Here is a 144,179-nt window from a genome sequence, read left to right as displayed (position 1 = left end):
ACACACACTGCACAGCACTACATCCTTTATGTATTGTACCATTCACAAGCACACACAAACTCAGCAAATGCATGGAACATATACACACTGCACAGTACTGCATTATTCCTGTATTGTAGCATTCAGAGGTACACACACACCCAGCACACGTACACAACATACATGCACTGCCCAGCACTACATCCTGCATGTACTGTACCCCTCACAGGAACATATACATCCAGCACATGCATGTAAAATACACGTACTGCACAGTACTGCATTATCCCAGTATAGTACCTTTCACAGTCACACATACACCCAGCACATTTATACAAGACATGCACTGTGCAGCACTACACACCAAACTAATGTAGACCGAGAGTGAATTAAACACACAGCAGCGGAACTTTAAATGAGAGAGCCTGTAGGCCTCACTCAATTGGCGCAGGTAAAAAGGACCTGTTCACTCCTACTTATCACTACAAGGTATTCTGTCACCATCGCTCTCATGCTGCTTTAGACTCCTATCCCAGTCCACCAGACCAAGATTAAGGGGGTTATTACAACTTTGGAGGAGGTGTTAATCCGTCCCAAATGTGACGGATATACCACCAGCCGTATTACGAGTTACATAGGATATAATGGACTCGTAATACGGCTGGTGGTATATCCGTCACTTTACCGTCACTTTTGGGACGGATTAACACCTCCTCCAAAGTTGTAATAACCCCCTAAATGTATAAAATGAAAGAATTATGGAGGGAAAGAGTCATGAGATTTATGACACTCCTGGAATAACTTCTAAGCTAAATAGTAACTAAATTATCAAATCATCAAAAAGGGGTCTCTGCCTTGGAAAACATGATCTTTACAGCAAACTCTTTGTTGAGGGCTTTTTCTTTTGTCAGCCATCTACAATAAACAGCGGTCTACCATACCTTCACGATGTGCAGTCTCTGGGAATAGGCAACCTTGCAATTTATGAAACAGAGCATTCACACGTACATTTGATAGGAAAGGCAAGAGAATCAGAGGCTCAGCTATCAAAATCTCTTTCAGCACTAATGTCTGGCCCACGTATAAAGTCTCTCTTAACTCACCACAGCTTTCAGTGGTCGATCACTCCCTAAGGTGGCCCTTTTTTTTGTCAGGAAAGGTAACTTGATTGTCAGCTACCAGTTTTTCTCACCAATAAGATTCATGTATGTGTTTTTGTATATTTTTTCACAATTTCACTCGGTCGACGATAAATATTTGTTTTTAGTTATCACAGAATTTATTTCATGAATGTGCACAAAAGCAGTTATTTACTTAATTTATAAAGACAGTCGCAAAACAGCTCCAGTTCGATTTATGTACATCATTTGTAATCAGAATATTAAAATAGATACCTTTTATCTGTCAAAGTCTACATATGTGTGCTTATTTTACTAATTTAGGAGGTACATTACCTTTCTGACAGTCTTCTTTACTTGCTATTGTAAAGTTTTGGAAATCACATCTGAAAATCCAAAGGGCTAGATCATGGAGCTCAAAGGCAGACTGATACCGTGTCTTATGAATGAAAGCTCTTAAATGTGGACTCACAAACATTCAGGAACATTGATTTACTTACCCTAAGAATAATAACTGTTCAAAATGTCTTTGGTTGCCTACATTGTGCACAATGGAAATAGATCTGAAATATGTCTTTGAAGAAGCACATTTAGGGAGGTGGGGAGGAGATAGCCTCTTCTTCCTCTCTCCATATTTTTCCTGCAAAAGGGAAGGCACTGTCACATGTCACCAGATCAACATGGTTCAATAAAATAGTTCACGTGCCTCTGGGGCAGACTGTGGCTTTCCTGGGGGTCTCTTAAAGGGATGTTAATCCCCACAACTTCTATTCACGTTTGTCTCCATGATCACAGATTGATAATGCCTATTTGTGTTTTTCTCTTGTAGGAACTCATGTACATTTATAAAATTGTGTCTTAATAATAATGTGCAAAAATGGATCTAAACTCAAAATCACATGTGTACACTTTTTTGAAACTATTTCCTTTGAAACAGTTTTGCTACGGCCAGTTAAAGTGCATTTTTTAGGCCTCCATAAGACCTAAACATCCTGTTGTTCGAAATAGATGCCTCACCCTGCACACTCACTTATTATTAATGCAGTACACGGTCAAAGTCATGTTTTGTTTATTTCCAAATGACGGTAATGTTACAACATTAATAGTTTCTTTCTCCTGCCTGCTGTATTGCATTTATTCAAAATAGTTCATTGTTGTTTTGTAACTAGACTGTTCTGTCATCTTTGGATGGTTCAGCCCCCTCTACCTGAACCAATATTCGTGCAGTGGGACATTGCTTAGGTGGTAAGGTAATATGAGGCTATAATTTATTGTGCTCCGAATTCCTGAAAAGTGTTGTATTAATTTGCTCACTCCATGATGAATCTGCACTTTCAATGTTAGTCTTTGAGAAAATTTCCTACCTAAACCCATACATTTGGAGATTAGTTAGATGGCTTTTTTAATGCCACTAAGGATGCCGTAAAATCTCTTACTGATTTTGCTGGTCGTTGAGACTTAGAATATTTCTACTTTTGCCCATAACTCTGGATTGCCCTTTTGCTGAAAGCCTTCATGGCAATTCATTTATGCATCTGCACTTTGTAATTTCTACCTTTAAAATTTTTGTAATAAATCCTTCTAAATTTCAAATTTCACCCTAGCACTCGCTTTTTGAGTCCGTCCCTACTTGATTGACTGCATATTTGATAAGTTATACTGTGCCTTATCTTGGGACCCACTGACTCATGAAATTGGGCTTTAACACCATGCCTGACCCATCCCCCCTTGAGCGTATGTTGAGGTGTCTTTTGAAGGTATGATAATTTAGGTTTTCCCAAAACCAAAACATTTTGGCAGCAAAGGATAATCGTGAGTTAAGGCCACCGCCTATCTGCTTTTAGAGATTCCTCTTTACCCTGTCCCTAGTCTGGCTTCAGTCTACATTCTCAAGTCCACTGTGGGTTTTCCATTGTGGGCTTTCCTGGATTAGTTGCTGGGTTCCTGGTGCCCTAAGGTTATTCCTGAGCAAAACAGATTATAGGTATCCATAGTGGAATGGTTCTTGTGATTAAGAATGTTTTGGAGTGCTCCAGATATATTGTGAGTTGTGAAGTTGAGACTGTGATTTGTGTTGAGTGATGGACTGTTATGCTACATGTGAGGTTTTTATGGTCTGCAATGCAGCTGTCACCAGACAAATATGTGAGCATCACCAGAGAGGGGCTTTGGTCCTCCCTGCATGTTGGAAGCCAGGACTACATGTCTTGATTAGGCAAATGTATGCTTCCACAAAAAAAGTCTTGTTCTCCAGGCAGCTGTGATTATTTGTTTATTTATCCAGCTGCCTAGGCTTGAACGTTTAGAGCCACCAACATGGCATTAGAATGCTATTAAAGTTCCCTAGATAACTATATAATGTATGTTGTTTGTGTCCGGTAGCAGCACAGTTGAGAGAAGGGCAGTCATTAACGTACATGGATTTTTAGGTCTAGCTTGACAGTGCAGCTGTCACTTGACCTTTTAACAAACAACAATATCATTCTACAGTTGTTTACGTCTATACAACTACATATGCATTCCCATTATATTTATGGGTAGTGCTTCACATTACACACAACATTAATTTGAAGCCAGTCATATTGCTACTGCCAGTACTTGTTGGATATGCAATGTTTGCGATGTGATTCTTGGTTTAGGTTGGTCTGATTACTCTGATTTTGATGTTCATATGTGTGGTTTGTGCTGCAGAAGTTTTGATTTATTACTGGTTAAATAGGTAATTTGATTTATTGTAATCCAAGATCTCAAGATAATATTGTTGAACTTGTCTGGAAAAAGGTAATGTTTTTTGCGAATCACCACATTCTCACAGATAGGGATTATTTTACTAACAAGATTCCTTTCCAAGGTTTGTGCATCTAACTAAGGTTGGTGTTTTTTGCTCCTTGTTGTGCTGGAGTAAATAATCTGATCAGGGTGGATTGCCGCTGGACGGGAGTCTACTTTAGTGCAGTTTGTGAGATACAAGTACCACAAAGTTACTAGTCCTGTCTCTACAGTTTCTGAGATTCTTTTTGTTTAACCTGCTGATTTCTTCTTGTCTAGGTTGAGAAGATAAGATTTATTTTGTTTTATTTGCGTGTGTTTGGTGTGAAAAGGGCTGTGCATTGTTTTTCCATTCACAGAAATAGCTGTGCTATAATTAGTCAACCAAGGAGTTGAGCTGGGATTGGTGAGACGTCACCACAGAGTTGTGCTGTCATTGGTTAGTTGTTCTTAATTAAAGTTGCTCTGTCATTAGTTGAAATTTAGCATAGCTTTTAGATTATTTTGAGTGTAAGTAATGAATACAGTTTTGAAAAAGCCTCAAACCCCTAGTGTACCTGCTCTGAAGGAAAAGAAGATTCCTGCTGAAGGCTCATCTGTATACAAAACTGATGTTTGGGCCCTAATCATGTACCTGATTCATGATTGGCATGAATATACCTCTGGTGACAAGGACCGCCAGTGTTCTTTAGAGGGTACCTGTAAATTTAGGAAGCTAGATTTTATGAGACAGACAATGAATGAGAGAATCCCAATACCTAGACCTACGCAATTCGATGCATTGAATATATGTGAATAACTGGCCACAGGAAAAGAGAAAAAGAAAATGAATAAACAGTATAAGGGTTCCCTGAAGCTGTGGCTAGAAAAAAAGTGGGATAATCAGGAGAGATTTGGAGGGATAATATGGTAGATGGGTTAGAGTTTTTCCAGAAATAGCTAACAAGGCAACTGACAAAAAAAAGCTGATGTTAACAGAGAGAAACAAGACATAGAACAGGATTCAGATGAGGAAGATACTGTTTTAAATGATCTTTTGAGTTTTAAATCTCCTCCATATGCACAGACACAAGCGATCTATATGCTTGTACCTGACATGGGTGCATCAGGAGAACATAGTAGGGGGCATGCAGGAACTAACAGAGCTTACAGAGAAAGAGTACAGAGGCAAAAGAAAGCTAATGTGTTCATTATTGATTCACAACTAGACACAGAGTCAGAATTTCCTTTGGTATAAGGGCATAGTGGGAATGAAGAACATGTGATTTGGAGAGGTAATCTTTATACATTTACAACACATTTTCCAAAATTTAGAGAGGAGCCTGACAAATGGTTTAAAGAGATTCATAGATTAGTGACAATATCTAAAGTATGTTGGATTGATTTGGATGCATTCTTTATTATTATTGTGCCTAGTGATTTATGGACGGAGTGTAAAAAAGAAAGTGCGTGAGAGAAAAGTGAACTGGATGAAAATAATGAGAGCTACACAAGAGCAAAAATAGTCAGTGCATGCTTATTATGAAAGACCTATGCAGATTCATAATGAGTGTAGCGGAATTGAAGAACCCGAGAAAGAAGGTGTTAGCAGACTTGTATGAGGTTTCGTATTGGGTTTGTGTCTAGAGCTTAGTTCTCATATTCAGTAGTGTGTGATATGTTGGCACACATCGATCAGCGTATTAGCAGAGTATCAATTAGAACTTGAAATATGCAAACGATTCTAGTGACTATTTTGATGCACACATGCACACACACACACACACACACAGGATTCAGAGAAATAACAAAAATCAGATGTTCTGATTCAAATTGTGTGCAGTCTAACAATTCTGAATTGAATGGAACACAAGGGATGCAAAGTGCCAGATTCAGAAATGAGAGGAGCAAGGCATAGGGTCATGGTAGAGTGAATGTAAATGATTCTGGAGTGAACGCAAATATGTATTTGCTGAAGAATAGCACTGCTTGTCATTTCTGCAGTAAAATCAGGCACAGGAATCACAAGTTTAGGCATAATCCTGATCAAATCCAGAATGAGTTGTTCCTCAGATGCAGAGGAACACAACTCAGATGCATATGGCAAATTGTGCCCCATCCCAACAGACGTCTATGTAAAATCTGCAAAATCAAGGGCAGTTCCATACAAATCTGTAGTTACTGTGTTGCAGCAAAACATAAGAACCAAAATGCCATTTAACCTAGAGTTTCAACAGAATCCAATGATTCTGAGCAATGATTTTCCTAAGTTTTCATCAGCAACTAATTTAAAATGTTGGTGCCTGACGGCGGAGGAGGATTGCATGCTTTGTGTAGACCTAGAAGTAGACCAGAGTGGCCCATATGTAGATGGTGAGGTGAATAGCCACTCCATATCATTCTTGATTGCTACTACTGCTGCCAACCCTACAGTTCCTTCTGAGAAGGGCCCAAACCTGCCCCTCTCTGGAAAAGAAGTCCAGGTTGTGGGCATTATCAATAAACAGATTGTTAAACGGGTTATGGGAGATTTTCCAGTGAAAATAGGGTCCTTGGAGGATAATAATCAGTTCCTATTATGTGATTCAAGTCCTGTTAACTTACTGGGCCGGGGCTTGCTTTGCAAGATGAACTGTGTGTCTTAATACACACCGCATGGTGTTGTAATTGAAACCCAAGATGGATATTCAACTCTGTTCTTTCTAATGATGATCTTTCTCTGGATTAAGGACATACTGGCAAAGATGTGGTATGGGGATCTGTATGTAAACGTGAGCCAGTTAGGTTTCAGGTCAAACCTAATGCTATTTATCCCATAATTAACCAAGATATGTTTCCCCAAAAAACAATAGAAGGTATGAAGCTAATCAAAGAAAAAAGATAGAATAAGGCGTTCTACAAGAGGTACTTGTTATTCTTTGCAACTCTCCTATGATGGCCATGAAAAAGCAACTGGTAAGTGGAGGCTAGTGCAAGATCTCCAAAAGCTTAATCAGACAGTGATTCCATGCTGTCAGGGGGTCCCAAATCCTTCTGAATATTGTTTTAGATACCCAAGGATGCAGAATGGCATACAGTCATTGCCTTAAGCAAAGCATTCTTCTCCTTTCCTCTGCATGAGGATAGCTAATATCTTTTCACATTACGGTTCCTAAATAATGTCCTCATTTGGTGTTGACTGCCATAGGGGTATACTGGTTGTTCCTCAATTTCTAATATGATTCCCAAAGAAAGATTAGGAGAAATTGCAGTTACAGTGTTACTCAGTCATATTTCAATACATTCATGATCTACTAATGGCATCAAGGAATACAGAAGACTGACGGTTAGATACATTTGTACCGCTGAATCATCTTGATGACAATGATCACAGGGCCACACCCACAAAGATAAAGTACTGTAAAAAAGAAGCAATTCATCTTGGACACCACATTGAAAAAATGAACCAAGGAAAGTCTCAAAATAATATGTTTCCTCAATCCTGAAGGTGAATCCTCTGGCCAAAAAAGGGGAGGTGAGAATGTTCCTGGGAATAGTTGGCTACTATTGTCAGTGGATTCTAAACTTTTCCCTGACTGTGAAGCCTTTAGTAAGGGAAACTCACAGACATTCTGCAGTCAGGGTGGAGAACTCCCCACATAAAATGATAGGACAGGCCTATCCTGTTTTGGTGCCATCCTTTGTGACCAGGAGAATGGATCCTGGTGAAGAAGCACACCTGCAAATCTGCCTTGAGGCCAATAGCAAAGGACCATATCAAGTTGTTCTTGTGACTAGTGCTGTTCTAAAGTGTTCCAGAGTCTGGCAGTGGATCTATGGAGCTCACACAAAAGGAGTGAAGATGGCAGATGAATAGTCGGTGACAAAATTTACTGATTCACAAAGTCAGGCTCACGTTCACAGTGTGGATTTAGAGTGGGGGAAGAGAAGTGTAAGGACAGAATCCTGAAACTGGTGAAGTTGCTAGTAAAACTGATGAAGATGCTGATGAAAGCCAAGATAAAGATCCTGAAAAGTTACCAGTAGCCAGTTTTCAATTTGACAATCTGAATGAAGAACTATTGCAAAGTCATGAGTAACAGCAAGAAATAGTCTCTAAACCAGGTAATGAAAAGCTCCAGCAGAAAATTCCAGTCTTGAGAAACCCCAGGGGAAGTAAGCAGTTCATAGTGAGTCGAGTTCAAATGAAAGTGAAGAAAACTCAGTGGTATTTAAAGTGAAGATACAATGGTCCTATCTCTTAATGCAATGAAGAGAATGTGTAGTAAATGTTATTGAGAAAATAAAATATTAGGATCCATCAGAGAAAAAGAGGATGTAATTGAAACTGATTCAGAAAACAGTGACAGTGTATTGCCTGTTTCAAAATACCAACATGTAAGAGGGCCTAGAATAGAAATTACACCTTACCTTAATAGGTATATCTTGCTTCTGTGTCTCAAAAAGAAGGAGAAGAGACAGATGAGGCAGACTTCAACTTAAGAAGCTATTGCCAAATCCTCTTCTAAAAAGAGCAACCTTTACAAATCTTGATGGTCATGCGATTTTGAATCTAAGATTTTGAACTTTGAAAGAAAGTATTCAGACGAGGAAGAAGAGTCTTGAGTTTATTACTTTTTAAATGTTTATTCCTTTATAACAATGGCAAACTGTGCCGTTCGGGCCAAGGACTCAGGGGGTCATTATGAGTTTGACAGAAGGAAAAGGCCGTCCGCAAAACTCCAGCAGTAAGGTAACACCAGTGCAGTCCTCTTCCTGCAGGCCCCATTATGAGTTTCCCACTAGGTCAGCAGGTGGAAACAGAGATTCTGCCCGCTGGCCCAGCGGGAAATAGCCTACATGATTGACTCTGGCTCATAACTGAGCCAGCAACAATGCTGTGGTGCATAGGGTGCACCAGCATCTGTCACCCTTTTTACTGTCTGCAAAGCAGACAGTGAAATGTGCGACAGGCCTGGCCATGGGGGCTCCCTGCACTCCGTCTCTGCCAGCCTTTACATGGCAGGGCTACTGCCATGTAATCGCTGGCAGAGAAGGGACTCGTATTCCCCAGGGCAGAGCTGCTTGCAGGGTTGCCCTGGAGGATAAGGACCGCCAAACCAATGAAAAGTCGTGATCTGGCTGTTCTGTCAGTCCGACCATGGGGCAACCACCACGGGTGTAATGTGGCTGCCTGACCCCCACGTTGGCAGGGGTCCGACCGCCACTGTGACCCTTGTGGTCTCAAGACCACTAGGGTCGTAATGACACCCTAAGTCATAATCAAGAGAAAAGAAATACAATTGTCATACATATTCATCAGTGTAGACATAAGCATCATTTTGTGAGATGTGACAGTTCACACAATCCAGTAATTGGAATTTGACCTGCATCTAACATAGTTAAGAAACTGTTCTACCTCCTCCACCCCAGCCTTCTCAACCCCTGCTTCAAACGAATTTCAGGAGCAAAATACAATGTGTTTCCCCCATACAGTGGGGGACCACCATTCATGGGGCATCCTCCATTCATGTCCAACAAAACTCAGGCGTCCCCCTTGTTATGGTCAGAAAGTATGGAACTATCACGGGAATCAGTGTCAGGCTCTTTCAGGCATTTTACTAAGGCGTGCCAAGCCCTGGCTTGATTTTGTGGTGTAGCAGCCTTTCCTCACCTTCTGGAATCAGACTGCACTTTTGTTTCCATCCCATAGGAGTAGGACCTCCCTCTATTTGTCAACCTGGGGGCTCCTCTTAGCATTCCATTTCATTGTAATTTCACTCTTTTTGAGTATTAGGGCTAAGTCCATAATTTTAGTAGTGACTTATTGTTTAGCTAGTCGTGGGAAGCCCCCAGTGAGACATGCTAGGGGATCACCTGCGATTGTTCCTTCCGTAACGTGATTGATAGAGGTCACTACTGCCACCCAGAAGTCTCGCAGGGTGGGGCATGTCCATGCCTTGTGGATTATTTCTGCTCCCTGTTCCCCACAACTGGGGCCCACCACATCCAGTTCTCCAAATGTCTGCATAATTTTCCCCGGGGTAAGGTATGCCCTATGTAAAGAATAAAAACTAACAAATGTAAAGCTGGCATTGTGAGAGACCATATCAATGTTAGTTAGTATTGTAGTCCAATTTGAGTCTATAATCAGGAGAGCCAGGTCCTCTTCCCAATTCTGGTGCAGTTCCTCCAGAGGAGTATTTAAGTCCACCCTAAGTGTTTTGTCTGATGTGGTGCATGGGACCCAGCTACTTTCATGGGTAGGGGTTCTGCCTTTCCAGTTCTGCAGTGGTGATGCAGAAACACCACTGCTGCTCAGTGTAGCAAAAATTGTCCTAGGGCAGTTCAAAGATTTCCAAGAGCTCTTCAAATGACAGCAATGTGCCATCCCTGTAAAGGTCCCCTACTTGAGTTACACCAAATGCTACCCATTCCATTAAGTCCTTCAATGCTCCCATATTGTTTATGACCACCAGGATCTGCAGAGGGATGTCTGGGGAGTAAGGTGAGTGGGTTTGTGTATACTGCAGGCAAAATCTGGGATAATGTGTGGAGCCCAGGGGATCCAGCCACAACTTCTCCCTTGGTACACAATCAGTAATTGAACCACTGGATTTGGGATGCCAGGTAGTAGGCCTCGAAATCAAGTGCTGGTAGTCCCCCATCTTATGAAGGTCTGTGCAGTTTAAATAGCACCACTCTGCGCTTAGTTGCTCCCCAAATGAGCTTCACCATTAATGAGTACACCTCTGCAAAAATTTTGCGAGGAATGAAAAGTGCTATTGTAGAGAAAAAATAAAGTAAGCAGGTGAGTGCCAGCATTTCTGTAACTGATATCTGTCCCATTACAGATAGCTGAAGAGTCTTCCGGAACCACCCACTGGCCCGGAATGCTCTAATAGCCGTTCCAATGTTGCCATAGATAAAGTCTCAGGGATTATGATATATTTTTACCCCTAGGCACTTCATACAGGATCCCACCCATGACAACCTGCGCAGGTGGATCAGGGGAAATACATGTGAGTTTTGGGAATTAATGCAGAGGCCTAAGTTATTACTGAATTGCTCCAACAAAGAAATTGCCCCTAGTAAATCCTCATCCATGTTGTTGAGGAACAGGAGCATATCATTTGGATAAAGTACAATTTTGTGGGAGATCTCTCACCAATTCAAACCTCAATAGAATGTCCCAGTCCGTGCCATACCAGTTAGTGGTTCAACAGCACTGGCAAACAATTGCAAGGCAACGGGGCAACCTTACCTGGTTCTCCTCCCTACCACAGAGGAGTGGGATAAAAACCTGCCAGTGCTGATACATGCAGTGGTTCATTTTTAGAGGAGTGTAGTTCATTGGATGAAGCTCATGCCCAGTCCTATCTTGTCCATCACCTAGTACAGCTTGTCTTACAGTAGACTATCAAACGCATTTTTTATGTTGATGGAGACTATCACTGCTCTTTCCTCTTCAGAGTATGCAGTGTCTATGATAGATAGGAGCCAGCATATGTTCAAAGCTGTATTTTCCCCCGGTATTAATCTATTTTGATCAGTAGGTATGAATGGGAACATATGTGGGAGGAAGCGGCTGGCCAAAATGCAATTTTAAAATTTGGACAATAGGCTCTCATACCATGAGGCGGCCGCCCTGATTTCAGTAGGGAGATAACTAGGGCCTCAACTGCAGTAGTTGGAAGCTTCCCTGCCTCTGGAGCAGCACCATATAATTCAACTATTTTGGGAGCCATTTCTTTAATGTTTGTGCCATAGCATTCGACTGGAAGGCCATTGGTCCGAGGCACTTTTCCCCAAGCAAAGGCATTGATAGCAGTGTGACCCTCCTGCAAGGTTATGGGGTCACCCATCTCCTCAGTGGCCTACAAAACTAGGGGTGGCAATTCTATAGGTCCCAAAAAGTCTGTTAGGGCTCCTTGCAGTGGTGCAAGGGGAGATAACGGGTTAGGAAGCAATGGTAGTAATGGTTCTGCTTTGTCGCACTCGGCATGAGCCAGGGTCATATGTTCATGGTAGTTCAAGCATGTAAGCTTGTCTGTGCATTCCACGGAGAGTTCCTTCACATCTAAAAGCTGTTATTGCAGCCCTGGGATTCCCGGGGCGTGACTTCTCTGGATCGCTCAAAGCTTTCTCTTTGCCCTCTATATTGGATATTAAGGTACATCGGACACCGACCACCTTTGCAATCCAGCTGCCTCTGCTCAATATTTTGAAAGCATCCCACTCAGTCAGAGGGGATGCTGTTGAATGAGCATTGTCCATAAAATAATTGCATATAACTTCAATTATGGTTTGCCTAAACACAGGGGGCCTCATTTATAATTCCCATGGTGCAGGGTGGTGCAGCAAGTGCCTTGCTGCGCCACCCTGTGCCACCAGGAATTGGCAGAAATTGCCCATATATACAAGAAGGACACCTTCCTGCACAAAAACAATCACAAAAGGTGTTTTCCTCTTTCTATGCTTGCTGTAGAATGCATCACACATAGAAAGAGGAAAAAACAGGGAGAAATATCATTCTTACACCACCCCTTAGGTGGCGAAGGTATCCAACGCATTACCAGACTTGTAAATCTGGGAATGTGTCAGCTTCCCTCAAGTTCCATGGCAACACCCCAACCAACACCCATGGAATGTCCCTTTCACACGGTGTTATGAGTGAATGGGGTCCATATTTACAAGGCCATGCAAAGCCACGCAAGGTGGCTTTGCATGGCCTTGTAAATATGGGCTGGCACACTGCACCACAAGAGCAGAAAAAAATTAGGCTCCAGTTGTGCATTGTGGTGCTAGGGTCTCAACACTTAGGTGACAGTCTGGATTTTGAGGCCGTTCCCTGTGGCAGTCTAATATGAGAAATATAAGGTTGTAGGCAGAAACTATGCAACAAAAGTATTCTGTGTGACTCACAGACCCATGTATCTTTAGTGAGAAAAGGAAGGCATCCGATCATACATGGAGGTTGTGTATGCCCAAGAAAAATGAGTAATCTCTATCCCCTGGATGCATCTGTCTCCTGGAGTCTACGAGGCACCATCTCAGTTGCCAGTCCTGGAACGTTTGTGCTACTCGCACAACAGGTGAGTCACTCAAAGGCGGATGGGAGCGATCAAGTATAAAGGCGGGTATGCCATTGTAGTCCCCACCAAGTATGATAGGCTGTATCCGGTGTGGGACCAGCCTTCTTAACAGGTTTGTGAAAACGCTCCTTGATCTGAGTTGGGTGCACACAGCCCAACAATGGTTAGGTCTCGACTACCAAGCATGCCAGTTACCAGGAAATATGTCCTATTAGGTCCATTAGTTCATCCATTTTCTGAAAAGGGACTCCACAACAGATCCAGACTAGGTCTCTCCTGGGGAATGCAGAATATGTAGTGGTGAATATCTGCCCTCTCCCTCTCTGATGGAACACATTCCTTTCTGGGCCAGTGAGGTAGGTTGCTTGTAAAAGGGAGATATGGGCTCCCTGACTCTTTAGGTATGTTTGAACTTTGTATTGCTTAGCATACTATTCAGGCCTCTGATGTTCCAGTTAATGACAGTGTAGGTCAGAGGTGTTGCCATAATGCTGAGTTGAGATGATATGCCAGGATTATCCGCATTGGGTAATTGTCCTTGTAATAGTCTGTGACTGCAAACCACTGTGCAGGTGGTGGCACTATTGAGGCAGGGGTGGTGCAAAACAAGGACCCCATGAAACTAATAACAACACCCCAGCTCCCCTACCCCAGGGCAAGAAGTGAATGAAGTGAATTCACCCCCATTCAAACTAGCCAACAGTCATTCATTAATCATACATTTCTTATTCACACAACTTTAAGGTAGTGGGGGGTGCATTCAATTAGGTGCCTTCTGGCATCACCTCACATCATCCAGATAACAACAGAGATCAGATCAAAGTCAATCCCACCCAATCTGTCAGGGCCCAGTAATGCAGAGTAGGTTCTTCCCTTCTTTAGTGATAACCCCCTTGTGTAGTTGATACATCTCACCTGGTCTGACGGTGCTAAATCAGTTCATCTGCTGTGCCAGGTGTGACCTGGTGGAGAGAAGAGTCAATGTTATGGGATGAAAGAGAGGCATGGTATGAGTATGATTCTTCCTATTCCTCTTTGCCCAGCTCTGAGGGAGGCCCAGATCCCACCCGCTCGTGGCTGCTACCACTTCCACTGCTCTCTGGCGTTCTGCCAGGGCTTGGGAATGGGACGGGATCGCAGATGCACCCATTTTTCACCTCTTGATTTGGGGTTTTCAGGTGCTCCGTTGATCGCCACTACTGGAGCCTGTTTCCCACTGAGCCAATCATTCAATCCAGTCCCAAAGATGGGACGGGGAGGTGAAGAAGTGTACTGAGCCTTCATATGCCACTCAGAGCCAGGCAGGGAATAACATGGCATATGTAATGCCTAGTTTTGTAAGACGTTTCTTGGTGTCAGTGAAAGAAGTTTGTTGCTTTGGTACGTCTTTAGTGAAGTCAGGGAAAATCATCACTTTCCGATTTTCCACTATTATTTCCCCATTAAGTCGGGCTTGGGTCAAAATATGGTCATGATCTTCAAAACGCAGTGCTTTGGCCACAACAGGTCTGGGGCCTGGTCCAGGCTGTGGAGGATGCAAGGGCATAGGGTGGTCATGCTCGAGCACCTAAAATGGCAAAACACCCTTGGGGGCCACTACTTTTGTGAAGCCATGTTTCCAAAGGGTTAGTCATATCAGCACCAAATCCCTCAATGCGCTCTTGTAAGCCAATGATGCAGTGGTTGTTCTGTCTTGCTTTATTCTAAACATCCTCCGCCCATATCTCTTCGGACCTTATCCTGTGTTCCATTGTAGACATTTGTTCCCTTATAGTGGTGACCTCAAGATTGAGGTTGTCAAGTGTTGTCTCAGAGATGGTGGCCCTTTCCGCAAACCACCTGTTTTCATCTCTCTCAAGTCTGTTACCATGGGGTCAAACTTGAGTTCAATCGCATCTTGTGACGCAGCTATGACCTCTTATATATTGTCCAGAGTTGCACCACTGTGTCCATCATGCAAGGGTCTCCCAATTATGGCTAGATTGTCTGAGGTGGCAGGGTGAGGTTCCTTGGTCTGGCAAGAATCAATGGGGTCTTTCTTATTGGAGTACTTCCCATTGTGATGTGGCCCCTCAGGTACAGGTAAGGGCAGGGTCAAGTGCCACGCAAGTGCTGATGACTGCAGTCATTCATGGTTGTGTGCCCACCCAGGGGGGCTCAAGAGCCTGGACAGCCTCTCCCTACCTCTACACTATAGCAGTTGGGTGCTCAGCCCCACAGGCATTGAGGTACATTGCTTTATCCAGGGTGTCAGGGGCCACTGGCAAGCGCGGACGGGACTCTCCACCTCCCCCAGTTCAGCAGCGAATCTCAGGAGGCATAACCATCTGTTAGAAATGGGATCTTTGGTTGGCAGTCAGGTTACCCCCTGTCAAAGCAAGGACCCTCACTCTAGTCAGGGTACGTCGCACACAATTTAAAATTATCCTGTGCCCACCCTCTGGTAGCTTGGCACTGAGCAGTCAGGCTTAACTTAACTTCGAAGGCAATGTGTAAAGTATTTGTGCAATAAATCATGCAATAACACATCATAACATCATGAAAATACACCACACAGTATTTAGAAAAATATAAAATATTAATCTGGTTAAATGTAGGTTAAAATGATTTGATAAGTAAACATAAAATATCACTTTCAGAGACTGATAAAAAGAGTCTTTAGTCTTTAAAGCGCATCAAGTGTCTCTTGTAAGCACAGATTACCTGGTTTGTGTTCAAATTCTCCACAAGGGACCACTGAGGCGGAAATGCGTGGAAAACAGGGAGGTGTGCGTCAGTTTCTCCGGGTGCACACAGATGATGCGTCAATAATTTTCCACGCAGGGAAGGCTTTGGGTCAATTTCCGGTGCGTTGACTTATTCCTCTTCAGGTTTTCAGACACCCCTGGGACGATACAGAGAAATCCTGAACGTGCAGGACGAAGTCACATGAGCTGGGTCAATCCGGTGGTGATGCAGAGAAATTTCTGTCACACAGCAGGCGCTGCGTAGATTCTTCTTGCAGGAAGTCGTGCTGCTTCGTTCAGGCTCGGCTATGCATCGATCTAGTGGGCCGTGCGTCGAAGTTCCAGTCGCAATGCTGGAACTGTGTTGATCTCCTCTCAGGGAGCCGTGCTGCGTCCTTCTGGTTCGGCATGCAGTGATTTTCTCAGGCTGGCTGTGCATCGTTTCTGGCAGGCTGTGCATCAAATTTTCACTGCACAAGGAGTTCTTTGCAGGAGGAAGTCATTTTGGTCCTGAGACTTCAGGGAACAGGAGACCAGCTCTATCCAAGCCCTTGGAGAGCACTTCCCAGCAGAGCCAGAGGGCACCAAGGCAGCAGGGAAACAGCAGGGCAGCAGTCCTTTGAAGAAAAGCAGTCAGGTGAGTCCTTTGGGCAGCCAGGCAGTTCCTCTTGGCAGGTTGCAGGGTCTCGTTCAGAGTTTCTTCACCAGAGGTATCTAGTCCAGAAGTGTCTGAGGTGGTAGGGTCAGAGGCCCTGTTTAAATACCCAAATGTGCCTTTGAAGTCGGGGAGACTTCAAAGATTGGCTTCGAAGTGTGCAAGGTCCCCTTTCTTTCATCCTGTCTGCCAGGGTCCCAGTATGGAGTTTGGCAGTCCATTGTGTGAGGGCAGGCCACTATCCTTTGACATGTAAGTGTCAGGCCCTCCACCCTCCCAGACCAGGAAGACCCATTCAGTATGAAGATGTGTGCAAGTGTGACTGAGCATCCTGTGTTCGGGGTTGACTGAGTGAAATGCACAAGGGAGCTGTCAAGTAACCCAGCCAGATATGGATTTTAAGGCACTGAATTTTTTAAGTGTAGAGACATGTTCACTTTCTAAAAGTGGCATTTCTAAATCAGTAATATTAAATCCAATTTCACCAGTCAGCAGGATTTTGTATTACCATTTAGGCCATACTAAAGATGACCTTGTTACTCCTTTCAGATCAGAATCTACCACTCAAACAGTCTGTGAGGGTAGCCCTAATGTTAGCGTGTGTAAGGAGCAGGCTTCACAGCAGTGTAAAACAAATTTAGGAGTTCTACACTACCAGGACATATAAACTACACAGGTATATGTCCTGCCTTTTACCTACATAGCACCCTGTCCTATGGGTTACCTAGGGCCTACCTTAGAAGTGACTTATATGTAGTATATGTAGAAAAAGAGGAGTGGAAGGCTTGGCAAGTACTTTTTTAAATGCCAAGTCGAAGTGGCAGTGAAACTGCACACACAGGCCTTGCAACGGCAGGCCTGAGGCATGGTTAAGGGGGTACTTATGTGGGTTGCACAATCAGTGCTGCAGGCCCACTAGTAGCATTTAATCTACAGGCCCTGGGCCCATGTAGGGCACTTTACTGGGGACTTACAAGTAGATTAAATAAGCTAATTGGGTATGAACCAATGTCACCATGTTTTAAGAGAGAAAACATATGTACTTTAACACTGGTTAGCAGTGGTAAAGTGTGCAGAGTTCTAAAACCAGCAGAAACAGTATCCAAAAGTGGAGGGAGGCAGGAAAAAAGATAGGAGTGACCACCCTAAGGCTGTCAGGTCTAATACCATCTGTGTTCTTTTATAGTATCACTCGATGACCAGAGGTCAGTGTTCCTATTCCCTCTTGCTGCCGCTGTTGTAGGGTCCCAGTTCAGGGTTTTCACCAGTAGAGGTATTATGGTAGGTGCTTGGGTTCACACACAATCTGCCATTGGTTCATGCCCTGGGGCTCAGCAGTCTCATGAATTGGTGTCTAATCCATCTATGTATGTAGTTAAGGTTCTGAGCACCCCAGTGTTGGATAATAGAATTGCCAAGAGACAGGATAATACTCAGCTGTATGCAGAGACAACATCTACTATGCAGGAGGGTTATCCAGTATTGTTGTGGCTGTCAAGAACATATTGGCTGGGCCCTGTAATCTTCCCTTGCTCACAGTGTTCCGGCAATGCTAGTACGGGGGTGTCAACAGTGGGTTCCCTCATGTGTCACAGCCAGTTATGAGGGGGGCGTGTCTATCAGAACCTCCACCAAATGTGATTTCCTTGGGGGTTACCCTTCCCTTTCTCATTATTTATAGTGGCCTGCCCGGCAACAAAGTCAATGCCTCTCCTTCCCCTGTGCCACAATGAGGCATCGCAGGGGAGCTCTGCACCTGCAGCATGAGATTTTCTGTGCGATTAAGGGGGTGTTTGGCGGGTCACAAGAGTCAGTCGGCCACCCCAGTTGATATGTTGGTTGCCACGCTGCTCTGTCAGTATAGGCCCCCTGGTCTATGTAATGCAGTGTTGCTGCTCCCCCGACAGGTCCCAGTGGGAGCAATCACGGAACCTCCCCGGGAGATTTTTGAAGCCAATTCACCTCTCCTGTCCTCACTGCATGGATCAAGGGTCAGCAGGTCCTGCCATTGATAATCGGCACAGCTGTGGACTTCTCTATGCCACCATGTTGTTCAGTTGACTCAAGAACCGTTGCAGGGAATCCTCTCACAGCATGAGACAAATCGTCAGGATGGCCAAATTCTGAGTGGGGGGTTGGGGTACATTGAGCCTTACCCCTCTTGTATGGCGGGTGAGATTGTCAGGTGACGCTCAGGGTGAGTCTATATAGCAGAGCTCGGTTGGGAGCACCGCAGCTTCACGTCTTACAGCATTGGCATCAGGCCTCGCCTCCATCGCCTTGAGTTTATGACTTGAGCAAACAAACTAGAAAAAACTTTGAAGTTTGATTTTTGTTTTTGATTGTTGTTTAAAAAACAAAGAACAAAAGTAGAATAAAAAATATTATTGTTTTGAAAAAAAACAAAGTTTCTCAAAAACTGATTTTTGAATTCCGAATTCCTTACATTGTTTTTTTATCTCAACAAATGACATATAGAAGAAGCTGCAAAATTGTTAGCATGGTTTCACTATTAATTAATAATACTAATAGCCCTGATTGGCTTATTGTTGTGCCTTGTTTCTATGACTGGACATGTTTCCACATGGGTTAAATGGACTAAAGTACATAATGAAATTGAAAAGAACACTTTGACACATAGGAAAAGATTAGTTATTAATTTTAAGGATGATATCTATGCAAATCTGTTGGGTGAATATGTTGACATTATAAAGACAAGAATTGCATGTTGGGTGTATTTGTTGCCTCTTCTGCAGGTAAAGGAACAATGGCCCTCATTATGACATTGGCAGTAAATCCCACTTACCGCCACGCTGACTGCCACCAAATTACCGCTGCCACGGCAGATATCCGTTCACCATATTATGACACACACACACACGATCCGTCAGTATTCTGCCACAGACACAAATCCGCCACACTAATGGTAAAGGTCATTGATAAACTGGCGGTATCAAAACCCACACCGTTATACCAACAGAACTACGCCCACCACATTATGACCCACGAATCACCACAGCGGACATTCAACGGCGGTAAAGTAAACCATTGGCGGTTCATACCGCTGCGCTCAAAATTGACACACACAGACAAAACAACACCACATTGGACAATTTAAACAACACATACCTGACACTCATACACACATACCACACCCACACACCCACACCACTATAAAACACACACCCACATTACCCACAACCCTTTACCATTCCAAACAATTGCCAGCAGAGAGACATCAAGACCACAGACACAACCAGAGCCACACACCTATATAGCACTCACGCACCCCACATCACACACCTCAACACGTTACCCTACACACCCTCACCTACACAACTCACACAACACCCATGGCACCACAAAGACACCCCCATTTCACTGAGGAGGAGCTACGGGTCATGGTGGACAAAATCATCAGGGTAGAGCACAGGTTCAGCAGATATTGATAGCTAGGAAGATGGAGCTATGACGGAGAATCGTGGACATGGTCGACGTCGTGGGACAGCACCCAAGAACTAGGGATGACATCAGGAAGAGGTGGAATGACCTACGGGGGAAGGTAGGTTCTATAGCAGCAAGACACCAGCTCGCTGTACAGAGGACTGGTGGTGGAACCCCACCTCCTCCCCTACAACTCACAGCATGGGAGGAGCAAGTCTTGGGAATCCTGCATCCTGAGGGCCTGGCCGGAGTAGGAGGAGGACTGGATTCTTGTAAGTCAACTCTCAATTACTATCACCTCTCTACCGGCATGCCATCACATACCCCCACCCTCACCCTCACTCCTATCACTCCACCACTTCCCACACACCCCACTGTCACATCTTGCTCAGCCCAATACCAAGCCCTGCATGCTCTACCAATGCATGGACACCCCTCACAGCCCTGCATGGGCATTCATCACTAAAGCATGCACACTATAGAGAACTAATCATCCCACGATACACCAACGTACACAAGTGAAAGCTGCCAGGGCAAGTACAACCAAAGAGCGCAAGCCACGAATGCACAATATGTCAGACACAAAAACCAAAACACATCATTTACATCCCCACAGGTACCCCAGCCAATGTCAGCGGAGAGGAGGTGGCAGCACTATCCAGTCCCCCAACAGAATAGGCCCACAGGGATGACAGCAACTCTGGTCTTCAGGATCTGGATGACCTACCTGGCCCATCAGGGACCACTGGACAGCAGGTTGCACAGCCACAGTCACACACCACCGCAGAGCCTCCCCCATCAGGAAACACCACCACAGCACCCACCCAGAGTACCCACACCTTTGTCCCCAGGACACGTCAATCAGCAGTGTGTCCACCTCTACAGGGACCCCAGGCCACAACTCATACAAAAGACAATCAGGGACCTGGGGTCAGTGGCAGTGGGCACACCGTTTAAGGGACAGAGGGACAGGCCAACCGGGAAATTGGGAGGACTGCTGTGTGCCAGGAGGAGGACGGGCCCAGGGAACCGACTCTCCATGAGGCACTTGCAGAGATCCTGGGAGCTTATCAACATTCCCAGAACACGATGGGCCAGATCCTGGACAATGTCCAGGAGAACAGGCGGCTGCAGGAGGGAAAGTACCAGGGGATCAGGGAGGACTTGCAGGCCATCAACAACACCCTGATCTCCATCGCAGGGGTGCTGGCAGACATGGCAAGTATTATGAGGGAGGCAGTCACACAACAGCAGGCCCCTGCCACTAGCCAGACATCTGAACGGCCTTCCACCTCTGCTACCTCTAGTGTACATAAGGCCCCGCCACAGGACTCACAGGCCACCGGCACCCCCCCCCCCTGAAGAAGGAGAACCACCCCGCAAACGTTCCCTGCGATCCAAACAGAAGCCAGAGACACTTGCCAAGACCTCCACCAGGAAATGAGACTCTCCTGATTGTCACCCTTGTGTCCCACTCAGTCACTCTGTCCACCTTGAACTGCCATTGCTCCCGTTGCTATGTCCCCTTGGACAATGTACCTGTGCTACAAACAGACTGGAACAATACCCTGGATTTCCTCCATCATCACCCCATCCCATTGCACTTGCCCCTCTATATCTTAACACTTCAATAAACACCATTGGAAAAAAAGAAGTTTGGAGTGTGTCATGTATATAGAATATGTATTCATTGAAACAGGTACAAACATTGCAATTCAACTGTACAGAAAATGAGCATAGATTAATGTCCTGTAGCTGGCTGTAGTGATCACACCAGGAGTATATGTGAGGTCACCAACTTCTGCTAAATGAATTGCCAGAGGGAACAATAAGTAGGCATAGTGGTGGGAAATCTCAGCATGCCAGTGCCACAGACATCCAAACAAATGTCATTGAAATGTGAAGAAACACTGTTCTACGTGTGTCATTGGAAGTATTGTCTGATCACTGAGGTTCTGTTGTCCTCATCCTCATCCTCTGCCTCCTCATCCTCACTGTCCACAGGGTCCACTGCTGGCACACAGACATCTCCAGCCTCCTCCTCCTGCAGGAATGGGACATCGCGTCTGAGGGCCAGGTTATGCAACATGCAGCATGCCACACTATCTGGCAGACCTTCTTGGGTGAGTAGCACAGGGACCCACCTGCCAGATGGAGGCACCAGAACCTGGCCTTTAGTAGGCCAAAGGTCCTTTCAATTATCCTTCTGGTTCGCCCATGGGGCTCATTATAACGTTATTCTGCCCTTGTCCTGGAATTCCTCACAGGGGTCCGCAGCCATGAGAGGGTGGGGTAACCAGAATCACCTGAAATACTGATGGACAACATTTAGCTACACACCATCCCATATGGTCCATACTATACCCTTACACCAACATCTACTGGGTGGGAACCAGGGCTCACCTATTAGCCACACCCTGTGCCTCTGTAGTTGGCCCATCTCAATTGGGATGCTGCTATTCCTCAAGACAAAGGCATCATGCACCGACCCAGGATACTTTGCATTGACGTGGGAGATGTACTGGTCCAACAAGCACACCATCTGTACATTCACAGAGTGGAAACTCTGCCAATTACTGAGCACCTGTTAGTTCTGCCGGGGGGGGGGGGGTAAATGCAATATGTGTTCCATAAATCGCCCCAATTATGTTGGGGATATGCCCCATTGCATAGAACTCAGCCTTCACTGTGGCCAAATCTTCAACCTTGGGGAAAACACTGTAGCTGCACATGTGTTTAATCAGGGCAGACAACAGTCTTGTCAGCACTATTGAGAACATTGGCTGTAACATCCCTGCTGCCAACCCCACTGTCACTTGGAAAGAACCAGTTGCCAGGAAATGGAGCTCTGACAGAACATGCACAAGAGGGGGGATCCCAGTGAGGTGGCAGATACCAGAGATCAGATCAGGCTCCATTTGGGCACATAGTTCAGTGATTGTGGCCCTGTCAAGTCTATAGGTGAGAATTATGTGCCTGTCCTCCAGTGTTTCCAAGTTCACCAGGGGTCTGTACACAGAGGTATGTCTCCTTCTCCTACTCATCTGCAATCTATGGGGCAAAAGAGTGAGGAGCCGGTCACAAATTGAACAATGGAGCTACAACAGAACTTTGCAATCTGTTAACTTGTGATGGGTCAGTGTGATTTGTCCAGTATGTCCTAATTTCACCAGTGATGCAGCAATTTCCCAGGGCCTGAACCCCCCTGAAATGGTGTCCTTCTGTCCTTTGTGGATGGACAGGTGGAAGTGAGGCAATTCTGCTGACGCTGGGCGCCATTGCGGGAGGCAGTCGTGTACCGCTGTGCAACTCCTCCTTGGTGAACATTGGGCCCTATGGGTTACATTGGCCTATGGTGACCTACACCGGCAGTGATGGTATGCACCGCCACGGACGTGACCCCCATTTTCTATCTGATCCCTCACTTGCTACCTGATCTTCCACAGGAGAGGACCTACACTGCATATGCTGCTGTGACCTGTGTTTGGAACCCACCATGTCCCATGTGACCGGGGAAAGGGCCCCAGCCTTCACTTCGGAGGAGTTGGAGAGACTGGTGGATGGGGTCCTACCCCAGTACGAACTGCTGTATGGGCCTCCAGACCAACAGGTGAGTACACTGTAGGCATGATGCATGTGCCATGAATGCATGGAATGGTGTGCTTGAAGGCCTCATGTAAGGTGGTGGGTGGATGTTCTCTGGGCGGCGTATGAGTTGTGTGCTGGGCCATGTGCATGCCAATGGTGAAGGAAACGGGTATGGTGGGCCATATGTGTAACAGGCAGGACTGTTTGTGTGATTCAATTTTCCTGTGTGTATTGCCTCTGCTGGTCAGCGCCCATCAAAAGAAGGGTATATGGCATGCCAACGCCAAGGAGGTACGGACCCTGGGGGTCTATGGCAGGCGGAGCACCCACTGTCTCAAACTGTGGGAGGACCTGAGACGCTGGTCACGAAATACGGTGGAGGCCCAGCTGGGGATGGCTTCCCAACAAGGAAGGGGTGCCCGTCGAACCCTATCCTGAGCTGGATGGGCGCTTGAGGGCATCACAGAAGCCACAAGGGGGTGAGTACAGTGCCCATCATTACAACTTACGCATGGTAGGGTGGTATCCGGGTGGGGGATGTGGGTCAGTGGGTGCCCTAGGCCAGGCCTGACATTGCACGTAGGTCCCCTGGTGGCTATGGTTCAGAAGGGAAAATCTTGCTACCTAGCTCGCAGGCATCCACAACTGGTCAGGGCTGCGTGGGTCCCAGGTGTGCTACATTTGGTGGTGTGTGCCTCTCCCCGTGCCTTGGCTGCTAACTATTTCTCTGCTAGTGCTATGACATATTGTGTAGGCCTGTTCCCTGTGTGTGCGAGTGCTGTGTACGCCAACGGTGGTGTTGGTGCAGCCATTGACCAAGTGTATCCTTTGTCCCTTTTCCCCCCTTTTTGTTTTGTCATCCTGTCCTCATGTACATTAGCATCATCTGGCGGAGGAGCAGAGACACCGATGATGGAGGGAGCTGCATCCCACAGGACCCAGGAGACAGAGTCTACCAATGCTGAGGGCACCAGTGGGACAGAGGGCGAGGGGAGCACCATGGCAGAGACTGGAAGGGACAGTTCTGACACAGATACCTTCTCTGAAGGAAGCTCCCTGGTGGTGGTGGGCACTTCTGTGATCACCCAAGCTATAGGTACAGTCGCCACCCCGTACCAGAACCGCCCTCCCAGCAGCCCCTCAGCGAGTTGCCCATACCCGCTCACCCAGGAGGGTGGACATTTCCTTTGCCCCAGGCACCTCAGGCCCTGCCCCAGTTAGCTTTGCTGCCCTGAGTGAGGAGGCTATTGACCTCCTGAGATCCATCTCTGTAGAGCAGTCAACCATTGTGAATGCCATCCAAGGGCTGGCAGCGCAGATGCAATAAACTAATGCATTCCTGGAGGGCATTCACACTGGATTGGTGGCCAACAAAGATCGATTCAGGCTCTGACCTCCTCTCTGATGGCAGCCATTGTCCCTGTTTCAACCCTCTCTTCTCCAACTTCCACTGCCCAGTCCCATTCTCCTCAACTCCAACCCATCCCAAGCACACAGGCAGACGAGCATGCACACAAGACAACCCACAAGAGTGGTACATGCAAACAGAAGCACCACACTTCATCCCACAGGCACTCACATAAAAACCATTCAGAGGCAGACATACCAACATCCACAATATCCACTGTGTCCCCCTCCTCCTCCTTTGCCACCTCCCTCCCAGCTCCGTCTACACTCACACCTGCATGCATTACATCATCATCCACTACCAGCATCACAACCATACCAAGCAGAACACACACCACACTGTCATACACCTCCACAACAGCCATGCACATGTCCCCTGTGTCCTCTCCCACTATGTCTGTCCCCCCTTCCTAAGGTACACAAACGCAAGCGCTCAGACACCCAACAGCCATCCACCTCACAACAGCATACAGGCCATGCACTTGCACCCAAAAGCAACAGACAGACACCTCCAACAACCACTCCCTCTTCCTCCACTCCCATTCCTTCTCCCTCTTCCCGCCTCAATGTCTCTAAAAACCTGTTCCTATCCACCATTTACCTTTTCCCTCCCTCCCCCGTCCTGCACATATGGGCAGGGTAGGAAGAACCCAGCCAAGCACCTCAGCCACACAGTCCACGGGCCCAGTAGTCACCACACCCACTGGTGGTGGAAAAGGATCCAGGCCACATGTCCTGAAGGTGATGGAGCCTGCACCAGGCAGCCTCAAGGGAAAGCAGCCTGCCCCAGCTGCCAGGAAGGCCAAGGTGCCTGCACCAGCAGGCAAGAAGGGAAAGGAGCCTGCCCTTGCTGCCAGGAAGACCAAGGAGCCTGCACCAACAGGCAAGAATGGAAAGGAGCCTGCCCCAGCTGCCAGGATGATAAAGGAGCCTACACCAGCAGCCAAGAAGAGAAAGGAGCCTGCCCCAGCTGCCAGGAAGAGCAAGGAGCCTGCACCAGCAGGCAGGAAGAGCAAGGGCCCTGGGGCAGGAACTGTGATTGAGCCCCCACCACCAACCCAGGTTGTGCAGCCATCCAAGGTTGCAGGGGCTGGGCAGGAGCCCCCCACCCAGCAGCAGCACCACTGAGCAGGCGTCCAAGGTTGCAGTGGATGAACAGGAGCTCCCCCCAAGCAGCAGCTCCACCACTGAGCAGCCGTCCAAGGTTGCAGTGGATGGGCAGGAGCCCCCCCCAGCAGCAGCACCACCACTGAGCCGCCATCCGAGGTTGCAGGGGATGGGCAGGAGCCTCACCCCCCCAAGCAGCAGCACCACCACTGAGCAGCAGTCGGAGGTTGCAGGGGATGGGCAGGAGCCTCCCTCCACCAGCAGCACCACCACCACTTTGCAGCCATCACCGCCGGCAGACAGTATGTAATCCTGCCTCCATGGGCTACTGTGCAGCCTGCCCCCTGCAAAGCCAGTGGCTATGACACCCACCTGAGAGACTGTGACCTTGCACTCCCCAGGATCAAGAGCACAGGGTGGGTTACTCCCTCCAGAACCAATGGGTAAGACACCCACATGCCTAATACTTCCCAGGATCAAGAACAGGACACGATGCCCCCGCCAGAACCAGTGGGCAAGACACCCACTCGAGAGACTGTGGCCCATCACTTCTCAGGAACAAGAACAGGGCACGATGCCCCCTCCAGAACCAGTGGGTAAGACACCCACATGCCCAACACTCCCCAGGATTAAGTTCAGGGCATGATGCCCCCTTCAGAACCAGTGGGCAAGACACCCACTTGAAAGACTATGGCTCATCTCTCCCCAGGATCAAACACAGGGTACGATGCCCCCTTCAGAACCAGTGGGTAAGACACCCACTTGCCCATCACTCCCCAGGACCAAGAGCACAGGGCATGTTGCCCCCTCCAGAACCAGTGAGTGAGACACCCACATGAGAGACTGTGACCTTGCACTCCACAGGACCAAGCACAGGGCATGTTGCCCCCTCCAGAACCAGTGGTCTTGTAACATCTCCTGGCTGAGGTGTCCCCCGCTCCCCTGAGGTGCCTGCCTATTTACCAACTGATGCACCTGCAGTGTTCTCTCCGTGTTGAAGCAGGTGACGTGTGTGGCCTTGGACTTTGGTTTGTGGTCATGTGGACTATGCAAATAATTGACTGGGCTGTGTCCCTTTTTCTGTACACATGTATATATCTATTATCTTGCGTAACTTATTTTTCATGCTGTGTTGATCTCATTACATTCACTTTTGCAAAATCGTTTTCTCTCATTATTCATCCAAGCTACAGGGTAAAAATTTTTGTAATGCAGCTGATTGTGTGTATGGTGTTGGGGGGGATGTGTGTTGTGTGTGTGTGTGTCACTCTGTTTTTTCTCCCCCCTCCCTTGTGTGCTAGGCAGCTGTACTCACCGTCATCGTCTGTGTTCTGTGTTGGTGTTCGTGGTGGAGCAGAACGTAGAAGATCATGGGGAAGACATGAAGTTCAGGCTCCATGGCGGCGTGGTTGTTCCCTGTGTCTCCAATGGTGAGTCCTTTCCCTTCTGAGCTCAGATTCCGCCAGGCTTTTGATGTCATTGGTACCACCCTGGAGAAGGTAGAGGTTTCCTGGGTCATAATATGGTGAGCGGAACATTGTCAATGTTCCGCCTGGCTGCAGACGGCTACTGCTGTGGTGCCTGCTGTTTCCGCCCTGGCTGTCGGTGTGGTACATTGGCTGTCTTTCGGAGATCTTTCCGCCATGGTCATAATTTGGCAGTAGTTACCGCCGGCCTGTTGGCAGTATTACCGCCACTTTAGGACCAACCGCCAGGGTCGTAATGAGGGCCACTGTACCTATAGTTACCAATCTCCTACAGTCTCTTATAATGTTTTTGTTTGTATATTTAATAAACAGGAGTTTCTGTCACCGTATTTGTCGGATTTCAACGCTTTGCTGGAGAACTTTACTGTTTCTGAGCATACCCGGTATAGGGAAACATTTGGTCAATATTTGAATACAAGTACATAAACTATCTATAATACTAAACCAACTAAAATGGAGTATGTGTGCAGTCTGAAGAAAGAGGAGGAGTGAGAGTTAGGTGAAGTATACAATGAGAGGAGAGAGAAGAGTTTGAGAACCTAGAAGGATGAGAGGAAAATCAAAGAAAAGATTGATGCTGAAGAATTAAAGTCTTCAAATTGGCAGCTAAGATTGAGAATGGAACATGAGAGACAGGATAAACTGTGTATGGTGTGTCATGGATCAACAGAAGTAAAGGCAATAGATTTTTGTGGGAAAATAGTGAGTGTAAAAGAGCTTAAGTTGTCACTGGTGACTTTGTGGTTGGTGAAGAACAAAAGAGGAATTTATTATGTGTGTGGTACGGCTGCTTATTTCAACTTACCATGTAACTGGGTGGGTTCTTGCTGTCTCTCTTTAGTATGTCCTAATATCTTCATATGAATGAGTGATGCTGTTAGTTTTAAGAGAGTGAAACTTGGCTTTGGACAACTAGTTCTAGGTGTATTACAGGCTATGATTTCCTCTATTGGAGTGTCTGTGAATGATGTGAAAATTAGAAGATTATCTATACTTGTTTATCAGTTTGTTTATAACACTGCTGGTGCACTAACAGAGATCAACACAAAGTTAATTTATATGAGTGCAATGATTATGCAAATCGCTTAGCACTAGATATCCTTCTCATCAACTAAAGCAGTGTTTGCAGGGTTTTGAAGGTGAGATAGTGCTGTAACCTCTTTCCAGATAACAGTAGGGTTATTAACAGCTGGGTCTGAAACATAACAAATATGTCTCAGAACATCCAAGGATTAGATGAGTGTGGCTTGTGGGAAGCAGTAAAATACTTGGTTATTAAGATAGGAAAGGGTTTTAGTAAGGTTGGTAAGTGATGGTATGTTAAGGAATATACTAACCCCTGCAATTATTTTGCTGATTTGTACAATTGTTCTGTTTCTCTTGTTCAAATGTTGTGAATTATCATTTCTAAATTGTGTGTGTTATGAGAAAATAAGAAAGTCTAAGAGAATAAGGAATCAAACTGAATCGGAAGCTGCCAGAGATTGGGTCTATAATCAACTGAAGCTGTTTAAATGAATCAAATAGCAAAAAGGAGAAAGTGATGCAGATAGATTTTATTATAGTTAATTATGGGTTATAGTGATGAATGACTAATCAAAGAGGGACAAGTTGTGGAGTTTTTGGACATTTTTAAAATTGTGCATTATTAACAATGTGCAGAATATGCATCTACATTCAAATTCACATGGGTGCACTTATATGATGTTATTGCCTTTGAAATTATTACTATGACGTGAAAACGTGCAGTGTGTTAGACTTATGCTAACTAGGTTTAATATTCACTATTCTGTTATACACAGTCCAGCTAAGTCATGTTTCATTTATTATCAAAAACCATTGCTCTAGAACAGGGGTTCCCACCATGTGGTCTGCGGACCCCCAGGGGTCTGTTACACATTCCCAGGGGGTCTGCAGACCTGTGCTGGCAGGAAGGCACTTCTCCAGCTTGAGCCTCTCAGAAACAAGCGCGTGTTTTTATATTATTTACTTTATTTGTGCAACAGTTTTAAAAACACTGCAAATTTCATGTACATCCAGCAGCTTTCCGGCAATAATAAAAGCATAAATATAATTAATATTCCTGCTGAAGAGAGATGGGGGCTTTGTCTAGTGGCATTTTCAACTCATCTAAGGCAGCGCAGATGGTTAATATGCTTGCTACAAAGGACGTGTATCATTCAAAGAACAGTATTTTATGTCCATCACATAGTGGGTTACTGCTTTTGTGACAGAGATTCTTTTGTCACTGTGCAGTTTATAAGATACAATCCCAGTGTAGCACAGTGAGGTATGAACTGCCACCAAAAAGCTGGATGCAAACTGCATGGCACAAATTAGAAAATTATGTTTTTTTCCCACATCTTTCCTTATCCTTATGCTGCTAAAAAAGGTTTGATTGCAACTAAATATATTATTATTTAAGGCAACTCTAAGCACTGTGTTATGTTCTGAATCCTGGGACTAAGCAGTCTTAGAAAATGCCTACCACCATGGAAGAAATGTGAATCCTATACCTTGTAGTCCCCGTGAAGTGCTCTGACACCCTGCACTGGTATGAGAGGTGCTATAAAACCAATGAATTATATGTGACGGAGAAGTGATGAAGAGAAGTGAGGCTCTTATGGTTTTCTTCCTTTCCACATCACATATTTATGGGAAAAATCTTTCCCAGATCTTATGTATCTAAAAAATAAAAACAAGGGGGGGGTGACCAAGTTGGTATCAGGACCAGAGTGAAATCTCAGAGCTCCACCGTCGCACGAAGGATAACAGCGGAGATAGGGCCTATTCTGCTCTGTCAATTGGTGGAGGGGCACCTGTAGCATCACTGACAGAGGGGGGAGCACGGGACGCCTAAAGAAGTATCCCGGACCCCATTACATCGATTTCAGGAAGGCGCTCCAAAATGGCTGCCACCTAGCAGTATGTGCGAACGGAGGCCTGCTGCTCTCAGTGCGATGGTGTGCACTTGCCCCACACCGGACAATATTAACAAGTGCTAGCCGCGACCCTGCCTCTATGAGCCCCGGACCACATACAAGAGGCACGACTGCCACTCAACCTCTTCACTGCCAGGCCTTTTCCCCCTCATGTGCCAGGCCTTTTTTTGGCTATTTGGGGCAGTTTGTGCTTAGGCCCTCATAATTTTCTGTCTGTCCACATAAGCTACCCAAGCCCAATTTGCGTCCTTTTTTTCCAACATCCTAGGGATTCTAGAGGTACCCAGAGTTTGTGGGTCACCCTGGTGGAGACCAAGAAATTAGCCAAAATATATTGAAAATTTCATTTTTTTTTAAACAAAATGGGAAAAAGGGCTGCAGAAGAAACCATGTGGTTCTTTCCCTGAAAATGCCATCTACAACGATTTTGCAGTGCTAAAATCACCATCTTCCCAGCTTTCAGACCTAAATCAGAACAATTTTGGCATTTAACTGGGACATACCCCATTTTTACTATTTTTTGTGCTTTGAGCCTCCTTCTAAGTCTCCCAATAAAAATGGTACCTCACTTGTGTGGGTAGGCCTAATGCCCTCAACAGGAAACGCAACGTGGACACATCACATTTTTACATTGAAATCTAACGTGTTTTTTGGAAAGTGCCTAGGTGTGGATTTTGGCCTCTGGCCCAGCGAGCACCTATGGAAACCTACCAAACCTGTGCATTTTTAAAAACTAGAGACCTAGAGGAATCCAGGATGGGATGACTTGTGGGGTTCTCATAAGGTTCTGTTACCCAGAATCCTTTGCAAACCTCAACATTTGGAAAAGAAACACTTTTTCCTCACATTTCGGTGATAGAAAGTTCTGGAACCGGAGAGGAGCCACACATTTCCATTCACCCAAGTCTCTCAATAAAAATGGTACCTCACTTTTGTGTGGGTAAACCTAGTGCCCGGAACAGGAAATGCCCCAAAACACAACATGGACACATCATATTTTCCCAAAGAAAACTGACCTGTTTTTTGCAAAGTGCCTAGATGTGGATTTTGGCCTCCTGCTCAGCCGGCACCTAGGGAAACCTAGGAAGCCTATACATTTCTGAAAACTAGACATCTAGGGAAATTCAGAATGGAGTAACTTGTGGGGCTCTCAAAAGGTTCTGTCACCCTGAATCCTTTGCAAACCTCAAAATTTGGCAACAAAAACAGTTTTTCCTCACATTTCGGTGATAGAAAGCTCTCAAATCAGAGAGGAGTCACAAATTTCCTCCACCATGTCTCCCAATAAAAATGGTACCTCACTTGTGTGGGTAGGCATAGTGCCCGTGACAGGAAATGCCCCAAAACGCAACATTGACACATCACATTTTTACATTGACAACTGACATGTTTTTTGGAAAGTGCGTAGCTGTGGATTTTTGTATCGAGTTCAGCCGGCACTTAGGTAAACCTACCAAACCTGTGCCTTTTTGAAAACTAAACACCTAGGGGAACCCAGGATGGGGTAACTTGTGGCACTCTCAGAGGTTCTATTATCCAGAATCCTTTGCAAACCTCAAAATTTGGCAAAAAAACACTTTTTCCTCACATTTTGGTGATGGAAAGTTCTGGAATCTGAGCAGATCCGTAAACTTCTTCCACCCAGCATTCCCCCAAGTCTCCAGATAAAAATGGCACTTTACTTGTGTGGATAGGCCTAGTGCCCACAACAGGAAATGCCCCAAAAAACAACATGAACACATTACATTTTCTCAAAGAAAACTGACATGTTTTTTGTAAAGTGACTAGCTGTGGATTTTCGCCTTTAGCTCATCCGGCACCTAGGAAAAACTAGCAACCCTGGCTATTTCTGAAAACTAGACAACTAGGGGAACCTAGGTAACTATGGGGTAACCTGTGGTTCTCCCACCAGGTTCTGTTACCTCGAATCCTTCGCAAACCTCAAAATTTAGCAAAAAAACATTTTTTCGCACATTTTGGTGCTGCAAAGTTCTGTAACCTGAGGAGAGCCACACACTTCCTTCTACCCAGCCTTCCCCCAGGTCTCCCGATAAAAATGGTACCTCACTTGTGTGGGTAGGCCTAGTGCCCGCGACATGAAATGCCCAAAGCACTACGTGGACGCAGCAAAATTATCAAATACAAAATGACGTGTTTTTGCAAGGGTCATCTGCGTATTTGGTCTCTGGCTCAGCAGCCATCTAGGGAAGCCTACCAAACCCAGACATTTTAAAAAATAGACACCCGAGGGAGTCCAGGGAGGTGTGACTTGTGTGGATCCCCCAGTGTTTTCTTACCAGAATCTTCAGCAAACCTCAAATTTAGGTACAAAATCATATTTTTCCACATTTATGTGTGAGATCACTGCAGCAGCACAAATTTCCTAACACCCCACGTTCTCCTCAGTCTCCTGATAAAAATGATACCTCACTTGTGTAGGTGGGCCAAGTGCCTGTGACAGGGAAGAGCCAAAAACATGTCAAAATTGATAGGGAACCAAAGCGGGTCCAAAAGGACAGTTTGGAAAAAAAACATTTTAGGCCGACAAGTGGGGTAGAATTTTCATCGGTATAGATGCAACAATGGAGGGTGGTAGGAATTTTGTGGATTCTTGCAGATTTCTAAGGTTCCATTACAAAATTGTGGGGAAAATGTGTGATTTCAAGCAAGTTGGGGGGTTGCAGGGCATTGTGGGTAAGAAAATGGTGTGGGTGCATGTGAAGGACACCACCCTGGACTCACTCAGATGTTTAATTTTCAGATGTGTCTAGGTCTCGTAGAATTTTCTACATGGCAGCGTCCACAAGTCCAAAAGTGTAGCCCTCACCATTCCAAGTTGGACGATTTTGAGAGTTAGACAAGCTCTCATAGCCCAAATGTAAAACCAAAACTGAAAATCATCAAATGTCCTCTTGCTTGCCATTGGGATAAGATCTTTTAGTGTGCGGGGGAGAGTTAAATGACTGTTACCCCCTTTAGTTGCGGTGGGGGCATAACCATGTCCATACTGGTTGGTAGCCACCACCCCACTGTTTTTTTTTTTTTTTTATTCCCTGGCATCTAGTGGGCTTTCTGCAGCACAACACAGCAGACAGTGCGCATTTCGAGGGTGCTCGGCAGAGGGACTCCTGCACCAGTTCTCCATCAGCCTTTTCCTGGTGGTTGAACCAACATGAAAAGGCTGGTGGAGAAGAGGGTTGTAATCAGCAGGACAGTGCTGAGTTCAGTGCCTCCCTGGCTGATTACAACCTGCACTGCTGTCATCCTGTCAGGATCAGAAATCCTGGTGGGGGCGGCGGTAGGTTGGTGGGTCTGCCTGCCAACCTCGTCATGTGGCGGTCAGACTGCCACAACAGTGGCGTTCCGACTGCCGCCGTGAGTCTGGCAGTGTGTTGGCCACCAGGCTCATAATAAGGCTCTATGGCCCATATTAATATTCTGTTTGCACCAAATTTGCATCAAAGTTTTTGACGCAAATTTGGCGCAAACCTAACACCATATTTGTACTTTGACGCCCAACCCCACGAACATCAATATTCAGCAGTGTGCATCATTTTCTGGATGCGTGAAACCGCCTTGCATCAATGACATGGAAAGTAGGCGTTCCCGTCCAAAAAATGACTTTAAGGCATGACCACTTATTTATACTCCTGCATCATTTTGACGCACAGGAGGGGGCGCCCTTAAAAAATGGCACACAGCCTGATTTTCGCCGTTTTTTAATGTCTGGGTGAGGGCAGGCATTAAGGGACCTGTAGGCTCATTTCCATGGTCTCTGACCATGGAAGCAGCCCACAGGTGCCCTTCCCTGCCCCCAGGGACACCCCGTGCCACCCACGCCTACCCCTGGAAGACACCCATGGATGGGGGACCCATCCCAGGTAAGAACAGGTAAGTAGAGGTAAGTAATTTTTTTTTTTTAAGTGGCATAGGGGGGCCTAACTTGGGCCCCCCTACATGCCACTGTGCCCAAAGACCATGCCCAGGGGACAGAAGTCCCCTGGGCATGGCCATTGGGCAGGGGGGCATGACTCCTGTCTTTCCTAAAACAGGAGTCATTTCAATTGGGGTTGTGCATCAAAAAATGGCGCAAGTCCGGATAGAGCCATGATTTTTTAGTCTAACCTGACTTGCACCATTTTTTGACGCACAATCCCCATTCTTCCTTCCGCCTGCGTTGCCCAGTTAGAGTCATTTTTTTTTTACTCTAACCAGGCCGCAGCACCGGATAACATCAATCCATAAATAAGGCGCCCGCCTGGTGTGTTAGAATTGTGTTAGACGGCGGTTTGAGTCAAAAAAGTATAAATATGGGTCTATGGGGGTCATTTTGACCCGTCTGGAGCACCGCCAACAGGCTGGCGGTGCTCCGCAGGGCATTCTGACCGCGGCGGTATGGCCGCGGTCAGAACAGGAAAACCGGCGGTGTCCCGCCGGTTTTCCGCTGCCCTGCTGAATCCTCCATGGCGGCGCTGCTTGCTGCGCCGCCATGGGGATTCCGACACCCCATACCGCCATCCTGTTCCTGGCGGTTCGCCCGCCAGGAACAGGATGGCGGTATGGGGTGTCGTGGGGCCCCTGGGGGCCCCTGCAGTGCCCATGCCAATGGCATGGGCACTGCAGGGGCCCCCGTAAGAGGGCCCCACAAAGAATTTCAGTGTCTGCTTAGCAGACACTGAAATTCGCGACGGGTGCAACTGCACCCGTCGCACCTTTCCCACTCCGCCGGCTCCATTCGGAGCCAGCTTCCTCGTGGGAAGGGGTTTCCTGCTGGGCTGGCGGGCGGCCTTCTGGCGGTCGCCCGCCAGCCCAGCGGGAAAGCCAGAATGGCCTCTGCGGTCTTTCGACCGCGGAGCGGCCATATGGCGGTTCCCGCCAGGCGGGCGGCAACCGCCGCCCGCCGGCCTCAGAATGAGGCCCTATATCTTTAGTAATTTGAGTATTTGTTTGGTGTGTACTTGGTTGTGTATTTTTTGTGAATTACTGTTTTAATGTTTTAATGTTTGAGATGTAAATCATACAAATTGCTTGGGGGCCCCGGCTTCTGAGAGTGAATCCTCAGGTGTCAAAAGTTTGGGAATCACTGATCTGGAAGAAATCTTTCTAAAGTGGAATCAGTAATGTTACAACATTCAAAGTATTTTCTGCCTGCCTGTTTAATTGCATTCATTCACAATAGTTCACCCTTGTTCGGTAATTGGTTTGTTCTGCCATCTCAGTATGATTTCAGTCCTCTCTAGCTGAATCAATGCTCATTAGGTTAGTCAGGAGTTGGTTTGCTACTCCCACTACCTTAACTGTCCGTCCAGAGAGGGGCAGTTTTGGAACTTCTGCACTTCTGACTGTAAAGCGTGTAGCTCCTGTGTCAACCAAGAATGAAACCTTGTGACCCATTACCTTCCCCTGAACATAAGGCCCTTTCTGGTCTACTTCTAAGGACGCTGCAAGCCTACACTCTTCACTATCTGAACTCTCACCCGACCATTCATCGTTTATTCCATTCTCACCACGCAATGGGTTCTGTTGCACTGCGTTATTTTGACTCATTCTTTGACCTGTGCCCTGTTGAGGAAGCATCACCTGTTGCTGTTCCATTGGCGCTAAGGGCACTTGCATTTGCTGTCTAGGTACCATAGGAACCTGCTGTTGCATTTGCTGTAGCTGCATCGGCTGTACACGCAGCATTTGCACCTGCTGCATGGATTGAAGACCCTGCATTTGACTCGCATTACTCTGAAAATTCGGATTTGGACCTCTCAATCTCAGTCCTCTCACACTTTGTAATGAACTGACATCATTGCTTTGTTGAACAACACCCTCCTGCACCATCATTGGGCACTCCCGCTTCCAATGTCCAATGACCCCACAAGCATGACAAGGTAACATCTTCTTCATTCCCTTTACATCGTTTTGAACTACTACAGTGTTCAAACCTGGACTTCGGTTCACAAAACCTCCTCGACCTCTACCTCTCACTTGCGCCTGAAACATCCTGTTCCCTTGCGGCTGTTGCACCATCTGCTGTAGACAACCTCCTTGCATCCCTGACTGTGCTGCCTTAATTTGCATCACCATCACTTTCTCCTTTCTCCTTCAACATTTCTCTGCTTTAACTCAATCTCGTCAGTACAGTACTTCGCATACTGCAACACCTCGTCAATTGGCTTTGCTTGCCAACAAATCAAGTGACTCTTAATCATCTGGCTAATCTCAGGCCTCGACCCTTCAACAAACCTAAACACAAGGTGATTCATGTCTTTCGCCTCAACAACCTCTGTACCACTGTAGTGCTTGAACGCCTTCAACAACCTCTCATAGTAGGCATGTATCGACTCCTTGTCTTTCTGAGCCCTTCGATCAATCCTTTGCCAATCAATATTCTCTTGCACTCAAGCCACAAATAAGCTGGAACTATGATCTCAAAGAGAGTATTCAGGTCTTCCCAAAGGCACTTCGCAAGTTTCACAAACCTGTCCGTCCTCTGATACCACTCTATTGGTTCTCCCTCAGCCTGGGGAAATAATTCGTAAATGATGGAATATCACCTCTAGTGCACGGTACATGGACGAGTACCACCCCGGCAGTCTCTCTCATTGGTAAAAATTTTACCGTACCGGTGTCCGGTAATGCTTTTGCTGGCTGCTCTATGCAGTCACTTTTCCTCTTGTCTCTTTTCTTCGCCCATCTGCCTTCCCACTTTCCTAAAGCCCCCCAAACTTGTGCACTCTGCAGTATCTCCTTGAGGTGTGCCTTCATCCCAGTAGACCTCATGTGTTCAAAATCCTTAGGCTCAAAATCTAACCTATAACTCCTCTTCAGATGTTTGGTATTTTCGAAACCTACGTCGTACTTATCTGCCAAATTTGCCAACCTCTGGTGCACCCTGCTCACTTCTCTAGTTATCTTTGGACACAAGTATCTCAATTCTGCTTCCATGTATGACTCTAACCTGTTCACACCCATGCGCCCTTCAACACGTTCATTTGCCTACATGACCAACCTCGCAAAAGTCAGGTGTTCTGCTCCTTTCGTTCTCCCTGCGGCTAAAGGAGCAGTCTGTGGAGTATTAATGTTGTCTAGCCAGTCGGTCAGCTGTTGTGCTGTTAAACCCTGTAATGAGATATTCCCAGCCTGCGCTAAAGGTGTCTGTGGTATATTCACACTTGTGACCTGCAGAGTTAACAGTCTCAAACCTGTCTGTCTCATGGCCTCTGGAGTAGCCCCAATCGGACTGAAGTCTAACAGAGATCTAGATCCTTCAAATGTTAGTTCCACTGGAGTTGTTCCTTGGGAGCTTTCTAGGAACCCTCCTCTTGTCACCTCTTGAGTCATTAACCCTTGATAGCAAACACTAGGCTTTGCCTGCGCATACAATGGTACTGGTGGACCAACTGTAATAGGCAAAGATATGGCAGCTGGCATCTGCCTGTTCCCCAAAACCTGTGGAGGACTAACTCCCATATTCTGGTTAATCACTGGTGCCATTGTTGATTGCGGCCCTGTGACAGAAGTATAATTCAGAATCATATGCTGCTGCAGCTGGGGCAGTAAAGGTGGAGTTGGCTCAGTCTGAATAAACTTTGGTCTTCCACATATTTGCTCTGTAGGCATCATCAGGTTTGTGGTAGTCTCTAAAATTGGGACATCGGGGTAAATTCTCTGAACCTGTGATGGTTGCAGCTGAAATTGCATATTGTGGGCAGTGGACACACTAAAACTACTCTGCACCAGGTTTGGTGTCAAGACAGGACTAACCTGTATCGTATTCGTTGTCACCTTCTCTTGGGTCGAACCTGCAGGTCATGTACTAGTACTCAGTCTATTGTCATCTATCGCATATGGCAGTGGTTGATCATTCAGTAACTGATTAAGGGACTCATCATCGTCTGAGTCATCTACCTCTGACCAGGGCTTCCTAGCCTCTTTGTCTTTGGAAGGACTTTTGTCAGTCTTACAAGTGGCTTTCCCCCCTTTGTCTTCACCTTCTTGAGCTATTGCTGGAAACAGCCTGACTCCATCTATTGTTTCTCTTCCCCAAACTCTCTGTGCACTATCCCACCTAGCCTCCGCTAGTGTCTTTTCTGCTTTCCTCATTCTCCTCTCAAATTTCTGTTGCTGTTGTCGTATTGCCATCAGTTCCCAAATTGCTAAAGCCTCAAACTGTGCTGGCCTCGGAGGTGGCTTTAGCTCATTTAGCACCCTCCGCAAATTTTCCAAAATCCTCAAATTAAACGTTCCCTGCTCCGGAAACGCTAAGCACCCTTCTTTCTCTGTAGCTTTGCACCATTGCTTTAGCCAAAGACATGGTGCGACCCCCTTTTCCTCCATCACATTATAAGCCGGTGTACCCTCTGGTGGTGTAACCTCCCCTAAACTTGCAGTAATATATACTTCTCCCCTTAGAGCACTCTTTAAAGTGTTGCCAAATTTCATTTTTACATCTTTTATTTTGTTCACAATCAAATCAGGAAGTGCATTTAATTCCCAGAACTCTCCTCGCCTACCTTCTCAACCAATTGCCTCTCACGGATGGCTGCCAATCTGTGCGCGACCCTTCTCACTAACCAACCTATCCCAGCGCAGCTCCAATGACATCACACTCACACACACTGCGGCTGACAAAGTCTTGCGGCTTGTCTTACCACTTAGATTCACACAAAACGAATGCAATATATTGCGAGCACCAACAAAACAAAACTCAAAATTTGCAGGTATACTACAGGAAAGGGTAACACAATCGCTTCAGAACTTTACAGAGATTTTTCTTAGCCTCGGCCGCTACTCGCTCCTTCTCAGATCCCGCACTCGCAAGCAAAATTTGACCTGCAAATTTTACTCTCGACTTGTCAACGGATTATTGTTCTAGTGCACATTAGAACTCACCAAATCTCCATTGAAGTTTTCATTCACTCACCTTGACTCATACTCGACTTGTCGACTTCACCATCGACCTGTTAAACCGCACAAATTACAACATAAACCAAGTGTCTCATACACTTATCAATATACTCTGGAGTCTTAGACCACGCAGGGTCAGTACATCATCAACAACCACGTGGACAATTTTTTGCACAAAGCGCCACACTCACATGAAGTTCGCTGACTTCCCTACTCTCATACTGCTGAGTACGCCCACTCCTACTAAAACATCATCATCTGGCCTAAATTCCTCACAAACTTCACAATTCACCTGCGGTATGCATAAGCTGTGCAAGCGCAATATCTGAATGCCGAGAACATACTCAAACTTCCTTCAGCAAGCTCTGAGATTCCGGGAACGTAATTTGGGACTTAGGGACACATCATCTCTCCAATTTCCATTCTTCAAAGGAAAAAACCCCACAAAACCCAATTTAGTCGATACACCTTGCTTCCTGCCAAACCACATTCATCAATCTGTACCAGAAACCAACACCATTTCTAGCAAAACTGTAATTTTTGGAACGTCAACTCTATCAAACCGCTCTGCTTTCAAAACTGTTAATTATTGCACCCCGCAATCCTTTGTACTGGGGCCCCAAAGGGCCAAACCATCCGCACTACTACTAAAAACTGTTATCAAACCGTGATCTTTCGTACTGGGGCCCCAAAGGGCCAAACCATCACCTCTGCTACCAAAAACGGATAATGTGTCAGAGCCTTAATAAGTAAGCTTACAAAGAGACGCGTTTAGGTCGACGAACCTTTGGACCACGTTCGGGGACTTCCCAGCACAAAATGTCTTTTTGGCATCACAAATCAATAGATCAATAATAATGTAAATAACTAATCGACAAACTAGCCAATAACATTTGGTAAGAATCAATAAGTTGAACACACATAACCTTTCAGTCATGAATTACCACTCTAAGGGGGTCATTACAACCCTGGCGGACGGTGTTAAAGGTGCGGATAAAAAAAGGGAATTATGACCGTGGCGGAAACCGCCAACCTAGACAGCCACTTTAACACACCGCCCGCCACGGCGGTACAGACAAGAAGCGCGGCGGTCACCACCAACAGACAGGCGGAAGACAATGTACAGCCCACAGTATCACAACCCGCCAATCCGCCACCTTTTCCGGGGCGGATTCACCATGGATAAAAACACGGCGGAAACAGCTTTTGCATTGGAGAAAATGCTCACCTCAACACACTCTACGAGGAAGGAGGACACCATGGAGCCGGAATTACAGATACTCCCTGCCCTTGTCTTCCTGCTCATCTACGAACACCAGCAACGGCGGCGCCGAAGACAACGGGGAGTACTGCACCTACGACATAGGGGAGGGGGGGAGGCAAAAGTCAGGGGGACACACATGCAACACCCCCACCCCCACCCTCGCACATTACAACACACTCACCAATGCATTTCCAAACATCACAGTAACTACCCACAACCCCCCCGGAAGAATGCAAAGACAAAAGGAAATCAGTCCAAACATTGTAATGTATCAAAATACAGTTCCAAATATTTACAGATATATATACACATTCAAAATTATATACATTATGAGAAGTAGTGCAGGTATGCACATATCAATGTCCGTGCACCACTGGGCCAAAAATGCATGGGCGAGGCCCACACAAGATACCTGTCCACAAAGGGAGAGAACACTGAAGGGGCATCTGATAGAAATAAAACAGACACCTCAGGGGGAAGTGAAGGGGGGGGCACCTCAGCCGGATTACAGCACCACGCCAGATCCACGACGGGGCTCCATGCCCATTGATGTATCCTGGGGAGTGCAAAGCCACAGTCTCTCAAGTCTCTACAGTGGGTGGGTTGCCCACTGTTCCATCCTGGGGAGTGCAAAGCCACAGTCTCTCAAGTCTCTACAGTGGGTGGTTTGCCCACTGTACCATCCTGGGGAGTGCAAAGCCACAGTCTCTCAAGTCTCTACAGTGGGTGGTTTGCCCACTGTTCCATCCTGGGGAGTGCAAAGCCACAGTCTCTCAAGTGGATAACAGTCTCCACTGGTTCTGGAGGGGGGCTGGTGCCCTGAGTGCTTCATCCTGTTAAGGACAGACGGAGCGGATGCATGTCTCCACTGGTTCTGGAGGGGGATTGGTGCCCAGAGTGCTTCATCGTGTTAAGGACAGACGGAGCGGATGCATGTCTCCAATGGTTCTGGAGGGGGAATGGTGCCCAGAGTGCTTCATCCTGTTAAGGACAGAACGAGTGGATGCATGTGTCCACTGGTTCTGGAGGGGGAATGGTGCCCAGACTGCATCAGGCTCCCTGTGACGGTTCCTGTTCCGTCACTGTCCCAGATGCACATGGGATAACGATGCTTGATGTGGCAGTGTTTTCCTTGTTCAGCAGTGCTTTGCCCTGTTCAGCGGTGCTTTGCCATGGCGGTCTCTGACCTGTTCAGGGGTGCTTTGCCCTGTTCAGCGGTCTTCACCATGGCGGTCTTTTCCTTGTGCAGCGGTGCTTTGTCATGGCGGTCTCTGACCTGTTCAGCGGTGCTTTGCCATGGCGGTCTCTGACCTGTTCAGCGGTGCTTTGCCCTGTTCAGCGGTCTTCACCATGGCGGTCTTTTCCTTGAGCAGCGGTGCTTTGCCATGGCGGTCTCTGACCTGTTTAGTGGTGCTTTGCCCTGTTCAGCGGTGCTTTGCCATGGCGGTCTTTTCCTTGTGCAGCGGTGCTTTGCCCTGTTCAGCGGTGCTTTGCCATGGCGGTCTCTGACCTCTTCAGCGGTGCTTTGCCCTGTTCAGTGGTGCTTTGCCATGGCGGTCTCTGACCTGTTCAGCGGTGCTTTGCCCTGTTCAGCGGTGCTTTGCCATGGCGGTCTCTGACCTGTTCAGCAGTGCTTTGCCCTGTTCAGCGGTGCTTTGCCATGGCGGTCTCTGACCTGTGCATTGGTGTGTGGCATGACGCTCCCTCATTGCCCAGCGGGCTGTGGCTGCAAGGGCCCTCCTGGGCACTGACTCCGGCGGTGGTCTCCTGACCAGTGACGATACTGCTGCCCTCCTGGGCACCGACTCCGGCGGTGGTCTCCTGACCAGTGATGATACTGCTGCCCTCCTGGGCACTGACTCTAGCAGTGGTCTCCTGACCAGTGACAACGGTGCTGGCGGTGGGGTCCCGGCCGCCGTGCTGCTCTTACCAGACTTCTTCTGGCCCCTCACCACCTTTGGAGGAGTCACAGCTGACTCTGCAATCCCCCTGGGACCCTTGTGAGCAGTTTTGCCGCCAGGAGTCTTCACCCTGTCCCGTCGGACACTTTCCAACTTGAGGTGCCTCACAGGAGTGGACTGGCAATGCTTTGGCTCCATGTCACACTGGCTGCCCTTGTGGCCGGTGCACTCCACACATCTGTAACACGCACCACAGGTCCTGGTGTTTATTTGGCTGAGGTGCTACTACGGGACTTATGAATTGGAGGGGTCTGGGTGGTGGCAAAGAGGTCAACGTTGCTGAGGAAGAGTTGCTGACGAAGACTGGGATAGGTAGCTGGAGGGGGTCTGGGAGTGGAGGAAGAGGAGGTGGTTGTAGGAGGTGTAACTTTAAGTGTTTTGGGTGCAGGTACTGGAGGCTGTCGTGAGGTGGATGGATGTTGGGTGTGTGGGTGCCCGCGTTTGTGTACTTTGGGCGGGGGCGTCACAGACACACTGGGAGTGGACACAGGGGACGTGTAAATGGTAGTGGGGGTAGTGAGTGCAGATGAGCGGGGTGTGGTGTTGGGTGTTCTGGTGCGAGTCCTAGTGCCTGTAGATGTAGTGCATGCAGGTGAGAGTGTAGACGACACTGGGAGGGAGGAGGGAGACGACGAGGAGGGGGAAGCAGTGGAGGCAGTGGATGTTGCTGTGTCTGTATGTGGGTGATGCTTGCGTGAGTGCCTGTCGGTTGTGTGGTGCCTATGTTTGCCTGAGCTACTTGTGTGTGTTGAGGTGTATGCATGCTTGTTTAATGGTGTGCTTGGGATAGGCTGGGGTACAGGGGATTGGGTCTGGGTGGAGGAAGTTGGAGGGGGGAGGCTAGACACAGGGACAATGGCTGCCATCAGTGCTGAGGCCAGAGATTGCAGGGTTCGATGATGGGCAGCCTGACCAGAATGAATGCCCTCCAGGAATGCATTAGTGTGTTGCAACTCCCTTTCTACACCCTGGATGGCATTCACAATGGTAGACTGCCCAACAGTGAGTGACCTGAGGAGGTCAATGGCCTCCTCACTGAGGGAAGCAGGGGTGACAGGGGCAGGGGCTGAGGTGCCTGGGGCGAAGGTGATGCCCACCCTCCTGGGTGAGCGGGCACAGGGCGAACGCTGAGGGGCTGCTGGGAGGGCGGTGCTGGTAGGGGAGGTGGTGGCTGTACCTGTAGAAGTGGGGGGCACAGATGGTGTCGCCACCACAAGGGAGCTCCCATCGGCGGATAAGTCCATGTCGCTGGTTGGTGATCCTGTGCCCGACGTGAAGCTCCCCTCACCCTCCGTCCCACTGGTGTATTCAGAGTCTGTGGTGCGGCCCTCCATGGCCATGTGGGATGCAGCTCCCTCGTGCTCCGGTGCCACTGTTCCTCCGCCTGATGATGCTGATGCACAAAAGAACAGGGAGAGCAGAAAAAGAGGGGGGACGACAGAAGAAAGACAGGTTGAGTGCATGGCTTACCGCTGCCGTTGGCGGACAATATAGACACAGCAGCCCCCTGCACTACGCCGTGCTCTTGGCCACTACAGATGCAATTCCTGGGATCTGGCCTACATGGCTATGGTGGACATCTGCACACATGGATGCTACAGGGGCGTGTATACCTGTACTTGGCCCTCTACTGAGGTGGGGTGGAGTGGCACATGGCCTGCCTTACAGAGGGGCCTAGCCTACGCAAGTCACCCTGGCCTAGGGAAACCCACAGCCCTCCTCCCCCACCAAGACCCCTCGACTGCGCGCAAAGTCCCCAGAATGAGAGTGTACTCACCCCCTTGTGTCTGCTGTGATGCCCTCAAGCGCCCATCCAACTCCGGGTAGGCCACCGCCAGGATCCTGAACATCAGGGGGTCATGGGGCGACAGGCACCCCTCCCACATTGGGAGGCCATCCCCAGCTGAGCCTCCGCCGTCTTCTTGCTCCAGCGGCGAATGTCCTCCCATCTTTTCCGGCAGTGGGTGCCCCGTCTCTGGTGGACCCCCAGGGTCCGGACGTCCTTGGCGATGGCATGTCAAATGTCCTTCTTCTGGTGGGCGCTGACCTACATGACATGCACAGGGGAAGAAGAGAAGTCATTACCAACTGCCCCGTCGATGTGAGTGGCCCCCATCCCTACCCTTGCCATGTGGCACACGCATTCACAGTCCCTCATGTTCCCTGAACTCTGCCCCCTTCCTTCTTAGAACCAGCCCTCTCCACCCAGGCATAGCCCATACAACGTGCTCCCTGTGTACTTACCTGTTGGTCTGGAGGACCATAGAGTAGCGTGTACTGGGGGAGGACCCCGTCCACGAGCTTCTCCAACTCCTGAGCAGTGAAGGCAGGGGCTCTTTCCCCAGACGCAGCAGCCATTGTCTCTTCCAGACCGAGGTCACAGCAGCACTTGCAGTGTAGGTCCTCTCCTGTCGAGGATCAGGTATCGAGTGATTGAACAGATAGAAAATGGCGGTCGCGTCCGTGGCGGTGACGTCTGCGGCGGTGCGTGTCATCACTGCCGGCGCACTTCATCATTGGCTCCTGGGACCCATAGGGTCCAATGTTAACCAATGCAGCATTGCGCCGCGGTCTACGACCGCCTACTGCGACGGTGTACAACGCCAGCGCAGATACCTCAGATCCCATTGTCCCAGTTTAGAGGTCAGGCAGCCGCCATTTCAGGGGCCCACATGGCTTCATTTACTACTGCGTCACACATACCTAGGCCTACACTCAACACACATACAGGAAGAGTTTTGTGTTTGGTGTCGTGTTCTGTGTATCTGTGGGTACATACCTGGAAATTTGTTGACTCTGTGGTCGCTGTTGTCCTTCCTAGGCACCGTCAGCTTGGAAATGTGAGAAGATGGCGGAATCCTCCGGTGTACCGACCGCTGGTGGACCTGTTGACAATGGAGGAGCGACATTTAATCATCACCTACAGGTTTGACCGTGCCACTATCCAGGAACTATGTACCCAGCTGGAGCCAGACCTGATGTCACCAATCCGCCATCCCACTGGAATCCCCACCTGACGTGCAGGTGCTGTCAGTGCTCCATTTCCTTGCAAGTGGGTCTTTTCAGACAACAGTGGCCATGGCATCAGGGATGTCCCAGCCTATGTTTTCCAACGTGTTGTCCAGAGTATTGTCTGCCCTGCTAAAACACGTAAGGAGCTACATCATTTTCCCTCAGGTGGAGGATTTGGCTACAGTTAAAGGTGACTTCTATGCCCTTGGACATATCCCCAACGTCATAGGTGCTATTGATGGCACCCATGTAGCTCTGGTCCCCCCCCACAGGAGTGAACAAGTGTACAGGAACCGGAAGAGTTATCATTCGATGAATGTACTGATGGTATGTTTGGCAGACCAGTACATCTCCCAGATAAATGCTATGTTCCCTGGCTCTGTGCATGACGCCTACATCATGTGGAATAGCAGTATCCCGTATGTGATGGGTCAACTCCAGAGGCACCGTGTGTGGCTATTAGGGGACTCTGGTTACCCCAACCTGTCCTGGCTATTGACCCCAGTGAGGAATCCCAGGACCAGGGCAGAGGAACGCTACAATGAGGCCCATGGGCGAACTAGGAGGGTGATCGAATGCACCCTCGGCCTCCTGAAGGCCAGGTTCAGGTGCTTCCATATGACAGGTGGTTCCCTATTCTACTCACCAAGGAAGGTGTGCCAGATCATCATCGCCTGCTCGATGCTTCACAATCTTGCTTTGCGACGCCAGGTGCCTTTTCTGCAGGAGGGTGGTCCAGATGGCAGTGTTGTGGCAGCTGTGGAGCCTGTGGAGCCTGTGGACAGTGATGAGGAGGAAGCTGAGGAAGAAGACATAGACAGCAGGGAGTCAGTCATACAGCAATATTTCCAGTGACACACAGGTGACAACATTTCTTTCTTACCATTACATTCACTTTCACACTTCTACCTCTATCATGTCTGTCATTCCATAGCACTATTTGGTCACTGAGTTGTACCTTTCCATTATGGTTTCACAGGTGTGGTTACCAACGTGTGTCATCTGCTTGCATCCTTCAAGGACTTGTGATGTGTGACATAGGTATGTTGGCTTTACAATAGAAAACGCATTTGGACAGTGTCATTGATAATATAAATTTACCAAATCACAGACTGACTCCAGATTGTTTTGTGGTTCAAGGGTGTTTATTTAAGTGCTCAAAAATGGAGGGGGGTTGTAAAATGGTGATGGGGGACGGTGGAGGAATGTCTATGGCAGAGTCCAGTCTATTGGTCACACAGGTGCACTGCCCATATGGGCATAGGAAGTGGAGCTGGGGCAGTTAAAGTATGGACAGGGTAAAAAAGTGAGACAGTGGGATGACAATAAGAGTGGTCTCATTTCCTGGCGGGGGTCTTGCCATCTTGCTCTGTCCTGTTCCTGGATCTCAGGGACCGCTTGCGTGGTGGTTGTCCATCTGCAGGGGGTGGGGTGCTGGTGTGGTGGTCCTGTGGCGGGGCGTCCTGTCCACTAGCGCCAGCGGAGGTGGTGGGCAGCTCCACGTCCATGCTAGTGTCAGGGGCCCCTTGGAGTGCCACGGTGTCCTGCATGGTGTTTTGTATGTCCTTCAGCACCCCTGCGATGGTGCCCAGGGCGGAGCTGATGGTCCTGAGTTCCTCCCTGAACCCCAAATACTGTTCCTCCTGCAGGCGCTGGGTCTCCTGAAACTTGGCCAGGACCGTCGCCATTGTCTCCTGGGAGTGGTGGTATGCTCCCATGATGGGGGAGAGGGCCTCATGGAGAGTGGGTTCCCTTGGCCTGTCCGCCCCCTGTCACACAGCAGCCCTCCCAGTTCCCCTGTGTTCCTGTGCCTCCGTCCCCTGGACCATGTGCCCACTACCACTGCCCCCAGGTCCCTGTTGTTGTTGGGGTGGTGGGTCATCGTGGGTTCCCTGTAGTGGTGGACACACCGCTGATTGACGTGTCCTGGGTACGGAGGTATGGGCCCGCTGGGTGGGCTGTGCCTGTGCAAGGGGAACCGACTGTCCCGAGGCCCACGATGGTCCGGGCTGGTCATCAGGATCCAGTAGGGCAGAGCTGCTGTCGTCACTGTGGGCCTCTTCTGTGGGTGGAGCGGAGATGTCTGGACCCTCCGGTGTGGTGACGTTCCTTAGTGGTCCTGCAGGGATATGAGAGCATGATTATTGCATGTGTGCGTGTAATGGTGTGCAATGGGTGGGTGTGCGTGTACCCCAGTGCAAGCATTCCTGTGTGTGGGTTTGTGTGATGATGGTTAGGGGGTTGTTCTGGGTATGTGCAGTGAGCATGCTTTGGTGAGGGGTGACCATGCTTAGTTGTGTCATGCAGGGCTTGGTGTTGGGATGAGTGGTTAGTGTTATTAGTACATTAGTGAGGATTTGGGGTGATAGGGGAGGGTGTGATGGTTGGGGATTTGTGATCGCATGCAGGTAGGGTGGGGGATATGATAGTTAAGATTTGACTTACCAGTGTCCATTCCTCCACCGAATCCTCCGAGGCCCTCTGGATGCATGATGGTCAAGACTTGCTCCTCCCATGTTGTTAGTTGTGGGGGAGTAGGTGGGGGTCCGCCGCCAGTTCGTTGTACCGCGATCTTGTGCCTGGAGACCACAGAACGCACCTTCCCCCGTAGGTCGTTCCACCTCTTCCTGATGTCCTCCCGATTTCTTGGATGCTATCCCACAGCGTTGACCCTGTCCACGATTCTGCGCCATAGCTCCATCTTCCTGGCTATGGAGGTGTGCTGCACCTGTGATCCAAATAGCTGTGGCTCTACCCGTAAGATTTCCTCCACCATGACCCTGAGCTCCTTCTCGGAAAACCAGGGGTGTCTTTGGCGTGACATGGGGTGGTGTGGGTGATGTGTGGGGTGGTGTAAGTGTTGATGTGTGTGGTGATGTGTAGTGGTGTGTGGTGTTTTGTGCGTGGAATGTTGTATGGGTGATGGTGTTGTGTGCCTCTGTGTGGTGGGGTTCTCAATTGCTGTGCTCTCTGTCTCTCTGGCCTTCGTTCGTGAATTATGGTCATAGGGGTTTGTGGGTGATGTGGGTGTGTGTTTTATATTGTGTTGGGTGTGTGGGAGTGGTGTTTGTATGTGTGTCAGGTGTGTGTATTTGGAATTGTCCAATGTGGCGGTGTTTTGGAGATGTGTGTGTATTTTGAGGCGGCGGTGTGTACCGCCAATGGAATACCGCAGTTGAAAGACCGCCGCGTGGATTTGTGTGTCGTGATAGCATGGTCGTGTTTCTGTTAGCGTGACGGTGGAGGAATTGTTTTCACCAGTTTAACACTGACTTTTGGTGTGGCGGAGTTGTGTGGGTGTCTGAATATCGGCGGATTCCGAGATGTGTGTCATAATAGCTGTGGCGGTATTCCACGGCCGCGGCGGTGTTTTGGCGGTCTTCTGCACGGCGGTAAGTGGCTTTTACTGCCAATGTTGTAATGACCCCCTAATTTAGTTAAGTGTTAGGATATTTATTTCCCTAATGGTTACAATCTAATGTCATCTCTGTTAATCTCATTAGCAATAAAACTGATCAGAACTCTTCTAAATTAGCAATTAGAACACAATGAATCAATGCATAGAGAATATTCTTTCAGTAATGAGGCACATCATTAATCTGAAGCATCTTAGCAAAGTCTCAGTAATACATGATTCAACAAAGCAAGAACTCAATAATTTGTCCTTTTGCACAAGATATGGTGAATACCTCAACTAACCTCAAATTAGCATTAGCATGTTGCGCTTCATGCAAAACCTTTAGTAAACACGAATTTGGAAAACATCTAAACTAAGGACTCTCTCAAAATAGTAGTTGGAAAAGGCAAACAGATGATCACAATTTCGCATCAGATAGTTACTGTTAGACTTTTCATCCTTGGCGTGGGCTCCCTTAACTTTTTGCCTCTGTTCCCCAGGTTGTTGATGTGTGCTGGACTCTGATTTTACTGTTTTTGTACTCTGGGCCCTTTACCACTACTAACCAGTGCTAAAGTGCAAGTGCTCCTGTTTAAAATGTGTACGTAATTGGTTCTCCATGATTGGCATATTTGTTTTACTGTAGTCCCTAGTAAAGTGCACTAGAGGTGCCCAGGGCCTGTAAATCATATGTTACTTGTGGGCCTGCAGCACTGGTTGTGCCACCCACACAAGTAACCCTGTAATCATGTCTCAGACCTGCCACTGCAGTGTCTGTGTGTGTATTTTTACACTGTAAATTTGACTTGGCAAATATACCCACTTGCCAGGCCTAAGCCTTCCCTTTTCTTACATGTAAGGCACCCCTAAGGTAGGCCCTAGGTAGCCCCCAGGGCAGGGTGCAGTGTATGGATAAGGTAGGACATATAGTAATGTGGTTTATATGTCCTGACAGTGAAATACTGCCAACTTAGTTTTTCACTGTTGCAAGGCCTGTCTCTCTCATAGGATAATATGGGGGCTACCTTTAAATATGATTAAAGTGCAGATTCCCCTAGAGAGTAGAAGGACATGTGGAGTTTGGGGTCCCTGAACTCACAATTTAAAAATACATCTTTTAGTAAAGTTGATTTTAAGATTGTGCGTTTGAAAATGCCACTTTTAGAAAGTGAGCATTTTCTTGCTTAAACCATTCTGTGACTCTGCCGTCTTTGTGGATTCCCTGTCTGGGTCAGTTTGACAGTTGGGTTGTTTTTCACCTCACACTAGACAGTGACACAAAGGGAGCTGGGGTGTAACCTGCATTTCCTGATTAGCCCTCTCTGCTAGGAAGGAGGGGTGGAGTGGTCACTCTCATCTGAAAGGACTGTGCCTGCCTCTGACAATGCCGACTCCAACCCCCTGGTGTGTGTCTGAGGCCTTGCCTGGGAAGGCAGGATTTCACAAGTAGGTGTGAGTCCCCTTTGAAGAAAGGTGACTTCAAAGCCTAAAATGGGTATAAGAAGGGCACCCAAATCTACAGACTTTAGAAACACTTCTGGAACCAAGAGGAACCTCTGCCTGGAGAAGAGCTGAATAGCTGAGGAAGAAGTGCTGCCCTGCCTGTGACTATGCTTTGTGGAGCTTTCCTGCAGTGCTGCTTCTGCCAGAGTAAGAGGGCAAAGACTGGACTTTGTGTGCTTTCCATCTTGTGAAGAAATCTCCAAGGGCTTGATTTAGAGCTTGCCTCCTGTTGTTTGAAGTCTCGGGGACAGCAAATACTTCTCTCTGCCAGCACCTGGAGTCGCTGGAGAGACTCCTGCTCTGACAAGTGGCGCCCTATCCAGTTCCTGGGCCCTTGGAAGGAAAGCTGGTGGAAATCCAAGGAAATCGACTTCGGACGACTCCGGACCGACGCCGCTGCCGAATCCGGTAACGCCGCCTGCACCCGACGCTGTGACCCTCGCTGGAACGCGACGCTCTTCGCAGGCCCGACGCCGATGCAGCCCCGCTGAAGTCCACGACTCCGTGGAAGTCGCTGCACCACGTCTCGACCGACGCCACTCGAAGTGCGCGGATTCAATATTTCGCACAGACGCCGCGATCCCAGACTTCGCGCATCGGCTTGTTTTCACTCTTCACTCTTCACCAAAGGTACTGTACTTGGGGGTCTACGCGACTCCGTGTCCGGCGCCGCTGGTGTCGGCTTGTGGGGAACGACTCCGTCACGACGCCGTATTAACACCTCATCGAAGCATTTTTGTTTCTCAGCGCTATTTTTGAGTTTAATCTTTAAAAATTCATAACTTGACTAGTGTATGTTGGATTTTTGTCGTTTTGGTCTTGTTTTGTTTAGATAAATATTTCCTATTTTTCTAAACTGGTGTTGTTTCATTTTGCAGTGTTTTCATTAAGTTACTGTGTGTGTTGGTACAAATACTTTACACCTAGCACTCTGAAGTTAAGCCTACTGCTCTACCAAGCTACCAAGGGGGTAAGCAGGGGTTAGCTGAGGGTGATTCTCTTTTACCCTGACTAGAGTGAGGGTCCTTGCTTGAACAGGGGGTAACCTGACTGTCAACCAAAGACCCCATTTCTAACATTGGTGATCAGCGGTTGGGATTTGGACTTGTATTTGTACTTGACATACAGTGATTAAGTGTGCCGGAGTGTAGTTGTGAACGCCTCCCATGCCCGCCGGAGGAGGGGCGCCATTTACACCTGCTTCCGTGGCTCTCCGGCTAGGATTGTGTGACCCACAGGCCCCACGAAACCGGCATTCCTCATTGCTACCCCTCACCCGCTGCTCTTGGAGCTCCTCTCGGTCAGACCTGCAAGTCTGGTCTTCGATTGGTGCTGAAAGTGGTGAAAGTAAGCGATGAGAATGACTAATGGGACAGCATCTGCCTAAGGCGTTTGAGCATGTGCATTCTGCAGTACGTGGGAACGTTTGCAGCATCGAGCGCCTCTTATGACTGATAGCTAGTAACAACGGGACGCGCGTACATTTCACAAAGGGGCAGGAGCCCTTTAAACTTTTCCCGGGGCCGCAGCCTCAGCTTCTGATTGGGCGAGAGGCCCTTATCTACATCACAGCGCGCCCGCAGCCGCGGGACGCGCGTACATTTCACGAAGGGGCAGGAGCCCTTTAAACTTTTCCTGGGACCGCAGCCTCAGCTTCTGATTGGGCGAGAGGCCCTTATCTACATCACACCGCGCCCGCAGCCGCGGGACGCGCGTGCATTTCACGAAGGGGCAGGATCCCTTTAAACTTTTCCCGGGACCGCAGCCTCAGCTTCTGATTGGGCGAGAGGCCCTTATCTACATCACAGCGCGCCCGCAGCCGCGGGACGCGCGTACATTTCACGAAGGGGCAGGAGCCCTTTAAACTTTTCCCGGGACCGCAGCCTCAGCTTCTGATTGGGCGAGAGGCCCTTATCTACATCACAGCGTGCCCGCAGCCGCGGGACGCGCGCGGGCGGCGCCCGGGCGAAGCCCGGGCCAAGGGCTGGCCCGTCCTTCGCCCGTCATCGACAGGAAGAGGCTGGGCTGGGCCCCCCCTCTTCAAATACTTGTTTCTTCGTCCCCCCAGCGCCCACTGCCTCCTTATCTAGCAAACCAAGCCGATAGGGAAAGACCCAGAAAGAAGTCTAGTCTGATCGAGCAGATCAGATACGTTCCCACCCTACAAGTGGACCTACCAAAGGAGGGCTAAGCCACCCCTATTCTCCCCCCTCTTATTTTATTAGGAAGGGTCTCTTGCAACCATAAAACATGGGTAAAAGGAAGCACTCCAAAACACATAACACAACAAATTTAAAAGACAGCACATCTATATTAAAATATATCTCAGGGGCGATGGGCATGATAGACAAGCAAATCGCCACTGTGGAAGAGAAAATGATGGGGCCTAAAGACCACTCCCTTGAATCACTAGTTCCCGTGGAACTAACTAACAACCCCCCGCAGAGTAAACAAGGCGACGAACATATAGAACCAAGATATATTAACGGATGTATTAAAGACACCTCTAATCTAATCTCCTCCTTGGATGATACTTCTCCCGCGGCCAAACGACCAAGGAAACCAGAGGTGGGCTTGGAGGATAAGAACCCTATGAAACCCCCAGCGACAGGCACAATTATCACCCCAGCCACAAAACTACCTAAGAATTCAGTCAGGAAGAAACCTATAAACAATGTAGGAGATACGACTAGATCACTTCTTATAAACCTCAATAAGCTAGTAAACACGTTGAAATCATCCATAGAACTTACCCTTGACTCCATGCTGGAGCGATTAAAGGGAATGGAGAATAAACTCGAGGCAGGACTAGGACTAATAGAGGCCATACAACAAACAGATACACATTATGTACTAAAGGATCCAAATACTCCATTTCCGATCCCAGCTCAGGGAAACAATACCCAATCTTTCCCGCAAAACAGGGCAAGAGATACACACCCGAACGGAGACCCCCTGAGAAAGACATCAACGCAGGCACAAGCATCCAATTCGCACCCAACTCTTAGGCCTGTATTCCCTACTGCCACAGCTCAACTTCCCTTGCCTGATCAAGTAGTTCCAAAACCAAGACTAACTAAGAGAACAGACAATAGCACATTGAGGACAATGAACTCCTACCCTCATGTAAACCCAGGGAGGAATATACAAAGTAGATTTGAATCCCCAAATACACGTTATCGCCCAAGTGATCTATTACACCTCCCTCCGGAGGCTACTCCATACGTAGTAATTCTGGCCAACGTCCCATCTCTAAATGACCAACAGACAGAATCATGGATAGCTCTGAGAAATAAGGCCCTCAATTGGATAGGTGTCCGTTTGGGCTTAGGAATGGAGGGGCCCCTCTTTGAAAACATAAAAATGGTCAGGAGAATCAAGTGGATAGGTAGCAGCAGGAAAGTGCTGGAAGGCGATTGTGTGGTACTTTCATTCAGGTCACCAAATTTAGTGGACAAAATCATCCACAACCTAGGAGCCAAACAGATTACTTCACAAGGTATCTCACTACTACCCTTAGGTTTTTTTTCCCAAAGCCCAGAGGGACATAACCCCATAGGCCCACAACCAGCAAGGGTACTCTCTAATACACCAGATTTTCCAACAGGGCGCAACAGATTTCATACCCTCACGGCCCTAGAAGATACTGATTGACTTAATAAGAATCAGACAGCTCCAGAAGAACAATCCCAGATGGAACACAAATCAGGGCGGGCCTCAAACGAAAGACAAACATCACATATAACAGATTCCATAGTAAACAGCCCCCATATTTACCCAACCCAAAACAGTGCCCACAGAATTTCACCCCAGTCATTAGATGACATCACATCTGTCGGTACACCAGCAGACCAGCTAGGTATCTCTAAACAGAAAGCAGAGATTGCTATACTATTCTGGAACATTGCAGGTCTAAATAATAAATTAGCCAATGAGGCTTGGGTGAACTTTATAGAAAAATATTCATGCATACGTCTCAAAGAGACGTGGACGACGAGCCCCCTTCACATTAACGGTTATAAAACATTTCACTCACCAGCTGCCCCGTCTAGTCACGGAAGATCAAAAGGGGGTCTATGCACATACATCTCTAACAAGCTACGACTACAAAACTTAGAGATGAAATTCACGAGTCTATACTATCAAATGATAGAGGGCAACTTGGATCATAAGACTCACCTAGTCCTCATTAACTTTTATAATAATGCAATCCCAGGAGAGCTTGGCAACATTCTAACGGAGATGGGTAATGACCTTAAAAAAATAACAAGCACCAATAACAGCCGGGAGATCTTCATGATCTGGGGAGGTGACTTCAACGTCCACCCCTGTAAAGAAACTTCTGACAAGGTTTGTGGCTGGGATTCTGAGGGCGTTGGCTTAAGTCTCCATTTTGCACATAACACCCAAGGAGACGCATTAAACTTACTCGCACAAACCCATAATTTATCCTTTGCAAATGAATTACACACTGCTGAATCAAGGTTTAATCCAACATACAATGGAAGGGGTGCAAATACTGTGATTGATTATGTCTTAATGTCAACCCATTTCTCACACTACCTCAAGAAATATACACTGCATGACATCGCAATTAGCGATCACTACCCCCAGAGCCTCAACCTCCTAGTAACCCCCATAACACCTGATAGAGATGACAGGCCCACCCCGTTAGATGATACTGAGTCAACGCCACATAACAAATACATCCTGAAATGGTCACAGATCGACCCCGACTTCCTCCTCAAACAGCTACTAATTAACTGCAAGTACGCTTTCGCAGACTGTTTAAGTGAGAACATAGACCCAGGGCGACTTTTGAACGCCTTTATATTGATCATGCAATCTATAAAGAAAGCCCTAACCACCAGAAGGGGTAACCAGGGAAAAAAAAGGGCCACCGGTTGGTTTGATTATAATTGCTCACAAGCACATAAGAAACTGAAAAAAGCTCTAAAAGCCCCAAAAAGATCTTCATCCGAGATACGTAAGTGTAGACAAGAATACAAAGCAGCAATGAAGGGAAGGAAAATGTCCCTAAAAAGAACCTTGTGGGAAACTCTTCATACAGCTAGCCGCACAAAAGATAATATTCTTTTTTGGAAAACCATTAATGCACCTATGCTTGGGGATAGAGACCCCCCCAGAATGGAAATAGCGATATCCGAAGAAGATTGGATAGCACACTTCTCCAAAATATATGCGCGAGTCAGCGTAGAGAACCCTACACTGTCCGCACATGATCAAGCCCTACAGGAAGGCACACGCCCGTTAATAACCCCACAATTTAGCCTTGAGGAGGTAGAGGAAGCCATATCTCTAAGCAAATCAGGAAAAGCTCCGGGCCCCGATGGCGTCCCGATAGATATATACAAGGCCAACATCCACCTATGGAGCCCTGTACTAACGCAGTCACTAAGGGACATTTGCACCCAAGGTCCCCTACCATCTTGGCGAGATTCTAATATAATTCCTATATATAAAAAAGGTGACCGTCTCAACCCAGCCTGTTATAGACCCATCTCGCTGCTGGATTCAACAGCTAAACTAGCAGGGAGAATTATCTTGAATAGATTGCAAACATGGGCAGAAGAAAAAAGAGTCTTATCCCCTGTCCAATATGGATTTCGGAAAGGCATTGGGACAGTGGAACAAAGCCTGAATCTAAGCATCATTATAGGAAAATATACAAGGATCAAAGAAGGTAATCTGTACCTGGCTTTTATTGACCTATCATCAGCATTTGACTGTGTACTACACGACAAGTTATGGGACATTTTAACCAGCTTGGGGGTAGAACCAGCTATAATCCAGTTTATACGAGACATGTATTCAGGGTGCAGTGCAAGAGTGAGGTATGGCCTAAAGGGGGAGAGTACTCGCCCTTTTGGCATATTTAGAGGTGTGCGCCAGGGCTGTGTTCTCGCCCCATTCCTATTCTCGATGTATATAAACAACCTAGAAAACGTATTGGCTACTAACTGCAACGATCTACCCCAAATAGGCAATCGCGCTGTCCCGGTTCTACTCTATGCAGACGATGCAGTTCTAATGGCCAGGACCCCGCTAGCCCTACAAAAATTATTAACTACTTGTATCACATTCATGTCACAACTGGGTCTCACTGTCAATCACTCAAAAACATTCATTATGAATTGTGGTGGGAAACGCGGAAAATCCTATAACATTACAACTGCGGAGGGGAGAGTAGAAACTGCGCGTTCCTTTTCCTATCTGGGCATAATGTTTGACAATCAGGGCTCTTGGGCCAATTGTAGGAAGTAAAAAAAAGCCCAGCTTATAAAAACAATGATGGCCATAAGGTTTTTTTCTAAAAGAATAGGGGGGATTACTCCGCCAAACATGATAAAAATTTACAAAGCAAAGTGCATCCCAGCAGTAACGTACGGGTCCGGCATCTGGGGACATACTGATTGTAACCTAGTACAGACGGTTGAAAACGACTTTTTAAGATATTTACTGATGGTCCCAAAAGGTACATCATCTTACATAATTCACTCAGAACTGGGATCCCCTTTTATTACCGATTTGATAAAGATTCAACCCTTACTGTTATGGCACAAAGTCTGGACCTCGGAACATACTGAACTAAATAAGGCCATCTTGACCGACTGTATGGAATCTACATACGCAACAAGGGTGCCTTGGCTAAAATACATTATGACTTTTTTTTTAAACATGGGCAATAAAGCTTTTTACACAAATCCAGCTCTTCTGGAAACAATCTCTAGGAAGGACCTGAGCGCTTTGGCATTAAAATATTTAGAAGACTTACGATGGGAGGCTGAATCAAAAAAGCCCACTGTCATTCATAATCAAATAATCCTGTCAACGGAGGCTATCCAGCCTTACCTGATGAACGTGATAAACCCCCGCCATCGTTTTGTGCTCACCAGACTGAGGCTGGATACATTCCATCGACTAGTAACCTTCCCAACCATGAATGATTGGAGCACCACCTTGAAGGCCTGCCCCTATGACGCAAAGTCACTACAAACCACAATCCATGTGGTTTTATTTTGCAAACTGTATGCCAAGCAAAGAAAGCACCTAGTAGCCCCTCTCTTAAGGATAATCAACCTCCCTCAGTGTCGTACTGCGTACGCAAGCCTCCAGGTTCTATCATCCATAGAGATGTGTGGAACCTTGGCCAATTTTTTATGCTCCGTACTAAGCACAAGAAAGCACATGGGGGTAGCAATATAACCTGAACTATTTTAGACCTTTATTATTGTAAACCATTAAGATTTTAGCCTATTTATTGTATTTATTTATTGTATATTGTATATTAAAATGTAAATTATTGTTACTTTTATGACTTGTTGAAAGTTGAATAAAGTCTTTGTACTACTAGTACTACTAGATTAAGTGTACACTATTATTTTGAGTGCAGACCACTACGTGACCACATACTGCTTGTCTTAAGATTTTTTTGCTTTTTCTCTTTTTGTGGATTTTTCCCTACATCCACTTTGTTTTTCTTCGCTGATCTTTGATTGACTTTGAACTTCATTTGGGAACTTGTTTCTGCATTTGGAACTTTGCACTCTTTTAACCTTTCATCATGTCTCTACTTGGAGATGCACCAGTTGAAGCTGTTTTTGATCTGAAGCAATTGGATAGTTATAAAAAGGCTCAGCTAAAGCAGTTTTGTAAAAATTTTGGTTGTCCCATTAAGGGCTCTTCCAAGAAGGATGAGCTGAAAAAGGCGCTGATGGCCTGGGTGACAACCAGAAGCACTGGAGGGCACACTGAGGATAAGGAGGAGGATGAGGATGAGGAGGGAGAGCAATCAGTACATAACGGTATAGTGGGGGGACCTGTTATTCCCAGGGAAAGAGTCTCTAGGGCAAGTAGCAGTGTATCCTCCAAAGGTCTGACGCCTGAAGAATTGCAGGACAGACAGGCAGAGAGGACATACCAATTGGAGCTGCAGAAGCTCAATCTGGAGAAAGAAAGAGATGAGAGAAGAGCAGTCCTTGAGGAAAGGAAGATACAGATGGCTCATGAGCTTAACTTAAAGGAGTTAGATCAGAGGAGCCAGTCCAGAAGGGATGGTGGCAGCAATCCTACAGTGCAGCCTGAGAGAAGGGTACACATCCCAAAAGACCTTGTGAGGGATTAAAAGAGGGAGGATGATATCTACTTGTGGTTCAAGGGTTATGAGTCAGCTCTCCACATGAACCTGGTCCCTGAAGCTCATTGGGGGCAGCCCTGTGGAAGCATTTTGAGGCAGAGGGGAGGGACACACTGACAGCCTTAGGGGATGCTCAGAGTCTCACCTACCCTGTCATGAAGGAGGCCTTACTCACCAGGTATGGTCTCACCCCTGAGCAGTACAAGGAGAAGTTTAGATCCTACAAGAGAAAGGAATCCCAAACATGGTTGGAATGTGTTGATTCTTTTTGCAGGTCACTGGATGGGTGGGTGAAGGGCAGTAAGGTAAACACCTATGAGGGGCTTTACATTTTAATTGCCTGGGAGCACTTGTACAGTTTATGTTTTCCAGAGCTGCGCCAGCACCTCATTGACAGCAAGCTGACTGACCCCAGGAAGCTAACGCAGGAAGCGGACTGCTGGGAGAGCACCAGGGTCCAGAAGAGGTATGGGGGAGACCACGCCAAGGGTGGGCAGGGTCCCTCTCAGAAGAAAGGGGGGGTAAGGCCAAACAGGGGGAGTTCTCTAAAGGGCCCCAAACTGATTCCCAGGGTAAGGATTCCCAACCCCCCCCAGTGAAAAGAAGCCATGGTTGTCCAAAGGGAAGCCAGTGGCAGGTGGTCCTCCACGTAAGTGTTATGCATGTGACCAGGTGGGTCATGTGAGGGGGGACCCCAAATGCCCCAAAAGTACACCGGCACCCACTGGTGCACTGTCCCAGGGTTTGCCCAGTTTAGCGCTTGGGGAGGAGTTGGTTTCAGGTGGGTGGGAACCAGCAGAAATGGCCCTTGTCTCACTAGGGGACAGTGAGACGGTCCAGAGAAACCTAGTGCCTGATAACACTAAGAAGTACAGGCAATGGGTGACCATCAATGGACAGAGGGTGGAGGCTCTGAGAGACACAGGAGCCAGTGTGACTACAGTGAGGAGTCACCTGGTGTCTGAAGAGCAGATTGATCCCCGGGTACTTCACCAAGTAGTTGCGGTAGACAACTCTGAGTGCCTCTGCAGAGTGGCGCAGGTTCCCTTTGAATGGGGGGGGGATCTCAGGTTCCTGGAAAGTAGATGTGAGTCCAACCATGCCTGTTGATTGTTTGCTAGGTAACGACCTGGAGGATTCCCCTTGGAAGGAGGTGGAACACAGGTCTCACTTGGAGATGTTGGGTCTGCCTGGGTGGGTATGCGAATCCACCCGGTCTATGGCAGCCAATCAGGGTAGTCAAGAGCCCCTGGAGCCTGAAACAGTGGCCCAGGGGACCGCCAAGAAGAGGAAGGGCAGGGGGCATGGGAAACTGGCCCCCGAAGTTCCCACGGTCCGGGAGGAGGAGGAGCCTGAGGGTGACGCCCCGGAACCTACAGGGGAGCAGGTGGCTGAACTGGGGGAGGTCCCTGAGCTGTCACAGTGGCAGCAGGAAGGGGGACCCACCAGGGAAGCATTCTGCACAGCGCAGAAGGAGTGCCCTACTCTTGAGGGGCTGCAGCAGCAGGCTTCAGCCCAGGCGGCTGGCGAGGTGCCAGGTACTCACCTGATATATTGGGAGGATGGCCTCCTGTATAGTGAGTATAAGGTTCCTGAGCCTGGGTCAGCTCATATGCTGGTGGTACCCCTGTGCTTCAGGGCCTTCCTACTGGGTTTGGCTCATGATGTGCCTTTGGCAGGACATCTAGGGCAGGACAAGACCTATAAGAGGCTTGTCTCCCACTTTTACTGGCCCTTGATGCACAAGCAGTCAGCTGCTTATTGTAGGTCTTGTCAGACTTGCCAGGCAAGTGGCAAGAGTGGGGGGAAATGCAAAGCTCCCCTCCAACCTTTACCTGGAGTCAGTACTCCCTTTGAAAGGGTAGGAATTGACATTGTGAGGCCTCTGGATCCCAAGACAGCCATGGGCAACAGGTTCATCCTGGTCTTGGTGGACCATGCCACCCGGTACCCAGAAGCCATTCTTCTAAGGACGGTCACTGCCCCCGTGGTGGGACGTGCCTTGATGGGAGTTTTTACCCGCATGGGGTTCCCCAAGGAAGTGGTATCTGATAGAGGTACAAACTTCATATCTACTTATATGAAGTCTCTGTGGAAAGTGTGTGGGGTAACCTACAAGTTCACCACCCCTCACCACCCCCAAAGTAATGGTCTGGTTGAGAGATTCAACCGCACCTTGAAAGGCATGATTCAGGGCCTGTCAGAGCCCTTGAGGCGTAAGTGGACGTCCTCTTGCCATGCCTTCTGTCACTTACAGGGAGGTGCCTCAAAAGGGACTTGTCTTTAGCCCCTTTGAGCTCATTTATGGCCACCCTGTGAGGGGACCGCTCAGTCTGGTGAAGGAGGCTTTGGAGAAAGCTCCTAGTAAACCACCCCAGGATGTATTTAGCTACATGCTGGCTTTAAGAAACCAGACTGCCCGCTTCAGGGGTCTCGCTCAGGAGAACCTGGAAGCAAGCCAGGAGGATATGAAACGGTGGTACGACCAGAATGCCACTCTGGTTGAGTTTCAGCCTGGACAAAAAGTGTGGGTCATGGCACCAGTGGAGCCTAGGGCTGTCCAAGATAAGTGGACTGGGCCTTTTGAGGTGGTGGAAAGAAAGAGCGAGGTCACCTATCTGGTAGACTTGCAATCCCCCAGGAACCCTTTGAGGGTCCTACATGTCAACCGCCTCAAACCACACTTTGAGCGAACTGAGCTCTCCATGCTCCTAGCGACAGATGACGGGGTGGAGGAAGAGAGTGAGCCTCTTCCTGACCTACTGTCTGCAGGAGAGAAAGATGGGTCTGTGGAGGGAGTGATCCTCTCCCACTCCCTGACTGAGAAACAGCAGAGGGACTGTCGCCACGTGTTGGGACAGTTCGCCTTGCTGTTTTCCCTGATCCCGGGAGTCACACACCTGTGCACGCATGATGTGGACACTGGGGACAGTACACCTGTTAAACATAAGGTTTACAGGGTGACTGACAGGGTCAGGGCTTGCATTAAGGAGGAAGTCTCCAAAATGTTAACCCTAGGGGTTATTGAGCACTCCAGCAGTCCTTGGGCCAGCCCAGTTGTCTTGGTCCCAAAGGCTGCTGCTCCTGGTGCCACTCTGTGTAGGAGGCTGGACTGGCTTGTAGTGAGTACCAAGGGGTACTTGCACCTTGCACCAGGCCCAGTTATCCCTTATTAGTGTATAGGGTGTCTAGCAGCTTAGGCTGATAGATAATGGTAGCTTAGCAAAGCAGCTCAGGCTGAACTAGGAGACGTGTGAAGCTACTACAGTACCACTTAGTGTCATATGCACAATATCATAAGAAAACACAATACACAGTTATACTAAAAATAAAGGTACTTTATTTTTATGACAATATGCCAAAGTATCTTAGAGTGTACCCTCAGTGAGAGGATAGGAAATATACACAAGATATATATACACAATAGCAAAAATATGCAGTATAGTCTTAGAAAACAGTGCAAACAATGTATAGTTACAATAGGATGCAATGGGGAAACATAGGGATAGGGGCAACACAAACCATATACTCCAAAAGTGGAATGCGAACCACGAATGGACCCCAAACCTATGTGACCTTGTAGAGGGTCGCTGGGACTATTAGAAAATAGTGAGAGTTAGAAAAATAACCCTCCCCAAGACCCTGAAAAGTGAGTGCAAAGTGCACTAAAGTTCCCCTAAGGACAAAATAGTCGTGTTAGAGGGAAAATGCAAGGAAAACACAAATCAGCAATGCAACAACGATGGATTCCTGACTGAGGGTACCTGTGGAACAAGGGGACCAAGTCCAAAAGTCACAAGCAGCTCGGAGATGGGCAGATGCCCAAGAAATGCCAGCGGTTGGTGCAAAGAAGCTCTTACTAGGCTGAAGAACTGTGAATACTGCAGGAACGACAAGGGCTAGAGACTTCCCCTTTGGAGGATGGATCCCCTACGCCTTGGAGAGTCGTGCAGAAGTGTTTTCCCGCCGGATGGACGCCAACAAGCCTTGCTACACGCAAATCGTGCGTTTGACGTTTTTGGACGCTGCTGGGGCCCAGGAGGGACCAGGAGGTCGCAAATTGGACCTGCAGAGAGAGGGGACTTCGAGCAAGACAAAGAGCCCTCACTGAAGCAGGTAGCACCCGGAGAAGTGCCAGAAACAGGCACTACAAGGATGCGTGAAACGGTGCTCGCCGAAGTTGCACAAAGGAGTCCCACGTCGCCGGAGACCAACTTAGAAAGTCGTGCAATGCAGGTTAGAGTGCCGTGGACCGAGGCTTGGCTGTGCACGAAGGATTTCCGCCGGAAGTGCACAGGGGCCGGAGTAGCTTGCAAAGTCGCGGTTCCCAGCAATGCAGCCCAGCGAGGTGAGGCAAGGACTTACCTCCTCCAAACTTGGGCTGAAGAGTCACTGGACTGTGGGGGTCACTGGGACGGTGTCACTGGATTCGAGGGACCTCGCTCGTCGTGCTGAGAGGAGACCCAAGGGACCGGTAATGCAGCTTTTTGGTGCCTGCGGTTGCAGGGGGAAGATTCCGTCGACCCACGGGAGATTTCTTCGGAGCTTCTGGTGCAGAGAGGAGGCAGACTACCCCCACAGCATGCACAAGCAGGAAAACAGTCGAGAAGGCGGCAGGATCAGCGTTACAGAGTTGCAGTAGTCGTCTTTGCTACTATGTTGCAGGTTTGCAGGCTTCCAGCGCGGTCAGCGGTCGATTCCTTATCAGAAGGTGAAGAGGGAGATGCAGAGGAACTCGGCTGAGCTCATGCATTCGTTATCTAAAGTTTCCCCAGAGACAGAGACCCTAAATAGCCAGAAAAGAGGGTTTGGCTACCTAGGAGAGAGGAAAGGCTACTAACACCTGAAGGAGCCTATCACAAGGAGTCTCTGACGTCACCTGGTGGCACTGGCCACTCAGAGCAGTCCAGTGTGCCAGCAGCACCTCTGTTTCCAAGATGGCAGAGGTCTGGAGCACACTGGAGGAGCTCTGGACACCTCCCAGGGGAGGTGCAGGTCAGGGGAGTGGTCACTCCCCTTTCCTTTGTCCAGTTTCGCGCCAGAGCAGGGGCTAAGGGGTCCCTGAACCGGTGTAGACTGGCTTATGCAGAATTGGGCACATCTGTGCCCAACAAAGCATTTCCAGAGGCTGGGGGAGGCTACTCCTCCCCTGCCTTCACACCATTTTCCAAAGGGAGAGGGTGTCACACCCTCTCTCAGAGGAAGTTCTTTGTTCTGCCATCCTGGGCCAGGCCTGGCTGGACCCCAGGAGGGCAGCTGCCTGTCTGAGGGGTTGGCAGCAGCAGCAGCTGCAGAGAAACCCCAGGAAGGGCAGTCTGGCAGTACCAGGGTCTGTGCTACAGACCACTGGGATCATGGGATTGTACCAACAATGCCAGGATGGCATAGAGGGGGCAATTCCATGATCATAGACATGTTACATGGCCATATTCGGAGTTACCATGGTGAAGCTACATATAGGTAGTGACCTATATGTAGTGCACGCGTGTAATGGTGTCCCCGCACTCACAAAGTTCAGTGAATTGGCTCTGAACAATGTGGGGGCACCTTGGCTAGTGCCAGGGTGCCCTCACACTAAGTAACTTTGCACCTAACCTTTACCAGGTAAAGGTTAGACATATAGGTGACTTATAAGTTACTTAAGTGCAGTGTAAAATGGCTGTGAAATAACGTGGACGTTATTTCACTCAGGCTGCAGTGGCAGGCCTGTGTAAGAATTGTCAGAGCTCCCTATGGGTGGCAAAAGAAATGCTGCAGCCCATAGGGATCTCCTGGAACCCCAATACCCTGGGTACCTCAGTACCATATACTAGGGAATTATAAGGGTGTTCCAGTAAGCCAATGTAAATTGGTAAAAATGGTCACTAGCCTGTCAGTGACAATTTGGAAAGAAATGAGAGAGCATAACCACTGAGGTTCTGATTAGCAGAGCCTCAGTGAGACAGTTAGTCACTACACAGGTAACACATTCAGGCACACTTATGAGCACTGGGGCCCTGGGTTACCAGGGTCCCAGTGACACATACAACTAAAACAACATATATACAGTGAAAAATGGGGGTAACATGCCAGGCAAGATGGTACTTTCCTACACTCTGGAACTTAGGTTCTGTGTGGATTACCGGGGTCTCAATGCAGTCAGCAAGACTGGCGCACACCCCATCCCCCGAGCCGATGAGCTCATTGATCGGTTAGGAGCTGCCAAGTACCTCAGTACGTTTGATTTAACATCTGGGTACTGGCAGATTGCCTTAACTGAGGGGGCAAAGGAGAGGTCAGCATTCTCTACCCCAGATGGGCACTTCCACTTCAACGTGATGCCCTTTGGGATGAAGAATGCCCCTGCCACCTTTCAGAGGTTGGTCAACCAGGTGTTGGCAGGACTGGATGTGTTCAGTGCCGCCTACCTGGATGACATTGCTGTGTTTAGTCCCACATGGGAGGAACACCTGCAACACCTCTGGAGAGTGTTAGAAGCCCTGCAGAAGGCAGGCCTCACAAATAAGGCGAGCAAGTGCCAAATAGGGCAGGGTTCTGTGGTGTACTTAGGACACCAGGTGGGGAGTGGCCAGGTGGCACCCCTACAGCCTAAGATTGGCATGATTCTGGCTTGGGAGCCTCCCAAGACCCAGACTGAAGTGAGAGCCTTTTTTAGGTCTCACAGGATATTACAGGAGGTTTGTTAAGGGATATGGTACCATTGTTACCCCCTTAACTGAGTTGACTTCTAAGAAGCAACCCAAGAAAGTGATCTGGACAGAGGCTTGCCAGAACGCTTTTGATGCCCTGAAGGCTGCCATGTGCACAGCACCTGTGCTGAAGGCACCTGACTACTCCAAGGAGTTTGTTGTGCAAACAGATGCCTCAGAGCATGGTATTGGAGCAGTACTCTCACAGCTTAATGAAGAGGGCCTAGATCAACCTGTAGCCTTCATTAGCAGGAGGTTACTACCCAGGGAACATAGGTGGAGTGCCATAGAACGCGAAGGGTTTGCTGTGGTCTGGGCACTAAAGAAGCTAAGACCCTACTTGTTTGGGACTCACTTCCGAGTTCAGACCGACCACAGGCCCCTCAGATGGTTAATGCAGATGAGGGGTGAGAATCCAAAACTGTTGAGGTGGTCCATTTCCCTACAGGGGATGGACTTTGCGGTGGAACATCGTCCTGGTACAGAGCACGCCAATGCTGATGGTCTGTCCAGATTCTTCCGTCTTAGTGATGAGATCTCCCATGAGGTTGGGTAGTTGCTCCCCACTTTTAGCTGGGGGGGACACGTGTTAGACTTTTCATCCTTGGCATGGTCTCCCTTAACTTTTTGCCTCTGTTCCCCAGGTTGTTGATGTGTGCTGGACTCTGATTTTACTGTTTTTGTACTCTGGGCCCTTTACCACTGCAAACCAGTGCTAAAGTGCAAGTGCTCCTGTTTAAAATGTGTACGTAATTGGTTCTCCATGATGGGCATATTTGTTTTACTGTTAAGTCCCTAGTAAAGTGCACTAGAGGTGCCCAGGGCCTGTAAATCAAATGTTACTAGTGGGCCTGCAGCACTGGTTGTGCCACCCACACAAGTAACCCTGTAATCATGTCTCAGACCTGCCACTGCAGTGTCTGTGTGTGTATTTTTACACTGTAAATTCGACTTGGCAAGTGTACCCACTTGCCAGGCCTAAACCTTCCCTTTTCTTACATCTAAGGCACCCCTAAGGTAGGCCCTAGGTAGCCCCAAGGGCAGCGTGCAGTGTATGGATAAGGTAGGACATATAGTAATGTGGTTTATATGTCCTGACAGTGAAATACTGCCAACTTAGTTTTTCACTGTTGCAAGGCCTGTCTCTCTCATAGGATAATATGGGGGCTACCTTTAAATATGATTAAAGTGTAGATTCCCCTAGAGCAGTGGTTCCCAAACTTTTTCACTCCCCGGCTCCTTTGACCTATTGGCCATGTTGGCCACAGCTCCCCATTATGTTATTTTTTTTGGGCAGTTGGGGGAATGTAATCCCAGCCTCGGGAGTACTTCCATTTTTAGCCTGGAAAATAATTGGGATGAAATTGATGAAGGTATTATATTCATAGATGTAACAAAATAAAAATATAACAGTTGTTTAATAAAAAACTTTAATTGGTTAAGTGAGAAACAATAGAAGGGAAACTCTGAAAACTGGTGTTTGCATATGGAATCATGGGTGTCCAAATTACTAGAGAAATTCCACTGGTGGATTCATCTTTAGATTAGCACTTGCTTCATAAATCAAGAGATTCTTCTTTACCATCTACCACTAAATTAGGGCCTAGACTGCTGGACTGCGAGGGAACTATGCTAGTGAGTGTGATACACTATCCATCCTTCCCTGGAGACACCCTCTCTCCTTCCTTAAGTCTTCACTTTGCCATTTACTTTTCTATATCTTCTTTGGCTCCCTGGTCTAGAATTTTGCTTCTCATTCTAGTCTCTTTCAATTTACTAATCCATTGCTCTCTCCCTCTTCTCCATTCATTCTTTCTCCATTCTTTCATTTTGCCTTGCCTTCATCAATCTGCTTCTCTAGCTTTGCTTTCCTTTATTCTGTGCTCTTTCTTCTTTTCCATATGTTGCCTCTCCCTCTCTTCTTTCATCTTCCCATCTCGTCATGACAGTGTGTGTGGCAGTATGATGATGAAGTACTAGTTTACTTGCAGTGCACTTCACTGTTGCCTGTTGCCCAAGCCACTCCGAGTTGGAAATTTTAAAATCCCAAATGAAAAGCCATTAATGAGCCAGAGCTGCATTGATATTTACAATGCATCTTCCTTCCTAGGAGCGAAGACACATTTTTCTTTCATTTCTGCTTCTTTATTGTTTGAATCAGAAGTGTTATACAAACTCCTTCAATAAATAAAATTGTCGTCCTGTCATGCTTGAATCGATCTCACTATAGGTCTCACAAGAGTTCAATTTACTTTACTCTGGAAAGAGAAGTCCAATTGTTTTTTTAGAATCAATTGGACACAGTTTACTATCTCACAGTCAACAATAAAGTAAAACCCTTCTGTTGAGGTTACTATGGAGATCGCTGGAGTGTACAGTGACTTTACAAACTTCATAAAGGTGGATTCTGTGACACAAATGGGCATGGTCTGGTACAAGGAGATCAACTGTGGGAATGCTTGCAAATTGAAGAGTTTATATGGTTGCATGGATGTCACGAAATTTCAGGACCTACCATTATAAACTTAAAATTGCATTTATGTACTAAAGATGCTGGATAAAAAACTATTTAACTTGCTCTAAGTGCTCTACGAATACCAATCCAACCACATCAGTAAACAGTAGTTTCTGTGCAAAATTCCCCAAAGGAGACTGTTTGCTTAAAAAATATTACATCATTACAGACAACAATCATGAGTCAGACCCTCACATATTCACCAACTTCCCTGTTCTTCAAAGGTCTCTGGTCACAAAAGGCAGAGCCTTGCTTACATTCCGTAGTTTTTTTAAAGCTCCCAGTGCAGAAGATCTTCCCACACTGATTCTTCCTCCCATGAAAATGCTTAGCATGCTTCAGGACTTCCTGCACACGCCAGAACCGGTCCTGGCCTCTTCTCCGTATCCAACCTGCACAAACTAAGGAACACCATGCTTGGGTCGGCAGTGACTACCTGTCAACAATTTCTTTAACCACTTGAGGGCGTTCAAGGACAAAATTAAAGATCTGCTACAACTGCGTTTTCTAATTGTTTAGTTTTATTTTGTCCGAAATGGCCCAAGGGCAATGGATAGCTCAATGATTCCCAAACTGTGTGTCTCGCCCCTGGCTCGTTTTGACGGTGCACCAGGGAGCCGCGGCGCACAGATTGGGAATCACTGCCCTAGAGAGTAGATGGACATGTGGAGTTTGGGTTCCCTGAACTCACATTTCAAAAATACATCTTTTAGTAAAGTTGATTTTAAGATTGTGCGTTTGAAAATGCCACTTTTAGAAAGTGAGCATTTTCTTGCTTAAACCATTCTGTGACTCTGCCGTGTTTGTGGATTCCCTGTCTGGGTCAGTTTGACAGTTGGGTTGTTTTTCACCTCGCACTAGACAGTGACACAAAGGGAGCTGGGGTGTAACCTGCATTTCCTGATTAGCCATCTCTGCTAGGAGGGAGGGGCTGAGTGATCACTCTCATCTGAAAGGACTGTGCCTGCCTCTGACAATGCCAACTCCAACCCCCTGGTGAGTGTCTGAGGCCTTGCCTGGGCAAGGCAGGATTTCACAAGTAGGTGTGAGTCCCCTTTGAAGAAAGGTGACTTCAAAGACTAAAATGGGTATAAGAAGGGAACCCAAATCTACAGACTTTAAAAACACTTCTGGAACCAAGAGGAACCTCTGCCTGGAGAAGAGCTGAATAGCTGAGGAAGAAGTGCTGCCCTGCCTGTGACTGTGCTTTGTGGAGCTTTCCTGCAGTGCTGCTTCTACCAGAGTAAGAGGGCAAAGACTGGACTTTGTGTGCCTTCCATCTTGTGAAGAAATCTCCAAGCGCTTGATTTAGAGCTTGCCTCCTGTTGTTTGAAGTCTCGGGGACAGCAAAGACTTCTCTCTGCCAGCACCTGGAGTCTCTGGAGAGACTCCTGCTCTGACAAGTGGTGCCCTATCCAGTTCCTGGGCCCTTGGAAGGAAAGCTGGTGGAAATCCAAGGAAATCGACTTCGGATGACTCCGGACCGACGCCGCTGCCGAATCCGGTAACGCCGCCTGCACCCGACGCCGTGACCCTCTCTGGAACGCGACGCTCTTCGCAGGCCCGACGCCGCTGCAGCCCCGCTGAAGTCTGCGACTCCGTGGAAGTCGCCGCACCACGTCGTGACCGACGCCGCTCAAAGTGCGCAGATTCAACGATTCGCACAGACGCTGCGATCCCCGACTTCGCGCATCGTCTTGTTTTCACTCTTCACCAAATGTACTGTACTTGGGGGTCTACGCGACTCCTTGTCCGGCGCCGCTGGTGTCGGCTTGTTGGGAACGACTCCGTCATGACGCCGTGTTAACACCTCATCGGATCATTTTTGTTTCTAAGCGCTATTTTTGAGTTTAATCTTTAAAAATTCATAACTTGACTTGTGTATGGTGGATTTTTGTCGTTTTGGTTTTGTTTTGTTTAGATAACTATTTCCTATTTTTCCAAACTGGTGTTGTGTCATTTTGTAGTGTTTTCATTAAGTTACTGTGTGTATTGGTACAAATACTTTACACCTAGCACTCTGAAGTTAAGCCTACTGCTCTGCCAAGCTACCAAGGGGGTAAGCAGGGGTTAGCTGAGGGTGATTCTCTTTTACCCTGACTAGAGTGAGGGTCCTTGCTTGAACAGGGGGTAACCTGACTGTCAACCAAAGACCCCATTTCTAACAGTTACCAATCCAACAGATCAGCAACAGCGTCAGTCTTCGTCCTCAGGACATCAGTCGATTCTCCATCAGCAGAGAAAGGACGGGGCAGAGCATAGCTAAAGAATAGGACCCTTCCCTCATATGGAGGAGAAGTAGATATCAGGCAAGAATGGGGTAGAGGATGGTTTAGAGTACTCAGACTAAACTCAGGAAAACGCTAGAGCAATAGGCTTGACAAATGAAGATGTCGAAGTGGAGGGAATTGGAGTGAAGTGAGCCTGAAGTGAAGTGAGAAAAAGGACACGTTTCTTCTTGAGTCAAGCCGTTAAATCAAAACTTGTCTAATTAGCCCTTAACTCCTCATTGGATAATAGTTGGTGCATCGTTATCTCTGTCCAATAATTGTTCAAGCAACTTGCCATAATTTTCCTCAAACCACAGTTCTCACATCGCGGATTGGTCCATATTATGGATGTCTTCATCGGTTGGAATGTCAGATAGGAAAAGTTACACTTTTCGCTCCAGTCAGTGTCTCCATTGTTTTCTCCTACTACAGTTAACCTTGCACCTGTTACGAATTACGCTGTTGCATTCAGCAAGAACGTCGTCTTGAACAAGTCGGTTCTCATGAGAAAGAATTTACTACGGCTACACACACATAACTTCTGGAAAAGTACAGCTTTGTGTCCTTCAGAAAAACAGCACATTACACATTAGAAAATGCAGTTCAATATGAGACCAGGCAGCTAGACCCAGACCCTTGCTAAGCTAGGCCCTCTATTTTAATAATGTAAAACTCTTAACCCATAACTCTAATCATGATATACTAATACAAATTCAAACATTATTGCATAAAAATTCTGAATTAACAAGCTTTTCATTAGTTTTCGTATACATTGGTAGCCACTCCCGTGGGCACATTTCAAAAGTGTGCGTCATTTTCTATGTTAACACGTTTTCTACGTAGTTTCATCACACAATACGTTGCAAGCTTTTGATGTTAATATTGCTTTAAAAAGACACATTCCAACAAACCCACCTTTGAAGGCGGGCTATCATTAGCCTCCATTTTATATCTCTCATGTTCAGGAAATCCAAATGGATTTCTGTGTTTCCGTAGTCATACAAAGCCTATGTGCACAATGAGCATATTCTCAAATATATATAGGGTAAAAAACATGTTTCATCCATGTCCCACGAGGGTAGCAGCGAAGGGCCTGGTAACAGGCAACTCACCAATTTAATGTAGGAAACTCTTTCTGGCAGGTGTCTACTTAAAAAGTCGGTATGCCACTCCAAGATGTTTTTGCCCTCTCTGGCAGTTCTCCCCAGTTGCCAGTGGTTACTCTCACTAAAAGTGGGGTACGCACTGTTTGCTCCTCTGCGCCACAGAGCCCCAGTGGGTCCGCAGTACATCAGCATGATTATTTGCGCTGAAATCCAACAATAATAAAAAATACGAGACATTCACTATGAAGAATGCAGGAAATGGATGCATGCTTTCCAGAGCAAGATGGGGAACGTTTCCATTTCATGAAGTTTTTACATCTTCAAGGTGCACCTCCGTGCTAGGAAGCACCTGTATTGTTCCATTATAATTGTATGCATCGGTTAATATAGGTAATGACATATTTTATCACAAGCATATTATGTCACATTGAGGCAGCTGATTGTTTTCTTTCCTAGTTTGTTTTTTACTTATGTAGAATATGCTTAAAATAAAAAAATAAGTGTCAGGTGCCCAAGGCAGACATGTAGAATTTGCCTAGGCATCGATTTCTTGTTCCTACTCCTTTTTTCAGTTCCTACTCCCTTTCTTGTTCATTCTCAAAGTCCAAAACTTTCATTTATTTTCCCTTAAACTTTGCTTCTTAAATTCTCTTCTCTTTTTCGTTCTTATCATATCACCATGTGAAGTTATTAGGTGTTTTGTAGCTGATTTCAAAAAGGGGCTGTATGTTCCTGTGGGTAAATTATATACTATGTCAACTCTTGGGCTAAGCTGAATGGCTACGTACCACTCTTCAGTTTTTGTTTATACTATTATTAATCTTCGTTTTCCATCAACCCATTTCCTGGAAATTACAATAGTGAAAACCTAAAATGAAAGTGTGTTAAAAGAGGACTTCCTAGATAAGTAAACACACACTTCGTTTAAGACCCCTCTCTGAGGAGTAAAAACTATGTTTTCTCATCAATCTGTTTAAATATCTGCTATTGCACTCGGCGACTTCACGAACCCTTTTGCGGAAACCTTTGTATATTTGAATTCTGATTACATATCATCAATTATCATTACACAGGGCCCTCGTTGTTGTGGTCAGAAATTCTTCTAGAAGTAAGGTGGCTTACTTAGAAACACAGATACACACAGATGCCACTTATGAATTTTATTTAATCAGAGGTTTCCATTTCTTCCCCCTTCCTTCTCGCAGTCCTGTTGGTAAAGGACATATGAAGCAATAACCTCAAACTGTCCCGTACTGAAGTGCATGTGTGCACTAATTGAATTCCAGTCAAATATAAAGCTGCTGTACAGAGAGCTGTTCTACCAAACTTAGCGGAGCTATCCTAAGCTTGAGTCTGTTAGTGAGGAATGAAGGTGTTTGTGGATGCCAAGATAGCCTCCTGACAAATTTGCCTTATGTAGACCTCACACTTAACCCAAGGAAGTCTCAATATCTAAAGTGGAGCATCCCATAATGAGAGGTTGCAAGATCCATGTGAGCCTTTTCATATGTCGAAGAAACTACAGGGGGAACCCAGATTTGTCTTGCTTCTCTATAAAAAAACAAAGGCCCAAATTATCAAGGTTTTGTGTAGCCCTTGAGCAATGCAAGGGGGCACAAGGATGTTGCAAAACCTAAGTGAATTTTTTCACGCCACGGAAGCCACCTTGCATTGTCCTACATGGCTTGATAAATCTAAAGTAACACAAGGCAAAGTAAATAGCTGCAGGGCATCACTGTGGCATGGAGGCGTCCAATGTCTCCAAGCATCCACCTATGAATTATGGTACATTCACAGATTTACTATTAGTAGTAGACCTGGGAACCTGTCATCATACTAGTATCCCCAGGTGAGGGGTAACAAGAAAAAATATCTTTAGTCTCCTCATTTGTTTCACTTCCTACGGGTGCTGCATACTGCACCACATTTAGAGGGAGCAAACTTCCTCTCAGGATCGTTTTGTGCAGGAAGTTGTCCCTTCCAGCACAAAAACAATCCCGCCTAAAACACAAGCACCCTTATAGCATAAAACAAGGGCACCTGTGCCAGCACTAGGAAGCCAAAAATGCACCACTGCTAGGAAAGGATAGGAATGCACCATATAATGGTAAATACAGCACGTTCCTGCCCTTTCACATAGCGCAACAAGGTGGCTTACTGAGTTGCGCTGTGTGAAACAATGATAAATCTGCCCCAAAGTTCACAAAGAAGCAATCTGGTACAAAACAGGATGCAGTTCCTGCAGAGTCACTTCATGATCACCATCATCACATTGACATAGGGCACGTGAACCTCTTTCAAGAATGATGGATACATTCATAAGTACAGGAGAACAGTTTCTTGATTTACATGAAAATTCAATAAGACCTTATAGACAAACACAAAAAATTACATACAAAAAACAGTCCAGCCCACCTAAGAAGATGAAGAAGAATAACACATGAGGCAGAACACATTAGCTGATACCAACTTTAGTGAAATGTCCTCTTTCATTTTAAAGGGATTAGAAGCTTAGGCCCTGAGATCTAATTGCCAATGCCGGCCCTGGAAATCTATGAATAGAATAACACCACTAATATGAACTAAAGGTCGTGGGACATCAAGACTATTGTAGAACAAGTACTGTGCATGTCTGCATGTAAACAACAGAGGAGGGATAAAATGCAATCAGATGAAAGTTAGGGTCGATCTGAGCATTATAGAAGAAATAGGAGAGAAGTGATGTTGAACAGCAGGAGGAGGAAGGTGGATCTAAGGAGGGAGATAAGGCAGCAGTGAGGGGGCAGAGTCAAGGAAGACATTCTGGTATACCTGTATTCTCATGGTGTTCTACTTTCCTACATATCTCATATCAGAGCTTACAGAACCTCTCTGGAATGCAATTCCGAGTTCAAAGAAGACCTTTATTGTTGTTAATTCTCCCCACCCACAAGTTCTTGAGAGACGAATTAGTAGATTTCAAGCACAAAGTAGTTGCAGCAAGAAAACAAAATATATCACAGTACTTCTCAGTTGCAATGTACACAGCAAATATATAATATATTCAAAGCAAAGCATAAAAGTCAAATTCATCACCGTATGAGCAAGTAGGACCTATCTTCAGCTTCATCTTTCTGGGGTCTGCAAGTTGATGACTCCGGTCAACTGCGAGAAAGAGATTATCTACCCACACGGGAGACTGCCAACTGACATCTAGCTCCAGCCTGAAGTCAAGCAGATTTGAATCTAACTCACTGTAGCCCAGAGTCATCCTTACAAAAGCGTGCCCCCTCCTCTCAGACTCGGGAAAACTATGCAAGCCTTTGGAGACTGGCCAGATCTCCTAGACTTCTCCTATTCCCAAGGCTGAGCAGAAAGGAAAACACCAAATGTACTCTCTCTTATCAGGTCTAGTCTGGTGTGAAGAAAACAGCTTGGTTCATCTTGTGGAAAAACACAGCTTGGAAGAATACAGACATCTGCGATGTTTCAACTGCAATGTCTAACTCCACATTAAAGCCAGTAAGCAGCTAACCTAAATACCAAATGTAATGTCTAATATCATGTCAAAGCCAATAGGCAGCTGAGCTGAATACAAAATGTAATGTCTAATATCATGTCAAAGCCAATAGGCAGCTGAGCTGAATACAAAATGTAATGTCTAATATCATGTCAAAGCCAATAGGCAGCTAAACTGAATACAGAATGTAATGTCTAATATTATGTCAAAGCCAATAGGCAGCTAAACTGAATACAGAAAGTAATGGCTAATGCCATGTCGAAGCCAATAGGCTGCTAAACTGAACAAAACATATAATGTGCTACTGGTGAACACTGAGCAACTCATATGTGCAGTGGTGAAACACAAAGTCATTGGTCAAACACAATTAATAGCATCACATTCCACCCTATGACCAATGAATTTTTGTTTCACATATCTCTTGTTTCAAACAAAAACAAAAAAACAAAAACATCAACACAAAAAAAAACATTATCAGCAAATCAGATTTGAATGATCAAGGCAATCACTGTAAAGCAATGGAAGTGGATTAACATATTGATCTCATAACCCTTCACATCAGATACATCTACACAGAAAAGACTGAAACTTTTATACTCTGAATGAGATAATAGTGTCTCTAAAATAGCAATTTGATGTAGCATGAGTTCTACTCATGTAAAGGTGCACGGTCCACCTGAAAGGTTTGCTGGAAGGTAAGTGAAAGTCAGAGTTCCATACGAAAAAATACAGACAGTTAACTGTTAAAGTTGCTTAGTTCCAGTGGAAGAATGCAATTAAACAAGTTGAACTTGAACTGAAGGCGCCATTTGCGCAAAATGGATCCATGGTGCTTGCACTTTACTCAGTCAGGTTCAGGTTGGGGGTTCGGTCCCTTCCCCATCCCCACACGCACACACCCGAAGGGGGACCACACAGCACACTCAGGGACAGTGGCGAAACGTGGTAGGATCTGCAAAAGAAAAAAGTATGACTTTTCTTGCAAATAACATTTGTCATTTGAAATGTACCCTTCCTTTTTTCCCTGTTTTATAATCAGCAGGACGTTTTTGGGGCCCTTTGTTATAATTTCTGCAGGTTCTGGAGGGTCATCTGGGACTTTAACCCACACCTCAGCACTGAGGTTTTTATCTGCTGCACCACAGCTTCTCTTTTCTTGCACTATCAGAAGGGCTGGGGCAGACTCATTCTTTACCAAACCTCCATTCACTGCACTATTGGCAAGTTGGGCCATTCTGTCTCGAATTTGGATGAATGAATCAGATTATTTTCTAGTTATCAGCATAATTTTGATTTCTCCTTGGTAATCTGCAGCAATCGTTCCCCCTAAAACCTGTTCAATTTGCCATATCTGTACTGGTAACTTTCTTCTCTCCAACTGCTCTGTGACTGCTTGTGGGACAAATTGCTCTTGTGCGTGCTGCACAGTTTTTTATCAAATCTAGGGGAATGTGCATCCCTCTCATCTCTGCTCACCTGTAAGTGGCTTTTTCTCCCAGCTGTTCACATTTCTGGTGCACCCACTTAGCCATCCCCACTAAGTCAGAATTCTGGGTGGACACTGCAGACTCTGAATTTTTCTCTTTAACATCTGCAAGGGAATTGAACCAGGTATGCACAAGCCATATGGAAAACCAAACGGCTAAACCATTGGCAGTGTTCCAAGAATCAGTGTAAAAATGACACATCTCAAGCAGCTCTTGCTTTAAAGTCTGACACACATTGTACAACACTGTTCCTTCTGTGCTAGAAAACAACATTTCAGTCAATAAATCATTAGTCAAACAAACATGCTTTTTATCCTCAGGGGACACAAAATCAAATGGTGCACTCAATTTCACTGGTGACTCTTTTACCTGTGGTACTCTCTGCACCCTCTCCATATCCTGAAAAGGGGCTTGTGGCACCTGTTCATTCTTCCCCTTTTCCTGATTTACATGTAAATCAGTGTTTCCCTCTTGCACTGCGCAGAAACCTAAAGTCATTATTTCATTTGCCAAATCACAAGCGCGCAGCTGCTTATATTTTTTCCTAGTGACTATATGCCAAAGTGTTAAGATTTCACTCAGATGAGGGCTATTCTGTTTCCAAAAATCAAACAAGCTAATGAAACTCGGTGTCTCTTGCTTAGTGCAAACAGTAAGAAACTCTAAAATCTTTCATTTTACTTGTGCATTTTGCGATGGTACCTCATAACTCACATTCTGAGCTCTGTTCTCCGTGTTATCAGTTAAGGAATGCACTTCAGCTGTCAAAAAGTCCGGCTCACACGGAGGCTCAGACTGGCTCACAGCTGTCTTAACCCCCACATTACTGGAATGAGAAAAGCCATATTCTTCTAAAACAGCAGTTTTATAACTTTCAGCATTATCTTGCATTAATGTATTCTGGCTAATTTGCTCACGTAAATTCTTATTTTCATGTTCTAACTGCCTACATCTCTCCTGAATTTTTCTGTAAGCAGATAAAAGTATCCAAACCCTCCTGTTAAAAACAAAAGGAACTTCATTGCTTCCAAAAGGCACATTTTCTAAATATGCTTTATCACAGCAAGAAAACATGTTTCTCACAGCACCATCAGGCAGTTTAACTACACATGCATGTTCAAACATGGCCTGCCGTGCTTCTGTAATTCTCTACAGAACAAAAAACAATTACACTTTTAAATTGTGCACGTAGAAATCCACAATTCGACTTTCAAGACTGCTGACTACGCCAAAATGTTCTGCTTTCCTACATACCTCATATCAGAGCTTACAGAACCTCTCTGGAATGCACTTCTGAGTTCAAAGAAGACCTTTATTGTTGTTAATTCTCCCCACCCACAAGTTCTTGAGAGACGAATTAGTAGATTTCAAGCACTAAGTAGTTGCAGCAAGAAAACAAAATATATCACAGTACTTTTCAGTTGCAATGTACACAGCAAATATATAATATATACAAAGCAAAGCATAAAAGTCAAATTCATCACCGTATGAGCAAGTAGGACCTATCTTCAGCTTCATCTTTCTGGGGTCTGCAAGTTGATGACTCCGGTCAACTGCGAGAAATAAATTATCTACCCACACGGGAGACTGCCAACTGACGTCTAGCTCCAGCCTGAAGTCAAGCAGATTTGAATCTAACTCACTGTAGCCCAGAGTCATCCTTACAAAAGCTTGCCCCCTCCTCTCAGACTCGGGAAAACTACGCAAGCCTTTGGAGACTGGCCAGATCTCCTAGACTTCTCCTATTCCCAAGGCTGAGCAGAAAGGAAAACACCAAATGTACTCTCTCTTATCAGGTCTAGTCTGGTGTGAAGAAAACAGCTTGGTTCATCTTGTGGAAAAACACAGCTTGGAAGAATACAGACATCTGCGATGTTTCAACTGCAATGTCTAACTCCACATTAAAGCCAATAGGCAGCTAACCTAAATACCAAATGTAATGTCTAATATCATGTCAAAGGCAATAGGCAGCTGAGCTGAATCCAAAATGTAATGTCTAATATCATGTCAAAGCCAACAGGCAGCTGAGCTGAATACAAAATGTAATGTCTAATATCATGTCAAAGCCAATAGGCAGCTAAACTGAATACAGAATGTAGGGCCAGATGTAGCAAACCATTTGCGACTCGCAAACGGCGAAAATCGCCGTTTGCGAGTCGCAAACGTGGGTTTGCCATGCAGAAATGCATATTGCGAGTCGTTACCGACTCGCAATATGCATTTCCGACTCGCAAATAGGAAGGGGTGTTCCCTTCCTATTTGCGAGTCGCAGTGGGATGCAATACCATTTGCGACCGCGTACGCGGTCGCAAATGGCATCGCAGTTACCATCCACTTCAAGTGGATGGTAACCCACTCGCAAATTGGAAGGGGTCCCCATGGGACCCCTTCCAGTTTGTGACTGGACCCAAAAATATTTTTTCAGGGCAGGGAGTGGTCCAAGGGACCACTCCCTGCCCTGAAAAAATACCGAAACAAAAGGTTTCGTTTTTTTTTTAAGTGCAGCTCGTTTTCCTGTAAGGAAAACGGGCTACACTTAAAAAAAAAAAAACTGCTTTATTTAAAAGCAGGTCACGAACATGGAGGTCTGCTGACGTCAGCAGGCCTCCATGTTAGCGAGTGCCTATACTCGCTATGGGGCCGCAATTTGCGACCCACCTCATGAATATTCATGAGGTGGGTCATTGCGACCCCATAGCGAGTCGCAGTCGGTGTCTGAGACACCGTACTGCATAGCAATTTGCGACTTGCAAATTGCGAGTCGCAGGGACTCGCAATTTGCAAGTCGCAAATTGCCGATTTGCTACATCTGGCCCGTAATGTCTAATATCATGTCAAAGCCAATAGGCAGCTAAACTGAATACAGAAAGTAATGGCTAATGCCGTGTCAAAGCCAATAGGCTGCTAAACTGAACAAAACATATAATGTGCTACTGGTGAACATTGAGCAACTAATATGCGCAGTGGTGAAACACAAAGTCATTGGTCATACACAATTAATAGCATCACACATGGTTATACTGTATTGAGTTGTAATTTGCAGAATATTGGTTTGAGCTATTTTCTGCAACAGAGGGGTTATGCTGCTAGGAAGATATATTCACGGTAATGAGTTACACAGACACACACACACATATGCGCACACACACACACAAACATACACAGACACACACATATACACACACACAGTGTAGCAATAGAAGGTCCTTTGTCTTCTCTTTCCCTTCCTGAATTTCCTGGATTCCAGATGGTGACAGGATGATCAGGAAAGTCAATTCCTGTAAATTCTGAGTAAATATCATGTATGCCAGAAGGCTAAGTCCAAGTAAACCACACAGATGATCAACTAGTATAAGGAGCAAGGCTCATTTTGAGGCTATCTCCATATGCCACAGCATAGGAGTTATACCTGACAGCTTTGGGGGTGGACTTCGCACAAATTTGTTGCCTACATATCTTCTCTTTCTGAAATTTGTTTTTGTTAGCTTTAGGTCTCTCTGTATGTTACCACTGCTAGCCAGTACTAATGTGATTTTGCTTACTCTCTTAAACATTGTAAAATTGGCTTGCATGCAATTTACTTATAAGTCCCTAGTAAAGTACTCAGGGCCTGTAAATTAATTGCTACTAGTAGGCCTGCATTACTTATTGTGCCATCTTCTTAAGCAGTCCTTCAAACACGTCTCAGATCTGCTATTGCAGCCTGTGTGCAGTTTTAAACTGCTAAACTGACCTGGCAAAATAAACCTTTTGCCAGGCATATATCTTACTTTTCAATACATGAAAGTCACCCCTAAGTTGGGCCCTAAACAGCCCATTGGGGATGGGTGCATTGTATTTAAAAGGCAGAATGTTTTATTTAAAGTTGTACATGTCCTGGCAGTAAACAACTCTGGTGTAAAGAGTGACTCTTTATTGTAAGGAGATTGGTTTGATGAACATTTGTGTCCTTGACAGCAACCACGGAACCATCACCAACAAGGAGCAGAAACAAGCAAACAACTTAGTCTAGTTCTGGTTTAAAAACATACATTCTAAAATGACTAGTTAGGACATGAGACAGGTTGTGTCACAAGCATGTTACAATGCAAGTGAATAACAAGCTTGAGCTATATTACTTGAATAGTAACAGAAACTGGATGGTCACCATTGAACTTTATTAAGAACTACTTAAATAACGATTTATGTAATTTATTAATTTCATAAATCAACACATACCTCCTCCCTTTATACATGTTCATGCAATTCAAAATCATCAATTTTTTGGGGAATATTGATTCCTCTTTTTGGTGGTTCAGAAACAAATTCATCAGGAACAACATTGGATTCAACATTAGCAGATAATGTACTGTTAACCTTCACACTTTCGAATGTTAGATCTCTATTTTGATTCAAATCTAAAGGTAAATTAAGACTGACATCTATGCCCTCAGCAGATTCCTTTCTGAACATATCCAGATATTTAACATTAGTGTCAACAATTTGGTTACCCACATCAGATTCAATGTTAGATTTATCACTCATTCTCCGGAACGATGAATCTTCACCCATTGTAAAGAAAGAAGATGGTAAGTAATCTCTAACATCACAATCAGAGAAAATAGTATTGTGATTGTTTGCAACATTATGCTTGGATAGAGAAACAGGTAAGTTAATTACATCACCATTCACCTTGGCCAGTCTACAAACACTCCACCATGAGTCATTATTAAGTGTTGCAGATGTTTTGCCCAATCTTACTATCTTAAAAGATTTAGAAAATGTAGACTCTCCTTTTTTACATGAAATTGTAATTTGATTTTTACACAGTCACCAAATGTGAGTTTATCTGACTTCTCATTGGTTTTAGCTTTACTGTCACTAACTTTTATTGCAGAATACTTTGCTTTCTTTTGCAGCTTGTGCATACATTTTTTAATGTCTATTACAGGTAAGGTCTTTCTAATCCAAGTATGATTAAGTAACGTGCACAGAATTCTACCTTTGAGTATCAAAAAAGAAGAACATACAGTAACTGTATTTTGGGTGAAGTTTGATACTCCCACATTTTATTGGCAATACATTATTTTACTTCGTCAGCATGCAGCTTGGACTCCTTCCACAATTACCCTATTAAATCTCTCAACCAAACCACTCATGTTAGACAAATAAAGTGCTGTTTTCCTATGAAGATTATTTCTATCCTTAAAAATGTTTTTTTATCTCTATTGAAATGAGCTGTATGCCATTGTCAGCCACTACACAAATAGGCACACACTCTTTCTGGAAACATTCCATAAGAAATTGAATGACTGTGTCAGTACTAGGTTGCGTGGTCCATTTTATTTAATCATTTAGAGAAATAATTGACAAATGCACATGATTTTCTTTGAAATATATTCTCATAAGGACCCAATAAGTCTAAAGCTAACCTCTCACAAGGCCTATCCAGAAATTAAGAGTGATAACATTCAGGCTTGCATGTGGTGAGGTATTTGTCAGAATTCATTCATATCATACATTGCTATACATTGCTCACTATATCAGAGTCCATGTATGGCCACCTAAATACTTCTCTGACCCTTTTTTGTAATGGTTTCTCCAAGATGAACTGAATGGGCCAAATCTGGGAGGAAATACGTAATCCTCTTTGAATACTATATCTACAGATACAGATATGCTATCTTTCATTTTCCAAAATACTTGCATCATATTAGATTGTGACTTTTCCTTGGTCCAGCCCTTATTAGCAAACTCACACACTTTGTTTGATTTATAATCATTCTTATAATTGTGCTTCTGTTTGTCAACAGAAAATTAATTCCCACACAACATTACAATATCATTTATAGAAGCAACCACACAATAACACCTACCAGCAGTCTAGATAAAGATTCAGCTATAACGTTGCATTGTCTTGGAATGTGACATGCCGGAAAATTGTGTTTGTACATTGTGGATAGAATTCTTACCAACCTCGCAGGAGCTCTTTCAGTACCACTGAGTAGTGCTAGTAGGTTTATGATAATTATTTATGGTGCAATATCAACCCCCATAAAACACGTCTTAAAATGTTCAACTTCCAATGCACAGGTTAGAGCTTCTCTTTCAATAGCAGAATATCTTGACTCTGCTATCTATACTGGTCTTGAAGCATAAACCACAGTTTCCTCACCAGTGCTACTTCTTTGATTTAATATAGCTTATAAACCATCAGTACTGGCATCAACATGTACAATACAAAGTAACTTGTGATCAAATGGAAGCAATAGAGCAGCACTGATAATCAATTGTTTAAGACATTGGTTGATGTATTTTTGGTAGTGGGTGGCAATTAACCACAATTTGCTTGTTCAAGGGTCTCAAATCAGCAAAAAGTCTGAACCACTTTCATGCTGAAGTCTGACAGGGGCCATCCTCAGTCGTGGTGCTCATCTGCTGAGGGTGGCCCCTGACGTCCTCTGCACACAAGCAGGAAATCCCTTTGGTGTGGGCACCAGAGGAATTTCATTTCTCGAAAAACAGCCTCGGGAGATGGGGAACAAGTTCCCCATCTCCTGAGGCTGTTTGGGGTTTTCATTGAAATGACAATCAGTGTGTGCAGCATGCTGATGTCATTTCAATGAAAATGAAAGTGAAATGAGCCGAACTCCTCATTTCACTTTCTGTGCTTCGGTGCTCAGGGGGTATCGTTGGAAAGGGGAGCGTCTCCTCTTTCCAATTCCACCCCTCTCAAGTGGATCCCACCTTGTGGATTACCCAAGGAGGGTCATCCTCAAGCAGGGATTAACCCGCTAGGCACCAGGGAGTGACCCCTTGGGCAAGGGCTTTTGCTCCTCCAAGAATTCTGGGCATAGTCAGTCTTTCTGACCCCCGGGGGGGGGGAGACAGAAAGCTCACTACAATGCCAGAGATTTATTTATTTTCTTAGTGTAGGGTAGAGTGTGGGACATGATCGCCCTCTCAATGCCCTGCCCCAAAAATAAATTAGTGCAGTATTTCTGCCCCCCAGGGGCAGATGGGGGAAATAGCTCACAATCTGCCCACCAGGGGGTGCAGAAAGCCCACTAGCACACAAGGGATGTTTTTTGTTATTAGTATATGGGTGAGGGCTAGCCATGATGGCCTTGTCTCTCCTCCCACCCTAAGAAAATGGGCACAGTCTTTCTGCCCCCCTTGAGGGGCAGATGAAGCCATAGCCCCTGATATGCTCCCCCAAGGGGGGCAGAAAGCCCACTAGGGCACAAGGGATTTCTTATTTAATTAGTGTAATGGTGGGGGCGGGCCATCATGGCCCTGTCAATGCCCCATCCAAAGAAATCAGTAGGCATAGTCTCTCCGTCCCACTGGGAGGCAGATGGGGGCAATAGCATCCCATCTGCCCCCCTCTGTGGGACAGAAAGCCCACTAGAACACCAGGGAATTTTGTTTATTATTAGTGAAGGGATGGGGGCTGGCCATGATGGCCCTGTCAATGCCCCATCCCCCCAAAAATGGGCACAGTCTTTCTGTCCCTATTGCGGTCCCATTAGGGGCAATGCCTTCTGATCTACCTCTCGGGGGGTAGAAAGCCCACTAGGTACCTGGGATAATTTATCCTTATTAGTGTAGGGGTGGGGGCTGCCCAGTATGGGCTTGGCATACCCACACCCTCAAACAAAAATGGGCAGAGTCTTTCTGACCCCTTTAGGGGGCAGATGGGGGCAGAAGCCCGTAATCTGCCACCTGTGGGGGCAGAAAGACTACAAGCCTACAGGGACTATAAGGGGTGGGGGTTGCCCAGAATGGGTATGGCAATGCCCCCCATCCCCCAAATCGGGCACAGTCTTTCTGCCCACCATGCTGACTAAAGCCTCTCATCCCAAGGGCAAGGAAAAGGAGATTTGACTTTTTTGGATGTTGGTTTTACATACAGGCCAGAAGAGCTTTTCTATCCCCCAATATCATCCCACTTGCAATGGTGAGTGGCTGCACTTTTTGGGCTTGGGTAAGCTGTGACCTGGAAAAACCTACTAGACCCAGTCATTTCGGAAAAGTAGATCTCTGGGGAAGTCCAGGGTGGTCTGCTTCAAATGCCCCTCAGACCATTTTCTTTCCCATAATGCCCTGCAAAACTCAAACTTTGCCTGAAGTCAACCATTTTCCCTACATTTCTGTGATGGAAACTTCCAGAATCTGCAGAAATGCATAACATTCCTACCACCCAGCATTGTTCAACCAGTGCCGATAAAAACTCTGCCTCAGCTGTGTGACTGGGCCTAGTGCCAGTAAAAGGAACAGATCAAACCTAGGTCAATAGGTGTCTGCACGCAAGCGCTTCCATTGTCCTTGCTGCGGCACTAGGCCCAGTCACATTCCTGCAGATTCCGGAAGTTTCCATCACAGATCTGTAAGGAAAAGGGGTTATTTCAGGAAAGGTGTGAGGTTTGCAGGGCATAATGGGTAAGAAAACCTAATGGGATTCTCGCAAGTCACACCATCCGGGATTTCCCTAGGTGTCTAGTTTTTAAAAATGTGCAGGTGCAGGTTGGCTAGGTTTTCCTAGGTGCCAGCTGAACCAGGGTAAGAGTCTGCAGCAAAGGCAGAACCTTGATGAGGGGCTCCGTAACAGGAGGAGGAGTGTAAACTGGATAAAAGGTGCGTACTTACCTTATAGCTCATGTTCCCACCAGGTCAAGTGTGGAGGTCTTTCCGCCACAGTCGCCTTGACGGTGAGCCACATCATAATCCCACCTGCGGGACCAGGGGCTTGACTCCAGCCATCAGCCTCTGTAGCCGCTGACCACCATCGGTGCGGGAGGGAAAAACCAGTGGAGGTGGCGGGACAAAAAGCAGGCTTCTGTCAATGGGACTGAAAACATCGTAATTTGGCAGGCAGACCGCCAAGTCGGGATAAAAATTTAATTGTTGAATAATTATTTTGTATAACATAAGTAAATGTTAGAATATAAAAATACTACTTTTAAATTTAATTTTAACATGGCTTTTAGATTATTACTTTACAGGTTTTGCATGTAAATATCATATAATTTATGTTTAAAAATTAAAAATAATGTTGAGGTTTATAAGTATTTTATAATACTTTGTTTACTGTTATATATTGTTTGATATTTTATTTAGCAAAAAACAATTCTTATCAATTAGGTAATTTAAAAGATAATGTAAATTATTTTGTGTAAATTCAAAAGTGATAACATGTTGTACATGTATTATATTTAATACCTGGTATTTTAAGTATATAATGTATAAATAATGTCTATAATTTTGTAATGGTCACTTACTGTTTTAATATTTTAGTTTATTTATGAAGAATATTGAATAAATCATAAACTGAATTTATTTAATGTTATCAATTGAAATATTTTTTCTTTACATAATTCGTACTGTCATTTATGATACAAAAAATATTAGGAAAGAGTGGTTTATACATTATTTAATTTCTGTAGTGTTAAAAAACCTGTAAGATGCCTTACTAATGTGTGGGGATAGTAAATGTAACCCCATTTGATCTACCACCATCTTTAAAATGGTTCAGATTGGAGTGGGAATAGAAATGTTAACTATTTAGTGCCCAACATCTTCCTGAAAATTGTTAAGACTGGAGTAGGAATAGTCAAAATAATCCCTTTAGTGCGTCATGTCTTCCCCTAAATAATTAAGATTGAATTTGGTATTATATTTCTCACATACATTAATATATATATATTTTTAAATATTAAAGTTACATAACACAGTTTATAACTTTACCATGTATATTTATACATTTTAGTTATATGTATATGTATGTATATATAGATATATATATATACATTGATATGAGAAAAACTCTTTCATTGTAATATTTAAGAATATTTTTGTTTATTTTTAATATAAAAGGATTATCTGAATAATCTTGACCAGTGTTTTGCATTTCTAAATTTTTATTTTATTTGTCATGTGTGGTGCATTTATTTTTTATGAATACATACACATATTCACATAAATCTTTGTTAAAATATTTTTTAAATCCTTTATTCAGTATATCTTAAATAATACTCTATTATTATTTTATATTAATATTTATTTTATAATTTATAAAAGTGCATCACACCTTCATTTAACATTTATTGACATGGGTTAAACCTTTTTGCATTTTTTAAATTATGTTTGAAACATTTTCTATTTGAATCCCAGCTGTTTTCTTTAGGGAGATAGACTTTTTTAGTTTCATTCAGTAGCTTTTTTTTACACTTTTAAGCCTTAGGATGGTCTGGCTTCAAACGTTTTGCCTCACCTCCTCCATTTTTGCTGAACGTTTTTTTTATTGGCCTTAAGACTCTTGGTATTGTTCTAGCAGTGCTTTTCTCACATTTTGCACAAGAAAAACTGGCACATTGGTTTATTTGGGTACTGGGATTTGTTTGTCAAATACATATACATTTTCTTTTTTTCTGTTTGGTTTGTACACAAGGGGCCACTATTTACATACTGGGGAGCATATTTAAGTGCAGTTTGAAGCACATTAGCAAAAACTTTTTCACATGGCGAGGGATGTTTAACATAGGGCCGTTTCTATCAAATAGTGGGATTGTAGCATCTAAAGGTAAAATGACTGTATAGTAGGGAATTACACATGAGTGCCACCACATACAAAGTTGCATGACAACATTGCATGGTATTTATACAGCTTTCGATCAGTAACATTCAGCTATTATGAGTGCATATTTTAAGGGGCATTGGTGATTTAATGTAGATTTTGACAGTGTTTAACTTTCCTGTTTTAGTCACCCCTGATGAAAAGATTGTATCACAAAATGCATTGGGTAGTATTGATCGATATTCACAAAGTGTCACATCATGGATATTAACTCCTTGAAATCATCAAACTGCTAATAAAATATGAATATTTAAGAGTCATTTTTATGAACTAGACTAAACGGGGATTGCAAAAGTTACAGATTAAAATGGTTTAGGATGGACAAACAATGATTATGATTAGAATCTTTGGATTCATATTGGCCTGCAGGCCAGTTTAATGGCTGTGCCTAATAAGGTCATCAGATTGGGATAGATGACATTTTTTACCACATAGATACTGACAATGATCTACAGCTTCAAAACAGGAAGTCTTATTTAAGGTATTTATTTTTGGTAGGAAATTGTATTCTCGATGATGTTTGCAAATTTGATTGGTAGTTGTTATATTACATTTTATGTGTTGTATTTATTTGGTTCAATTTGATTTTATTTAAATTTTGAGCTTTTTGGTTGGTTATGTTTTTTGTTTTTTAACTAATTAATACTAATAATAATGATTTTATACATGTTAAGTTATGCATATCTGTAGAGCGCACTATCATCCGGAAGGGTTTCTTGGTACTGAGCAGGAGTGAGTCTAAGCACTCCTAGGATTTTGTGGGACTATTTTAAAAGTCAGGTTGTCTGCTTCTTGCAGAATTTAAGAAGTGCGGAGGATGCTCCTATTTTAGAAGTAGATCGCTCCATGCCTTAGGAGCAATGTATTGAGAATACTCATCTGCCAGATTTGGTTGTCCATATACATGGGATTTGTATAGGGGTGGCTGGAACTGCAAGAGCTGATTTTTAGTGCTGGAAACTCGTTCTATGCTGAAACATCAGTGCAAATGGCACCACCCAGTGGGCCAGAGGGAGCAGAGGTTCAAGTTGATTTTGCTGCCACTCAAGTACATGTTCTACTTGAGTGTTAGATTTCTTATTGCGGCTGCCAGGGGATGCACATTCTCCAACTTACCGTTTGCAAGCTGCACAGAACAAAAAACTCTGCCACACAGCAATTGGTGGAATTTGGTCAGAATTCTGAGTTACAAGCATAACATAGAGTGGCCAAAATTCTGCCAAATCCACTGGAGGAAAGGAATTTATAGCCCGCTCCTAGATTTCTGCAAGTCAGAGTCTGGAAGAGAGCAGGTGCCTAGAAGGTTTGTGAAAGAAGATGTGATCATTGAGGTATGCTGGACCAGTGTTATGTAGTGTCTTGAAAGTGTGGGTGAGGAGTTTGAATTGTGCTCGCTTGTGAATACGGGGCCAGTGGAGCATCTTCAGGTGTGTGTCATTTGAGTGTGGTGTGGGGTGTTGAGAGTAATTCTGAATGATCTGCAACCTTCTGGTGAGTTTTTTGTTGATCCCGGCAGAGAAGGTGCTGCCGTAGTCCAGCTTGCTTGTAACTAGGGCATGCATGATGGTTTTCATCAGTTGCATCTGCTATTTTAGTTGTATGTCTTTTTGACTGATGTATAAAAATAAATTGTTTAATATTTAGAATTTTGGCTTAGGGTTATTAGTAACTGTGTAGATAGTTTTTTATTTTTTTATTTTTTTTATTTTGCTTTTTGTTTCTAATTAGTATAACTTTGTTGTTAATAAAGAGATTTACTTTACATTGCAGCATGTAATATATATTGTTGGTTTGTTTCATAATTTTAGGTTTAATTTGGGTTACTGGTTGCTCCAGTCATGCCATGATGCTGTGGTAGACATTCTACCATAGTATTTGGAATTTGGACTTATGCCTGTGTGCAGAGACGATCTGCCAACTCAAGTGTATCCAAAGTAGGACATTAGACAATTTAGTTTGTGCTTGTTTTTTGGTACATTAGCAGTTTGTCAGTTGGGTGTTAATTTCTCTGTCACATATACATTTTAAGAGATAAAAGAAGTGTAGGATTTTGTTAGTTATTTCATCAACAAATACTTTATTTGATTGTGACTCACAATCATAAAAGCAAATAAGATATACAAGATAGCACCAATCGACATCCACATAGTATAAATAAAGTAAAATAAATCGAAACATACAGCAATTGATATCATGTGATAAAAATCACTACAAAAACTAAATCCAGTTATTCTTCTAAAAAACAGTATAAGATCAATAAAAAGAAATATTTGGAAAACAAGAAACTGTTATGCTAGCTAAAAACTTTTAAGGATGGAAGGCCTCCTCAATTTTACCTAGAGATGTATCTAGCCTTCATTACTGCGCACAGATATACAGCTAGACCATTACAGATTTTAATTGATGGGAGAGACAACAAATAAATTAAAGCAGGACGGCACTGTTAAAAATGCAAAGATTTTAAAAGTGGAATCACAAACACTTTCCTTAAATCAGAATAAAATGTGCAAAAAAAAACTATATGCATTGTGCTCTGGGCTGACACTGAGTCACAAGGACATTTTTCCAAGTCTGGACTCCAGTTGTTGGTAAGCGGAAAACTGACAAGTCGATGAAATGTCTCTAGTCTTAGACGTCTGAGGACACAACGGTGCCTCGGGTTCAATACATATTTTAAATATGGTTCCATGCCATCTGATTGCTGCAACAGAAGATTCCTCGTTACACTAGATTCCTCGTTACACTAGATTTCTTTGACTCAGTAGCCCACCTCAGGTCAGCCAGGTGGGTAAGGCAGATATTTTTCAGGTCTTTCCTGGAAAGTGTTTCAATTTTTTCTGGTGTAAAGTAAAACTCAGGATGGCCCAGGTCCGTAAAAAAGTTCTTTATATAATCCAGCCATGGAATTTGCAACGAATGACTTAGTGATTGACCGTCTTCTATAATGGCCCTATTCAAGCTAGCAAATTTCGAAGTTCATACTTTATGCCAAAGTAAGATTGGTTGCATGCTTATAAAATCTGTGATGTATGTTACCCCCATTTCTGAGTGGCACGCAAAGGTTGAGGTAGATTTTGGCACACTTAGGATGGACTTTAGGAAGTCATTTTCAGCTAGCTGTAGGGCGTTACTTTTCCTATATCCACATAAGCCTGCCCCATACAGTGCAACAGAGACACATTTTGCGTTATAAATTATCATCATATCTTTGGGAGTGGCCCTACCAACCTTTTTAGAAAATTTTGTTACAGCCATAATAGTTTTTGTGAAGAGTAATTTCCTAGACCTAATGGCTTGCAGCCAAGTGCCTTTGTTATCAAACATAATTCCAAGGTATGAAAAAGTTTCTGTGTCGTCTAATTTGACACCCTTTAAAATGACATGGTTTTTTAAGCAGATTTTATACCACAGGTCATCATGAAGGTTTTAGCATGATTGATTTTAAGGCCTAAGTATTCCATATAGTTGTCAAAGGTTGCCAGTAGTTGCTGCAAAGCTACTGGGGTGCGTGCCATCAAAACTGCATCATCTGCATACATAAGTGCTGGAATCTTTCGAAAGCCAACTTGTGGGAGATCTCTACAAGCAGTAGATAGAACAGCCTCTAGTTTATTAATATATAGGGAGAACAATAGGGGGGCTAAAACACAGCCTTGGCGCACGCCCGGCTTTACAGGGAAGAAGGAGGTGCACTCCCCCTGAGACCCGTAACGCACTCTAGCTTTAGCTCCGGAATATAGTTCCCTGATGAAGTGAACTATTGTATTGTCTACCCCCATATGCAGCAAAATGGACCAATGTTTGCTGTGAATTACACAGTCAAATGCCAAAGTCAAATCTACAAATTCAAGGCATAAAGCTCCTGTCTTAGCCTTCGTGTATTTACCAATCAAAATATCTAAATTCAAGGCCTGTTCCACAGTCCCTATCCCAGCCCTGAAGCCGTATTATAGGTCCGTTAGTGTATTATTAGCTTCCGTCCATTCCCGCATCCTATTTAGGACAATACGTCCTGCAATCTTTGCGAGAGTGTCGAGCAGTGAAATTGGCCTGTAACATGCTGGATTTTGACGGTCGCCTTTTTTAAATATTGGGACAATAATGGACTCTGCCCAGGTCGGGATAAAGGCTGTGGCACAGCAGGCTCGTAAGACCTGTGTCAATAATGGGCCCTAAAGTGAAACATTAGACTTATAAATATCAATTGTTAGTTATTTATTATTTTACATTTTTTATTAACTTTGTATTAATTAATTTATAAGTCAGTTTAAAATTTTTTTTGCTTACTTTAGTAGGTAGATGTATGTATTCTTCCACTTCTGTTTACATACTGGCTCTGGCAAATCGGGGAGAGTATTACTGTGTTGCACCTTTCATAGTTTTTGGAGTAATAAGTAGTCACATTTTGGGAGGAGTTAGGGCCTGATTTATGAAAAGTTAGTGCCGCCTTTACTTCATTTTGTTATTCAAAAGCAGAGCAAACTTACAAAATATAATTATAATTATATTTTGTAAGTTTGTGCTGCTTTTGCGTCAATAAATGAAATAAAGGTGGCGCTAACTTTTCATAAATCAGGCCCTAAGTTCTTTTGGTTTTTACTTTTTAAGGTGACTGGTAATTAGTATTTATTTTATAATGTTGAATATATTTTTCTTGTATTGTTTGTGTTACTTTTTATATATTATTATTTATGTATCTATTTACAATAATTTTTGTTTAAGGTTTATATGGTAGTACTTGTAAATATATTTTTTACAATATTTTGATGTATTGAAGTCTATACTCTTTGGGTGTTTTAGTTTTATTTTAATGATTTTAAATTGTTATAATGTTAGAATATTTGTCAAGTTTTTTTTTAATGCTTTGCTTAATGTAAAATGCTGTTATTGGAATGATTAGTAATGAAATATCTTTATTTTTGGTGATATTAATTTATTCAATATTGTACGTTGTGATATATTTGACAAGTTATATGTTTATTTAATGGTTACAATATTTTTGTTTCTGATATTGTTTTTATCAATAAAGGTAAATATTTATATCTCTAACTCTGATATTTTGGTTAGCGATATTTGTGTTTTCATTAGTTACGTATAGGAAGGTAATATTTTTGTGAAAGATGTTTACATTTTTTGTATCAATATAGTTGCTATCAGTATTATGGCCCTGATTGCGAATTTGGAGGACAGGAACACCTGTCTGTCAAACTCCCAACAGGGTGGCCACCACTGTAGTGGCGAAGTCCCCGCTGTCTCTATTATGACTTTCCAGCTGGGCTGAAGGGCAGAAACCAAGCTTTCTGCTGGTCAGCCCAGTGGGAAACTGGCGGCAGTATTGTCACAGGCTCCTGCAGGGGGCACCAGCACCTTTGTAATGCGCACTGTCTGCACAGCAGAGAGTGTGCATTATGAGGGCGCTGGGCAGGTGGACCCATGCACTGCCCATGCAGGCATGAGCAGTGCAGGGGCCCACCTGCGGCCCCCTGCACTTATTCTCTGCCTGCCTTTTCATTGTGGTGAAACCGGCCATGAAAAGGCTGGGGGAGAGCCAGATTGCTTGCAACCTGCACCCACCATCACTGATCCCAGTGGAGAAGGCGATACCCTGTTAGTCGGACCGCCAGGGTCGTAATGTGGCAGTCATGCCGCCACCACGAGCCTGGCAGTCTAGTGACCACCAGACTCGTACTTAGACCCTATATCATTGAGCCTGTTCTCCACAAGCTGATTCAACTCCCCTTCAAGCAATGGAGTTAGTGGCATCGGCAGAGGGATATATCAAGGGGCAGCAGCCTCCTCAGTGCCTCCTCTGCTCATTGCATTCATCTACTGAGGAGAATTGAAGAATGTGTTTGTCCTGTCCACAGAGGTATTTTGTCTTTTCACTTGGTGATTTCTTGGCCTGGATCAATAGCTTTTCTAATATCCTTAGGAGAGCCTGCCTTCCACTCAGCCCTTTTCACAGCAGACTCCCAATCTCCAAAACAGCAATGATTACCTGACTGAGTACTTCTGCAATGCTTTGCCTATATCTGTTTCCACTTCTGATGCTGCCTCTTTGGCAGTGTGAGCACTACCAAAGCCTAAGCCTTATTAGCTGTTGTAGTGTTGTGCTACATCCAGGGTCAAGGGTTCCACTTCCAGCTCCCTACACATCTGGAGTTTCTGGCACTCACCTGCTCCATTCAACTCTCCAAGAAATATTCCATCCGGATGTATATTGGAAGGTTGACAAGCCCACCATCTTACGACAATGCAAATGAGCTGCACCTGGAATTAGTTATTCGCTCCAGGAAATATTGATCCCCTGTGGTCAGTCCACAGCATTAGCTATGCTTATGGTCATTAGAAAACCTCAGCCAAAGACCATAAGGACCTACATTTCCTGGTTCAGCAGGAAAAGAAATAAAGGTTATTAGCAAAATAATTGCATGACGACATGAGCTGCAACTTATAAGCATGTGTCTCAAAGCACCTGTCTCACAGGAACACAAGAAAAAATCAATTATTAACAGTGCCTTGCCCTATTTATTTTCTTTTTCAGATGGGCAGGGACAAAAAACAAGAAAGAAATATATAGTTTATGTTTTGTTTGCTTACTATTAATGTTAGACAGTACAAGTGCGCTTTCTCAAAAGATGAGTCAACCTCATGAGATATGGTTGCGTTGTTCAAGAGAACAGAATGAGGTTCGTCCTTGATTCCCATGATAAACAAGAACACTTAACACAAATCACTCCACAAGTAACATGCAGCTTTTCAGATCATTTCAGTGACAAAAGAATATTTCATATTAAATGTGTCCGTGAAAGGTTCAGTCAGTGATTCATTTGTGCAGGTGGTTGCCTTAAGGCACCACCAGCATTCATTCCAAGCAACTGGAATGATTGCAACCACCTAAACTGTCCTAGTCATGGTCTGAGCAGTGGGAGATAGAAGCTTAGTCCTTTTATTTTCATCAAGAATGCAATTACTTCTAATACAGTGAACTTTCAACATTCCAATGTATTTACAACCCTTCTTCTATTTCTACTAACCACAATGGAATTTAAAGTCGGACTGTTGCTATTTTCCAAGGCAAGGCAGGTGTGCATGTTGCTCACTGGCCAAGGTGACCATACGGTGATGGGTGGGCAGTTGGCAGAGGTAGACAGAGACTCCAGGTAGTAGTGGCACTGCAGATAAGGCCAGCCTCTCCAACAATTCAGCCCAACTCCTCAGAAAGATTTTGACGACCGACACATCATTTTTGCTTTAGAAATGAAGCACTGTATATATAGTTCACAATGTGGTTTCTGACTAAAAAAGAAAACACACTTTATATACTCATTTTTGGATACTTTATTGCCACCAAAGAGGTTATTTCACCCTAGTACGCTTTATCTGATCAAACTAGCTATTAGCATTCCTACTTCCGCTGTTATTGCGTGGTTGTGTAGTGGAGGCCTAGTTAACATTGGCACTATGATTCCTTTCATTTGATTTATCTTAGCCCATTTGGAATTTCATCTATCAGCTATAATTGTCACGAATCCTGGGGAATGTCGCTCCCTTGTCTACACTTTTCTCATCCAAACTTTTAAGATTAAACATGAACTTGAGTGGACTGTGGCACTATTGCATAGAACACATCAATTGAGAATCCATCACTCTGCACAGTTCTTGCTCGTTGATGAAAATATAGCCTATAATATTCCTTTCGCGACCAGTGATAAATATCACACATGTGCGGGAATCATTTCTTGCATAAGTATTTAGGTTCCTGAGTCTAACATCTTGCAAGTTTCAAGAAAAGCCTTCAATCTTCATATTCTTCATATTTGTCTTGTAACACTTAGTGCCAGATGTAGGTAGAAAAGGTTTTGCGAGTCGCAAATTTTGAGTCGGAGCTACTCGCAATTTGCAAATCGCGAAACCATATGCAGAATGGTGTCCCTGACACCATCTGCGAATCGCAAAGGGGTCGCAAAGACCCACCTCATTAATATCAATGAGGTGGGTCGCAATTTGCGACCCCCTTGCGATTCCCTGCACTCACAGGGATGGTGGCCTGCTGGAGACAGCAAACCACGTCTGTGACTGCTTTTTTAATAAAGCAGTTTTTTTTTTTTTGTATTGCAGCACGTTTTCCTTAAAGGAAAACGAGTTGAAATACACTCGGGAAAATGAAACCATTTGGTTTCATTTTTTCAGAGTAGGCAGTGGTCCATTGGACCACTGCCTGCTTTGAAAAAATATTTTTGGCCCCATTCACAAAGGGGAAGGGGGTCCCATGGGTACCCCTTCCCTTTTGCGAATGAGTTAGCACCCACCTTACCTGGGTGCTAACTGCGAATTGCTTTGCGACCGCGTTCGCGGTCTCAAAGCAATTCTGCATCGCGGTGCGAATCGCAAATAGGAAGGAGAACACCCTTTCCTATTTGTGAGTCGCATTCCCATTTTGTGAGTCAGTACCGACTCGCAAAATGGGAATGTGCATCATGATGCGCGTTTTGCATGGCGCAAACTGCGAATTTCGCAGTTTGCGCCATGCAAAATGCGTTGCACATCTGGACCTTAGTTCTTTCAATTAAACATATATAAAATCCCCTTTTAATGGTTTTCAATAAGTCAGGTGGCTAGGAGTGCATATCACACACATAGGAATCAAGGGTTTCATTTTTTGTAGTGTGCATTAATCAATGTATATGACTCAAAACATTAATTATAGTTACAAATAATGGGAAATCGTTCCTCTCATTATTTCAGTTGTAGAATACAAGGCTCTAAGGCCTTGATTTATACTTTTTGACGCAAACCTGCGTAAGTGCAGGTTTGCTTTAAAAAGTATCGTGCCGGCTAGCGCCATTTCATATTTAAGGAATGGCGCAAGCCAGCGCTAAGGCCCGGTTAGCGCCAAAATACATCATGCTAACTGGGTGGGGGAGGCGTAGGGAAAACTGGAGGCTGTGTGTGAAAGAATGTTACTAGTCAGGTTCGAGTCAGAATAATGACTCTAACCTGACTAGTGCCATTGTTAGACGCACAACCCCATGGACATGACTTCTGTCTAAGTAAAGACAGGAGTCATGCCCCACCCCGCCCAATGGCCATGACCAGGGGACTTAAGTCCCCTGGGCTTGGCCATTGGGCACAGTGCCGTGCAGGGGCCCCAAGTTAGGGCCCCGAGAGGGAAAAACAAAATGAAATACTTACTGGGACTTACCTGGGATGGATCCCCCATCCTGTGGTGTCCCTCTGGTGTGGATGGGGGTGTCCCTGGAGCCAGGGAAGTGCACCTGTGGGCTCTTTCCATGTCTCTTATCATGGAAACATGCCCACAGGTCCCCTAACGCCTGCCCTGATCCAGGTGTTAAATAATGGTGCTTCCCCCAGTGCGACATTTTAGCATGTGGGGATAAATATGGCACTAAGGCCATAGAGTCATTTTTTGCACAGTAACGCCTACCTTGCATCTCATTGACGCAAGGTAGGATTCCACGTCCAAAAAATTACTTTAACTCTAAAACTTTGGTGCTATATGGGTCTAGTGCCAAAGTATAAATATGGAGTTAGTTTTGCACCTAATTTGCATAACAAAATGATGCAAATTCGGTGCAAAACAAGTAGAAATATGCCCCCAAGTATCCATTTATTCATCAAAGTGAATGTCATTTAATTGTTTACCCTTCTGTCCAAACATGTATTGTCTCAGAATGACCATAACATATTGCATCAGTCCTAAGACTATCAAAAGATTCAACTTTAACAACACATTTATAAGGCGATGAGCGTAGACCATATAACAAACACATAAATCAACAGGACTAGTCACTCTTACCGTTTGAAAGCGGGTAATAACCTTGTATGCTTGATTGACAGCAGACATTCAACCCCCAACTCATTACCTCATACACTAGTTTGATTTATCCACACAATAACTCATATAAAATAAGGTTTAGGATTAATGTCTTTTGCCAAGACTGGTTGTAATGTTTGAGGGCTTACTATCACTGCTTCCTATTTCTCCATTATTTTATAAATTATACTCAATTTGAAGGATTTGTGTTGCAGTACTTTACATCCTTCGCAGGAATAAAATGTTCACTGAGGTCTATGGATCTTTGGGCCCAGTAAAGGGTGTGGTAGAACCATTACACAATTTCAGTACAAACCAAATACATTTCAAAGTATGACCAATGTTGCCATACAAGGAAAACTCCAGTCCGAAGTCTGGTCAAGGGATTTATTACAAACTCAAACTCATATAGAAAATTTTAAGAACAAGATTATAGAAACAAAGAACCACCAAAGGTTGACCAAGGTGGCAAAATAGAAGCAAACGAAATAACATGAGAATTACTGGGCTCTCAATTAGCATCATACAGAACATAAGCAACAAAATCTGTGAATTACAAAATAAACGTTGCTCATTTCTAAATAGGATTAGTTCAGTTTCAAGATACAAAGTTAAAAAGCTGAGCACAGAGGATAAACCCCCTGCTAACTAAATTAGGAAAAGACATGTGTAGGGACAAACACATGCGGGCAAAGGGTAAAAGTACAAAAAGGATGAAAAAAAATGTGGAAAAAGGTGAACTTGGTCATCAAATAACTAACTATGTGGGCCAAAGTTAAGTAAAAAGTGAAAACATCAGCATGTCAGAAGCCCGGTCAGGAGTCTTCTGAGAGGGCAACAGGGAGATATCAAGGATCTAGTGGATATTTCAAGGGGCAAAGGTAAAGAGGAATATACCTCCTGAAGGGGATCAATTTGCAGGATTTTTCATCAGCAATCAGGATGTTCCTGTTTCAAGAGCAAAACTACACATCTCTCTATGTCTTAAACAATGCATTATTCTATTGCCAAATAGTTTCTGATGAGCAAAATAAATCTAAAAGAAAGTTCATATTAAGCAGAATGACATTGCATTTCCTGTACAGTCATGAAACTGAATTAGGCCTCAATTAAGCTAACACAAGAAATGAAATACACGTTTACATTTGAATAAAACATTTATTTCATTATGCAAATTATAATCTTAACATAAGTGCCATCCATTAATATTCATGATAAATCAATTCAAAATGTATAATTGTTGCGGGCACATTTTCAATACGTATGATGCACTGCTACACTTTTATAAGTTTGCACACATTTTTAAAATATAAATCATTACAAATTCAATATCTTCATTTAGTGTAGAGTCTAAAATATGATTACATCACTTTAGTTCAGTTAACATTCAATAAAACTCAAATACCACCAAGCATTCTAGCATTTGGATAAACGTGTGAACATTTAAAATAACTATGTTTCGTCAATTATACATTTCAAACCCATAATTCTATGTTAACCTAATGCATGTTCTATCATGTATAAATGAATACTATAGCATGAGGGACACTCTGAATATTTCTGATATATCAACTGCAACAAGTTATTCATTTCAGAGCGTGTCAATTTAGAGCAGTTTGGTTTTAACAAGGCTAACTAAACTCATTGGTTGTCTTGTGGTTAGATTTTTATATCTCACAAGGTCTGGATTCTCTTCAAGAGTACAACTGTCAAACTTACCCATCTGTTTCTGCCATGGAACATCTCCCAATTTTGTGCTGACCTCCTCTATATTAAAAGGAAGTGGAAAAGGGCAATTTTCTGATTTGTTCTTGTTGCAGAATAAGCTATACATAAAATATACATTAAAACGATCATCACCATTTCTTGCCACTACTTAGCAAGGACCCAGTCATTAATTTACATCATCTAGGTACGATGGCAACAAGGTCTCTTTCCTCTCTTTACCTTTCTCTTTCTCTATCTATGTACTCTCTCTGTATATGTTCTCTCTCTCATCCTTCTCATCCTCCTCCTCCTCCTCCGTGAGTTGAAAGCAGACACCTGGGGGGAAATCTTTATTTAACCAGGTGAAGGCGGTTAACAATTTCTGAAAAGTGTTGATGAGTGAAGAGGGTGAGTGTAGTTTCCCAAAACTGTTATGGAATTACGTTGTTTTGTGAGCTTGGTGTGAGTTGTCATACTTTATTGTTTCAGGAAGCTGTTGAGTGTACTCCGTGAGGAGCTGGGTGGTAGACTGCATTAGAACCTGTCGAGTCCTGCCTTTTCTCGTTATGCTGTGTTAATTTTCTGATGCCTCCATCTTCCTCTTCTTTGCTCCTGGTGAGTGGCTTCTTGAAATAATATAAATGTATCATTTACATCTACATTTAAAATGTGACTCGTTTGAGCCTCAGTGGAGCATGAATATGCAATGTTGTGAAAGTGACTAGTGCCATAAACAGACCTTTCACTGTGTTTGCAACTTAGTCAGCAGTTGTTAATAAAGGACATTTATACACTATTAGCTGGGACTGTCTTATTTATCAAATGAATCATAAATGTATATGTCAGCATTTTCGTTCCATCGAAGCAATTAGGCAATACTCGTGCAACTCTTTTCCATTCCATGGTAGATATCTTCAGATCCAATATAGCTTTCATCCATCCCTTCATTGAGTGCTCCTATATTTTTAACAAATTTTATGCAATAAACAGCATCAGAGTATCCCTCATCCACGAGGGCAATGCATTAAAAGTCATTAAAGGCATTATGACAACAGCACTTCCTAAGGATATTTCTAACATCCATGTCTTGTCTGCCACAAAGCCCATAAATATGGGTCTATGGGTCAGATTTACAAGCCCCTTGCACCACGTTAATTCTGCCTTAGCTTAATTGTTATGACTCTAAGGCGACAATATGGTGGCCATTCTCCCGCACCATATTTAGAAAGTGGCACAATGCATGCATCACATACATCGGCACTACCCAAACCATCAACTCATCATCATCTGTTCATTTCCCACCACTTATTTTCTTACTCCCCCCCCATGTCACCCCAGAAATTCCCAGTTTCATTGAAGATCAGTTAAGAGTCATGGTGGATGAAATCATTAGAGTAGAGCCACATCTATTTGGAGCCCAGGTCCAGCACACTCCTTTTGCCTGGAAAGTGGAAATGTGGCAAAGGATAGTCAACATAGTGAACCCACAAGGGACAACATCATTAAGAGGTTGAACCACCTCAGGGGGAAGGTCTGTTCCATGGTATCCAGGCACCAGCTGCGTGTCCAGAAGACTGGAGGTGGGCCCCCACATCCACCCTTACAACTCACATCCTGGGAGGAGAAGGTCTTGGCCATCCTGCATCCGGAGGACTTGACAGAAATACCTGAGGGAGTGGAGTTGGGTAAGTCACAACAACAAAATATCACCAAAATGTATTGTCCAGCATGCCCACTGATCACCTTTTGCCAACTTCACCGTAAAAGAACTCACTAGCCCAGTGTCCACCTGTTCAGAGACCCCTGTTTGGCATGCATGAATTGCACTGGATGACATGTTTCAAGAGCACATGATCACACACGAGACAACTGGACCAACTCACCACATCAAACAAGTGTATTGTTCAATTCAGAATTCCCTCCACCCACTGTCCAAGCTGCTTTGGCACAGGACTCATACACCTCATAACCGTGACCAACATTACCTGGATCAATCCATGTCCAATTCATATATCAGACAGCAACAGCTACCTGCCAATGTCACAAATCTGAAATGCCCACATGAAGATGGCACAAACACAAAACAAGGAGACTAGGCATGACAGGTCACACATATGACCCATACCACATTACACACTTTAGTAGATCCACTCATATTGCAAGCGGAGTGACACAAACAAAGCAGATCATCAAGGCTGCAACATTTTCAAGTTTCACTTAGCAAGCAAACCTTGTCTGAATATTTCCTAGCTTCACATCCCCTGTCGATAGGAAACAAATAACCTACTCTGCACATCCTGACTTGTACAGTTCACCATACAGTCACAGTAATCACATAACATTACATACTTACTCGAGTAAAGTAGTGATTGATGAGATCTGCTTGCAAGTCTTCTTCCTCTTCATCACTGTCATTCTCACTTGGCATTTCAGGATTCTCACTCGGTGGTACTGCTAGATCCCCCTCATCTGAAATATATATATAGGATATCTCTCCTCAGGGCAATGTCGTGGAGCATGCAGCAGGCCATGATGATTTTACAAACCTTTTTGGGTGAGTAGAGGAGGGCTCCACCTGGCTTGTCTCGACTGTGAAATCTGGTTTTCAGGAGCCCAAAAGCCCACTCCACGACACGCAGTGTTGTTCCATGGGCATCATTGAAGCAAACTTTCCCTGGCATAGCTGGGTACCTCACCATGTGAACAACCATGGACGGTTTGGGTATGCAGAGTCCCCTGTAATGTAATGGGACAGATGTGCAACTATAAGTCCCGCTCATCCGAATTTCTGCTGCAGATATTGCATACAAATTAACAGGGCACATATAACTAAACAACCAGTCAGGCCCTCTCTGGGTACAGTTGTGACATCAGCTGTGGTATTACGCTGTTCTGCATGATAAAGGCATCATAGAGTGAACCCGGATAACGGGCACAGACCTGTGAAATGTAGAGTAGTGCCAGACAAATCAATTGGACATTGTTGGAAAGGAAGTTCTTCCTGTTACAATAGACTTGTTCATTGCCCTGCGGTGGAACCAATGCAACATGTGTACCATAAATTGCTCCAACAACATGTGGGGTGTGTGCAAAACTATAGAACGCAGCCTTTACATGGACAAAATCCTAACATTGTAGAAACTGGATGTAGCTGTCCAGGTGTTTTAACACTGCTGAGAGTACATCCTTCTATAATAGATTGAACAGAGACTGAGACATCCCAGCAGATAGGGCCACTGTATTTTGGATGGACCCTGTGGCCAGGAAGTGCAACACTGCCATGACTTGTGTAATGGGTCGTATACTGTATGGATGACGAATAGCAGAAATAAGATCTGACTCCAACTGAAGACAAAGATCTACGATTGTATGCCTATTCAGATGGTAGATCTGGATAATGTGTCTTTCTTCCATGGCCTGAAGGTCTGGCAGTGGATGGTAGACAGGAGGATGTCTGATCCTTTCCCTTCCTGGGTATCTATGTAGGACAATTAATGAGTTTAGCTATTACTCAATATGTCCCTTGCAACATACCTTAGTCATGTCAATGTAAAACTGTAAAAAGGCATGTCCTAAGTTGAGGACATGATACACAATACACATAAACACTGCCAATGACACAAAATCAACATGTTTCCCCCTTGCTTTGCCACAATGTGTACATATCATCTATCTTGACATCAAGGATTTGTGCATAATAATTGCCTCTCGGACTGTGACTTGATGTCTGAAAACTTGACTTACAGGGGGGTGGGGATGGCTGTCTCACAAAGCAAGTTGCCACATGTGTCAGGCAATGTACAAAAATGGTGTGTAAATGAGATTCCACATTACAGGACAGGTCAAACATTTTTCTGAGTTGTGATGCATTTTAATTAGCCATACAATGCATTTCATGCCTCTAAAATGGCAGCTGTCTGACCTACTCCACTGGACATTATAAACCTCCTACGACCGTCAGTGGAAGTTGTCATGGCGTTAGGCAGTTGCTAAAGTGGCGGGCACAGCCATCGGCTGACGTTGTTGCTAGTGGCGGTTGCAGGCCAATGGCTGTGTCTGCCAGCTGTTAGGCGGACACGACTACCATGTTCTGAAATATCCCTCACTTAACTCCTGACACTGTTGCCAGCAAGACCTCCATGACCTGAACTGATGTGTACTGCCTCTGGGAGCAATCATGCCACATCCAACAGGTGATAGGACCCCTGCCTTCTCCCCAGAGGAGCTTGAGAAGCTAATGGATGAGGTCCAATGGACAGTGTTAGAAATAGGGTCTCTGGTTTGCAGTCAGTGTGCACTCTTTCCAAGGAGGTACCCTCACTCTAGTCATTGTAAGGGAGATACACACTTAGGATAATCCCTGCTCACACCCTTGGTAGCTTAGCAAAAACAGTCAAGCTTATTTTAGAGACAATGTGTAAAGTATTTGTACAATCACACAGAGTAACCCAGTGAAAACACCACAGAAGGACTCAACACCAGGTTAGAATAATAACCAATATTTATCTGAGTAAAGCAAGACCAAAATGGCAAAACTCCAACATACACAAACAAAGTTATTAATTTTTATATATAAAACTTGAATGTGGCGCTTAGAAACACACATGCTTTAATTTAGAGTTATTGCAGCATTGTGACAGAGTTGTTACCAATAATCTGACGCCAATCACACCAGTCAGGGCGTCACAGAGACCCCCAGGTACAGTACCTTTGGTAATGAAGACACAAGTCTGTGGACTGAGTCAGGGAGGAGAGGCATCTCCCTGATGATCCGGCAGGGTTTATGAATCTAATGGGTCAAGACGCATTGGACGACCTCATGTGGTCACGGTCATGCCAGGGGTCTGCTGGCGCCGCAGTGGAGTTGGATGTCACAGACGTCAGAGTCATGGAACTTCGGAACTTATGGAGTCGTGGAACTTCTGTGAGACTGTGGTGGCGTCGGGCTGCAGTGTCGGTGGGGACATCACACTCCAGTGGGGACCACAGCTTTGGGTTGCAGGCATCAATGCAGAGTTGTGCAGCAAGGCCAATTTTGGAGTCGTCCAGAGTCGGTGTGCCTGGATCTTTTTGTTTTCTCCCCCAGAACTCACTTCCAAGGGCCCAGGAACTGGACTGGCACCACTTTGCAAGTCAGCATACTCAGCAGGAGTACGCAGGTGCTGATAGGTGAAGTCTTTGATATCCCTGAGACTTCCTAACAGGAGGCAAGCTCAGTCCAAGCCCTTGGAGAAACTCCACAAGCAGGATTTCAGAAAGCAAAGTCCAGTCTTATCCCTCTTAAGGCAGAAATAGCAGCAGCAGGCCAGCACAGCGAAGCAACAGGCAGACTGGCAGGTTCTCCTCAAGCATAAAGCTTTTCTCCTTGGCAGAGGTTCCTCTTGATCCAGAAGTAATCTAAAAGTCTGGGGTTTTGGGTCCTCTACTTATGTCCAGTTCTGCCTTTGAAGTAGCCACGCTTCAAAGGCAAGTCTCTGTTGTTCACAAGATCCTACCTTGCCCAGGTCTGGCCCCAGACACATACCAGGGGGTTGGACACTGCATTGTGTGAGGATAGGCACAGCCCTTTCAGGTGTAAGTGTCAGCTCCTCCCTCCCCACTGTAGCCCAGGAGACTCATCAGGATATGCAGGTTACACCCCCAGCTCCCTTTGTGTCACTGTCTAGAGGGAATTCACAACAGCCCAACTGTCAGTCTGACCCAGACGAGGAATACACATGCAGGCAGAGGCACAGAATGGGTAAGCAAGAAAATGCCTACTTTCTAAAAGTGGCATTTTAAAACAGACAATCTAAAAAACAACTTCACTGAAAGATGCATTTTTAAATTGTGAGTTCGGAGATACCAAACTCCACATCTCTATCTGCTCTCAGTGGGAAACTGCACTTAACAGATATTTAAATGCAGTCCCTATGTTAACCTGTGAGGGAGATAGGCCTTATAATAGTGAAACATGAGTTCGGCAGTATTTCTCTATCAGGACATGTAAAAACACATCAATACATGTCTCACCTTTTACACACACTGCACTCTGCCAATGGCTACATAAGGCCTACTTTAGGGGTGACTTACAGGTAGTAAAATGGAGTTTTAGGCCTGGCAAGTGGGTATACTTGCTAGGTCGATTGGGCAGTGCAAGACTGCACACACAGACATTGCAGTAGCAGGTCTGAGACATGTTTACAGAGCTACTCGAGTGGGTGGCACAATCAGTGCTGCAGGCCCACTAGTAGCATTTGATTTACAGGACCTGGGCACCTGTAGTGCACTTTACTAAAGACTTACTTGTCAATCAAATATGTCAGTTATGGATAATCCATCACCAATACAACTTAGACAGAGAGCACTTGCATGTTAGCACTGCCCAGAGTATCAAAACCAGCCATGACAAATTGCAGCAGAGGGTTAAAAAACAGGAGGTCAGAACCAAAAAGTACAGGGAAACCACACCAAGAGCTGCCAGGTTTAACTGACAGTTCTTTGGTGCACCAAAGGAGCAGGTAAGAACCTCATGTCCACTTCTTCACAATGTACTTCACCTTATTTTTCTGTCTCACAGGCTAGCCCATGTGTGCCAGGATGAAAAGTCAAGGCCATGGAGGTTAAGCTGTTGTGGCATCAATGGAAGAGTCAATGTTCATTTACCTGTGTTCAGTGCTAGATGTTGGGTCTGTGTGTCTGCTTAGAGCGTCTAGTTGTACCCTATGTTGGATGCACAAATCCAGGTGAGGTGACATCACAGCCATCCCCATACATCATTTGTCACATGGTTGTTGTCAATGTGAGGCAACATGTATTTGAATGACAGCATGAGTTGTGTATGCATGTTGTATGTGTTAGGTGTGTGTTAAGTGAGCTATGTGTATATTGCCTGAGAGATTTCAAACCGCATCTGACTTTACTTAACTGTTATTCTGAAGGCATGTCATGACTCACTCTGCCCTTCAGGTTACCACATACACACCACCTGCCAATATGTTGTTGGCTACATGATGTACTGTCATGCATGGAAGTGAAGGGAATGGAGCACCATGTAGGTTTTGTCTACTCAGCCTGCAGAGACCAGACCCTGTAAAAGTATATCTCGCAGAATGGGTCCAAGTCTAGGTTGGTGTAGATTCTTCTAAACTATGCAATTGTGACACTGTGCCCACTCCCTGTTTCCAAGTATGTCCTGTCATGTGAATCAATCTAGGCTCTGTTACGAAATAAAGCTTATTGAAGTTATTTTCCTGATGAGTATGTAAATGGTTGTAGTAGGCAGACAATAGTCTGTGTATTATGTGCACTTGGCATCACTGTCAACGTGTGTCTCTGACCCCTGACGGGTCGCTTACACTCACAGCCCTGTTGACAGCATCACACTGGTCATATTTGTCCTGTGTGGGCTTATTGCACATATGATAGTACCACAGTGTAGACAGTTTGATGACTCCTGGGAACCTATGATATGTGACTCATTGGTTTGTTCACATAGAAGATGATGGACAATGCACACCTTTGCTTGTTGGATAACACCTCTGAAGGATGGACACATATGTCCAGGAGCATGTTCTATGGCACATGTACATGATACAGATCCCCAGTGTGAATTTGTAGTCTGGCAGTAGTTAGTAGGGAATGTTTGCAGGGAATCGTTATCACAGAGTGTGAGAATGTTCATGCCTTCATGCCTAAGGAGTGTACTATTCAGAAGCCACAGAGGTGTGATGGCTTTTCAACTCTCAGGTAGATTGCTAGAGCATGTACCACAAGATGTCAGTTGGCCCACCAAGTGTTTGTAGTTATGTGCCTGTACTCAGTGGCTGATATGTGGCACACCTGGAAAGTTTGGCCTAAAAAGGGAAGTTCATTGCTTCGTGCACTTGCATGTGTGTAACTCAGCCATCTTGGATGGGACTGGTGGACAGAATTTTTTTTTTGTCTTTTGCACCCATTTTTTTTGGTCTTTTGCACCCATACAGGTCAACGGCCATCAGAAGAAAGGCATTTGGAGAGCCATCGCCAAAAAAGGTGCAGACCCTGGGGGTCCACAGCCAGCGGAGCACCCACTGCAGAAAGAGGTGGGAGAACCTGAGATGCTGGGCTCAGACGATCGCAGAGGCCCAGCTGGGGCTGTGATCCCAACGTGGGTGGGGTGCCTGGCCGACAATTACCATCCAATGGAAGGCATTCTGGTGGTGGCCTATCAGGGGCTGGATGGGCGTTTGAAGGTGGCACAGCAGCCACAAGGGGGTGAGTAGACAGCACATTCCTGTCTGTCCCTGTGTCAGGTGTTTGAGTGGGCTACTGAGTGTTCCCCCTGACAAATAGGGATGATCCATGTGTCAGTCAGTAGATGGGAGATTGCTTGTGTTGACATGTCATATGTATCAAACTGGTCTATCTTGTCTTCTAAACCAGGAATCAGGTACAAACCTGGGGGGGGGGGAATCCTCACACAACTTTCTGTGCAGGGACCAGAACTGGCTGTGTATAATTATCTTTCATGTACTTGTTGTTGTAGTGGGTGTAATTTCTTACCTACAGATCACTTCTGTGAAAGTCACAGACAAAAGGTAAGTGGTTTATGGATCACTGTCCTCTGCCATGTGTCTGGGCATATGTGCATGTAGGCATTCCCCACTCAGAAGGATGTTATCTTCAGTGTATGATGTGTGCTGGTGCCTCACTGCAGTCTGTGATGTGTTTGTGCCCAGCGTAGATGTGACATGGCTTACATGGTCACTGGTTTGCAGCTGTAGAAAAAACAACTTTCCCTTGGTGAGTGGGGAATCTCCATTAAGTAGAATTATGTCCCATGGCTGAAGCCAACATTCCTTGTGCCTACATGTCAGCATGTGTTGTTTTCTCTTCTGGAAACATCCTTCACCTGCAATTTCATTCATGTCATGTTGATGGGATGATGTATGTATTCCCTCACATATATGTGCATTCAAAACGGTTAGTGGAATGCTGATCCATTTCATGTTGTGCCACAGACAGGAGTGTGTCAGCATTGTTTTTTGTCTGACAGATATCTCCATGTGTTGTAATATGTCATGTGTCATGTAGGACTGCAATAGCAATGAGGGAACCATTCTTTGTTTTTCTATGCCATTAATGGTGAATCTTGTTGAAAAGTGCACTGCACATATCGAATGATTGAGGATTGTTCCATGACGGTTGCCATGCACCATGTAGTGACTTGCTCTAACGTTGACATCACATGTGTATGGGTTCTGGCATTCATCCACAAACAGATACCAGGGCTGGCAAGTCTAAGATGTAGATAGTGATGTTGCTTCTCACTGGACAACAGGGTCATTCTATTCTTCTCTGCAAGTTCTGTGTCTCTCCAACATGCAAAGTACAGATATGTACCACAGACACACTCAGATGGTGGCCTTGTCATGGATGTGAGACCTTAGTGGAGACTTTCCTGGGGCTGCCTTATTCATTGTTGTGTGTATTCTAGAAACATGTCTCCCTAACCTATTGGACATGATACCAATGTTGTTCCTTTTAATGGCTCATGTGGGGCCTATCAGAGTTACATTGATATTACCTCCTTGGTTCTATTGGGACAGGTTTCATTTTTTTGAGCTGTACATTGTTTAAATATGTCCATTGTGACATAGGTATGTCCATGTCAACTACTCCAAGATGTTTCAATTTTGTATCTGTGATAGCTAGATTTCATTGGCTTCATCTCAAAATGTTGGTACCTCGTGATTGTGCAAAATAGGTGTGTGCATAAATCTGTGTGTGAAATATGGGAAGTTACTTTACCAAGGGATTGTATTGTTGGCTATAAGTGAACAGAGGTCTGCTGCATGTGACACAGCTGTGAGGATGGAGAGGTCACCTAGTTGTTGTATGATCATTATGTTTGCATGACTTCAGCCATGCACTTACAGTTGTCTGGAATCCTGATTGGCCTGTGGTTAACTTTGGTAAGTCCATATGGCAAGCATACATATAGTATGGCACCTGAAAGTGCCACTTGGATGAAATGTTTTAATTGAGCGTGTTTGACATGATGGTATAGTTTGTCAATCAGAGTGGTGATAGAGGTGTTATCATGTATTTGTTATGACCCTTTTCCTCATCAGGTGAAGGAGATGGGGAACAGCCAAGTGGGGACCTTGAGTCAAGATTCCACTGACACAGAGGGACCCAGTGGCCTGGAAGATTAGGGGAATGATGCCACTAGAAGGATGGGATCTACACCCTCAACATCAGATTCCATCTCCAGTGGCTTCTCCCTAAAGGTGGCAGACCCATCACAGACCCCCAGACGTATTCTTATCCACCATTCCGTCCTATCACCGCCCTCCCTGTTGCTCCCCACTAAGTTGGCTTCCAAGAGGGTGGGTGTCTCCTTTGCCATAGGTACCTCTGCCCCAGCCCCTGTTACCCCTGCTGCCCTTAGTAAGGAGGCTATCGACCTCCTGAGAAGGATCTCTGTGGGTCAGACTGCCAGTGTAAATGCCATCCAGGGATTGGCAAGTCAGCTACAACAAACAAATGCATTCCTGGAAGGCATTCATGGTGCAATGACTGGCCTACAGATACCTTTTAAGGCTCCTATGGCCTCCATAATGATGGCAGTCAGTCACCCCCCATCTTCCATCCCCTTGCCACCTCCCTCTTTCCAATCCAAATCTCCCCCTTCCCCTACCTACCAAAAGCACACATACAGGTCCTTATGCATCCACACCAACAGACAAAGGTAGCACACACAAACACAAACACCACAAGACACACCGCCAGGCACACCAGCAAGATCCACCCAAAGACACAGCAATACTCACAACAGGCCCTGACACCCCCACCACCCCCAGCATCACACACACACGTCATCAAGCCTACCTACAGACATCACTGCATCAGTCACTGACACAGCCACCACACCCATCCTACCTGCAAACACCACCCCAGCAGACCCTCAGACTTCCACCACAAGCACCACACCCACAGACACCACAACTGCCGACAGACCTACATCCACCACATCTACTATACCTGCAGTCACCAACCAAACAGACACCCACCCATCCACCATAGCATCCGGCAGCACCCCCACCTCTCTTAAACCCAAGAGAGAGAAATGCCCTCACTCACCCACCCACACACAAGCATACCTTGCATAAACACGCACCTAAGACATCCCCTACACAGCCTACAATCACTCCCTCAACCTCCAAATCCTGTCCCCCCTTCTGATGACTGCCCCCATGTTTCCAAAAAACTATTTCTGTGTGACCTTGGTCTTACCCGTGTTATCCCCCAAACCACACCCAGATGGACCCCACCCAGCTGCCAGTCCATCCCTTCCACCTCCAAGGCCTCACCAGCCCCCCGTCCCCCCGAAAGTAGCCATTCCTCCCAACAAGAAGAATCCCACCCCTCCTAAGATGAAGCCCTCCCCCCAAGCCCAAACCAAAAACCACCCCCTCCCAAATCCGATCCCCACCCATAATCCCAGAGCTGGCTGCCTGCTCCCTTGATGCCCCTTTCAGTCGAGGTTACATGGCAGTCAGGAGTCAAGTTAGGGCACTACAGTGTGCCATTATTGGCATTTGCTATGGACTAGCCAATGGACTTTGGACAATATTGATTGTTTTAAAAAATAATCTCAGCAGGTGTTTTGGTTTCAGTACACCTTTGTCCTGCACTTCCTTTCCCAGCTTCCTGTTGTCCCTGAGTGACTTTGGTTGTGTGTCTGAGGTTCTGTGTGTTTGAGCCTGTGTGTTGCTCCAGTCACTGTTGTTAGCAGTGTGTGAGTTTGTGTGCAGTGCTGTTGTCCCCCAGGTGAAGGGTGTTATCAACACCAGGACAGTGCGCGCTCTACGGGCATCTAGAATGCAAAAACCCAACACTTACAAGATAAAGTAATTTATGCATTGTGATGATATGTTATTGTTTAACCTTTTGCATTGCAGAATTCCATCCAAAAGATTCATTCTTAAGGTGCTTATAAATACTGTACATTTATAATGTATTGCTGCAGACATTCAGAGTGTGTTAGGGTGTGGTCCCTTTCCAGGGCCTTCTGGAGACTTTCCCTGCAACATGCCTGGGCTTGGTTCTAGGCTGGGCCAAGACTCTATAAAAGAGAGTCAGCCCAACTTCCAGTGCTCACTATTCAGAGGTCCCGGTGCAGAGCAGCAGCTTCTTCCTGAACTCCTGTCCCGGCGGCCTATTTGGATTTTTCAGTCTTCTGCACTCATCTCTCATTGGTGATCACTGTTTCCAGGCGGTAAGACGGTGTTTGGACATTTCCCAACACCGTAATTGAGAATCTTCATATTCTTGCTTTTAATTTTTAAATGAATAACAGATTATTTGTGTACTGCCATTTTTTGACATTTGTATAGTATTTTGCAAATAGGGAGGACGCGCAATTTATTCCATAAAGATTTGACTTTGTTATTACATTATTGTTCATTGCGCGCTGATATTTCTTGACATTTACATGATGTTTTACGAGTTGGCAAGACGTGCAACTCGTTTCATGAGCATTTAACTTTGTTGTTCATTGCGCGCTATCTTTTCTTGACATTTACATGGTGGCATTCAAATCGGCGAAACGCGCGATTCACTTCTCGTGTGTAATTCATGCTGTTCATTGTGCGCTACCATTTTCTGGCATTTACATGGTGGCATTCGAATCGGCAACACACGCGATTCTTTCGTTGAGTGTTTTTTCATGTTATTCATTGTGCGCTACCATTTTCTGGCATTTACATGGTGGCATTCGAATCGGCAACACGCGCGATTCTTTCCTTGAGTGTTTTTTTTATGTTATTCATTGTGCGCTACCATTTCTTGGCATTTGTATGGTGGCATTTGAATCGACAAGACGCGCGATTCTTTCCCTGAGTGCTTTTCATGTTGTTCATTGTGTGCTACTATTTCTTGGCATTTGTGTGGTGGCATTTGAATTGGCAGACGCGCAATTCTTTCCTCGTGTATAAATAATGTAAGTTACTGTGCGCTTCCATTCTAAGACATTTTCTTGGTAGCATTTCAAGTTGACACGTTGCGTGATTTATTCCTTGAATCTACGTTGTGTGATGTCATGGTGCACAAACCTTTATGGTGTTTAATACTCATATAAAAATCTGCAATGTGCGCGATTTACTTCCAAATGTTTTTTCTGAAATGAACACAACAATACCAAAGTTCTAGATGTAATGCTGTGTGTTCCTGATATGTATTCATAAAAGGAGATTCATATGGTTGCTTAGAAATTGCTCAGAGTGTTTCCTGATTCTCATGCTAAAGAAAGTACTTGAATCTGAAAGTCCTATTTAACTTTTCCTGTTTCCTCCTCAGGTATTCGGTCATCTAAAGCCTAGTCAGTTTTAGGATTATTCCAGGGTTGTTCATGTTTTAGCATGGTACTGACTTCATGAGATGTCATCTTGATGTTGTGTTTTAACCTTTTGCTTCCTACAGGTCTCCTTCCCAGCTGTTCCCGTCCTAATCCCCTTTTCCCCACTTGGACTCTCTTAGACTCTGTGATAAATCTAATCAGAGTATTGGAGCTGTCTTGTGGTGGAAGTGTTGGGAACGTGCACGGACCCCGAGGATCTGGTGACTCTGACAGGTGTATGTTGTGTGTAGATATATATATATATAGATATATGTGTGTGTGAATCCAACAATGGTGTCATGGCATTGTTCACTGTTTGGTATGGTAAGTATTTCTTATTGTAATGTCCACTGTGAGCATATATAGGCCCTCATTCCGAGCCTGGCGGGCGGCGGAGGCCGCCCGCCAGGCTTCCCCCCTCCGAAATACCGCTCCGCGGTCGTAAGACCGCGGAGGGTATTCCGAGTTTTCCCCTGGGCTGGCGGGCGGTCTTCACAAGACCGCCCGCCAGCCCAGGGGAAAACTCCCTTCCCACGATGACGCCGGCTCGTAATAGAGCCGGCGGAGTGGGAAGGTGCGACGGGTGCAGTTGCACCCGTCGCGTATTTCAGTGTCTGCTTTGCAGACACTGAAATACTTTTAGGGGCCCTCTTACGGGGGCCCCTGCCGTGCCCATGCCATAGGCATGGGCACGGCAGGGGCCCCCAGGGGCCCCGCGACTCCCCCTCCCGCCATCCGGTTCCCGGCGGGAGAACCGCCAGGAACTGGATGGCGGGAGGGGGAGTCGGAATCCCCATGCCGGCGCAGCATGCTGTGCCGGCTTGGAGGATTCCTTTGGGGCAGCGGGAAACCGGCGGGAGACCGCCGGTTTCCCTTCTCTGACCGCGGCTGAGCCGCCGCGGTCAGAATGCCCCGCGGGGCACCGCCGGCCTGTCGGCGGTGCCACCGCGTCCCACGGCCCTGGCGGACTTGTTCCGCCAGGGTCGTAATGACCCCCATAGTGTTATATTTGTCCCCCATATCTGGCTTATTTTTTCATGATTTGTGTGTCATCTTGAATTGTGTATGTGCAGACATGATTTGTGCTAGCTGTGTTTGAATTTGCCTGTGCATGTGTCCATTTAGGTGTGTGTTCCTTGCAAATTGTTCCTGTAGAGGTATGTCCCATGCAGTGGAAGTTGTATGTGGTTTGTTGACATTCCCTTCCTCATTGTTTAGATGTGCCTGGTAATTGGTTTTGGCATTGTTTGTCCCTGGGACCCATGTAGGGTAATTTCCTGTGGATATTGTGCTTGAGGGTCCTGTTCATATTGTTATATGTCCCAGTGCAGTATCCTTCCCTTTGTGCCCCAGATGCCCCCATCCCAATTGTGTAGGTATGATGGTTATGTTGTTCTTGTTGTATTTGTGTCTCTGTGTTTAATGCATGCCATTGTGCTGTGGTGTGGGTGATGTGTGTGTCCATTGTACAGCTATTTAACTGCTGGTATTGTTTGTATTGCATGCCTCACCATTAGGTATATGTGCTGCATGTGTGGGCAGTCCGTGGCCAGTGTAGAATTTGAGTGTGTGAGCTGTAATTGTATATGTGCTGTAGGTGTGTTGTTGTTGCTGTGTGTGACAATGTTATGAAGCCTTCAGTGTTCCTGTTCCTGAGCTGTGTGGCCCTGTGTATCTGTGTAGTGTTGCAGTGCAGTGTCAGTGTGCTGGCTAAAGTGTGCGTGTTGTGGGTGTACGTGTCTGTGTTGTTGTATGTCAGTGTGTGCATTGCATTAAACATGTGCCCACTGCCTGTGGCGTCCCCCTCCTATGCTGTGTTTTCCAGCACTACAAGCTGTTTTTAAATGTTGATGATACAGGCAGTTGTATGTACTTATGGTGATTGGTGTTCATGTTGATGAAGATTTTGTGGTCGCTCGACGAGCAGCAGCAACGGCATGATGTTTGTGAATGACTCCATGGTGTCCCCGGACTTGTGAGCCTTCCTGCAGGTGAGCGTCTCCCTTTGTACTACCTCTTTCTGCCAGCTTGTACATGGTGGTTGAACCGCCACAGTCACATTGGCAGTGTGCAACCTTGTAATGGGTCTGGCGGAAACTCTGTTTCCACCGACCTGCTTATGCTTCATTGTGACAGTGGTGGTCTGTGCTGCCTGGCAGTGCCGGCGGACCATTGGCAGTTGCCTGTTTTTATGACCGCCAAACAAACTTGTAATATGGCAGTCCGCTCCGCCAGACCATTAGAGACAGACAAAATAACAAAGAAAGTAGTAAGTATAAAAACAATTAAATAAACATTTTACACACAAGTAATCAGCACGTTTTTTAATTTGTTTTGGCTAAAACAACTATTTGTCATTGAATTAGTCAGTAAGCCAATGTCTTAAATCATAAAGATGATTCAAATGGTTCATTATAGCCTTCATCATCCTGCTGAACCAACTTGTAAAGGGGCTCTCTAATCAAACAAAATCAGCAACATACATTCATTCAATTACGAACGCGTATACGAGGAAGTGAAGGTGACAGAAACGTCTAACGCTTTCAACATATAACATACAGCATGTAACATAAGCCAAACTTTCAAATCTATAGGTGCAAAAACTGCAACCAGAGTTTTGTATCTTGTATTTCCATGATTGGGTGACTTCACCTATATCAAAGGGCCTGATTACAAGAGGTTTGGTGTCTTCTGACCCATGTGCAAACTCCTGTTTGATTATGGTTCAGAATCATGAGTTGGGAGGGATTTATTGCACTCGATTATTTTCGGATACGTTAAATTCCTTCACCTTCATTACATCTCGGCAGGTCAAACCTACTGAAATGTAACAAAGTAAATGTGTTCGGTACTTACCATACCATCATGATTTTGGTCTGTTTAACATCAAAATCCATGTTATTCCCCTAAGCGTTGAAATATGCACTATTTATCACACCTGATAAATAATGTTCTCAATGGTATCGTTATTTATAAGGTACTACGCATAGCATCTTGCTATCGAAATAATTTGAATTCAAGCGCAAAGTGGCCGAAATAGAGGTAAGGGGAATTTAATTTCAAGTACCATGGAAGAGATAGATGTATTTATCTCTCAGGATGAGTGAGTCTGTAACTGGACTGGCCTAAACCTGACTCTGTGGCTCCATGTCTCAGGAAGAGCTCTGTCAATTGCAGTTAAAACAAGTCTAATGTATGGCTTTAATACTTTTTAGAATTTCTGGAATGTCAGGTTTTGATTCCAGGACATTCGCATGCTAAGCTGTTGTAACACTGTGTCAACAGACTGGTGCCTTTGTATTGCATTTGCATTGACAGGAAAATCAAACTCTTGCCTTAAGATACATTTGAATGTCCTTGAATCTTCAGTTCTTAATTTGAAGCAATACATGAAAATAGCAGCCTTCAGTGTAAGTTGTTGATCCTCATGCTTAAATTGCAGGTACATTTGCTCCTGGTTATTCCAATGAATGAGACAGAAAAGTGCAGTAAAAATGCATTGTTTTAATGTGCTAATTAACCTAGGAAAAACCTCAAGGCCATTGTTGAATCTTGGCAAAACCTTGTTCTTATTACATCATGAAGCAGTTTATAGAAGGACCCAAAAGATCCAATAGTTTCTGAAATGTGAATGCTTGAAGCACAGTCTTTATTTCAAGCATGCAGGATGTGCTGTACTTTACTCTCCTGAGTGAACTTAAAGTCCTTGGTACCTTTAAGTTGTACTGCAATGTAAGACCTTGTCATGCATCTAAAGCAAGACCATGTCAGCAATAGACGGACTGATCAATAGGGGAGCCAGCAAACTGTATTTGGCTTTTGCTGGCAGTGTCTGTTCATAATCATACGTGCAAACTCAGTCTTGGAATGAGAAGTGACACTTTTGACCTAGGTTCAAAGCTGCAGGTTTCCCCCAATTCTGGAGACTTTTTCACTTACACTTACCATGATCTATGAGCAGGTGGTAAGTGCTGCCGTTTAATTGATATCCCCGGGGTGGACCACGGCCTAGGAGACAGCGCAACTAAGCTGACTTTTCCATGTTGGGGAAGAGGACATGCATGGGGCCCCCTTACTGTGCTCCTGTCATGTCCAGGTACCCCATGCCCTGGGCTGATTCATGTTGCAGGGGCTGGAACCTGATTACTAACCCCCACATACTCCAGGTTATGGGGAAGTGCCATCACAGTTCCCTGGAATTCCAGAGGTGGAAAGGGTCCGGGACCCCATCCCTGGACCCCGTGGTATCCCGTGCCCCAAGAGGCCACAATAACCCATGTCTGCCCGCTGGAGTGGGCAGATGCCAAAGATGATTGCTGGCTCCGGTGGTAGAGCACGCTCATGCTGCTAGCATGGGGAGCTTAAGGAAGCTGTGGGTGGGCTTCCTGTGCTGCCCTCCAACAATGGCAAGCTCTGGGCTCTGGGGGGGCTGGGTGCGACCTACCTCCCTCATGAAAAGCATAAAAACACAAAGCAAGGCAGCCGTAAAAAGAGGAAAACAAATGGAAAATCTCAGCGCTGCTCTCTCTGGCACAGTGGGAGAGCCGAAACTACAAAATTCAGGCCCATATTTATACTTTTTGACGCAAAACTGCGCTAACGCAGTTTTGCGTCAAAAAAATTAGTGCCGGCTAACGCCATTCTGAAGCGCCACGCGGGCGCCGTATTTAATCAATGACGTTAGCCGGCGTTAGCCGCCGGCGCTGCCTGGTGTGCCTTGAAAAAAACGACGTACACCAGGCAGCGCCGGCATAGGGGGATATGGAGCTTGGGCGTGAAAAAATGGGGCAAGACAGGCTGAGGCAAATTTTTCGCCTCAACCCGATTTGCGCCATTTTTTTTCGACTCCCAACCCCCATAGAAATGACTCCTGTCTTAGCAAAGACAGGAGTCATGCCCCCTTGCCCAATGGCCATGCCCAGGGGACTTCTGTCCCCTGGGCATGGTCATTGGGCATAGTGGCATGTAGGGGGGCAAAAATCAGGACCCCCTATGCCACAATTTTTTTTTTTTTAAAACACTTACCTGAACTTACCTTAATGTCCCTGGGATGGGTCCCTCCAGCCTTGGGTGTCCTCCTGGGGTGGGCAAGGGTGACAGGGGGTGTCCCTGGGGGCATGGGAGGGCACCTCTGGGCTCCTTCCGAGCCCACAGGTCCCTTAACGCCTGCCTTTTCCAGGCGCTAAAAAAGGCGCAAAAGCGGCCGAACGTCATTTTTTTTGACCCGCCCACTCCCGGGCGTGAATTTTGCCCGGGAGTGTAAATACGGCGCACATGCCGCGGAGTCAATTTTTTAGACGGGAACGCCTACCTTGAATATAATTAACGCAAAGTAGGTGTCCACGCTAAAAAATGACGCAAACTCCATGGACTTTGGTGCTAGACGCGTCTAACGGCAAAGTATAAATATGGAGTTAGTTTTGCGTCGGAATTGCGTAAAAAAAAACGACGCAATTCCAGCGCAAACGGAGTATAAATATGCCCCTCAGTGCACTCAGGAAACTTGCCACATTTCATTTGATTCACATTTTTTGCTCATAACTCAGTATGGGGGTGTTCCTAGAACGATAGGACCACCACCAAAACATTCAGCAGGACATCCAAGTCCCCTTCTGGGTCCCCACTCTAAGTTGGGGGACCCCAAAATCATCACTTTTCAAGGCATTTTCAAGCTCTCCCAGGGCTGGAGCTTTTGATCTACAGCTGGAGGTAATTCGTTCTCTGGGGGCCTCATGTGTAATAACATTTTAGAAAGCCTGGAAGGCCTATAAATGTATAACGCACTGTGCCTTTAAGGGGCTGATTATATGGTTATATTGTAATGCTTTTTAATGGGATTATAATGTAATGCTATTTCATGTGTTAATGCATTCTAGGGGCTGATTGTGTGGTTACATTGTAATGCTTTTTATTGTCCTTTTACTGTTATGCTATTTCATGTGGTTATGCCCTCTAGGGGCTGAATGCATGGTTACACTGCAATGTTTTTCACTATGCTGACAATGCTTTTTCAATATTCAATTTTTATTGTAGTGAACTCTAGGCGCTGTTCTGACCGTTAGAGTCTAATGCCAAGTATAGGAAAGAATGCATAAACACAAAGTTAATTCAGGATAAATATTTAATGAGATTTTATGATGATTTGCATATGCTGCATTGATTTATCCTCAGCCAAGTTATGACAATGATTCAAGCCAATGTAGCAGAGTTATGCACAATGACTGCTGAAGCTCAATTGATGTGTTTGGGTGATCCCTCTAGGGAGTCATCAGTGATTACAAAATGTCAGCTATGGTATGTTCCATCTGCCAATATATATTTGTAAATTATTGCATAGTATTTAGTAGTGTGTGTGTGTATAATAAACATACTTCTTCTCATCTGAAGAAAATGTACTGGCTGGACAGTCATTTATTGAGTGGTATTATTGTGTGCCACTGATTGAGATTCCTAGCCCACACCAGCTCCCTTGAGTAGGCCTCAGACTGCTCCGCCTCGCTACCTCGTGAGGGTCAACCGCTACAATTGGTTGATTGGTTCCCACTGAAGACAATATAGGAACTTTTACTTGTGCTGGCTACACAACTAATAGCCCACTTTCCAACAGGCAAAAACAAGAAACCCTCCAGAAAAGTCATCTGCCCTGGGACTCCTGAAAAAGTTACCACACCTGTGCACTGGCATAGGTCCATTTCATTGCTTCATTAGGTGAATGAAGGAGAAATGCAAACTTCCTGTGCTGCTTGAGATAAGCAGAAAAGTCAGAATCTTTGGAACGGGTGATAAGAGCAGTTGCTGAAGATTCAAGTAAAAGCTTTAGCAAGAGATGCAATACTGTTTATATCATCCACAACGAAGTTTCAAAATAACCTCCTAGTTAAATATGTGTATTTAAAAAAAAGCACATATCATATGAAAAGAAATGAATTTTGCCAGCCATCAGCATGAAAACTGTACACAATGGCATACTGGCATACCTTACATATAAATGTGACAGGAGGTCATAAAGGAAGACTGATTCGAGCATCACATGTTTCTAGGTTGCAGTCAATATCAATTTTTCAGTTGATACTAGACATCGTCTGCTTTAACAAGTCTTCCAGTAGTCAATCTTTTGCACACAAAAAAAACAAGATCATAAAATGTGCAAATGTGAGTAAAATTCATCAAACATGCATAATGCAACTCTAATGTAAAATCCAGAATTTATGTGAGATTTTGCTCATGTAGTAAAGGTTTTACCAAGGCCTACTCATTTCTTCATTGTTGATGCTGCTTTTCTTGAGAAGGATGAGGCTGCCAGAAATCCACGGTGCATGGCTACATTCGATGTGGGCATGACGTGTTGGATAGTGAACATTAGCAACAATTTGAGAACATGCAATAAAATTATTCAAATGTTGCTGAATGGACAGAATTTAAATAATTTAAGGAGAGAATGCCGCTAACCCCCTTGGGCTGAAGAAGTCCTCTGCCCCTAGGCCTTTACCAACAACCAGAATGTTCAATCTGGCCTTACCTCTACCTAGTTTGCCTGTCCACACTGCTGTTCCCCCACCAAACCCACTCTCTACCTCACCTGCCCACATTCCCCAGTCATAGAGGAAGACAGAAAGCATGTGGACACTTTTTATTACCCCTCTGCTGTGTCACCTCTAAAACATGAGCAGTGGCACGTGAAGGCTGATGGAGTGGTTCAAGGTTTTCCTTGATCATTGAATGTTACATGCCTGATACTTAATGTGGTAACTGTTGTGGTACCATATGAATGTGTGGTTGTGTGCTGTTTTTCTAGCCTGCTGGCTTTCCCCCAGCATACTCATTCTCCCATCAGACTGTCCATTGTCCCAGCTGTTCTCCAATCTGCCTTTTCTTAGTTGTCTTCTACAGCTCACCATTTCCCCTTTAGTCTGTCAGACGTTCTACTCACCCTTCCTTCTTTCCTACACAACTTAACAACATTCCCCCAGTGTGGCTGACCTCACACTCAATCTGGCTACTCTCACTAGCTTGCAACTCCCTCTCAGTTTAGCCCCTCTTTCTCATAGTCTCTATGATGTCTCTCAGCCTGTCTGCTCTATCCTAATCTGCCTGCTTTCTGCCAGTCTGTTCCCTCTATTTACCAGTCTATCCCAACTTCCCCCATCTTTTATTCTAAATGCTCTCCCTTCCACTGCTTTCTCTCCCAAGTAGCCATTCTTCTCTCCCCCATTTATTTGTTCTTCTCACCAGTGTCTGCTTCCCAAGACAGTTGCTCTACTTCTCCTAATGCCTCTAGTCCCTCTCAGACGTTTTTGAGCTCCCACACATGTTCTCATAAACAACCTATCCTCTCTCTCCATCTCTCTACTCTTCTTGCAATCATTTTACTCTCAATCACAGTTTCACCACTTTCCTCACTTCGCCACTCTCCCACCCCGTTGATCTTCTTTCACTCCCAGGCTATGTTTTGTCCTGCAGCCCCTCCCTTTCCATCCATAGCTGGCATGCTCTTTCCCAGTTGTTTTCTGCTCTTCCATAGTCGCTCTACTCTCCTCCCAGTCAGTACACCCTCCAACTCCCTTTTCTCTCCCCATCTCTTGGCTGTCTCTTACTCTCTCTCCTTTACCTGGTCTGTCAAGTCTCCCTCCTAGTCCTTAATCATTCCTTTAATCTCTCTACACCCATCTCCCACTGCCAACTCTCCCTCCTTATCTTACTGCCCTTTCATCTCTCTTAGTTTGTCTGCTCTCCATCATAATGTGTCTGCTTCCACTTTCTGTTTATTTGCTCTCTCAATAAATCATGCTACTGTACATAATCTGTTTGCTCTCCAAGCCAGTTCCTCAGCTCTCCCACTATGTCTCTGCTTTTCCCCAACTGTCTTCTCTCCATCCTGGTCTCTCTGACCTAACCTGTCTCATCATTTTTCCAATTTGTCTGTGCTTCTTACGTTTTTAGGTCGAGCTTAGGCAACGTATGCACTGCCTCTTCAAGACATGCTGTATTCACTCTGTGGGCTTAGAGCTCGCCCATTGACTTTTTATTCATCACTTCGACTGTCATTCCATAAGGCTTGCTTGCTAGTGGTTAATCCTTCTTCTTTGTTCCTCATGGAGCAGTGCCTAACTACTGATATCTTTACATGTTCATCTTTATGTGTTGTGTTTATGTTTGTTTTTTTCTTTCTTTTACTCTGAGCTCCATAGTAGCATATTGTTCCACACTGCAGCACCATCTCTACTACAGCCGCGCAGGGCTTTGGGTACATCCATGGTGGCCATTTAGAGTGGGAGTGTTTCCCTTGATCAGGCGTCAGCATGTCGGCCGCTTCAGGAGGCCAAGAGCCTTTCTTTTACCAACACAGCACCTGTGCTTCTTCGCTTCATCTGTTAGCATGGCTCCTGTGTGGCTTTCTTTTATTAGTACAGTGCCCGCTTCTTAGTTTGCACTTAAACCAGTCCCCACTTAACTTTAAATGGAGAATGAGTTTCACACATACACAAAATATTATGACATTATTCTTAGAGAGTTACACTCGTAGAGTGAAGTTGTTTGAATTTTGAGTCCTGACATCAGTGATCACAAGAAAAAAGCTCATCTCTGAAGTCACCGAGAAGCAGTGCTGGTGCACGCAGCCCATATTCATCACCCCCTCATACCTGCCATAGCATACCTTTACTTGGTAGGATCCAGATGCATTATTATTTTTCATAAGTTATTGACATGCTGTTAACTCATGAGCTTCGGAGTGTAACAGAGCAGTACAGGAGTTATGAAAGTCATCAATAGCAAGTGGGGAAAACAGTGTCTCCTTTTAAGTCCATGCATTTTCACCAACATGCTTGATGTTTTTAATAGATTTCTCATTTTCTAACCAGAAAATGTTGTTATGAGAAGAAGAGGCTCAGAAAAGGAGTTCTGCTTGTGAAATGCACTTCCTTATTTTCGGTTTCCCATCTTGTTAATTATCTGAGGGGAAGGGCTGACATTTTTTCATAGTAAAGACTTGCATTGCATCAGCTTGATTTTCCTGACCATCCGAACAGAGAGAAGGGGTTGGCGCCAATAGCTCCTGGGTTGCCAAGACCTATTGGCTTTTCACTGAGGAGAATGTGACGCATGGCTAAACACTTATAAAGAACAAAAGGCAAGAACTATTGTCCATGTCAATGCTTGTTTACCACTGTGGTCACCTCTTCACTCCCTCTCAGAGCCCTCCTCTTATCAGTTCCAGTGTGTCTGCTGTGTCCTTCCTCCATCCTGCCTTCTCTAGTCTTAACTTGCCTACGTCCCTACTTTTTTCTGCTTTTTGTCCTTCCTATCTGACCAATCTTCCCCAATATCTCTACTGTTCCTGACAGTATCTCCTTTGTTCCCAGTTTCTCCCCACTCCTCTAAGACTGTCCTTTCTCCCTAATAGCCTTAACTTTTTGCCAGTCTTTGTGCCCTTTACCCGAGCATATCCACTCTCACCATCAGTCTTCCCACTCTTCCCTAGTCTTTCAACTGTCCTGCAGACTCTCCACTCTTCCACAGACTCTTAGCTCACTCTTCCAGTCTCTCTGCTCTCCACATTCCTCTGCTCTCCCACACTCTGTCTGCTCTTTTCCAGTCTATTCATTTTCTCATCTTTCTGCCCCCCAACTCCACTCTTCGTGCTCTCTGTGGCCGTTTCTCTGCTCTCCTTATCTATCTGCTGTCCCTGCCTGTGTGTCTGCTTTCACATCGAGTCTGTCTGCACTGCCCCAACCCTGTTCTCACCTGCTTCAGAATGACTGGTCTCTCCATAGTCTCCCTTCACTCCTCCAGTGTGACCACTATCGCCCACACTCTCTACACTGTCCACCATTTCACTGATCCCCGAGACTCCCCACCCCCCAGTCTCTCCACTTTTCTTCTCTTCCATCCCAAATGTCTGCTCTCTACCAGTCACTAGACTGTACCTAATCTCCCATTTGTCACTTCAACTCTGTTGGCTGCCCCTACCAGTCTCCCCACTCTTCGCCAGAGAGAGCGCTTTCCCTTCCACTCTCCACTCTCTTGCATTTCTCTGCACTACCTCCAAACTAAACTGTCCACTCCTCATGTCCAGTATTTCAAATCTCCCCGTCCCTCCACTCTCCATACCAGTCTGTCCTCGCCCTCTCCGTGTATTATCCCTCCCCTGAGAGTCTCCACACATCCCCTTCTTTTCTGTCTGCTTTCACCATCAGTCAACTGCAAACATAATCCCTTCCTAAACTGTAAAACGGCTTCGTTTACTGAAATCCTAAGAAAATAACGACTGCTTTGTTTCTTGTAAGGGGGGATAAGCCTAGCAGAGCTGATAACACTTGCTAACATATAATGAGATGTCCTGAAAGCTCTGCTCCTTCCGACCCCCTCGAAACACTAACATCGAATCACTAATTAAATTTAAACAACAACGTTGTTTCCTTTTCCATTATTGCTTGTTTCTATTTTTAGCAACTGTGTGATTGCAGAAAAGTTTAGTAACAAGTTTTAAAAAAACAGATGTGTGTTTTTGCCGTAGTGTAATCGTTTGGGGAGGAGGGCACTTTCATTCAAGGACACTTCTCAGTCACGGTTTCAGCCAACCACTCTGGCACAACGTGACCGCCCTATTGATTTATTTGTGTCGATAGATGGTTTAGGAAAAAGGTTCCTTCTAATTCCTTTTGTTTAATTATCTGAGATAGATAAGCAGCTTCAGGCCACTTAGAAAACAATTACCGAGTGTAGTCGATTTGGTCCAGGTTCTGGGTAGGGCGAGCATTAGGTGTCTTCAATTATTAGCTTTTAAATCAGCACAAGTGGGCTGTAAGGTGCAGATTCACCACGCCAGTTATTGTTTCAGTAAATGCCTCCATGTGCGCCTGACAGTTTACCGCAAAAGTATATCTGTCTAGTGTAAGCGGCTTTATTACTATTTAATTCGCTGCCACAAGCGTGCAGACTCACACATATTAAATCCCCACTTAAGCTGTGGAGAGTGGGAGGAACCGCTCATTCTTTGCCCTGTCAGTTTCTAACTCTACAGATACTTTTCTAACCACACTTTTAAGTGACCCTTACATACCCGGGATATGATCAGAGTTTTACTCCAGCAGAGAGCTGAAGTAGCTCCACTTTCAGAGCTGAAGATGAATGGATCACCACCAATTTAGTGAGGTGTTGATATAAGGGTTTCTCTCGGGGAAAAATATTTTGCCCATAGAGAAAACAAGATAAGAATAGTGTATTTGCAATTTGGTCTGCCTTTTCAAGATTGAATAACTGGACTCCTTGTGTAATTGCGCACTGGGAAAATCACACGCCGTAAAAAGTATCACAGAACTCACCAGTTGGGGAAGCACTGTTTGTGGCGGCAGGATGCAGCACCAATTCCATTCAGGGCAGGAGCCCTTTAAACTATCAGCAGCGCTCCCGCCTTGCGGGAAGCACTGTTTGTGGCGGCAGGAGGCGGCACCAATTCCATTCAGGGCAGGAGCCCTTTAAACTTTCAGCAGCGCTCCCGCCTCGCGGGACGCGCGCGGCACCCGGGCGAAGCCCGGACCAAGGGCGGGCCCGTCCTGCGCCCGTCATCGTCCGAAAGAGGCTGGGCCACCCCTCTTTCGTTTACAGTAAGGAGTGACTGCTCAAATCCATTTTTAATTCCTGGTACATAATTTGGAGTCTCTTTTTGCTTCTAGTGGACTTTTAAAAGCCTATCTAGTACCATCTTGTTTGTTGCCACGCTGCTGCATTGTTCTCAGTATTGTTAATATGGGCAGGAAAAAAGGAGCCCTATCTGGGCCTCGAGGGGGGGGCTGGCAGTAGCAGACAGGGTTATGGCGCCACCACATTAGACTCCTTTCTTGCAAGAGCCGTTGGGGTTGTTACAAAAGAAATTGATTTGGCAGAGAGGAGGTTATCCATGGAATTGGAAGATTGGCACCAGGCCCCAACAGAAAATGGCCCTTGTGAGGACGCGGCTGTGGAGGTGGACTATCTGGGGATGGGGCAAGGTGCTGGTATGGATGAGGCTGAGCCTGTTCAGGCTGGGCCAATAGAGTCAACAGAGGATCCTGGGGGCCATGGCCCCTCTAGAAGAAGTAAAAGACTTCTGTTGTCTTCTCCCCCGGCCTGTCCTGTGGAAATTTGTAGCCCTCCACAGAGGAAAAAAAAAGCCTTAAAAAAACTGATACCAAAGACTAAAACACCTCTCCTGGAGATCCCTAAGGGTGCGAGCAGTGATTTTTCACCTTGTCAGCACTTGGGGCACGACACAACTAATATACTGACTAAATTTCGGGAGATTATTCAGGAGCTTTTGTCTCCCGTGGTGGCGAAACTGTCTGCCATAGAAAAAACAGTATCCCTGATTTGTGCGCAAGGAGGTCAAGGAAGCCAGGGTGTTGGTAGAAGTGGGGCTTCGACGAGGCATCCCTGCGCCAGTAAGGAGTTGTCCTTCCCAGAGGTAGCAGCAGGACTCTTGGGGCCCATGGAAAAATCATCTTACCTTTTGGTGAATCCTGTAAATAATGAGGGTCAGGGTGCCTGTGCTGAAACTGCTCCAACTGTACCAACCTCTTCATTGAGGTCAGAGAGGTCAGTCAATATGTTTAGCTGCAGTAGGCAGCCTGATACGGACTCTGTGGCAGCTGGGGGGGTGGCTAATTGCTGTCTGGAAATGACAATTTGAACCAGCCAACGGCCAGACCTTCCCCGGCCTGTTTGGATCTCCCCCCTGCATGTGCCCCTTATGTGGTAGTGCTGACGAATGTGCCTGCTCTTGTTTATGGGGCTGTCGCGTGGGCTCTCATTATTCTAAATGAGACTACTGGATTTCTAGGCAGCAGGATCGATAACGGTGTGGGGGACTGAGTCTGACCCACGTGTAAGGAACTCTGTCACCCTAAATCCGGTTGTTGCTCCGGCTAACTAGCAGTGCCTCATTTCTCCCACGGGGAAGAAATGATTGGGCAGCCGAGCGCATGACATCTTAGGAACTTCTCAGGGAAGTCGTGGTCACTCAGATCCAAACCAACTCTCTCATTCACAATATGGTCTCATATACAAATGACAAAGACAGTATAAGTTTTATATAATGTTTTAATAAAACGACTGTATTTTAGATATTAAGGCGTGAGCCGCAATAACCAGAACAATACAACATAGTAGGATTGATATAGTAACCAGGAGAGTAAAACATAGAAATAAAGCTATCATAATTCCTACCCGTTTCTACTCTCCCTCTGCTTGTTCTATCTAGAGCACAGCATGTTAAGCTTTCAGCTTGCCTTTCTGTATCACTAGGGAGACGGACACACTCATACCTGAGCAAAGGCCTGTGATCTGGTTCAGCATCTGCAACGAGGCAGTCAGCGTCTAGTTGTGGTTCCCTGGTCGGAATCTCCCTCTTGATGTATTGGGACAAGGAAGTGATTTTATAACTAACATGTCATCGTGATCACAAAATGTTCCTGCGCAGGAATGGCAAGTCTAGACTCCTACCACGTCTATCGGCAATGTACCAGACTGTATCCTTGACTAAAGCACAGAGTGAATATGTTATGAAGAACTCCAGTGCTGAAGTAGGCAAAACAGTGTGATATGAATAAAAAACAACACCGTGGCACTGGCTATTCTGTAAAATAACAGTACGAAGCCTAATAGAAAGCATTTAGAGTAAAGTGCACAGAGGCTCTAAGCTGTTAGCAAATGAATAAAATATATTTAGGGCAAAGTGCACAGAGGCCTAAGGCCTGAAGCTAATGCGCAAAATATACGTAAAACTGACCACACTACAGGGCAACTGAGTCTACAAACCAACTCATAAATAATGTTGGACATTGGCTGAGCAAAAATTGTGATTTTTCATGTAAGGACTTCAAGGATATCCTGTTTGCCAGAAGAATTGGGTGGGTCGGTCCTAAAAATAAGATGGGGAAGGACGACTGTATTATTATAAATGTCAGATATCCCGCCCTGACTAAAAGGCTTCTCTCTAGCCTTCGCTCTCCTGTCCCTAGTGCAGGTTCTATGGGTATGGTTCCCTTGGGCTATTTCTATGATCACATGCGAGTGTGTACTGGGGTCTCTTCTGGATCTGGTAGTAACCCCCCCCCCGGGACAATTCAGCATGCAGGCACATAGTAGAAGAACCAATAGCAACCTATCCCTGGAAGGGGTGGATTGACAATGCTCCAAGGCACTGGCTATACAAGAAGAGGTGCCCCCACAGTGTAATCTTATCTCATGGAATATTGCGGGCTATGACGCTAAGCTATCTGATCAAGCATGGGTTGGGTGTGTGGCTAACTATGATGTTATCATGCTTCAGGAAACTTGGTCGGTGGGACTGGCTGTGTGGGATGGGTATGACAGATATGCAATTCCAGCTGTACAGTCTCTTGGTGGTCGCTCGAAAGGTGGCCTGGTTACTCTAATTTGCCTCTCTAAGATAGTGGGTGCTTTCCAAATTAACTGTAACCATCAAGGTATATTGCTGGTATGGGTACTCTTCTCCAATCATTTTAATGTATTATTGGTCAACTTTTATAATGCTGTGTGGGATATGGGATGCCAAATTGGGGCCCTGTTCTCCATTCTTAAAATTATGAAATATAGAATGGAGAAGGTGGGATTGGAATTTCGTGCCATCATCTATGGGGACTTTAATGCCAAGTTGGGCCGGTCCAGTACTGTGGTTAATCCCTTCATCCGTGACTGCGAGGTCTATTCAGCGCAGGGTCCGCAGGACTCTAGAGGCAGAGATCTACTAAAGGAACTCGGGGAGATGGGCCTCTTGAATTTCTATGATATTGAAGCAGTAGGCACTCACCAACTTCCAACCTATGTCGGAAGAGGGTCTGTATCCACCATCGACTATATTTTTGTGTCCCCTCCTATGAGAGACTTGGTGATTGGGGGTAAAGTGTTAGGCGAATGCTTTAGCGATCATAATCCCCTTATATTGTCCTTTAAACTCCCAGGGGCGTTTCGCTTACTAGGACGAGGCAGGCCTGTAACGGTGGTGACAAAGGACCAGGGTAGGCGGCTTGGGTGGAAGCAAGTAGACCACCAAAAAGTTGTGGGAAGGGTTGGGGGGGATAACCTACATCTATTTATGGAAATACTCCTGACAGAAGCGCCAAATCCCATAACTGTTATAGATGCGATAACAGTAGTATATGTAGCAGTCAGAGACTGTATCTTTTTAGTAGGCAACCACCCTAATAAACGTAAATGTGGCTGGTACGACAAAGCCTGCTATGATGCAAGGGCAAATTTAAAGATGGCTACCAAGACCCACCCTAGAGATTGGGTTCTCGTAAAAGAAGCGAGAATAAGGTATAAAAGGACCCTGAGGGATAGTAAGCTAAAATATAAAGATAAAGCCTGGGAAGAGTTAGAGCGTGCTACAGCTTTGAAAGACCCCGGCCTGTTTTGGAAGGTGGTGAATAGAGGTTCCTTTGAAACAGAAACCTCTGAGGGCCTTGGATGTAATATAGCCCCGGAGGCCTGGGTAACTCATTTCTGTAGTATATTTGAGGGTACCCCCCTAAGAAATATGCGGGAGAGTGTGTATGATGTGGCTCCTAACCTAGCAATCAGATTCTCACTACAGGAGGTTATTGATGCGATACAGAGTTGTGCGCATAATAAAGCTCCAGGCCCGGACTCGATCCCGATGGACCTGTATAAAGCTAACCCTCAGTTATGGGCACCCATTTTCCTAAATGTTCTCAATGCAGCCGTAACTGTGGGCATCCCTGCCTCTTGGAGATTGGCATGCATAGTCCCAGTGTTTAAAAAGGGTGATCGAAATGATCCTAAGTCTTATCGCCCTATTTCACTGCTGGATTCCTCTGTGAAGATTCTGGGACGGATTATCCTAGGGCATCTGGAGGCCTGGATGATAGGAAATGATATTTTAAGTCGGGAACAGTATGGTTTCAGGGAAGGCCTCGGCACGCAAGAACAGTGTCTCAATTTACTGATGATAATCAACAAATACACGCAGGCCAGGAAAGGTACCCTTTATCTTTCTTTTATGGACCTTAGCTGTGCTTTTGATAAAGTGAACCGGTCTTTATTATGGGAGAGGCTAATTCAGTTAGGGTTGGACCCTATTATTGTAGTGCTTCCCTGATATCTCCATTCAGGGACAGTAGCAAATGTGAGGGTGGGCCCAAATGGGGAATGCTCGGAGGCTTTCAAGCTTTCAAGGGGTGTGCGCCAGGGGTGTGTCTTGGCCCCTACCTTGTTCCTTCTATACAAAAATGGACTGACAGATTTTCTGATGGAACACTGCAGGGATGTCCCGAAGGTGAAGGGTATTGACATCCCTGTGCTGACGTATGCGGATGACGCGGTCCTTGTGGCCCGCACAATGAATGGTCTCCGAGAATTAGTTAGAGCTTATGTTGTCTTTATGTCAGCTTTGGGACTGGAGGTAAATTTTAAGAAGTCGCACTTTATGGTTTGTGGTAAACCTATGAGTAGGGTGGGGGAGCTAAGGGTGGAGGATCAAGTTATTAGCAGAGTCCACGAGTTCCCATACTTAGGGGTCACTTTTGATGAGAAAGGATCTTGGAAACCCTGTATTGCCAGAAGGATTGTGCTTTTTCATGCAACAGTTGGTGCAACCTTTGACTTTGCGGCTAGGGTAGGCAGCAAACCGATCAAACCCCTGCTTGAAATCTTTAGGCGGAAATGCCTACCTGTCCTTTTGTATGGTTCAGCACTTTGGAGGTTTAGGGATACCCGAGCCCTTATGGTGGAAGAAAATCGTTTCTGTAGAAGGCTTCTGGGTGTTGGTCAAAATATTCCTGGATTTTGCCTTCACCTGGAACTGGACCTTGAGTATGTACAGGACACTACCCAGCTGGCTCCCCTTTTGTTATGGATTTCAGTTTGGAGTAACGAACATGCCTCTCTTAATAGGGATATCCTAAGGGATTGTTTGGTCTGCGACAATGTAAAGCATATTCCCTGGCTGTCGTACATAAGGAAGATGGCACATGACCTGGGGCGGCCTGAATTGTTTGATCATCCCGAGGACCTGACTAGCTACGATAAGAAATGGGTTAAGGATAACTTTCAGAGAATCCAGGAGACCAAGAGGGAGGGGGAGGCTCTAAGGAAAAAATTGATCAGGGAATTTACTATGCTAAAGATGTGGGTGGGTCCTGAGCGATATCTCTTAGAAATCAAGGATGTGAGGGAAAGGTCTCTCATAACTCGATTTCGCTTGGGGATCATTAGAAGTAATTTGTGCTTCCCCCTAGGACAGTATGGGGAGAAATGTATTAGACCCTGCCCCTGTGATGGGGTGTCCCATCAGACTTTGATCCATTTTACACTGTTCTGTGTCTTTTATGCACCATTTAGAACCCGATTCCTACTACTGCTCCTTAGGCCCAAGGGTTTTGTGCAACACAGTCCTGCTTTCATGTGGCTGCAAATGGCCTCAGATGTACTGGTATGGAAGGGCCTGGGATCATTCCTGAAGGGAGCTACTACTTGGCGCAAAAATGTAGAATTTTTAGAATGATCTCATTTATTTTTCTTCAGTTTTTATGAATGAGGTTTTTATCTTCTTCTGTTTTTTATTTTTGTATATGTATATATATATATGTATGTGTATGTGTGTATATATTTATATGTACATGTTTTTATGATGGGTGCTTTTATTATACATGGTTTTTATTGGTATTCTTATAATGTTTTGTTGATTATGTGTTGTAATGGATTCATTTTTTTATACCGAATAAAGCTTCTTCTTCTTCTTCTTCACCAGTAGTAAGCCTGGAAGTCAGAGCCATGCACAGCGTTCCATGCATATTAGTGCGAACATTACTGCATTGCAGACTTGGACACTTTCTTTGAGTCGTGCTCTATATCTTACGACATACCTCATAATATTGTGTAATGCTGGAACAACTGCTTTATATTACACCTCTCACACTTGAAACATGAAGGAGGGTGAGAGTGAAGTGTCCTAATGCAGACAAAAACAAGCATTGGCAAAGCCAATAGGTTTCAGCAATGAGAAATCTATTGACTTTCTTATGTTTTGTTTTACTTATTTCACAGCAGTACAAGCTGCTGTGAACATGGCTTAAAATTAAAATAAAAAAAAGCACTACGATGCTGGCAGCACTGACAGCGTCATAGTGCCCTTTTCAATTGCAGTTTAAGACATGTTGCACAGCAGCCCGCACTGTTGTGCAACATGTACAAAACACAGTGTGGTAGGTGGTGGGAGTGGCTTGGTGAAGTAACACAATGGAGGAGGATGAAAAAGGCATCAGAGGCCAGGAGGTTTGGGTTAAACCATGGGGAGCAGGAGGAAGGCGTAACAGAGGGTGAAATCACAAGATGGGTGACAATCTTGTTAAAAAAACAGCATGGGAGCTTGGGGGAATCAAGCGACATGAGGGAGCAGCGGAAGGAAAGACATTAGAGACTGGGAGGTGTTGGAATGATGGACGCAAGTTGGAGTCGGCACCAGGACCACACACCCACACTGCCCACCAACTGGGAAGAGGTGACCAGCCACTTGACACCCCTTCTGGTCAGGTGGAGGACACCACTGGCATACTGGCCATCTGTGGAGGAAGGACACCCCTACGTGCACAGGGGGACGGAGGCACAGGAATAAAGAGGAAGTGCACTCACAGCCTTACCTGTGTGGTCTCCTTTGTGGGCTGGGATCAGGAAGACATGCAACTGGCCACAAAGGTGAGGAGCTTGGATAACGGTTCACTGCAACGTGTCCCTCCTGAGTCTGCTGATCCGCTGCCCCATAGACCCTGCAACAATGACCCGGTGCCTTGCTCATCTTGCACATGTCAACAAAAGAAAAGAAAATGAACAAGCATTGTGGTTAGCACCGCCGAGCCCTGCGGCCCTACTTAATAGTGGATTTTCAGGTCACCTGTGCTGATCTCCAGCAAATTAGACATCTTAAGTGTGCGACATCATTGGCAGCCATCTTGAAGTCAGGCACTGAGAGTCAATGGGCTGTAGGGAAGCCCCGGTGGCCATTTTGAGGTCAAGTGCCCATACACTAAACAGGGAAGCTGACAGCAACTAAACCGTGTACTGTTGGCAATGGCAACACCGTGAGAAAAACCACTCCACTCCATCTTGGGACCAGATTCAATACAACAGTGATTAAATGTACAATTCAATACACAAGTGTGCCGACAATTACAGTGTGACAAGTACGTACCACTACATGCTGCGACCAGCTGCCGGACCATGACGGAGGAGAGTATTGAGGGCATAACACCTTGCGCAATCTTCAGGCGTCCTCCGCCATTTGACCTCAGTGTCCCTCAAATGAAAGGTGCTTGCCGGGAAAAATGAATCTGGCGGTTTGAAGGTTATTTGTGCGCCACTTCCAAAAGCCAAACAGATGAATAGGCAAAGGACCTATTCCTAAAACTTGCTGGGAATGATGTTAAAGACATGCTTGTAACATTCCCGCCCGAATCAATCATTACATACAAAGGTCTAATAAAGTGCCTAACAGACATCTTCAACCTGCAACGGAACATTGACTTCGAGTGCTAGACGTTCAACACACCGTATCAATAAGCGGAAAAATCCTTCGACCCGTTTGCGCAAACTATTCACCTCCTGGGAATTTGACAAATTTTCAGCAATAAATCTGTATATCATCAAAGGATGTTACTTGGTTAAAATTGGGTCTCTAGTTGGCAGAGGTATACACTCTTGTCCATGTAGGGACCATAATCCTAGTCTGGGTAAATCACAACACAATCCAAATTATCTTGTACTCACCCTCTGGTAGCTTGGCACAGAGCAAGCAGGCTTAACTTAGATGGCAATGTGTAAAGTATTTGTGCAATAACTCATAAATTCCACTAAAATGATTAGAAACACAATAGCTACCATTGGGGCTATCACAGCATCGTTTACAAAGTCGTTCCCAATAGTCCAACGCCACAGGCACCAGTCACGTTGTCACATGGATTCCCAGACACAGTACCTTTGATAATGGAGAAACAAAGATGCACAGAGTCGTCGAGATGAAGTGTCGCTGGAGCGGGTGGGGCGTCAGTCCCTTACGGCGCCCAATGAAGTGAGGTGTTGGTTCTGTACTGCAAGGCAGGAGAGGCAAGGTGTCGGTTCTGTCCAGTTGCAGAGGAAGCATCGGTGGTGAGGCATCGGTTCCTGGTGACCCGGCGGGGTCAATGAATCCATTCGGTCAAGACGTGATGTGTCGACTTCCCAACGTGTAACTGTACAAACAGGCCTAGCAATGGCAGGCCTGAGACATGGTTTAGGGTGTACTTATGTGGGTGGCACAAGCAGTGTTGCAGGCCCACAAGAAGTATTTAAATGACAGGAACTGGGCACATGTAGTGCATGCGCAGTAGGCACTCTCTAGCCCGGCACTGTGTTGCCGGGAGGAGAGAGCAGGCACAAGCTCCCAATCTGCATGGGAACGCCCTGGCTGGGCTTTCCCAGCCCATCCTAATGCTGCTCTGAGCAGCATCAGGATTGGCCACAGGGCAGGCTAGGAGTCTGTACCTGCAGCCTGTCTGCAGAGGAGAGGAGAGGAGCAGCACGGTGGAGATGGCAGCAGCACAAGTATTTTTTTTTTCAATTAATTTCCCCACCTGTGTGCGCACCACCCCACCCATTTTTAGTACTGTGAGCCTCTCCTGACAAGGAGAGACACAAACAATATTGAAGCTACTCACAAAAAGGAATGGCTGAATTAAAACTGTATGTATGCTTTCAAGTTAGAAAATCTAATATTTCAGCATTAGCACGTGTTAGAAAACAGAAAAATGTTATAGTGGCATAATGTTGACATTTTGAACAGCAATCTAAGGGGTCCAGGGGCATAACGCCTTACATAGATAACCAGGCACAGCTAACATCTTCCAACAAAGAGAGGAAGGCTTCTTTTTTTTCTACCGCACCCTTATGTACACAGTGCAGTTCTGTTTTTTAAGTTTAAGATGTTTTGTTGAAAATGCAGTTCGTGAACTCGCTTTAAAATTAAAATTGCACATATAAAAACCAGCATTGAGATATCTTGCACCTGCTTGAACATCCTCCCTTGGGCTGCTTTTACTCTCTACAGTTGTACTAATAGGTTTCCCTCTTACTTCCAGAAAGCATATGACGAACTCCTAACTAACCATGGAAACAAGAGCAGACATATTTGCAATTTCAGTTATTAGCAGTTTACCTACATAGGCAATGCCTTTTGTTATTTGTGTTATTTTCAGTATGTTTGAAACCGCTGTGGACCAGTGCTCTCCTCTAAGAAGTTTAAAAAACCCTGCCAGACACAGCACGCAACTAAGTTCCTTGTTCCCCAGCACACTGTGGCTTCAAATCGGAGAAGCAAAGAAAACGTGCTCCTAAAAGAAACAAGGGGAAAGGAGATGTAAAGCACACGCAGTTGATTCCTTGCAGTGCTTTGCTGTGTGTGTGGGACCTTCTATTGTAGTGCTGCACCAACCGCATTTTGCACCTCCTTTGTCCCAGTGTCCCAGTGTGCTGGGACTCTCGTGGGTGTTATTTGGTGTCCTGAGGGCTCTCTAAAGTGCTGAGAGACCCCTCTTCCTCCTCACACAGAGCTGAGCCCCCCAGGTCCCTCCTGGGTCCAGATAGCACCCCTTTGATGCAAAATGCGACTTTGCCGGAACCAAGGCTTGTTGGAAAAATCCAGCACCATAACTCACTTGCCTCCAACTTCTCTTAGTGGGACATCCATTGCATCATGCTGGAACCCGCTGACATCTTCTTTGTGTGCATTTCTGCAGTCTTCTTCCAACCGTGGACTCTTCTTTTACACCCTCTTCTTGGTGGGCAGGGGCTCCTATCCTTCCTGGAATGTCTTACGACTTATGAACTTGGTCTCCTTTCTTTGCAGGTTTTCAGGTCCAGGAATCCACCATTTGTTGTTTGCAGTCTTGCTTGGTTCTTGCAATAACTCTAATCATGACTTGTGTGTCCTAAGGAAACTTGCAGTGCTTTACTCCAGCTTTTCTTGGCTCTGGGGTGGGGTAATTTACTTACCTTTACCGTATTATTACTCACCCAGAGATTCTCTACATACTACACTTGTCTAGGGGGGAATTTGTGATTCGCATTCCACTTTATTAGTATATGGTTTGTGTTGCCCCTAGACCGATTTTTTTCCATTGAATTCTTTAGAATTTCCTATTGTTTGCACTAACCTATGTCTAATTACTTACCTTACTTTGGTGTCTACTGTATATATTGTGTGTAATACTTACCTCCAGAAGGAGTACTCCTCTAAGATATTTTGGCCTTGTGTCACCCAAATAAACTACCTTTAATTTTGGTAACACTGAGTATTGTTTTTACTTGTGTATAAGTACTGGGTAACTATAAGTGGTATTGCAGGAACTTTGCATGTCTCCTAGTTCAGCCTAAGTTGCTGTGCTATAGCTACTTCTATCAGCCTAAGTTGCTAGAACACCACTACATTTCATTAATAAGGGATAACTGGACCTGGTGCAAGGTGTAACTACCCAAGGTACCCACTACAAACCAGGCCAGCCTCCCACAGCCCCCCCATGCCACAGGATGTTCGAACCGTCAAGCATCTACCATGTCGTAATCCCACATTCCCTCCTTCATTGCGGTGGCTGCTCTCTTCTCTTGGCTTCCCGCCTTAGAGGATCTATCCATTGTGGTATCTAAACGTATATTCATGTCTCCCCCCGCCATAGGATTATAGATGCAGGTAGAGCTTGCAATTTATTCCACACAGATGGTCATCTGTATTGGGTGCATATGTATTTACAAATGCCAGATATACACCGTACAGTCGTATAGCCTTCCTTGAACCACAGCTAGTCTACCCTGATCATCCACCTGGAAGTGTGTTATTGTGAAAGGTATCTCTGTTTTTATTAATACGAGGATGCCATGAGCATAATTGGAATAAGTGGAGGCCACCCTGGGCACAGCCCATCTTGTCCCCACTGCTCGTTCTGTAGGTTGTGTTGGATGGTTCTCCTGGAGTAGTGCAATATAGACATTGTGGTGGTCATTCTGACCCTGGCGGTCTTTGACCGCCAGGGCGGAGGACCGCGGGAGCACCGCCGACAGGCCGGCGGTGCTCCAATGGGGATTCCGACCGCGGCGGTAAAGCCGCGGTCGGACCGGCACCACGGGCGGGGTCCCGCCAGTGTACCGCGGCCCCATTGAATCCTCCGCGGCGGCGCAGCTTGCTGCACCGCCGCGGGGATTCCGACCCCCCCTACCGCCATCCAGATCCCGGCGGTCGGACCGCCGAGATCCGGATGGCGGTAGGGGGGGTCGCGGGCCCCTGGGGGCCCCTGCAGTGCCCATGCCACTGGCATGGGCATTGCAGGGGCCCCCGTAAGAGGGCCCCTACATGTATTTCACTGTCTGCTGCGCAGACAGTGAAATACGCGACGGGTGCAACTGCACCCGTCGCACAGCTTCCACTCCGCCGGCTCGATTCCGAGCCGGCTTCATCGTGGAAGCCTCTTTCCCGCTGGGCTGGCTGGCGGTCTGAAGGCGACCGCCCGCCAGCCCAGCGGGAAAGTCAGAATTACCGCCGCGGTCTTCCGACCGCGGAACGGTAACCTGACGGCGGGACTTTGGCGGGCGGCCTCCGCCGCCCGCCAAGGTCAGAATGAGGGCCTGTGTCTCTCAGGATAATTAAAAACTAGTCTTATCTTCAGTGGATCATTGAGACCTCGTACATTGCAGGAGATTCAATTTACTTGGCCCCCTATGTGACTGATGTGAATATTCTAACCCTATTTGTGGTAGTGTGTCACCCCTCTTTTGGTGCTCTGTATAAATGCCCCATATTTGTAATCAATGCATGTATGTTGTGCATTAACAGTAAACAAAACCCCTCCCCACCCACTTTAGCATCATAACATTTTCAAAGACATCCGCACTCATGTCCAACAATAACATGTATGGCATTAAACAACTATAAACCAAAATCAGAATAGTCTTTAAGAATTGGACCATTTGGGGATCTCTCTTTTGGGGTATGACCATCGGGTTCCCAGACCTGCAGGTGTCTGGAGGTGGCCAGGAAAGAATTTGTAATACATCTGTCACCAAATTAGTTAGTATACAGGGCCACACCATCTTTTACTGCGACATCAGGAACTTATCGCGCTATGAAAACAAACATGTTCATCATCTTTTTTAGAAGCCTCAGGTGGTTATGTGGCATTTTCAGCCTCCTCTCCCTCCCCCACGGAATCTGTAAGATGTTCATGTTTCTGCTGCTTAATTTTCAGGAGGAATTCCTGCACAGCCTTTGGGGAGGTGAACACGTGCTGTTTTTCATGATATTCCACTCAAAGCCTCGCTGGATATAGCATGACGTAGCCCAACTCTGCCTTCTGAAGTTCTTTTTTTACTACTGCAAAGTCTCATCGGGCTGCTTGGACCCCCACAGTGATGTCAGGGTAAAATGCTATTTGTTGCCCTAATAGGTGACAGTTTGTTTTTCATGGGCCAATCGGAGCATCGTATCTCTGTCGTGATAGTTAAGTAGTCTGGCTATTATGGGTCTAGGCGGTTCCTCCAGTGGAGGTCTAGCCATAAGAGACTGATGCTTACACTCCATGACCAACAAGGGGGAAAGAGCTTTGATTCCAAATATCGAGCTTAGCATCTCCTGTCTCCATTTTCTCCACATTAGTAGACTCGGGCACACCTATAATGCGTAGGTTGTCACGTCTTGAGCAGGCTTCCAAATCTATGTTCTTTACTTGAATAACCTCCAGTGCCTTCTCCATCTTCAGGTTTTTAGAGGGTATTGTCCAGAGGTCGTCTTTCGTAGTTGATATTCGCTGCTCCGATTCTGTGAGGCCTGTTGCTGGTTGGTCCATTTTGGCAGCCATTCGATCCATGCGCTGATTGAGTGTGTCCATTTTTTCATCTATGGACAGCAAGCTGGTCTGCATTGCCAACAGTGTCTTTTCTAGGAAGGGTGATCCAGTAGCACCCTATGCCTGCTCTCCCACTGGGTTTTTCTCCCATGTAGTTTTTTAAGGAGTCCTGAGCTCAAAGGGAAGTTGGGTTTGTCCCTTATCTGCTTTCCCCATTCTATATGCGGCATATCAGTTAGATAAAGGGAAGCGGTTTAATGAGTAATCCTATGGGCCAAGAGAACCAGTTCTAGCTGGTGTATCTCACTCCCCAGCAAGGGGGGGCTCCCTCCCTAGCCACCTCATTGGCTCTCAGAAAGCTCTCTCTCCCTGGGTTTCTATTTGAACTTAGTGTCCCCCTGCCTCGTGGTAGCAACAGGCATTGATCACAGTCGGTGCTATCTTATTAGAATTTACCAGCTCCTGCATAGCACGGCCGCGCTCTACTCTGTCTGATTTTGCTCTAAAGCCACAGCCGATGACAGCACAGGATTGCCTAGGGTGTACACATCAGTAAGCAGACGTTAGGCCAAAAAGGGATTCCAGTTATGCACTCATGGCATCCCCGCAGTCCGGAATTTGCACTCTCTTATCTGGGACTCCCCACACCCCTTATTCCACTGCGGTTATAGTGCCCCTCCGTTCCAAGCCCAGCGCTTCCCGAGAAGTCTACCAGTCCAGGGCCAAAGGCCGCACAATGGCGCCTCACTCACCACAATCTGCTTGGTTTTGCTAGTTTTCCTGAGGTCTCTCGCTCGGCGGAGTTTGTTTGCTGTGAAGGTAGCGTGCATATTTCCCTCGTCTCACCGGCAGTCAGATCCCAGTGGTGTCACCACCTGCCGCTGGCTCGCGGCCTCCAGGAGTTAGGCTCACTGCAATGGGGCTGCAACTCGCCTCCCACCTCGGGCCCTCCCTCTGCGCAGCGTCTCTGTTTGCCGCCTCACCAGCACTCGGCAATTCGCTCACCCTGCCGATCTTTCAGCACCAGTGTGACCCCACTGTTCAGAGGGGACTGCCTAGTAACATAATAAAATTCTGGCTTTAGATGTTCGGTATTTGGGAGGATTTTCATTCCTGGTTGGCCGAGCAGCACTAGTGTGCGGCCATCTTGCTCAGGATCCTGGCCACACCCCACTCCCCAATTAACCTCCTAACCAGAGATGTTTGCAGAAACATTGATAAGCTCCAGGAAACATTGGGATGGAGGAGAGTAGCTCCAATAGTGTGAGCAGGATCTCATCTGCATATAAGTAGAGCGTAGAGGGTCCCCGGGCATAGGGATGCCCACATTCCATCCTGACCTGTATATCGCTGCTGTCAGGGGCTACCTGGTGAGGAGGAAAGGCAAATGGCACAGGAGGCACCCCTGCTGCATTTCCCAGTGGATTAGGAAAGGGTCTCAAACAAAGCCACAGCAATTGACCTGCGCCAAGGGGGAATCACAGATCCAGTGGACCCTGGAGATTAAAATTGTGTCATGGCTGAATTTCCAGAGCACAGTTAACACTGGATCCTGTTAGGCTACTCTGCATCCTGTGACAGGGCAAGAGCCTCTTTTGGCAGGTCCCCAGCCAGCTAGATCAGGTGGGCCTGCATACACATATGGTTTCAAGAAGAAAGACCCGAGATACACCCCACCTTCATTTGATTAATCATACTTGCCAAGATCTTGACATGACCGTTAAGAAGGGAGATGGGTCAGTAACTAATACAGAGGAGGGGATCTTTCACCTGGCTCGGGGTGGACCATGATAAGGGACTTGTTGGAGAGGAAGCCTAAGGAGCCTAACCAGCCAGCCTTCTTGAAGGCATTGTGGAGGGAGTCCACTATTTCAGACTTAGTCCACTTGTAAAATTCAGCAAGGAAGCCATCATCCTGGGGCTTTGTGGTAGGGGAGGTTAGATATGGCTTGTGCAATCTCGTCCTTAGTGATGTCTCCTAGGAGAAATTCCCTACCCATCTTGGCTAGGTAGAGGAAGTGAAGGAAGGAAGGGCCAAATGTACGAACATATTTTCCCATTGACAGAGAATGGGAAAAACCCTTTGCTACATCTGGCCCGAAGTGACTTGTGCCACTTCCCTCACCAGGACCTTTTGGGGAGAGTAGAGGACTCTGTAATAGGAAGCAAATGTATCCACATCTGTTGTGGTCGACTGATGAGGCCCCCTGAGTCGGAAGTGACAGCAGAGATAGCTATCTCCACTTCCCTTTGCCACAGCTCTGCTGCTAGAAGCCTGCCGACCTTCTCTCCCTGCTCATAATGCCTGCATCTCACTTTCTGAGGGTGTATTCATCTTTGGAGATGAAGAGAGCATTGAGTTCCATGTAGGCCTTCTAGAGGCAGCACCTAGGCCCATATTTATTCTTTTTTAGCTCCACATTTCCGTCATTTTTTTGATGCAAAAGCGGCGCACACTTACAAAATACAATTGTATTTTGTAAGTTTGCACAGCTTTTGCGTCACAAAACGTATAAATATGGGCCCTATTGACATCAGGGGTGGGCTATCTATTTCTCCCTCCAGTGTTCATTGCAGCACCTTGCTTTGTTTATTGGACATAGATGTACCGCCCCCTCACTAGCTGGCCCCTGACAGTTGCTTTTGTTGGCCCCTACAGGGTCAGAGCTTAGTCCACCAACACCTCTTTATGTTTCAAGCAGGTGCAGACGTGGGATTTAAGGTGTTCTTTATCCACGGTCTGGTTGAAGCAGGCTAGTTTAAGATGCTATGGCTTGCACATCGGCCTTGTGAGACCCAGATCAGTCAGCAAGCAGATAAGAGAGTGGTACAAGAGCATGCCTTCCAGAATCAAAGTATTGCTCAAGAAAGGGAGAATGGACTGAGTCATGAGGAATGTGTCCAACCTTGATTGAGTGCTGTGAGCCAGGAAGAGATAGATGTAATCCTTGCCTCTGGAGTACAAAAGATGCCACACGCCCAATAGGACATGGTCTGCTCTAAGTTAGTTCACCTAGAAGAGCCCGATCTGCATTATTGGTCACATCAATCATTCCCATACAGTCCAAGGTCACATCCCGAGCCAGATTACAGTCATTCCCTATCAGCAAATGTGCTGCATCTATCTCAGTCAGCATCCGGTGAAGCCAGAGGAGATAAGAGCTTTTTGGCCCTGTCTGCAAAAAATGGTGCCCATGCAAATTACCCAGCCACCAACCCACAATGTGGTTATTGCATTGACACCCTCTTGGTCTATCCAGGATTTGAGCACTGTGTGCTGTAGAGTTTTACGAATCAGGATGTCACACCACATTTCTGGGGCACCACCTGCCCACTGGCCTGCGGTGGAGGACAGCAGCTATGGATCTTCTTGACCACCCAGTCCCGCCGAAGTTTCTCCCCTCCACCACCACTCGTGAGGTGTGTCTCCTGGAGCAGGGCTATTTTGACATGTTTTGAGTTAAGGTATGTAAGCACCTTTTTATGTTTGACATAGGGTAAAGCTCTTCATATTCAAAGAAATTACATTAAGTGCCTCCTTGAGAGTTTGTGTCCCGAGGGGGACAGGGGCAAAAGGAGGGTGCAGGGAGTCAGCACATCCCACCAAGGATGGAGTTTAGTTCCATCCTAAAACTGGGCAAGTGAAGAGGGTGCCCATGAATCCAGAGAAGGGGTCAAAAGGAAGGTGGGGGAAATGACCAGGATGGATAAGGAGGGTAGGGAGGACACAGAAAAGGGAACAGTGAAAGAAGCAAAACTAGAGGGAGAAGGAGGGAAATGCGAAAAGACAGACCGCAGGAATCGATACTATTAGAACTGGTAACACATGTGGAGTTGCAGATTCCAGGGAGACCCAAGGACGGCGGGTGGGGTAGCAACTGGTAGTGATCCCGGGAAGTGCACAGAGAGTGGTGACAGCAGTGAATGGGTGGGTGTGTGGATAAATGAAGCCTGATGAGGGGGTGCCTGGGAGGGGATGAGCGGGAGAAGCCCCCCCATCTGTATAGCAGTCCTAGGCAGGAGGGAGGGGAGGAAAGCAGAATGGAATGAGAACATTGAAGCTAGTTTGGTAAGAGTGTTGCATTGGGCCAAAGTTCCACAATATCATAGAAGTGTAAAGATACATGGGCACAGGGCATCTCAGCATCGGACAGGATGCCTCCAAGGAGCGAGGCTCTGGGGGGCATAAGATGAGAAAGAGAAGGGAAGAGGGGGCACATAAGTATGGACAACAAGCAGGCTACTCCGCCCCTCCTCATGGGGGGCAGTCCTTGGAGGACAAGAGGACCTAATCCTGGGGGGAAGGACCCAGAGCGCCAGATTATGTCAGGGGTGGCAGGAGAGTTAGGGGAGCCCAGGCCCCCAAGTTCTTGCAGCACAGCTTGAATCAGCAACAGATGACCAGTCAGAAAACAGCCCTCCAAACAGGACAGTGGGCAGCAGGAAAATGATGATGATCCAAGGAGAGGGGCTGAAGATGAGGTGAGTTGGTCAGTCCCACAAATGCACTCACTCAGTAAGTGAGGGTCACAGGTACCACAGAGAGAAGGAAGGAGGGAATGCTCCCCTGAAGGCACTCGATGGCACCCAGCTTGCTGCAACATCGGAGACAAAAAAAGGGGGCACATATAGGGCAGCTGAGGAGGCTGAAGAGCCAACGGGTATGAGGTGAGGTCAAATAGCCTCCAGGATACCAGTCCACTGTCAAACTGCTCCCATGCCCCTTCCTGCCATTCTCAGGTTTTCCCCATGAAAATCTCTTGTGAGCTGTCCCGGCAGATGCTTCAGGAAGTAGATGGCTGGTGTCTCGGCATCTGGGCCGACCCCGGTCACTGACTCATGCACTATCTGGTACTGCAACTGTGTTGGTGCCCCATCCCACAGTGGCCCCCAGGCCCACCATCCTCTGAAAGGGAGGCAGTCCTACTGCCTCACTGGTGCTCAAATCTCATGGGGCCTCACTGTGGTCAATCAGGTCCCTGCAGCATTGTAGGTGGTCGGTGGGGGGAGGATAAACAGGCTACACCCCTAATGGTCTGCTGCCCCTCCAAGCTGGGAATCGTAACAGATTTCCTTCCAACCTCGCAGCCCACCACTCTGCATTCCCATGCTGAGTCTTACAAGGCGGTCCTTGCTTCACTGGCCCCTGGGCTGTAGGTCCTCTGTAGTGGGGGACTGGGCTCTGATGGTGCACCCCTCACCACAGGCTGATGTGTGAGGCTCTGCAAGCCGTTAACACAGGCCAGGGAAAATAGGTAGGGTGCAGTACTCCCCTGTTAGGGGAGTGCTGATAAGGCAATGCAGGTAGGGTAAGGGGTGGCACTTTCTGTTCAAGGCACCCTCCGTCCCCATGGTGACTGAGGTGCTGGGCACTCCAGCTGCGCACCCAGTGCAGCTGCTATCTGAGATTGGCCGGGATCAGCTGGGACAGGTCATGCAGACCTGGGCATGCTGCATGCCTGGCTCTGTAGTGCTTCCTTGTCCAAGAAGCACCCATGCCTCAGCATTTGATGCGGGGGAGTGGGGGCATGACAAGTCTTGGGTGCCTCCATCGCCCCCATGCTGGCATTGTGAAGGCATGGATCATGCTGGCTTTTCCCTTGGCCTGTCACCCTGGACTGCCTCAATACATTTTGTCCACCCAAGACGGCTCCAAACTTCCACCATCTGTCTCCGCTCAGAGGAGCTCAGAATTGCAGAATGCCTGTCACCAGGCCTGCAGAATGTCAGCTGATGCCAGTCCTCATCCTTCAAGGCCTCCCTGCTCAGTATAGCTTGAGGTTCAGGTGGCCATCACTGTCAGCAGACAGACTCCAGCCAATTCAGTACGTTTTTAAACAAATTAGGCCAGATTTAAGAAGTCCCTTGCGCCACCTTGTGCCACATATCGTAATTTTTCTGACGCTAATGTGGCATTAGGCTAGCAAAAATGCTGCGCCATATTTACAAAGTGGCATACATATTGCGCTACTTTGGAAACCCTTGCACCACATTATGCCTGCGTAAGGCATAATGTATGCAAGGGGGACATTCCGGCATTAAGAGGCCCTGAAAAATGGCGCCCATTTCTAGTGTCATTTTTAACACCTGCCTAAGTATGCTCCTGTTGTTTTCAATGGGCTTTCTTTTACTTTGCAGGATTAGGGTCAATACTTTTGGTGCTAATCCTGCAAAGCGACAAACTACTGTCAACATTTTTGACGCTAGTGCCATGGTCCTCCATATAATAAATACAGCGCGCACATGGTGGCATTAGGGAGGTAGGGCGTAATAAAAGTGGCGCGTCATGACATGATGCGCCACCTTTCTTAAATATGCCCTATAGTTTTTATGCATAACCTTGAAAGTTACTATTCTCTGCCTAACCACTTTTTAAAGTAAGCCCCTAGGGGTAACCCAGCAGCCTGGGGTGGTGGGTAATGCTTCTTTTAGGGGAGTGAGCTTGTGGCTCCCCACCCTGAGCATTTAGGAGGCCCTGGAGACCCCATCCCCTGTAACTGATTCATTAGATATGGGGAGACGGGCCTTTGCCACCTCTCCTCAAGCCTGTGTAACACCCTGAGTAACTTATCCTCTTGGGCAACAGTATTCATTTTGGGGAGTGAGGTGTGCGTTGGGCTCCCCTCACTCCCCTGAATTAGGGGATCCCCCCTAATTCATCAAGAACCCTAGGTACCCAGAGCCAATAAATGAGCTGCACCTTGCAATGGGTTTTCATTGAATACCTGGTATACAGCAATTA

Source organism: Pleurodeles waltl, chromosome 6 (assembly GCF_031143425.1).
Source record: "Pleurodeles waltl isolate 20211129_DDA chromosome 6, aPleWal1.hap1.20221129, whole genome shotgun sequence".
NCBI lineage: Eukaryota > Metazoa > Chordata > Amphibia > Caudata > Salamandridae > Pleurodeles > Pleurodeles waltl.
The sequence above is the reverse complement of the archived record's forward strand: the minus strand, read 5'-3'. Positions refer to the sequence as shown.